Raw genomic sequence first — 144,179 nt, forward strand, 5'->3', positions numbered from 1 at the left:
TCCCAGAGAGGGGAATAATGCGTCTGTCACCACTGTGGTGTCGCAGAGAGGTGTAAACTGGACTTGTCATTGCAGTGATCTCACCGAGAGGAGAAAACTGAGGCTTTCACTGCTGTGGCTTATCAGAGGGGATGAATTCTGACTTGTCTTTGATATCATGTCACAGAGAGGAGAAAACTGGCACTATCACCGCTGTAAATGTTACAGATAAGTGTAAGTTGGGCTTGTTCAATCTGTGGGGTGACAGAAAGGGTGAAATTTGGCCTGTCAGTGCTGTGATGTCATAATGGGTGGAAAGTGCATCTTTGACTGCTGTGCTGTCACAGGCAGGCGTAAATTGGGGTTCCCACAGTTGTGATGTCACAGAGAGGGGAAAACTGGGGCTATCACAGCTGTGGAGTCTCAGAGAAAGTAACACAGGTGTTATGACTTGTCTGTTGCCACAAAGGAGATGGAATTGGGGTTGTCATGCCTATGGTATGTCAGAGAGGTTTTAATTGGTTCTGTCTGTTCTGGGATGTCACAGAGCGGGGAATAATGGGTCTGTCAGTGCTGTGGTGTTCCATCAGAGCTGAAATTAAGGCTGCCATGGCCGTGATGTCACGATAGAGGAAACCTGAGTCTGTCCCTGCTGTGGTGTCACAGAGAGGGGAAAACTGGGGCTGATCACTGTTGTGCAGTGACAGAGAAATTTACAGAGGTGCTATGACTTGTCTGTTGCCACACAGGGAATAGAATTGGGGTTGTTCGGGCTGTGGTATCACAGAGAGTTTTAAATTGGTTCTGTCATGATTGTGATGTCCCAGAGAGGGGAATAATGCGTCTGTCACCACTGTGGTGTCACAGACAGGCGTAATTTAGAGTTGTCACTGCAGTAATGTCACAGAGACCTTGAACTGGGTCCCTCATTGGTGTGATGTCACACACAGAGAGGAGAATACTGAGGCTGCCGCTGCTCTGGTGTCACAGAGAGGAGTAGTTTTGGCCTGTCACTGCTGTGATGTCAGAGAGAGGGGAAAGCGGGTCTGTCACTGCTGCGGTGTTCCAAAGGGGATGAATTTGAGGCTGTCCTAAGTGTGATGTCACAGAGAGGGGAAAATTGAGGCAGCCACTACTGTGGTGTCACAGAGAGGCGTAAATTAGAGTTGTCAGTGCTGTGATGTCACAGGGAGGCGAAAATTGGGCCTCTCTCAGATGTGATGTCACAGAGAGAGGCGTAATGGATGTGTGAGTGCTGTGGTGTCACCGAGAGGCATAAATTAGAGTTGTCAGTGCAGTGATGTCACGGAGAGGAGAAACTGGGTCCCTCATTGGTGTGATGTCACAGATAGAGGAAACCTGAGTCTGCCACTGCAGTTATGTCACGGAGAGGGGAAAACTGGGGCTATCACAGCTGTGGAGTCTCAGAGAAATTATCACAGGTGCTATGACTTGTCTGTTGCCACAAAGGAGATGGAATTGGGGTTGTCATGGCTATGATATCACAGAGAGGTTTTAATCGGTTCTGTCTCTTCTGTGATGTCACGGAGAGGGGAATTACGGGTCTGTCACTGCTGTGGTGTTCCTTTGGGGCTGAAATTAAGGCTGCCGTGGCTGTGATGTCACAGATAGAGGAAACCTGAGTCTGTCCCTGCTGTGGTGTCACAGAGAGGGGAAAACTGGGGCTGATCACTGTTGTGCAGTGAAAGTTACACAGGTGCTATGACTTGTCTGTTGCCACACAGGGAATGGAATTGGGGTTGTTAGGGCTGTGGTATCACAGAGAGATTTAAATTGGTTCTGTCATGACTGTGATGTCCCAGAGAGGGGAATAATGCGTCTGTCACCACTGTGGTGTCGCAGAGAGGTGTAAACTGGACTTGTCATTGCAGTGATCTCACCGAGAGGAGAAAACTGAGGCTTTCACTGCTGTGGCTTATCAGAGGGGATGAATTCTGACTTGTCTTTGATATCATGTCACAGAGAGGAGAAAACTGGCACTATCACCGCTGTAAATGTTACAGATAAGTGTAAGTTGGGCTTGTTCAATCTGTGGGGTGACAGAAAGGGTGAAATTTGGCCTGTCAGTGCTGTGATGTCATAATGGGTGGAAAGTGCATCTTTGACTGCTGTGCTGTCACAGGCAGGCGTAAATTGGGGTTCCCACAGTTGTGATGTCACAGAGAGGGGAAAACTGGGGCTATCACAGCTGTGGAGTCTCAGAGAAAGTAACACAGGTGTTATGACTTGTCTGTTGCCACAAAGGAGATGGAATTGGGGTTGTCATGCCTATGGTATGTCAGAGAGGTTTTAATTGGTTCTGTCTGTTCTGGGATGTCACAGAGCGGGGAATAATGGGTCTGTCAGTGCTGTGGTGTTCCATCAGAGCTGAAATTACGGCTGCCATGGCCGTGATGTCACGATAGAGGAAACCTGAGTCTGTCCCTGCTGTGGTGTCACAGAGAGGGGAAAACTGGGCCTGATCACTGTTGTGCAGTGACAGAGAAATTTACAGAGGTGCTATGACTTGTCTGTTGCCACACAGGGAATAGAATTGGGGTTGTTCGGGCTGTGGTATCACAGAGAGTTTTAAATTGGTTCTGTCATGATTGTGATGTCCCAGAGAGGGGAATAATGCGTCTGTCACCACTGTGGTGTCACAGACAGGCGTAATTTAGAGTTGTCACTGCAGTAATGTCACAGAGACCTTGAACTGGGTCCCTCATTGGTGTGATGTCACACACAGAGAGGAGAATACTGAGGCTGCCGCTGCTCTGGTGTCACAGAGAGGAGTAGTTTTGGCCTGTCACTGCTGTGATGTCAGAGAGAGGGGAAAGCGGGTCTGTCACTGCTGCGGTGTTCCAAAGGGGATGAATTTGAGGCTGTCCTAAGTGTGATGTCACAGAGAGGGGAAAATTGAGGCAGCCACTACTGTGGTGTCACAGAGAGGCGTAAATTAGAGTTGTCAGTGCTGTGATGTCACAGGGAGGCGAAAATTGGGCCTCTCTCAGATGTGATGTCACAGAGAGAGGCGTAATGGATCTGTGAGTGCTGTGGTGTCACCGAGAGGCATAAATTAGAGTTGTCAGTGCAGTGATGTCACGGAGAGGAGAAACTGGGTCCCTCATTGGTGTGATGTCACAGATAGAGGAAACCTGAGTCTGCCACTGCAGTGATGTCACGGAGAGGGGAAAACTGGGGCTATCACAGCTGTGGAGTCTCAGAGAAATTATCACAGGTGCTATGACTTGTCTGTTGCCACAAAGGAGATGGAATTGGGGTTGTCATGGCTATGATATCACAGAGAGGTTTTAATCGGTTCTGTCTCTTCTGTGATGTCACGGAGAGGGGAATTACGGGTCTGTCACTGCTGTGGTGTTCCTTTGGGGCTGAAATTAAGGCTGCCGTGGCTGTGATGTCACAGATAGAGGAAACCTGAGTCTGTCCCTGCTGTGGTGTCACAGAGAGGGGAAAACTGGGGCTGATCACTGTTGTGCAGTGAAAGTTACACAGGTGCTATGACTTGTCTGTTGCCACACAGGGAATGGAATTGGGGTTGTTAGGGCTGTGGTATCACAGAGAGATTTAAATTGGTTCTGTCATGACTGTGATGTCCCAGAGAGGGGAATAATGCGTCTGTCACCACTGTGGTGTCGCAGAGAGGTGTAAACTGGACTTGTCATTGCAGTGATCTCACCGAGAGGAGAAAACTGAGGCTTTCACTGCTGTGGCTTATCAGAGGGGATGAATTCTGACTTGTCTTTGATATCATGTCACAGAGAGGAGAAAACTGGCACTATCACCGCTGTAAATGTTACAGATAAGTGTAAGTTGGGCTTGTTCAATCTGTGGGGTGACAGAAAGGGTGAAATTTGGCCTGTCAGTGCTGTGATGTCATAATGGGTGGAAAGTGCATCTTTGACTGCTGTGCTGTCACAGGCAGGCGTAAATTGGGGTTCCCACAGTTGTGATGTCACAGAGAGGGGAAAATTGGAGCTATCACAGCTGTGGAGTCTCAGAGAAAGTAACACAGGTGTTATGACTTGTCTGTTGCCACAAAGGAGATGGAATTGGGGTTGTCATGCCTATGGTATGTCAGAGAGGTTTTAACTGGTTCTGTCTGTTCTGGGATGTCACAGAGCGGGGAATAATGGGTCTGTCAGTGCTGTGGTGTTCCATCAGAGCTGAAATTAAGGCTGCCATGGCTGTGATGTCACGATAGAGGAAACCTGAGTCTGTCCCTGCTGTGGTGTCACAGAGAGGGGAAAACTGGGGCTGATCACTGTTGTGCAGTGACAGAGAAATTTACAGAGGTGCTATGACTTGTCTGTTGCCACACAGGGAATAGAATTGGGGTTGTTCGGGCTGTGGTATCACAGAGAGTTTTAAATTGGTTCTGTCATGATTGTGATGTCCCAGAGAGGGGAATAATGCGTCTGTCACCACTGTGGTGTCACAGACAGGCGTAATTTAGAGTTGTCACTGCAGTAATGTCACAGAGACCTTGAACTGGGTCCCTCATTGGTGTGATGTCACACACAGAGAGGAGAATACTGAGGCTGCCGCTGCTCTGGTGTCACAGAGAGGAGTAGTTTTGGCCTGTCACTGCTGTGATGTCAGAGAGAGGGGAAAGCGGGTCTGTCACTGCTGCGGTGTTCCAAAGGGGATGAATTTGAGGCTGTCCTAAGTGTGATGTCACAGAGAGGGGAAAATTGAGGCAGCCACTACTGTGGTGTCACAGAGAGGCGTAAATTAGAGTTGTCAGTGCAGTGATGTCACGGAGAGGAGAAACTGGGTCCCTCATTGGTGTGATGTCACAGATAGAGGAAACCTGAGTCTGCCACTGCAGTGATGTCACGGAGAGGGGAAAACTGGGGCTATCACAGCTGTGGAGTCTCAGAGAAATTATCACAGGTGCTATGACTTGTCTGTTGCCACAAAGGAGATGGAATTGGGGTTGTCATGGCTATGATATCACAGAGAGGTTTTAATCGGTTCTGTCTCTTCTGTGATGTCACGGAGAGGGGAATTACGGGTCTGTCACTGCTGTGGTGTTCCTTTGGGGCTGAAATTAAGGCTGCCGTGGCTGTGATGTCACAGATAGAGGAAACCTGAGTCTGTCCCTGCTGTGGTGTCACAGAGAGGGGAAAACTGGGGCTGATCACTGTTGTGCAGTGAAAGTTACACAGGTGCTATGACTTGTCTGTTGCCACACAGGGAATGGAATTGGGGTTGTTAGGGCTGTGGTATCACAGAGAGATTTAAATTGGTTCTGTCATGACTGTGATGTCCCAGAGAGGGGAATAATGCGTCTGTCACCACTGTGGTGTCGCAGAGAGGTGTAAACTGGACTTGTCATTGCAGTGATCTCACCGAGAGGAGAAAACTGAGGCTTTCACTGCTGTGGCTTATCAGAGGGGATGAATTCTGACTTGTCTTTGATATCATGTCACAGAGAGGAGAAAACTGGCACTATCACCGCTGTAAATGTTACAGATAAGTGTAAGTTGGGCTGGTTCAATCTGTGGGGTGACAGAAAGGGTGAAATTTGGCCTGTCAGTGCTGTGATGTCATAATGGGTGGAAAGTGCATCTTTGACTGCTGTGCTGTCACAGGCAGGCGTAAATTGGGGTTCCCACAGTTGTGATGTCACAGAGAGGGGAAAACTGGGGCTATCACAGCTGTGGAGTCTCAGAGAAAGTAACACAGGTGTTATGACTTGTCTGTTGCCACAAAGGAGATGGAATTGGGGTTGTCATGCCTATGGTATGTCAGAGAGGTTTTAATTGGTTCTGTCTGTTCTGGGATGTCACAGAGCGGGGAATAATGGGTCTGTCAGTGCTGTGGTGTTCCATCAGAGCTGAAATTACGGCTGCCATGGCCGTGATGTCACGATAGAGGAAACCTGAGTCTGTCCCTGCTGTGGTGTCACAGAGAGGGGAAAACTGGGGCTGATCACTGTTGTGCAGTGACAGAGAAATTTACAGAGGTGCTATGACTTGTCTGTTGCCACACAGGGAATAGAATTGGGGTTGTTCGGGCTGTGGTATCACAGAGAGTTTTAAATTGGTTCTGTCATGATTGTGATGTCCCAGAGAGGGGAATAATGCGTCTGTCACCACTGTGGTGTCACAGACAGGCGTAATTTAGAGTTGTCACTGCAGTAATGTCACAGAGACCTTGAACTGGGTCCCTCATTGGTGTGATGTCACACACAGAGAGGAGAATACTGAGGCTGCCGCTGCTCTGGTGTCACAGAGAGGAGTAGTTTTGGCCTGTCACTGCTGTGATGTCAGAGAGAGGGGAAAGCGGGTCTGTCACTGCTGCGGTGTTCCAAAGGGGATGAATTTGAGGCTGTCCTAAGTGTGATGTCACAGAGAGGGGAAAATTGAGGCAGCCACTACTGTGGTGTCACAGAGAGGCGTAAATTAGCGTTGTCAGTGCAGTGATGTCACGGAGAGGAGAAACTGGGTCCCTCATTGGTGTGATGTCAGAGATAGAGGAAACCTGAGTCTGCCACTGCAGTGATGTCACGGAGAGGGGAAAACTGGGGCTATCACAGCTGTGGAGTCTCAGAGAAATTATCACAGGTGCTATGACTTGTCTGTTGCCACAAAGGAGATGGAATTGGGGTTGTCATGGCTATGATATCACAGAGAGGTTTTAATCGGTTCTGTCTCTTCTGTGATGTCACGGAGAGGGGAATTACGGGTCTGTCACTGCTGTGGTGTTCCTTTGGGGCTGAAATTAAGGCTGCCGTGGCTGTGATGTCACAGATAGAGGAAACCTGAGTCTGTCCCTGCTGTGGTGTCACAGAGAGGGGAAAACTGGGGCTGATCACTGTTGTGCAGTGAAAGTTACACAGGTGCTATGACTTGTCTGTTGCCACACAGGGAATGGAATTGGGGTTGTTAGGGCTGTGGTATCACAGAGAGATTTAAATTGGTTCTGTCATGACTGTGATGTCCCAGAGAGGGGAATAATGCGTCTGTCACCACTGTGGTGTCGCAGAGAGGTGTAAACTGGACTTGTCATTGCAGTGATCTCACCGAGAGGAGAAAACTGAGGCTTTCACTGCTGTGGCTTATCAGAGGGGATGAATTCTGACTTGTCTTTGATATCATGTCACAGAGAGGAGAAAACTGGCACTATCACCGCTGTAAATGTTACAGATAAGTGTAAGTTGGGCTTGTTCAATCTGTGGGGTGACAGAAAGGGTGAAATTTGGCCTGTCAGTGCTGTGATGTCATAATGGGTGGAAAGTGCATCTTTGACTGCTGTGCTGTCACAGGCAGGCGTAAATTGGGGTTCCCACAGTTGTGATGTCACAGAGAGGGGAAAATTGGAGCTATCACAGCTGTGGAGTCTCAGAGAAAGTAACACAGGTGTTATGACTTGTCTGTTGCCACAAAGGAGATGGAATTGGGGTTGTCATGCCTATGGTATGTCAGAGAGGTTTTAACTGGTTCTGTCTGTTCTGGGATGTCACAGAGCGGGGAATAATGGGTCTGTCAGTGCTGTGGTGTTCCATCAGAGCTGAAATTAAGGCTGCCATGGCTGTGATGTCACGATAGAGGAAACCTGAGTCTGTCCCTGCTGTGGTGTCACAGAGAGGGGAAAACTGGGCCTGATCACTGTTGTGCAGTGACAGAGAAATTTACAGAGGTGCTATGACTTGTCTGTTGCCACACAGGGAATGGAATTGGGGTTGTTCGGGCTGTGGTATCACAGAGAGTTTTAAATTGGTTCTGTCATGATTGTGAGGTCCCAGAGAGGGGAATAATGCGTCTGTCACCACTGTGGTGTCACAGACAGGCGTAATTTAGAGTTGTCACTGCAGTAATGTCACAGAGACCTTGAACTGGGTCCCTCATTGGTGTGATGTCACACACAGAGAGGAGAATACTGAGGCTGCCGCTGCTCTGGTGTCACAGTGAGGAGTAGTTTTGGCCTGTCACCACTGTGATGTCAGAGAGAGGGGAAAGCGGGTCTGTCACTGCTGCGGTGTTCCAAAGGGGATGAATTTGAGGCTGTCCTAAGTGTGATGTCACAGAGAGGGGAAAATTGAGGCAGCCACTACTGTGGTGTCACAGAGAGGCTTAAATTAGAGTTGTCAGTGCTGTGATGTCACAGGGAGGCGAAAATTGGGCCTCTCTCAGATGTGATGTCACAGAGAGAGGCGTAATGGATGTGTGAGTGCTGTGGTGTCACCGAGAGGCATAAATTAGAGTTGTCAGTGCAGTGATGTCACGGAGAGGAGAAACTGGGTCCCTCATTGGTGTGATGTCACAGATAGAGGAAACCTGAGTCTGCCACTGCAGTTATGTCACGGAGAGGGGAAAACTGGGGCTATCACAGCTGTGGAGTCTCAGAGAAATTATCACAGGTGCTATGACTTGTCTGTTGCCACAAAGGAGATGGAATTGGGGTTGTCATGGCTATGATATCACAGAGAGGTTTTAATCGGTTCTGTCTCTTCTGTGATGTCACGGAGAGGGGAATTACGGGTCTGTCACTGCTGTGGTGTTCCTTTGGGGCTGAAATTAAGGCTGCTGTGGCTGTGATGTCACAGATAGAGGAAACCTGAGTCTGTCCCTGCTGTGGTGTCACAGAGAGGGGAAAACTGGGGCTGATCACTGTTGTGCAGTGAAAGTTACACAGGTGCTATGACTTGTCTGTTGCCACACAGGGAATGGAATTGGGGTTGTTAGGGCTGTGGTATCACAGGGAGATTTAAATTGGTTCTGTCATGACTGTGATGTCCCAGAGAGGGGAATAATGCGTCTGTCACCACTGTGGTGTCGCAGAGAGGTGTAAACTGGACTTGTCATTGCAGTGATCTCACCGAGAGGAGAAAACTGAGGCTTTCACTGCTGTGGCTTATCAGAGGGGATGAATTCTGACTTGTCTTTGATATCATGTCACAGAGAGGAGAAAACTGGCACTATCACCGCTGTAAATGTTACAGATAAGTGTAAGTTGGGCTTGTTCAATCTGTGGGGTGACAGAAAGGGTGAAATTTGGCCTGTCAGTGCTGTGATGTCATAATGGGTGGAAAGTGCATCTTTGACTGCTGTGCTGTCACAGGCAGGCGTAAATTGGGGTTCCCACAGTTGTGATGTCACAGAGAGGGGAAAATTGGAGCTATCACAGCTGTGGAGTCTCAGAGAAAGTAACACAGGTGTTATGACTTGTCTGTTGCCACAAAGGAGATGGAATTGGGGTTGTCATGCCTATGGTATGTCAGAGAGGTTTTAACTGGTTCTGTCTGTTCTGGGATGTCACAGAGCGGGGAATAATGGGTCTGTCAGTGCTGTGGTGTTCCATCAGAGCTGAAATTAAGGCTGCCATGGCTGTGATGTCACGATAGAGGAAACCTGAGTCTGTCCCTGCTGTGGTGTCACAGAGAGGGGAAAACTGGGGCTGATCACTGTTGTGCAGTGACAGAGAAATTTACAGAGGTGCTATGACTTGTCTGTTGCCACACAGGGAATAGAATTGGGGTTGTTCGGGCTGTGGTATCACAGAGAGTTTTAAATTGGTTCTGTCATGATTGTGATGTCCCAGAGAGGGGAATAATGCGTCTGTCACCACTGTGGTGTCACAGACAGGCGTAATTTAGAGTTGTCACTGCAGTAATGTCACAGAGACCTTGAACTGGGTCCCTCATTGGTGTGATGTCACACACAGAGAGGAGAATACTGAGGCTGCCGCTGCTCTGGTGTCACAGAGAGGAGTAGTTTTGGCCTGTCACTGCTGTGATGTCAGAGAGAGGGGAAAGCGGGTCTGTCACTGCTGCGGTGTTCCAAAGGGGATGAATTTGAGGCTGTCCTAAGTGTGATGTCACAGAGAGGGGAAAATTGAGGCAGCCACTACTGTGGTGTCACAGAGAGGCGTAAATTAGAGTTGTCAGTGCAGTGATGTCACGGAGAGGAGAAACTGGGTCCCTCATTGGTGTGATGTCACAGATAGAGGAAACCTGAGTCTGCCACTGCAGTGATGTCACGGAGAGGGGAAAACTGGGGCTATCACAGCTGTGGAGTCTCAGAGAAATTATCACAGGTGCTATGACTTGTCTGTTGCCACAAAGGAGATGGAATTGGGGTTGTCATGGCTATGATATCACAGAGAGGTTTTAATCGGTTCTGTCTCTTCTGTGATGTCACGGAGAGGGGAATTACGGGTCTGTCACTGCTGTGGTGTTCCTTTGGGGCTGAAATTAAGGCTGCCGTGGCTGTGATGTCACAGATAGAGGAAACCTGAGTCTGTCCCTGCTGTGGTGTCACAGAGAGGGGAAAACTGGGGCTGATCACTGTTGTGCAGTGAAAGTTACACAGGTGCTATGACTTGTCTGTTGCCACACAGGGAATGGAATTGGGGTTGTTAGGGCTGTGGTATCACAGAGAGATTTAAATTGGTTCTGTCATGACTGTGATGTCCCAGAGAGGGGAATAATGCGTCTGTCACCACTGTGGTGTCGCAGAGAGGTGTAAACTGGACTTGTCATTGCAGTGATCTCACCGAGAGGAGAAAACTGAGGCTTTCACTGCTGTGGCTTATCAGAGGGGATGAATTCTGACTTGTCTTTGATATCATGTCACAGAGAGGAGAAAACTGGCACTATCACCGCTGTAAATGTTACAGATAAGTGTAAGTTGGGCTTGTTCAATCTGTGGGGTGACAGAAAGGGTGAAATTTGGCCTGTCAGTGCTGTGATGTCATAATGGGTGGAAAGTGCATCTTTGACTGCTGTGCTGTCACAGGCAGGCGTAAATTGGGGTTCCCACAGTTGTGATGTCACAGAGAGGGGAAAACTGGGGCTATCACAGCTGTGGAGTCTCAGAGAAAGTAACACAGGTGTTATGACTTGTCTGTTGCCACAAAGGAGATGGAATTGGGGTTGTCATGCCTATGGTATGTCAGAGAGGTTTTAATTGGTTCTGTCTGTTCTGGGATGTCACAGAGCGGGGAATAATGGGTCTGTCAGTGCTGTGGTGTTCCATCAGAGCTGAAATTACGGCTGCCATGGCCGTGATGTCACGATAGAGGAAACCTGAGTCTGTCCCTGCTGTGGTGTCACAGAGAGGGGAAAACTGGGGCTGATCACTGTTGTGCAGTGACAGAGAAATTTACAGAGGTGCTATGACTTGTCTGTTGCCACACAGGGAATAGAATTGGGGTTGTTCGGGCTGTGGTATCACAGAGAGTTTTAAATTGGTTCTGTCATGATTGTGATGTCCCAGAGAGGGGAATAATGCGTCTGTCACCACTGTGGTGTCACAGACAGGCGTAATTTAGAGTTGTCACTGCAGTAATGTCACAGAGACCTTGAACTGGGTCCCTCATTGGTGTGATGTCACACACAGAGAGGAGAATACTGAGGCTGCCGCTGCTCTGGTGTCACAGAGAGGAGTAGTTTTGGCCTGTCACTGCTGTGATGTCAGAGAGAGGGGAAAGCGGGTCTGTCACTGCTGCGGTGTTCCAAAGGGGATGAATTTGAGGCTGTCCTAAGTGTGATGTCACAGAGAGGGGAAAATTGAGGCAGCCACTACTGTGGTGTCACAGAGAGGCGTAAATTAGCGTTGTCAGTGCAGTGATGTCACGGAGAGGAGAAACTGGGTCCCTCATTGGTGTGATGTCACAGATAGAGGAAACCTGAGTCTGCCACTGCAGTGATGTCACGGAGAGGGGAAAACTGGGGCTATCACAGCTGTGGAGTCTCAGAGAAATTATCACAGGTGCTATGACTTGTCTGTTGCCACAAAGGAGATGGAATTGGGGTTGTCATGGCTATGATATCACAGAGAGGTTTTAATCGGTTCTGTCTCTTCTGTGATGTCACGGAGAGGGGAATTACGGGTCTGTCACTGCTGTGGTGTTCCTTTGGGGCTGAAATTAAGGCTGCCGTGGCTGTGATGTCACAGATAGAGGAAACCTGAGTCTGTCCCTGCTGTGGTGTCACAGAGAGGGGAAAACTGGGGCTGATCACTGTTGTGCAGTGAAAGTTACACAGGTGCTATGACTTGTCTGTTGCCACACAGGGAATGGAATTGGGGTTGTTAGGGCTGTGGTATCACAGAGAGATTTAAATTGGTTCTGTCATGACTGTGATGTCCCAGAGAGGGGAATAATGCGTCTGTCACCACTGTGGTGTCGCAGAGAGGTGTAAACTGGACTTGTCATTGCAGTGATCTCACCGAGAGGAGAAAACTGAGGCTTTCACTGCTGTGGCTTATCAGAGGGGATGAATTCTGACTTGTCTTTGATATTATGTCACAGAGAGGAGAAAACTGGCACTATCACCGCTGTAAATGTTACAGATAAGTGTAAGTTGGGCTTGTTCAATCTGTGGGGTGACAGAAAGGGTGAAATTTGGCCTGTCAGTGCTGTGATGTCATAATGGGTGGAAAGTGCATCTTTGACTGCTGTGCTGTCACAGGCAGGCGTAAATTGGGGTTCCCACAGTTGTGATGTCACAGAGAGGGGAAAATTGGAGCTATCACAGCTGTGGAGTCTCAGAGAAAGTAACACAGGTGTTATGACTTGTCTGTTGCCACAAAGGAGATGGAATTGGGGTTGTCATGCCTATGGTATGTCAGAGAGGTTTTAACTGGTTCTGTCTGTTCTGGGATGTCACAGAGCGGGGAATAATGGGTCTGTCAGTGCTGTGGTGTTCCATCAGAGCTGAAATTAAGGCTGCCATGGCTGTGATGTCACGATAGAGGAAACCTGAGTCTGTCCCTGCTGTGGTGTCACAGAGAGGGGAAAACTGGGGCTGATCACTGTTGTGCAGTGACAGAGAAATTTACAGAGGTGCTATGACTTGTCTGTTGCCACACAGGGAATGGAATTGGGGTTGTTCGGGCTGTGGTATCACAGAGAGTTTTAAATTGGTTCTGTCATGATTGTGAGGTCCCAGAGAGGGGAATAATGCGTCTGTCACCACTGTGGTGTCACAGACAGGCGTAATTTAGAGTTGTCACTGCAGTAATGTCACAGAGACCTTGAACTGGGTCCCTCATTGGTGTGATGTCACACACAGAGAGAATACTGAGGCTGCCGCTGCTCTGGTGTCACAGTGAGGAGTAGTTTTGGCCTGTCACCGCTGTGATGTCAGAGAGAGGGGAAAGCGGGTCTGTCACTGCTGCGGTGTTCCAAAGGGGATGAATTTGAGGCTGTCCTAAGTGTGATGTCACAGAGAGGGGAAAATTGAGGCAGCCACTACTGTGGTGTCACAGAGAGGCGTAAATTAGAGTTGTCAGTGCAGTGATGTCACGGAGAGGAGAAACTGGGTCCCTCATTGGTGTGATGTCACAGATAGAGGAAACCTGAGTCTGCCACTGCAGTGATGTCACGGAGAGGGGAAAACTGGGGCTATCACAGCTGTGGAGTCTCAGAGAAATTATCACAGGTGCTATGACTTGTCTGTTGCCACAAAGGAGATGGAATTGGGGTTGTCATGGCTATGATATCACAGAGAGGTTTTAATCGGTTCTGTCTCTTCTGTGATGTCACGGAGAGGGGAATTCCGGGTCTGTCACTGCTGTGGTGTTCCTTTGGGGCTGAAATTAAGGCTGCCGTGGCTGTGATGTCACAGATAGAGGAAACCTGAGTCTGTCCCTGCTGTGGTGTCACAGAGAGGGGAAAACTGGGGCTGATCACTGTTGTGCAGTGAAAGTTACACAGGTGCTATGACTTGTCTGTTGCCACACAGGGAATGGAATTGGGGTTGTTAGGGCTGTGGTATCACAGAGAGATTTAAATTGGTTCTGTCATGACTGTGATGTCCCAGAGAGGGGAATAATGCGTCTGTCACCACTGTGGTGTCGCAGAGAGGTGTAAACTGGACTTGTCATTGCAGTGATCTCACCGAGAGGAGAAAACTGAGGCTTTCACTGCTGTGGCTTATCAGAGGGGATGAATTCTGACTTGTCTTTGATATTATGTCACAGAGAGGAGAAAACTGGCACTATCACCGCTGTAAATGTTACAGATAAGTGTAAGTTGGGCTTGTTCAATCTGTGGGGTGACAGAAAGGGTGAAATTTGGCCTGTCAGTGCTGTGATGTCATAATGGGTGGAAAGTGCATCTTTGACTGCTGTGCTGTCACAGGCAGGCGTAAATTGGGGTTCCCACAGTTGTGATGTCACAGAGAGGGGAAAATTGGAGCTATCACAGCTGTGGAGTCTCAGAGAAAGTAACACAGGTGTTATGACTTGTCTGTTGCCACAAAGGAGATGGAATTGGGGTTGTCATGCCTATGGTATGTCAGAGAGGTTTTAACTGGTTCTGTCTGTTCTGGGATGTCACAGAGCGGGGAATAATGGGTCTGTCAGTGCTGTGGTGTTCCATCAGAGCTGAAATTAAGGCTGCCATGGCTGTGATGTCACGATAGAGGAAACCTGAGTCTGTCCCTGCTGTGGTGTCACAGAGAGGGGAAAACTGGGGCTGATCACTGTTGTGCAGTGACAGAGAAATTTACAGAGGTGCTATGACTTGTCTGTTGCCACACAGGGAATGGAATTGGGGTTGTTCGGGCTGTGGTATCACAGAGAGTTTTAAATTGGTTCTGTCATGATTGTGAGGTCCCAGAGAGGGGAATAATGCGTCTGTCACCACTGTGGTGTCACAGACAGGCGTAATTTAGAGTTGTCACTGCAGTAATGTCACAGAGACCTTGAACTGGGTCCCTCATTGGTGTGATGTCACACACAGAGAGGAGAATACTGAGGCTGCCGCTGCTCTGGTGTCACAGAGAGGAGTAGTTTTGGCCTGTCACCGCTGTGATGTCAGAGAGAGGGGAAAGCGGGTCTGTCACTGCTGCGGTGTTCCAAAGGGGATGAATTTGAGGCTGTCCTAAGTGTGATGTCACAGAGAGGGGAAAATTGAGGCAGCCACTACTGTGGTGTCACAGAGAGGCTTAAATTAGAGTTGTCAGTGCAGTGATGTCACGGAGAGGAGAAACTGGGTCCCTCATTGGTGTGATGTCAGAGATAGAGGAAACCTGAGTCTGCCACTGCAGTGATGTCACGGAGAGGGGAAAACTGGGGCTATCACAGCTGTGGAGTCTCAGAGAAATTATCACAGGTGCTATGACTTGTCTGTTGCCACAAAGGAGATGGAATTGGGGTTGTCATGGCTATGATATCACAGAGAGGTTTTAATCGGTTCTGTCTCTTCTGTGATGTCACGGAGAGGGGAATTACGGGTCTGTCACTGCTGTGGTGTTCCTTTGGGGCTGAAATTAAGGCTGCCGTGGCTGTGATGTCACAGATAGAGGAAACCTGAGTCTGTCCCTGCTGTGGTGTCACAGAGAGGGGAAAACTGGGGCTGATCACTGTTGTGCAGTGAAAGTTACACAGGTGCTATGACTTGTCTGTTGCCACACAGGGAATGGAATTGGGGTTGTTAGGGCTGTGGTATCACAGAGAGATTTAAATTGGTTCTGTCATGACTGTGATGTCCCAGAGAGGGGAATAATGCGTCTGTCACCACTGTGGTGTCGCAGAGAGGTGTAAACTGGACTTGTCATTGCAGTGATCTCACCGAGAGGAGAAAACTGAGGCTTTCACTGCTGTGGCTTATCAGAGGGGATGAATTCTGACTTGTCTTTGATATCATGTCACAGAGAGGAGAAAACTGGCACTATCACCGCTGTAAATGTTACAGATAAGTGTAAGTTGGGCTTGTTCAATCTGTGGGGTGACAGAAAGGGTGAAATTTGGCCTGTCAGTGCTGTGATGTCATAATGGGTGGAAAGTGCATCTTTGACTGCTGTGCTGTCACAGGCAGGCGTAAATTGGGGTTCCCACAGTTGTGATGTCACAGAGAGGGGAAAATTGGAGCTATCACAGCTGTGGAGTCTCAGAGAAACTAACACAGGTGTTATGACTTGTCTGTTGCCACAAAGGAGATGGAATTGGGGTTGTCATGCCTATGGTATGTCAGAGAGGTTTTAACTGGTTCTGTCTGTTCTGGGATGTCACAGAGCGGGGAATAATGGGTCTGTCAGTGCTGTGGTGTTCCATCAGAGCTGAAATTAAGGCTGCCATGGCTGTGATGTCACGATAGAGGAAACCTGAGTCTGTCCCTGCTGTGGTGTCACAGAGAGGGGAAAACTGGGGCTGATCACTGTTGTGCAGTGACAGAGAAATTTACAGAGGTGCTATGACTTGTCTGTTGCCACACAGGGAATAGAATTGGGGTTGTTCGGGCTGTGGTATCACAGAGAGTTTTAAATTGGTTCTGTCATGATTGTGATGTCCCAGAGAGGGGAATAATGCGTCTGTCACCACTGTGGTGTCACAGACAGGCGTAATTTAGAGTTGTCACTGCAGTAATGTCACAGAGACCTTGAACTGGGTCCCTCATTGGTGTGATGTCACACACAGAGAGGAGAATACTGAGGCTGCCGCTGCTCTGGTGTCACAGAGAGGAGTAGTTTTGGCCTGTCACTGCTGTGATGTCAGAGAGAGGGGAAAGCGGGTCTGTCACTGCTGCGGTGTTCCAAAGGGGATGAATTTGAGGCTGTCCTAAGTGTGATGTCACAGAGAGGGGAAAATTGAGGCAGCCACTACTGTGGTGTCACAGAGAGGCGTAAATTAGAGTTGTCAGTGCAGTGATGTCACGGAGAGGAGAAACTGGGTCCCTCATTGGTGTGATGTCACAGATAGAGGAAACCTGAGTCTGCCACTGCAGTGATGTCACGGAGAGGGGAAAACTGGGGCTATCACAGCTGTGGAGTCTCAGAGAAATTATCACAGGTGCTATGACTTGTCTGTTGCCACAAAGGAGATGGAATTGGGGTTGTCATGGCTATGATATCACAGAGAGGTTTTAATCGGTTCTGTCTCTTCTGTGATGTCACGGAGAGGGGAATTACGGGTCTGTCACTGCTGTGGTGTTCCTTTGGGGCTGAAATTAAGGCTGCCGTGGCTGTGATGTCACAGATAGAGGAAACCTGAGTCTGTCCCTGCTGTGGTGTCACAGAGAGGGGAAAACTGGGGCTGATCACTGTTGTGCAGTGAAAGTTACACAGGTGCTATGACTTGTCTGTTGCCACACAGGGAATGGAATTGGGGTTGTTAGGGCTGTGGTATCACAGAGAGATTTAAATTGGTTCTGTCATGACTGTGATGTCCCAGAGAGGGGAATAATGCGTCTGTCACCACTGTGGTGTCGCAGAGAGGTGTAAACTGGACTTGTCATTGCAGTGATCTCACCGAGAGGAGAAAACTGAGGCTTTCACTGCTGTGGCTTATCAGAGGGGATGAATTCTGACTTGTCTTTGATATCATGTCACAGAGAGGAGAAAACTGGCACTATCACCGCTGTAAATGTTACAGATAAGTGTAAGTTGGGCTTGTTCAATCTGTGGGGTGACAGAAAGGGTGAAATTTGGCCTGTCAGTGCTGTGATGTCATAATGGGTGGAAAGTGCATCTTTGACTGCTGTGCTGTCACAGGCAGGCGTAAATTGGGGTTCCCACAGTTGTGATGTCACAGAGAGGGGAAAACTGGGGCTATCACAGCTGTGGAGTCTCAGAGAAAGTAACACAGGTGTTATGACTTGTCTGTTGCCACAAAGGAGATGGAATTGGGGTTGTCATGCCTATGGTATGTCAGAGAGGTTTTAATTGGTTCTGTCTGTTCTGGGATGTCACAGAGCGGGGAATAATGGGTCTGTCAGTGCTGTGGTGTTCCATCAGAGCTGAAATTACGGCTGCCATGGCCGTGATGTCACGATAGAGGAAACCTGAGTCTGTCCCTGCTGTGGTGTCACAGAGAGGGGAAAACTGGGGCTGATCACTGTTGTGCAGTGACAGAGAAATTTACAGAGGTGCTATGACTTGTCTGTTGCCACACAGGGAATAGAATTGGGGTTGTTCGGGCTGTGGTATCACAGAGAGTTTTAAATTGGTTCTGTCATGATTGTGATGTCCCAGAGAGGGGAATAATGCGTCTGTCACCACTGTGGTGTCACAGACAGGCGTAATTTAGAGTTGTCACTGCAGTAATGTCACAGAGACCTTGAACTGGGTCCCTCATTGGTGTGATGTCACACACAGAGAGGAGAATACTGAGGCTGCCGCTGCTCTGGTGTCACAGAGAGGAGTAGTTTTGGCCTGTCACTGCTGTGATGTCAGAGAGAGGGGAAAGCGGGTCTGTCACTGCTGCGGTGTTCCAAAGGGGATGAATTTGAGGCTGTCCTAAGTGTGATGTCACAGAGAGGGGAAAATTGAGGCAGCCACTACTGTGGTGTCACAGAGAGGCGTAAATTAGCGTTGTCAGTGCAGTGATGTCACGGAGAGGAGAAACTGGGTCCCTCATTGGTGTGATGTCACAGATAGAGGAAACCTGAGTCTGCCACTGCAGTGATGTCACGGAGAGGGGAAAACTGGGGCTATCACAGCTGTGGAGTCTCAGAGAAATTATCACAGGTGCTATGACTTGTCTGTTGCCACAAAGGAGATGGAATTGGGGTTGTCATGGCTATGATATCACAGAGAGGTTTTAATCGGTTCTGTCTCTTCTGTGATGTCACGGAGAGGGGAATTACGGGTCTGTCACTGCTGTGGTGTTCCTTTGGGGCTGAAATTAAGGCTGCCGTGGCTGTGATGTCACAGATAGAGGAAACCTGAGTCTGTCCCTGCTGTGGTGTCACAGAGAGGGGAAAACTGGGGCTGATCACTGTTGTGCAGTGAAAGTTACACAGGTGCTATGACTTGTCTGTTGCCACACAGGGAATGGAATTGGGGTTGTTAGGGCTGTGGTATCACAGAGAGATTTAAATTGGTTCTGTCATGACTGTGATGTCCCAGAGAGGGGAATAATGCGTCTGTCACCACTGTGGTGTCGCAGAGAGGTGTAAACTGGACTTGTCATTGCAGTGATCTCACCGAGAGGAGAAAACTGAGGCTTTCACTGCTGTGGCTTATCAGAGGGGATGAATTCTGACTTGTCTTTGATATCATGTCACAGAGAGGAGAAAACTGGCACTATCACCGCTGTAAATGTTACAGATAAGTGTAAGTTGGGCTTGTTCAATCTGTGGGGTGACAGAAAGGGTGAAATTTGGCCTGTCAGTGCTGTGATGTCATAATGGGTGGAAAGTGCATCTTTGACTGCTGTGCTGTCACAGGCAGGCGTAAATTGGGGTTCCCACAGTTGTGATGTCACAGAGAGGGGAAAATTGGAGCTATCACAGCTGTGGAGTCTCAGAGAAAGTAACACAGGTGTTATGACTTGTCTGTTGCCACAAAGGAGATGGAATTGGGGTTGTCATGCCTATGGTATGTCAGAGAGGTTTTAACTGGTTCTGTCTGTTCTGGGATGTCACAGAGCGGGGAATAATGGGTCTGTCAGTGCTGTGGTGTTCCATCAGAGCTGAAATTAAGGCTGCCATGGCTGTGATGTCACGATAGAGGAAACCTGAGTCTGTCCCTGCTGTGGTGTCACAGAGAGGGGAAAACTGGGGCTGATCACTGTTGTGCAGTGACAGAGAAATTTACAGAGGTGCTATGACTTGTCTGTTGCCACACAGGGAATGGAATTGGGGTTGTTCGGGCTGTGGTATCACAGAGAGTTTTAAATTGGTTCTGTCATGATTGTGAGGTCCCAGAGAGGGGAATAATGCGTCTGTCACCACTGTGGTGTCACAGACAGGCGTAATTTAGAGTTGTCACTGCAGTAATGTCACAGAGACCTTGAACTGGGTCCCTCATTGGTGTGATGTCACACACAGAGAGGAGAATACTGAGGCTGCCGCTGCTCTGGTGTCACAGTGAGGAGTAGTTTTGTCCTGTCACCGCTGTGATGTCAGAGAGAGGGGAAAGCGGGTCTGTCACTGCTGCGGTGTTCCAAAGGGGATGAATTTGAGGCTGTCCTAAGTGTGATGTCACAGAGAGGGGAAAATTGAGGCAGCCACTACTGTGGTGTCACAGAGAGGCTTAAATTAGAGTTGTCAGTGCTGTGATGTCACAGGGAGGCGAAAATTGGGCCTCTCTCAGATGTGATGTCACAGAGAGAGGCGTAATGGATGTGTGAGTGCTGTGGTGTCACCGAGAGGCATAAATTAGAGTTGTCAGTGCAGTGATGTCACGGAGAGGAGAAACTGGGTCCCTCATTGGTGTGATGTCAGAGATAGAGGAAACCTGAGTCTGCCACTGCAGTGATGTCACGGAGAGGGGAAAACTGGGGCTATCACAGCTGTGGAGTCTCAGAGAAATTATCACAGGTGCTATGACTTGTCTGTTGCCACAAAGGAGATGGAATTGGGGTTGTCATGGCTATGATATCACAGAGAGGTTTTAATCGGTTCTGTCTCTTCTGTGATGTCACGGAGAGGGGAATTACGGGTCTGTCACTGCTGTGGTGTTCCTTTGGGGCTGAAATTAAGGCTGCCGTGGCTGTGATGTCACAGATAGAGGAAACCTGAGTCTGTCCCTGCTGTGGTGTCACAGAGAGGGGAAAACTGGGGCTGATCACTGTTGTGCAGTGAAAGTTACACAGGTGCTATGACTTGTCTGTTGCCACACAGGGAATGGAATTGGGGTTGTTAGGGCTGTGGTATCACAGAGAGATTTAAATTGGTTCTGTCATGACTGTGATGTCCCAGAGAGGGGAATAATGCGTCTGTCACCACTGTGGTGTCGCAGAGAGGTGTAAACTGGACTTGTCATTGCAGTGATCTCACCGAGAGGAGAAAACTGAGGCTTTCACTGCTGTGGCTTATCAGAGGGGATGAATTCTGACTTGTCTTTGATATCATGTCACAGAGAGGAGAAAACTGGCACTATCACCGCTGTAAATGTTACAGATAAGTGTAAGTTGGGCTTGTTCAATCTGTGGGGTGACAGAAAGGGTGAAATTTGGCCTGTCAGTGCTGTGATGTCATAATGGGTGGAAAGTGCATCTTTGACTGCTGTGCTGTCACAGGCAGGCGTAAATTGGGGTTCCCACAGTTGTGATGTCACAGAGAGGGGAAAACTGGGGCTATCACAGCTGTGGAGTCTCAGAGAAAGTAACACAGGTGTTATGACTTGTCTGTTGCCACAAAGGAGATGGAATTGGGGTTGTCATGCCTATGGTATGTCAGAGAGGTTTTAATTGGTTCTGTCTGTTCTGGGATGTCACAGAGCGGGGAATAATGGGTCTGTCAGTGCTGTGGTGTTCCATCAGAGCTGAAATTACGGCTGCCATGGCCGTGATGTCACGATAGAGGAAACCTGAGTCTGTCCCTGCTGTGGTGTCACAGAGAGGGGAAAACTGGGGCTGATCACTGTTGTGCAGTGACAGAGAAATTTACAGAGGTGCTATGACTTGTCTGTTGCCACACAGGGAATAGAATTGGGGTTGTTCGGGCTGTGGTATCACAGAGAGTTTTAAATTGGTTCTGTCATGATTGTGATGTCCCAGAGAGGGGAATAATGCGTCTGTCACCACTGTGGTGTCACAGACAGGCGTAATTTAGAGTTGTCACTGCAGTAATGTCACAGAGACCTTGAACTGGGTCCCTCATTGGTGTGATGTCACACACAGAGAGGAGAATACTGAGGCTGCCGCTGCTCTGGTGTCACAGAGAGGAGTAGTTTTGGCCTGTCACTGCTGTGATGTCAGAGAGAGGGGAAAGCGGGTCTGTCACTGCTGCGGTGTTCCAAAGGGGATGAATTTGAGGCTGTCCTAAGTGTGATGTCACAGAGAGGGGAAAATTGAGGCAGCCACTACTGTGGTGTCACAGAGAGGCGTAAATTAGCGTTGTCAGTGCAGTGATGTCACGGAGAGGAGAAACTGGGTCCCTCATTGGTGTGATGTCAGAGATAGAGGAAACCTGAGTCTGCCACTGCAGTGATGTCACGGAGAGGGGAAAACTGGGGCTATCACAGCTGTGGAGTCTCAGAGAAATTATCACAGGTGCTATGACTTGTCTGTTGCCACAAAGGAGATGGAATTGGGGTTGTCATGGCTATGATATCACAGAGAGGTTTTAATCGGTTCTGTCTCTTCTGTGATGTCACGGAGAGGGGAATTACGGGTCTGTCACTGCTGTGGTGTTCCTTTGGGGCTGAAATTAAGGCTGCCGTGGCTGTGATGTCACAGATAGAGGAAACCTGAGTCTGTCCCTGCTGTGGTGTCACAGAGAGGGGAAAACTGGGGCTGATCACTGTTGTGCAGTGAAAGTTACACAGGTGCTATGACTTGTCTGTTGCCACACAGGGAATGGAATTGGGGTTGTTAGGGCTGTGGTATCACAGAGAGATTTAAATTGGTTCTGTCATGACTGTGATATCCCAGAGAGGGGAATAATGCGTCTGTCACCACTGTGGTGTCGCAGAGAGGTGTAAACTGGACTTGTCATTGCAGTGATCTCACCGAGAGGAGAAAACTGAGGCTTTCACTGCTGTGGCTTATCAGAGGGGATGAATTCTGACTTGTCTTTGATATTATGTCACAGAGAGGAGAAAACTGGCACTATCACCGCTGTAAATGTTACAGATAAGTGTAAGTTGGGCTTGTTCAATCTGTGGGGTGACAGAAAGGGTGAAATTTGGCCTGTCAGTGCTGTGATGTCATAATGGGTGGAAAGTGCATCTTTGACTGCTGTGCTGTCACAGGCAGGCGTAAATTGGGGTTCCCACAGTTGTGATGTCACAGAGAGGGGAAAATTGGAGCTATCACAGCTGTGGAGTCTCAGAGAAAGTAACACAGGTGTTATGACTTGTCTGTTGCCACAAAGGAGATGGAATTGGGGTTGTCATGCCTATGGTATGTCAGAGAGGTTTTAACTGGTTCTGTCTGTTCTGGGATGTCACAGAGCGGGGAATAATGGGTCTGTCAGTGCTGTGGTGTTCCATCAGAGCTGAAATTAAGGCTGCCATGGCCGTGATGTCACGATAGAGGAAACCTGAGTCTGTCCCTGCTGTGGTGTCACAGAGAGGGGAAAACTGGGGCTGATCACTGTTGTGCAGTGACAGAGAAATTTACAGAGGTGCTATGACTTGTCTGTTGCCACACAGGGAATAGAATTGGGGTTGTTCGGGCTGTGGTATCACAGAGAGTTTTAAATTGGTTCTGTCATGATTGTGATGTCCCAGAGAGGGGAATAATGCGTCTGTCACCACTGTGGTGTCACAGACAGGCGTAATTTAGAGTTGTCACTGCAGTAATCTCACAGAGACCTTGAACTGGGTCCCTCATTGGTGTGATGTCACACACAGAGAGGAGAATACTGAGGCTGCCGCTGCTCTGGTGTCACAGAGAGGAGTAGTTTTGGCCTGTCACTGCTGTGATGTCAGAGAGAGGGGAAAGCGGGTCTGTCACTGCTGCGGTGTTCCAAAGGGGATGAATTTGAGGCTGTCCTAAGTGTGATGTCACAGAGAGGGGAAAATTGAGGCAGCCACTACTGTGGTGTCACAGAGAGGCGTAAATTAGAGTTGTCAGTGCAGTGATGTCACGGAGAGGAGAAACTGGGTCCCTCATTGGTGTGATGTCACAGATAGAGGAAACCTGAGTCTGCCACTGCAGTGATGTCACGGAGAGGGGAAAACTGGGGCTATCACAGCTGTGGAGTCTCAGAGAAATTATCACAGGTGCTATGACTTGTCTGTTGCCACAAAGGAGATGGAATTGGGGTTGTCATGGCTATGATATCACAGAGAGGTTTTAATCGGTTCTGTCTCTTCTGTGATGTCACGGAGAGGGGAATTACGGGTCTGTCACTGCTGTGGTGTTCCTTTGGGGCTGAAATTAAGGCTGCCGTGGCTGTGATGTCACAGATAGAGGAAACCTGAGTCTGTCCCTGCTGTGGTGTCACAGAGAGGGGAAAACTGGGGCTGATCACTGTTGTGCAGTGAAAGTTACACAGGTGCTATGACTTGTCTGTTGCCACACAGGGAATGGAATTGGGGTTGTTAGGGCTGTGGTATCACAGAGAGATTTAAATTGGTTCTGTCATGACTGTGATGTCCCAGAGAGGGGAATAATGCGTCTGTCACCACTGTGGTGTCGCAGAGAGGTGTAAACTGGACTTGTCATTGCAGTGATCTCACCGAGAGGAGAAAACTGAGGCTTTCACTGCTGTGGCTTATCAGAGGGGATGAATTCTGACTTGTCTTTGATATCATGTCACAGAGAGGAGAAAACTGGCACTATCACCGCTGTAAATGTTACAGATAAGTGTAAGTTGGGCTTGTTCAATCTGTGGGGTGACAGAAAGGGTGAAATTTGGCCTGTCAGTGCTGTGATGTCATAATGGGTGGAAAGTGCATCTTTGACTGCTGTGCTGTCACAGGCAGGCGTAAATTGGGGTTCCCACAGTTGTGATGTCACAGAGAGGGGAAAACTGGGGCTATCACAGCTGTGGAGTCTCAGAGAAAGTAACACAGGTGTTATGACTTGTCTGTTGCCACAAAGGAGATGGAATTGGGGTTGTCATGCCTATGGTATGTCAGAGAGGTTTTAATTGGTTCTGTCTGTTCTGGGATGTCACAGAGCGGGGAATAATGGGTCTGTCAGTGCTGTGGTGTTCCATCAGAGCTGAAATTACGGCTGCCATGGCCGTGATGTCACGATAGAGGAAACCTGAGTCTGTCCCTGCTGTGGTGTCACAGAGAGGGGAAAACTGGGGCTGATCACTGTTGTGCAGTGACAGAGAAATTTACAGAGGTGCTATGACTTGTCTGTTGCCACACAGGGAATGGAATTGGGGTTGTTCGGGCTGTGGTATCACAGAGAGTTTTAAATTGGTTCTGTCATGATTGTGATGTCCCAGAGAGGGGAATAATGCGTCTGTCACCACTGTGGTGTCACAGACAGGCGTAATTTAGAGTTGTCACTGCAGTAATGTCACAGAGACCTTGAACTGGGTCCCTCATTGGTGTGATGTCACACACAGAGAGGAGAATACTGAGGCTGCCGCTGCTCTGGTGTCACAGAGAGGAGTAGTTTTGGCCTGTCACTGCTGTGATGTCAGAGAGAGGGGAAAGCGGGTCTGTCACTGCTGCGGTGTTCCAAAGGGGATGAATTTGAGGCTGTCCTAAGTGTGATGTCACAGAGAGGGGAAAATTGAGGCAGCCACTACTGTGGTGTCACAGAGAGGCGTAAATTAGCGTTGTCAGTGCAGTGATGTCACGGAGAGGAGAAACTGGGTCCCTCATTGGTGTGATGTCACAGATAGAGGAAACCTGAGTCTGCCACTGCAGTGATGTCACGGAGAGGGGAAAACTGGGGCTATCACAGCTGTGGAGTCTCAGAGAAATTATCACAGGTGCTATGACTTGTCTGTTGCCACAAAGGAGATGGAATTGGGGTTGTCATGGCTATGATATCACAGAGAGGTTTTAATCGGTTCTGTCTCTTCTGTGATGTCACGGAGAGGGGAATTACGGGTCTGTCACTGCTGTGGTGTTCCTTTGGGGCTGAAATTAAGGCTGCCGTGGCTGTGATGTCACAGATAGAGGAAACCTGAGTCTGTCCCTGCTGTGGTGTCACAGAGAGGGGAAAACTGGGGCTGATCACTGTTGTGCAGTGAAAGTTACACAGGTGCTATGACTTGTCTGTTGCCACACAGGGAATGGAATTGGGGTTGTTAGGGCTGTGGTATCACAGAGAGATTTAAATTGGTTCTGTCATGACTGTGATGTCCCAGAGAGGGGAATAATGCGTCTGTCACCACTGTGGTGTCGCAGAGAGGTGTAAACTGGACTTGTCATTGCAGTGATCTCACCGAGAGGAGAAAACTGAGGCTTTCACTGCTGTGGCTTATCAGAGGGGATGAATTCTGACTTGTCTTTGATATCATGTCACAGAGAGGAGAAAACTGGCACTATCACCGCTGTAAATGTTACAGATAAGTGTAAGTTGGGCTTGTTCAATCTGTGGGGTGACAGAAAGGGTGAAATTTGGCCTGTCAGTGCTGTGATGTCATAATGGGTGGAAAGTGCATCTTTGACTGCTGTGCTGTCACAGGCAGGCGTAAATTGGGGTTCCCACAGTTGTGATGTCACAGAGAGGGGAAAATTGGAGCTATCACAGCTGTGGAGTCTCAGAGAAAGTAACACAGGTGTTATGACTTGTCTGTTGCCACAAAGGAGATGGAATTGGGGTTGTCATGCCTATGGTATGTCAGAGAGGTTTTAACTGGTTCTGTCTGTTCTGGGATGTCACAGAGCGGGGAATAATGGGTCTGTCAGTGCTGTGGTGTTCCATCAGAGCTGAAATTAAGGCTGCCATGGCTGTGATGTCACGATAGAGGAAACCTGAGTCTGTCCCTGCTGTGGTGTCACAGAGAGGGGAAAACTGGGCCTGATCACTGTTGTGCAGTGACAGAGAAATTTACAGAGGTGCTATGACTTGTCTGTTGCCACACAGGGAATGGAATTGGGGTTGTTCGGGCTGTGGTATCACAGAGAGTTTTAAATTGGTTCTGTCATGATTGTGATGTCCCAGAGAGGGGAATAATGCGTCTGTCACCACTGTGGTGTCACAGACAGGCGTAATTTAGAGTTGTCACTGCAGTAATCTCACAGAGACCTTGAACTGGGTCCCTCATTGTTGTGATGTCACACACAGAGAGGAGAATACTGAGGCTGCCGCTGCTCTGGTGTCACAGAGAGGAGTAGTTTTGGCCTGTCACTGCTGTGATGTCAGAGAGAGGGGAAAGCGGGTCTGTCACTGCTGCGGTGTTCCAAAGGGGATGAATTTGAGGCTGTCCTAAGTGTGATGTCACAGAGAGGGGAAAATTGAGGCAGCCACTACTGTGGTGTCACAGAGAGGCGTAAATTAGAGTTGTCAGTGCAGTGATGTCACGGAGAGGAGAAACTGGGTCCCTCATTGGTGTGATGTCAGAGATAGAGGAAACCTGAGTCTGCCACTGCAGTGATGTCACGGAGAGGGGAAAACTGGGGCTATCACAGCTGTGGAGTCTCAGAGAAATTATCACAGGTGCTATGACTTGTCTGTTGCCACAAAGGAGATGGAATTGGGGTTGTCATGGCTATGATATCACAGAGAGGTTTTAATCGGTTCTGTCTCTTCTGTGATGTCACGGAGAGGGGAATTACGGGTCTGTCACTGCTGTGGTGTTCCTTTGGGGCTGAAATTAAGGCTGCCGTGGCTGTGATGTCACAGATAGAGGAAACCTGAGTCTGTCCCTGCTGTGGTGTCACAGAGAGGGGAAAACTGGGGCTGATCACTGTTGTGCAGTGAAAGTTACACAGGTGCTATGACTTGTCTGTTGCCACACAGGGAATGGAATTGGGGTTGTTAGGGCTGTGGTATCACAGAGAGATTTAAATTGGTTCTGTCATGACTGTGATGTCCCAGAGAGGGGAATAATGCGTCTGTCACCACTGTGGTGTCGCAGAGAGGTGTAAACTGGACTTGTCATTGCAGTGATCTCACCGAGAGGAGAAAACTGAGGCTTTCACTGCTGTGGCTTATCAGAGGGGATGAATTCTGACTTGTCTTTGATATTATGTCACAGAGAGGAGAAAACTGGCACTATCACCGCTGTAAATGTTACAGATAAGTGTAAGTTGGGCTTGTTCAATCTGTGGGGTGACAGAAAGGGTGAAATTTGGCCTGTCAGTGCTGTGATGTCATAATGGGTGGAAAGTGCATCTTTGACTGCTGTGCTGTCACAGGCAGGCGTAAATTGGGGTTCCCACAGTTGTGATGTCACAGAGAGGGGAAAATTGGAGCTATCACAGCTGTGGAGTCTCAGAGAAAGTAACACAGGTGTTATGACTTGTCTGTTGCCACAAAGGAGATGGAATTGGGGTTGTCATGCCTATGGTATGTCAGAGAGGTTTTAACTGGTTCTGTCTGTTCTGGGATGTCACAGAGCGGGGAATAATGGGTCTGTCAGTGCTGTGGTGTTCCATCAGAGCTGAAATTAAGGCTGCCATGGCTGTGATGTCACGATAGAGGAAACCTGAGTCTGTCCCTGCTGTGGTGTCACAGAGAGGGGAAAACTGGGGCTGATCACTGTTGTGCAGTGACAGAGAAATTTACAGAGGTGCTATGACTTGTCTGTTGCCACACAGGGAATGGAATTGGGGTTGTTCGGGCTGTGGTATCACAGAGAGTTTTAAATTGGTTCTGTCATGATTGTGAGGTCCCAGAGAGGGGAATAATGCGTCTGTCACCACTGTGGTGTCACAGACAGGCGTAATTTAGAGTTGTCACTGCAGTAATGTCACAGAGACCTTGAACTGGGTCCCTCATTGGTGTGATGTCACACACAGAGAGGAGAATACTGAGGCTGCCGCTGCTCTGGTGTCACAGTGAGGAGTAGTTTTGGCCTGTCACCGCTGTGATGTCAGAGAGAGGGGAAAGCGGGTCTGTCACTGCTGCGGTGTTCCAAAGGGGATGAATTTGAGGCTGTCCTAAGTGTGATGTCACAGAGAGGGGAAAATTGAGGCAGCCACTACTGTGGTGTCACAGAGAGGCTTAAATTAGAGTTGTCAGTGCTGTGATGTCACAGGGAGGCGAAAATTGGGCCTCTCTCAGATGTGATGTCACAGAGAGAGGCGTAATGGATGTGTGAGTGCTGTGGTGTCACCGAGAGGCATAAATTAGAGTTGTCAGTGCAGTGATGTCACGGAGAGGAGAAACTGGGTCCCTCATTGGTGTGATGTCACAGATAGAGGAAACCTGAGTCTGCCACTGCAGTTATGTCACGGAGAGGGGAAAACTGGGGCTATCACAGCTGTGGAGTCTCAGAGAAATTATCACAGGTGCTATGACTTGTCTGTTGCCACAAAGGAGATGGAATTGGGGTTGTCATGGCTATGATATCACAGAGAGGTTTTAATCGGTTCTGTCTCTTCTGTGATGTCACGGAGAGGGGAATTCCGGGTCTGTCACTGCTGTGGTGTTCCTTTGGGGCTGAAATTAAGGCTGCCGTGGCTGTGATGTCACAGATAGAGGAAACCTGAGTCTGTCCCTGCTGTGGTGTCACAGAGAGGGGAAAACTGGGGCTGATCACTGTTGTGCAGTGAAAGTTACACAGGTGCTATGACTTGTCTGTTGCCACACAGGGAATGGAATTGGGGTTGTTAGGGCTGTGGTATCACAGAGAGATTTAAATTGGTTCTGTCATGACTGTGATGTCCCAGAGAGGGGAATAATGCGTCTGTCACCACTGTGGTGTCGCAGAGAGGTGTAAACTGGACTTGTCATTGCAGTGATCTCACCGAGAGGAGAAAACTGAGGCTTTCACTGCTGTGGCTTATCAGAGGGGATGAATTCTGACTTGTCTTTGATATCATGTCACAGAGAGGAGAAAACTGGCACTATCACCGCTGTAAATGTTACAGATAAGTGTAAGTTGGGCTGGTTCAATCTGTGGGGTGACAGAAAGGGTGAAATTTGGCCTGTCAGTGCTGTGATGTCATAATGGGTGGAAAGTGCATCTTTGACTGCTGTGCTGTCACAGGCAGGCGTAAATTGGGGTTCCCACAGTTGTGATGTCACAGAGAGGGGAAAATTGGAGCTATCACAGCTGTGGAGTCTCAGAGAAACTAACACAGGTGTTATGACTTGTCTGTTGCCACAAAGGAGATGGAATTGGGGTTGTCATGCCTATGGTATGTCAGAGAGGTTTTAACTGGTTCTGTCTGTTCTGGGATGTCACAGAGCGGGGAATAATGGGTCTGTCAGTGCTGTGGTGTTCCATCAGAGCTGAAATTAAGGCTGCCATGGCTGTGATGTCACGATAGAGGAAACCTGAGTCTGTCCCTGCTGTGGTGTCACAGAGAGGGGAAAACTGGGGCTGATCACTGTTGTGCAGTGACAGAGAAATTTACAGAGGTGCTATGACTTGTCTGTTGCCACACAGGGAATAGAATTGGGGTTGTTCGGGCTGTGGTATCACAGAGAGTTTTAAATTGGTTCTGTCATGATTGTGATGTCCCAGAGAGGGGAATAATGCGTCTGTCACCACTGTGGTGTCACAGACAGGCGTAATTTAGAGTTGTCACTGCAGTAATGTCACAGAGACCTTGAACTGGGTCCCTCATTGGTGTGATGTCACACACAGAGAGGAGAATACTGAGGCTGCCGCTGCTCTGGTGTCACAGAGAGGAGTAGTTTTGGCCTGTCACTGCTGTGATGTCAGAGAGAGGGGAAAGCGGGTCTGTCACTGCTGCGGTGTTCCAAAGGGGATGAATTTGAGGCTGTCCTAAGTGTGATGTCACAGAGAGGGGAAAATTGAGGCAGCCACTACTGTGGTGTCACAGAGAGGCGTAAATTAGAGTTGTCAGTGCAGTGATGTCACGGAGAGGAGAAACTGGGTCCCTCATTGGTGTGATGTCACAGATAGAGGAAACCTGAGTCTGCCACTGCAGTGATGTCACGGAGAGGGGAAAACTGGGGCTATCACAGCTGTGGAGTCTCAGAGAAATTATCACAGGTGCTATGACTTGTCTGTTGCCACAAAGGAGATGGAATTGGGGTTGTCATGGCTATGATATCACAGAGAGGTTTTAATCGGTTCTGTCTCTTCTGTGATGTCACGGAGAGGGGAATTACGGGTCTGTCACTGCTGTGGTGTTCCTTTGGGGCTGAAATTAAGGCTGCCGTGGCTGTGATGTCACAGATAGAGGAAACCTGAGTCTGTCCCTGCTGTGGTGTCACAGAGAGGGGAAAACTGGGGCTGATCACTGTTGTGCAGTGAAAGTTACACAGGTGCTATGACTTGTCTGTTGCCACACAGGGAATGGAATTGGGGTTGTTAGGGCTGTGGTATCACAGAGAGATTTAAATTGGTTCTGTCATGACTGTGATGTCCCAGAGAGGGGAATAATGCGTCTGTCACCACTGTGGTGTCGCAGAGAGGTGTAAACTGGACTTGTCATTGCAGTGATCTCACCGAGAGGAGAAAACTGAGGCTTTCACTGCTGTGGCTTATCAGAGGGGATGAATTCTGACTTGTCTTTGATATCATGTCACAGAGAGGAGAAAACTGGCACTATCACCGCTGTAAATGTTACAGATAAGTGTAAGTTGGGCTTGTTCAATCTGTGGGGTGACAGAAAGGGTGAAATTTGGCCTGTCAGTGCTGTGATGTCATAATGGGTGGAAAGTGCATCTTTGACTGCTGTGCTGTCACAGGCAGGCGTAAATTGGGGTTCCCACAGTTGTGATGTCACAGAGAGGGGAAAACTGGGGCTATCACAGCTGTGGAGTCTCAGAGAAAGTAACACAGGTGTTATGACTTGTCTGTTGCCACAAAGGAGATGGAATTGGGGTTGTCATGCCTATGGTATGTCAGAGAGGTTTTAATTGGTTCTGTCTGTTCTGGGATGTCACAGAGCGGGGAATAATGGGTCTGTCAGTGCTGTGGTGTTCCATCAGAGCTGAAATTACGGCTGCCATGGCCGTGATGTCACGATAGAGGAAACCTGAGTCTGTCCCTGCTGTGGTGTCACAGAGAGGGGAAAACTGGGGCTGATCACTGTTGTGCAGTGACAGAGAAATTTACAGAGGTGCTATGACTTGTCTGTTGCCACACAGGGAATAGAATTGGGGTTGTTCGGGCTGTGGTATCACAGAGAGTTTTAAATTGGTTCTGTCATGATTGTGATGTCCCAGAGAGGGGAATAATGCGTCTGTCACCACTGTGGTGTCACAGACAGGCGTAATTTAGAGTTGTCACTGCAGTAATGTCACAGAGACCTTGAACTGGGTCCCTCATTGGTGTGATGTCACACACAGAGAGGAGAATACTGAGGCTGCCGCTGCTCTGGTGTCACAGAGAGGAGTAGTTTTGGCCTGTCACTGCTGTGATGTCAGAGAGAGGGGAAAGCGGGTCTGTCACTGCTGCGGTGTTCCAAAGGGGATGAATTTGAGGCTGTCCTAAGTGTGATGTCACAGAGAGGGGAAAATTGAGGCAGCCACTACTGTGGTGTCACAGAGAGGCGTAAATTAGCGTTGTCAGTGCAGTGATGTCACGGAGAGGAGAAACTGGGTCCCTCATTGGTGTGATGTCAGAGATAGAGGAAACCTGAGTCTGCCACTGCAGTGATGTCACGGAGAGGGGAAAACTGGGGCTATCACAGCTGTGGAGTCTCAGAGAAATTATCACAGGTGCTATGACTTGTCTGTTGCCACAAAGGAGATGGAATTGGGGTTGTCATGGCTATGATATCACAGAGAGGTTTTAATCGGTTCTGTCTCTTCTGTGATGTCACGGAGAGGGGAATTACGGGTCTGTCACTGCTGTGGTGTTCCTTTGGGGCTGAAATTAAGGCTGCCGTGGCTGTGATGTCACAGATAGAGGAAACCTGAGTCTGTCCCTGCTGTGGTGTCACAGAGAGGGGAAAACTGGGGCTGATCACTGTTGTGCAGTGAAAGTTACACAGGTGCTATGACTTGTCTGTTGCCACACAGGGAATGGAATTGGGGTTGTTAGGGCTGTGGTATCACAGAGAGATTTAAATTGGTTCTGTCATGACTGTGATGTCCCAGAGAGGGGAATAATGCGTCTGTCACCACTGTGGTGTCGCAGAGAGGTGTAAACTGGACTTGTCATTGCAGTGATCTCACCGAGAGGAGAAAACTGAGGCTTTCACTGCTGTGGCTTATCAGAGGGGATGAATTCTGACTTGTCTTTGATATCATGTCACAGAGAGGAGAAAACTGGCACTATCACCGCTGTAAATGTTACAGATAAGTGTAAGTTGGGCTTGTTCAATCTGTGGGGTGACAGAAAGGGTGAAATTTGGCCTGTCAGTGCTGTGATGTCATAATGGGTGGAAAGTGCATCTTTGACTGCTGTGCTGTCACAGGCAGGCGTAAATTGGGGTTCCCACAGTTGTGATGTCACAGAGAGGGGAAAATTGGAGCTATCACAGCTGTGGAGTCTCAGAGAAAGTAACACAGGTGTTATGACTTGTCTGTTGCCACAAAGGAGATGGAATTGGGGTTGTCATGCCTATGGTATGTCAGAGAGGTTTTAACTGGTTCTGTCTGTTCTGGGATGTCACAGAGCGGGGAATAATGGGTCTGTCAGTGCTGTGGTGTTCCATCAGAGCTGAAATTAAGGCTGCCATGGCTGTGATGTCACGATAGAGGAAACCTGAGTCTGTCCCTGCTGTGGTGTCACAGAGAGGGGAAAACTGGGGCTGATCACTGTTGTGCAGTGACAGAGAAATTTACAGAGGTGCTATGACTTGTCTGTTGCCACACAGGGAATAGAATTGGGGTTGTTCGGGCTGTGGTATCACAGAGAGTTTTAAATTGGTTCTGTCATGATTGTGATGTCCCAGAGAGGGGAATAATGCGTCTGTCACCACTGTGGTGTCACAGACAGGCGTAATTTAGAGTTGTCACTGCAGTAATGTCACAGAGACCTTGAACTGGGTCCCTCATTGGTGTGATGTCACACACAGAGAGGAGAATACTGAGGCTGCCGCTGCTCTGGTGTCACAGAGAGGAGTAGTTTTGGCCTGTCACTGCTGTGATGTCAGAGAGAGGGGAAAGCGGGTCTGTCACTGCTGCGGTGTTCCAAAGGGGATGAATTTGAGGCTGTCCTAAGTGTGATGTCACAGAGAGGGGAAAATTGAGGCAGCCACTACTGTGGTGTCACAGAGAGGCGTAAATTAGAGTTGTCAGTGCAGTGATGTCACGGAGAGGAGAAACTGGGTCCCTCATTGGTGTGATGTCACAGATAGAGGAAACCTGAGTCTGCCACTGCAGTGATGTCACGGAGAGGGGAAAACTGGGGCTATCACCGCTGTGGAGTCTCAGAGAAATTATCACAGGTGCTATGACTTGTCTGTTGCCACAAAGGAGATGGAATTGGGGTTGTCATGGCTATGATATCACAGAGAGGTTTTAATCGGTTCTGTCTCTTCTGTGATGTCACGGAGAGGGGAATTACGGGTCTGTCACTGCTGTGGTGTTCCTTTGGGGCTGAAATTAAGGCTGCCGTGGCTGTGATGTCACAGATAGAGGAAACCTGAGTCTGTCCCTGCTGTGGTGTCACAGAGAGGGGAAAACTGGGGCTGATCACTGTTGTGCAGTGAAAGTTACACAGGTGCTATGACTTGTCTGTTGCCACACAGGGAATGGAATTGGGGTTGTTAGGGCTGTGGTATCACAGAGAGATTTAAATTGGTTCTGTCATGACTGTGATGTCCCAGAGAGGGGAATAATGCGTCTGTCACCACTGTGGTGTCGCAGAGAGGTGTAAACTGGACTTGTCATTGCAGTGATCTCACCGAGAGGAGAAAACTGAGGCTTTCACTGCTGTGGCTTATCAGAGGGGATGAATTCTGACTTGTCTTTGATATCATGTCACAGAGAGGAGAAAACTGGCACTATCACCGCTGTAAATGTTACAGATAAGTGTAAGTTGGGCTTGTTCAATCTGTGGGGTGACAGAAAGGGTGAAATTTGGCCTGTCAGTGCTGTGATGTCATAATGGGTGGAAAGTGCATCTTTGACTGCTGTGCTGTCACAGGCAGGCGTAAATTGGGGTTCCCACAGTTGTGATGTCACAGAGAGGGGAAAACTGGGGCTATCACAGCTGTGGAGTCTCAGAGAAAGTAACACAGGTGTTATGACTTGTCTGTTGCCACAAAGGAGATGGAATTGGGGTTGTCATGCCTATGGTATGTCAGAGAGGTTTTAATTGGTTCTGTCTGTTCTGGGATGTCACAGAGCGGGGAATAATGGGTCTGTCAGTGCTGTGGTGTTCCATCAGAGCTGAAATTAAGGCTGCCATGGCCGTGATGTCACGATAGAGGAAACCTGAGTCTGTCCCTGCTGTGGTGTCACAGAGAGGGGAAAACTGGGCCTGATCACTGTTGTGCAGTGACAGAGAAATTTACAGAGGTGCTATGACTTGTCTGTTGCCACACAGGGAATGGAATTGGGGTTGTTCGGGCTGTGGTATCACAGAGAGTTTTAAATTGGTTCTGTCATGATTGTGATGTCCCAGAGAGGGGAATAATGCGTCTGTCACCACTGTGGTGTCACAGACAGGCGTAATTTAGAGTTGTCACTGCAGTAATGTCACAGAGACCTTGAACTGGGTCCCTCATTGGTGTGATGTCACACACAGAGAGGAGAATACTGAGGCTGCCGCTGCTCTGGTGTCACAGAGAGGAGTAGTTTTGGCCTGTCACTGCTGTGATGTCAGAGAGAGGGGAAAGCGGGTCTGTCACTGCTGCGGTGTTCCAAAGGGGATGAATTTGAGGCTGTCCTAAGTGTGACGTCACAGAGAGGGGAAAATTGAGGCAGCCACTACTGTGGTGTCACAGAGAGGCGTAAATTAGAGTTGTCAGTGCAGTGATGTCACGGAGAGGAGAAACTGGGTCCCTCATTGGTGTGATGTCACAGATAGAGGAAACCTGAGTCTGCCACTGCAGTGATGTCACGGAGAGGGGAAAACTGGGGCTATCACAGCTGTGGAGTCTCAGAGAAATTATCACAGGTGCTATGACTTGTCTGTTGCCACAAAGGAGATGGAATTGGGGTTGTCATGGCTATGATATCACAGAGAGGTTTTAATCGGTTCTGTCTCTTCTGTGATGTCACGGAGAGGGGAATTACGGGTCTGTCACTGCTGTGGTGTTCCTTTGGGGCTGAAATTAAGGCTGCCGTGGCTGTGATGTCACAGATAGAGGAAACCTGAGTCTGTCCCTGCTGTGGTGTCACAGAGAGGGGAAAACTGGGGCTGATCACTGTTGTGCAGTGAAAGTTACACAGGTGCTATGACTTGTCTGTTGCCACACAGGGAATGGAATTGGGGTTGTTAGGGCTGTGGTATCACAGAGAGATTTAAATTGGTTCTGTCATGACTGTGATGTCCCAGAGAGGGGAATAATGCGTCTGTCACCACTGTGGTGTCGCAGAGAGGTGTAAACTGGACTTGTCATTGCAGTGATCTCACCGAGAGGAGAAAACTGAGGCTTTCACTGCTGTGGCTTATCAGAGGGGATGAATTCTGACTTGTCTTTGATATCATGTCACAGAGAGGAGAAAACTGGCACTATCACCGCTGTAAATGTTACAGATAAGTGTAAGTTGGGCTTGTTCAATCTGTGGGGTGACAGAAAGGGTGAAATTTGGCCTGTCAGTGCTGTGATGTCATAATGGGTGGAAAGTGCATCTTTGACTGCTGTGCTGTCACAGGCAGGCGTAAATTGGGGTTCCCACAGTTGTGATGTCACAGAGAGGGGAAAACTGGGGCTATCACAGCTGTGGAGTCTCAGAGAAAGTAACACAGGTGTTATGACTTGTCTGTTGCCACAAAGGAGATGGAATTGGGGTTGTCATGCCTATGGTATGTCAGAGAGGTTTTAACTGGTTCTGTCTGTTCTGGGATGTCACAGAGCGGGGAATAATGGGTCTGTCAGTGCTGTGGTGTTCCATCAGAGCTGAAATTAAGGCTGCCATGGCTGTGATGTCACGATAGAGGAAACCTGAGTCTGTCCCTGCTGTGGTGTCACAGAGAGGGGAAAACTGGGCCTGATCACTGTTGTGCAGTGACAGAGAAATTTACAGAGGTGCTATGACTTGTCTGTTGCCACACAGGGAATGGAATTGGGGTTGTTCGGGCTGTGGTATCACAGAGAGTTTTAAATTGGTTCTGTCATGATTGTGATGTCCCAGAGAGGGGAATAATGCGTCTGTCACCACTGTGGTGTCACAGAGAGGCGTAATTTAGAGTTGTCACTGCAGTAATGTCACAGAGACCTTGAACTGGGTCCCTCATTGGTGTGATGTCACACACAGAGAGGAGAATACTGAGGCTGCCGCTGCTCTGGTGTCACAGAGAGGAGTAGTTTTGGCCTGTCACTGCTGTGATGTCAGAGAGAGGGGAAAGCGGGTCTGTCACTGCTGCGGTGTTCCAAAGGGGATGAATTTGAGGCTGTCCTAAGTGTGATGTCACAGAGAGGGGAAAATTGAGGCAGCCACTACTGTGGTGTCACAGAGAGGCGTAAATTAGAGTTGTCAGTGCAGTGATGTCACGGAGAGGAGAAACTGGGTCCCTCATTGGTGTGATGTCACAGATAGAGGAAACCTGAGTCTGCCACTGCAGTGATGTCACGGAGAGGGGAAAACTGGGGCTATCACAGCTGTGGAGTCTCAGAGAAATTATCACAGGTGCTATGACTTGTCTGTTGCCACAAAGGAGATGGAATTGGGGTTGTCATGGCTATGATATCACAGAGAGGTTTTAATCGGTTCTGTCTCTTCTGTGATGTCACGGAGAGGGGAATTACGGGTCTGTCACTGCTGTGGTGTTCCTTTGGGGCTGAAATTAAGGCTGCCGTGGCTGTGATGTCACAGATAGAGGAAACCTGAGTCTGTCCCTGCTGTGGTGTCACAGAGAGGGGAAAACTGGGGCTGATCACTGTTGTGCAGTGAAAGTTACACAGGTGCTATGACTTGTCTGTTGCCACACAGGGAATGGAATTGGGGTTGTTAGGGCTGTGGTATCACAGAGAGATTTAAATTGGTTCTGTCATGACTGTGATGTCCCAGAGAGGGGAATAATGCGTCTGTCACCACTGTGGTGTCGCAGAGAGGTGTAAACTGGACTTGTCATTGCAGTGATCTCACCGAGAGGAGAAAACTGAGGCTTTCACTGCTGTGGCTTATCAGAGGGGATGAATTCTGACTTGTCTTTGATATTATGTCACAGAGAGGAGAAAACTGGCACTATCACCGCTGTAAATGTTACAGATAAGTGTAAGTTGGGCTTGTTCAATCTGTGGGGTGACAGAAAGGGTGAAATTTGGCCTGTCAGTGCTGTGATGTCATAATGGGTGGAAAGTGCATCTTTGACTGCTGTGCTGTCACAGGCAGGCGTAAATTGGGGTTCCCACAGTTGTGATGTCACAGAGAGGGGAAAATTGGAGCTATCACAGCTGTGGAGTCTCAGAGAAAGTAACACAGGTGTTATGACTTGTCTGTTGCCACAAAGGAGATGGAATTGGGGTTGTCATGCCTATGGTATGTCAGAGAGGTTTTAACTGGTTCTGTCTGTTCTGGGATGTCACAGAGCGGGGAATAATGGGTCTGTCAGTGCTGTGGTGTTCCATCAGAGCTGAAATTAAGGCTGCCATGGCCGTGATGTCACGATAGAGGAAACCTGAGTCTGTCCCTGCTGTGGTGTCACAGAGAGGGGAAAACTGGGGCTGATCACTGTTGTGCAGTGACAGAGAAATTTACAGAGGTGCTATGACTTGTCTGTTGCCACACAGGGAATGGAATTGGGGTTGTTCGGGCTGTGGTATCACAGAGAGTTTTAAATTGGTTCTGTCATGATTGTGAGGTCCCAGAGAGGGGAATAATGCGTCTGTCACCACTGTGGTGTCACAGACAGGCGTAATTTAGAGTTGTCACTGCAGTAATGTCACAGAGACCTTGAACTGGGTCCCTCATTGGTGTGATGTCACACACAGAGAGGAGAATACTGAGGCTGCCGCTGCTCTGGTGTCACAGTGAGGAGTAGTTTTGGCCTGTCACCGCTGTGATGTCAGAGAGAGGGGAAAGCGGGTCTGTCACTGCTGCGGTGTTCCAAAGGGGATGAATTTGAGGCTGTCCTAAGTGTGATGTCACAGAGAGGGGAAAATTGAGGCAGCCACTACTGTGGTGTCACAGAGAGGCGTAAATTAGAGTTGTCAGTGCTGTGATGTCACAGGGAGGCGAAAATTGGGCCTCTCTCAGATGTGATGTCACAGAGAGAGGCGTAATGGATGTGTGAGTGCTGTGGTGTCACCGAGAGGCATAAATTAGAGTTGTCAGTGCAGTGATGTCACGGAGAGGAGAAACTGGGTCCCTCATTGGTGTGATGTCACAGATAGAGGAAACCTGAGTCTGCCACTGCAGTTATGTCACGGAGAGGGGAAAACTGGGGCTATCACAGCTGTGGAGTCTCAGAGAAATTATCACAGGTGCTATGACTTGTCTGTTGCCACAAAGGAGATGGAATTGGGGTTGTCATGGCTATGATATCACAGAGAGGTTTTAATCGGTTCTGTCTCTTCTGTGATGTCACGGAGAGGGGAATTACGGGTCTGTCACTGCTGTGGTGTTCCTTTGGGGCTGAAATTAAGGCTGCCGTGGCTGTGATGTCACAGATAGAGGAAACCTGAGTCTGTCCCTGCTGTGGTGTCACAGAGAGGGGAAAACTGGGGCTGATCACTGTTGTGCAGTGAAAGTTACACAGGTGCTATGACTTGTCTGTTGCCACACAGGGAATGGAATTGGGGTTGTTAGGGCTGTGGTATCACAGAGAGATTTAAATTGGTTCTGTCATGACTGTGATGTCCCAGAGAGGGGAATAATGCGTCTGTCACCACTGTGGTGTCGCAGAGAGGTGTAAACTGGACTTGTCATTGCAGTGATCTCACCGAGAGGAGAAAACTGAGGCTTTCACTGCTGTGGCTTATCAGAGGGGATGAATTCTGACTTGTCTTTGATATCATGTCACAGAGAGGAGAAAACTGGCACTATCACCGCTGTAAATGTTACAGATAAGTGTAAGTTGGGCTTGTTCAATCTGTGGGGTGACAGAAAGGGTGAAATTTGGCCTGTCAGTGCTGTGATGTCATAATGGGTGGAAAGTGCATCTTTGACTGCTGTGCTGTCACAGGCAGGCGTAAATTGGGGTTCCCACAGTTGTGATGTCACAGAGAGGGGAAAACTGGGGCTATCACAGCTGTGGAGTCTCAGAGAAAGTAACACAGGTGTTATGACTTGTCTGTTGCCACAAAGGAGATGGAATTGGGGTTGTCATGCCTATGGTATGTCAGAGAGGTTTTAATTGGTTCTGTCTGTTCTGGGATGTCACAGAGCGGGGAATAATGGGTCTGTCAGTGCTGTGGTGTTCCATCAGAGCTGAAATTACGGCTGCCATGGCCGTGATGTCACGATAGAGGAAACCTGAGTCTGTCCCTGCTGTGGTGTCACAGAGAGGGGAAAACTGGGGCTGATCACTGTTGTGCAGTGACAGAGAAATTTACAGAGGTGCTATGACTTGTCTGTTGCCACACAGGGAATGGAATTGGGGTTGTTCGGGCTGTGGTATCACAGAGAGTTTTAAATTGGTTCTGTCATGATTGTGATGTCCCAGAGAGGGGAATAATGCGTCTGTCACCACTGTGGTGTCACAGAGAGGCGTAATTTAGAGTTGTCACTGCAGTAATGTCACAGAGACCTTGAACTGGGTCCCTCATTGGTGTGATGTCACACACAGAGAGGAGAATACTGAGGCTGCCGCTGCTCTGGTGTCACAGAGAGGAGTAGTTTTGGCCTGTCACTGCTGTGATGTCAGAGAGAGGGGAAAGCGGGTCTGTCACTGCTGCGGTGTTCCAAAGGGGATGAATTTGAGGCTGTCCTAAGTGTGATGTCACAGAGAGGGGAAAATTGAGGCAGCCACTACTGTGGTGTCACAGAGAGGCGTAAATTAGAGTTGTCAGTGCAGTGATGTCACGGAGAGGAGAAACTGGGTCCCTCATTGGTGTGATGTCAGAGATAGAGGAAACCTGAGTCTGCCACTGCAGTGATGTCACGGAGAGGGGAAAACTGGGGCTATCACAGCTGTGGAGTCTCAGAGAAATTATCACAGGTGCTATGACTTGTCTGTTGCCACAAAGGAGATGGAATTGGGGTTGTCATGGCTATGATATCACAGAGAGGTTTTAATCGGTTCTGTCTCTTCTGTGATGTCACGGAGAGGGGAATTACGGGTCTGTCACTGCTGTGGTGTTCCTTTGGGGCTGAAATTAAGGCTGCCGTGGCTGTGATGTCACAGATAGAGGAAACCTGAGTCTGTCCCTGCTGTGGTGTCACAGAGAGGGGAAAACTGGGGCTGATCACTGTTGTGCAGTGAAAGTTACACAGGTGCTATGACTTGTCTGTTGCCACACAGGGAATGGAATTGGGGTTGTTAGGGCTGTGGTATCACAGAGAGATTTAAATTGGTTCTGTCATGACTGTGATGTCCCAGAGAGGGGAATAATGCGTCTGTCACCACTGTGGTGTCGCAGAGAGGTGTAAACTGGACTTGTCATTGCAGTGATCTCACCGAGAGGAGAAAACTGAGGCTTTCACTGCTGTGGCTTATCAGAGGGGATGAATTCTGACTTGTCTTTGATATTATGTCACAGAGAGGAGAAAACTGGCACTATCACCGCTGTAAATGTTACAGATAAGTGTAAGTTGGGCTTGTTCAATCTGTGGGGTGACAGAAAGGGTGAAATTTGGCCTGTCAGTGCTGTGATGTCATAATGGGTGGAAAGTGCATCTTTGACTGCTGTGCTGTCACAGGCAGGCGTAAATTGGGGTTCCCACAGTTGTGATGTCACAGAGAGGGGAAAATTGGAGCTATCACAGCTGTGGAGTCTCAGAGAAAGTAACACAGGTGTTATGACTTGTCTGTTGCCACAAAGGAGATGGAATTGGGGTTGTCATGCCTATGGTATGTCAGAGAGGTTTTAACTGGTTCTGTCTGTTCTGGGATGTCACAGAGCGGGGAATAATGGGTCTGTCAGTGCTGTGGTGTTCCATCAGAGCTGAAATTAAGGCTGCCATGGCTGTGATGTCACGATAGAGGAAACCTGAGTCTGTCCCTGCTGTGGTGTCACAGAGAGGGGAAAACTGGGGCTGATCACTGTTGTGCAGTGACAGAGAAATTTACAGAGGTGCTATGACTTGTCTGTTGCCACACAGGGAATGGAATTGGGGTTGTTCGGGCTGTGGTATCACAGAGAGTTTTAAATTGGTTCTGTCATGATTGTGAGGTCCCAGAGAGGGGAATAATGCGTCTGTCACCACTGTGGTGTCACAGACAGGCGTAATTTAGAGTTGTCACTGCAGTAATGTCACAGAGACCTTGAACTGGGTCCCTCATTGGTGTGATGTCACACACAGAGAGGAGAATACTGAGGCTGCCGCTGCTCTGGTGTCACAGTGAGGAGTAGTTTTGGCCTGTCACCGCTGTGATGTCAGAGAGAGGGGAAAGCGGGTCTGTCACTGCTGCGGTGTTCCAAAGGGGATGAATTTGAGGCTGTCCTAAGTGTGATGTCACAGAGAGGGGAAAATTGAGGCAGCCACTACTGTGGTGTCACAGAGAGGCGTAAATTAGAGTTGTCAGTGCTGTGATGTCACAGGGAGGCGAAAATTGGGCCTCTCTCAGATGTGATGTCACAGAGAGAGGCGTAATGGATGTGTGAGTGCTGTGGTGTCACCGAGAGGCATAAATTAGAGTTGTCAGTGCAGTGATGTCACGGAGAGGAGAAACTGGGTCCCTCATTGGTGTGATGTCACAGATAGAGGAAACCTGAGTCTGCCACTGCAGTTATGTCACGGAGAGGGGAAAACTGGGGCTATCACAGCTGTGGAGTCTCAGAGAAATTATCACAGGTGCTATGACTTGTCTGTTGCCACAAAGGAGATGGAATTGGGGTTGTCATGGCTATGATATCACAGAGAGGTTTTAATCGGTTCTGTCTCTTCTGTGATGTCACGGAGAGGGGAATTACGGGTCTGTCACTGCTGTGGTGTTCCTTTGGGGCTGAAATTAAGGCTGCCGTGGCTGTGATGTCACAGATAGAGGAAACCTGAGTCTGTCCCTGCTGTGGTGTCACAGAGAGGGGAAAACTGGGGCTGATCACTGTTGTGCAGTGAAAGTTACACAGGTGCTATGACTTGTCTGTTGCCACACAGGGAATGGAATTGGGGTTGTTAGGGCTGTGGTATCACAGAGAGATTTAAATTGGTTCTGTCATGACTGTGATGTCCCAGAGAGGGGAATAATGCGTCTGTCACCACTGTGGTGTCGCAGAGAGGTGTAAACTGGACTTGTCATTGCAGTGATCTCACCGAGAGGAGAAAACTGAGGCTTTCACTGCTGTGGCTTATCAGAGGGGATGAATTCTGACTTGTCTTTGATATCATGTCACAGAGAGGAGAAAACTGGCACTATCACCGCTGTAAATGTTACAGATAAGTGTAAGTTGGGCTTGTTCAATCTGTGGGGTGACAGAAAGGGTGAAATTTGGCCTGTCAGTGCTGTGATGTCATAATGGGTGGAAAGTGCATCTTTGACTGCTGTGCTGTCACAGGCAGGCGTAAATTGGGGTTCCCACAGTTGTGATGTCACAGAGAGGGGAAAACTGGGGCTATCACAGCTGTGGAGTCTCAGAGAAAGTAACACAGGTGTTATGACTTGTCTGTTGCCACAAAGGAGATGGAATTGGGGTTGTCATGCCTATGGTATGTCAGAGAGGTTTTAATTGGTTCTGTCTGTTCTGGGATGTCACAGAGCGGGGAATAATGGGTCTGTCAGTGCTGTGGTGTTCCATCAGAGCTGAAATTACGGCTGCCATGGCCGTGATGTCACGATAGAGGAAACCTGAGTCTGTCCCTGCTGTGGTGTCACAGAGAGGGGAAAACTGGGGCTGATCACTGTTGTGCAGTGACAGAGAAATTTACAGAGGTGCTATGACTTGTCTGTTGCCACACAGGGAATGGAATTGGGGTTGTTCGGGCTGTGGTATCACAGAGAGTTTTAAATTGGTTCTGTCATGATTGTGATGTCCCAGAGAGGGGAATAATGCGTCTGTCACCACTGTGGTGTCACAGAGAGGCGTAATTTAGAGTTGTCACTGCAGTAATGTCACAGAGACCTTGAACTGGGTCCCTCATTGGTGTGATGTCACACACAGAGAGGAGAATACTGAGGCTGCCGCTGCTCTGGTGTCACAGAGAGGAGTAGTTTTGGCCTGTCACTGCTGTGATGTCAGAGAGAGGGGAAAGCGGGTCTGTCACTGCTGCGGTGTTCCAAAGGGGATGAATTTGAGGCTGTCCTAAGTGTGATGTCACAGAGAGGGGAAAATTGAGGCAGCCACTACTGTGGTGTCACAGAGAGGCGTAAATTAGAGTTGTCAGTGCAGTGATGTCACGGAGAGGAGAAACTGGGTCCCTCATTGGTGTGATGTCAGAGATAGAGGAAACCTGAGTCTGCCACTGCAGTGATGTCACGGAGAGGGGAAAACTGGGGCTATCACAGCTGTGGAGTCTCAGAGAAATTATCACAGGTGCTATGACTTGTCTGTTGCCACAAAGGAGATGGAATTGGGGTTGTCATGGCTATGATATCACAGAGAGGTTTTAATCGGTTCTGTCTCTTCTGTGATGTCACGGAGAGGGGAATTACGGGTCTGTCACTGCTGTGGTGTTCCTTTGGGGCTGAAATTAAGGCTGCCGTGGCTGTGATGTCACAGATAGAGGAAACCTGAGTCTGTCCCTGCTGTGGTGTCACAGAGAGGGGAAAACTGGGGCTGATCACTGTTGTGCAGTGAAAGTTACACAGGTGCTATGACTTGTCTGTTGCCACACAGGGAATGGAATTGGGGTTGTTAGGGCTGTGGTATCACAGAGAGATTTAAATTGGTTCTGTCATGACTGTGATGTCCCAGAGAGGGGAATAATGCGTCTGTCACCACTGTGGTGTCGCAGAGAGGTGTAAACTGGACTTGTCATTGCAGTGATCTCACCGAGAGGAGAAAACTGAGGCTTTCACTGCTGTGGCTTATCAGAGGGGATGAATTCTGACTTGTCTTTGATATTATGTCACAGAGAGGAGAAAACTGGCACTATCACCGCTGTAAATGTTACAGATAAGTGTAAGTTGGGCTTGTTCAATCTGTGGGGTGACAGAAAGGGTGAAATTTGGCCTGTCAGTGCTGTGATGTCATAATGGGTGGAAAGTGCATCTTTGACTGCTGTGCTGTCACAGGCAGGCGTAAATTGGGGTTCCCACAGTTGTGATGTCACAGAGAGGGGAAAATTGGAGCTATCACAGCTGTGGAGTCTCAGAGAAAGTAACACAGGTGTTATGACTTGTCTGTTGCCACAAAGGAGATGGAATTGGGGTTGTCATGCCTATGGTATGTCAGAGAGGTTTTAATTGGTTCTGTCTGTTCTGGGATGTCACAGAGCGGGGAATAATGGGTCTGTCAGTGCTGTGGTGTTCCATCAGAGCTGAAATTAAGGCTGCCATGGCTGTGATGTCACGATAGAGGAAACCTGAGTCTGTCCCTGCTGTGGTGTCACAGAGAGGGGAAAACTGGGCCTGATCACTGTTGTGCAGTGACAGAGAAATTTACAGAGGTGCTATGACTTGTCTGTTGCCACACAGGGAATGGAATTGGGGTTGTTCGGGCTGTGGTATCACAGAGAGTTTTAAATTGGTTCTGTCATGATTGTGAGGTCCCAGAGAGGGGAATAATGCGTCTGTCACCACTGTGGTGTCACAGAGAGGCGTAATTTAGAGTTGTCACTGCAGTAATGTCACAGAGACCTTGAACTGGGTCCCTCATTGGTGTGATGTCACACACAGAGAGGAGAATACTGAGGCTGCCGCTGCTCTGGTGTCACAGTGAGGAGTAGTTTTGGCCTGTCACCGCTGTGATGTCAGAGAGAGGGGAAAGCGGGTCTGTCACTGCTGCGGTGTTCCAAAGGGGATGAATTTGAGGCTGTCCTAAGTGTGATGTCACAGAGAGGGGAAAATTGAGGCAGGCACTACTGTGGTGTCACAGAGAGGCGTAAATTAGAGTTGTCAGTGCTGTGATGTCACAGGGAGGCGAAAATTGGGCCTCTCTCAGATGTGATGTCACAGAGAGAGGCGTAATGGATGTGTGAGTGCTGTGGTGTCACCGAGAGGCATAAATTAGAGTTGTCAGTGCAGTGATGTCACGGAGAGGAGAAACTGGGTCCCTCATTGGTGTGATGTCACAGATAGAGGAAACCTGAGTCTGCCACTGCAGTGATGTCACGGAGAGGGGAAAACTGGGGCTATCACAGCTGTGGAGTCTCAGAGAAATTATCACAGGTGCTATGACTTGTCTGTTGCCACAAAGGAGATGGAATTGGGGTTGTCATGGCTATGATATCACAGAGAGGTTTTAATCGGTTCTGTCTCTTCTGTGATGTCACGGAGAGGGGAATTACGGGTCTGTCACTGCTGTGGTGTTCCTTTGGGGCTGAAATTAAGGCTGCCGTGGCTGTGATGTCACAGATAGAGGAAACCTGAGTCTGTCCCTGCTGTGGTGTCACAGAGAGGGGAAAACTGGGGCTGATCACTGTTGTGCAGTGAAAGTTACACAGGTGCTATGACTTGTCTGTTGCCACACAGGGAATGGAATTGGGGTTGTTAGGGCTGTGGTATCACAGAGAGATTTAAATTGGTTCTGTCATGACTGTGATGTCCCAGAGAGGGGAATAATGCGTCTGTCACCACTGTGGTGTCGCAGAGAGGTGTAAACTGGACTTGTCATTGCAGTGATCTCACCGAGAGGAGAAAACTGAGGCTTTCACTGCTGTGGCTTATCAGAGGGGATGAATTCTGACTTGTCTTTGATATCATGTCACAGAGAGGAGAAAACTGGCACTATCACCGCTGTAAATGTTACAGATAAGTGTAAGTTGGGCTTGTTCAATCTGTGGGGTGACAGAAAGGGTGAAATTTGGCCTGTCAGTGCTGTGATGTCATAATGGGTGGAAAGTGCATCTTTGACTGCTGTGCTGTCACAGGCAGGCGTAAATTGGGGTTCCCACAGTTGTGATGTCACAGAGAGGGGAAAATTGGAGCTATCACAGCTGTGGAGTCTCAGAGAAAGTAACACAGGTGTTATGACTTGTCTGTTGCCACAAAGGAGATGGAATTGGGGTTGTCATGCCTATGGTATGTCAGAGAGGTTTTAACTGGTTCTGTCTGTTCTGGGATGTCACAGAGCGGGGAATAATGGGTCTGTCAGTGCTGTGGTGTTCCATCAGAGCTGAAATTAAGGCTGCCATGGCTGTGATGTCACGATAGAGGAAACCTGAGTCTGTCCCTGCTGTGGTGTCACAGAGAGGGGAAAACTGGGGCTGATCACTGTTGTGCAGTGACAGAGAAATTTACAGAGGTGCTATGACTTGTCTGTTGCCACACAGGGAATGGAATTGGGGTTGTTCGGGCTGTGGTATCACAGAGAGTTTTAAATTGGTTCTGTCATGATTGTGAGGTCCCAGAGAGGGGAATAATGCGTCTGTCACCACTGTGGTGTCACAGAGAGGCGTAATTTAGAGTTGTCACTGCAGTAATGTCACAGAGACCTTGAACTGGGTCCCTCATTGGTGTGATGTCACACACAGAGAGGAGAATACTGAGGCTGCCGCTGCTCTGGTGTCACAGTGAGGAGTAGTTTTGGCCTGTCACCGCTGTGATGTCAGAGAGAGGGGAAAGCGGGTCTGTCACTGCTGCGGTGTTCCAAAGGGGATGAATTTGAGGCTGTCCTAAGTGTGATGTCACAGAGAGGGGAAAATTGAGGCAGCCACTACTGTGGTGTCACAGAGAGGCGTAAATTAGAGTTGTCAGTGCTGTGATGTCACAGGGAGGCGAAAATTGGGCCTCTCTCAGATGTGATGTCACAGAGAGAGGCGTAATGGATGTGTGAGTGCTGTGGTGTCACCGAGAGGCATAAATTAGAGTTGTCAGTGCAGTGATGTCACGGAGAGGAGAAACTGGGTCCCTCATTGGTGTGATGTCACAGATAGAGGAAACCTGAGTCTGCCACTGCAGTTATGTCACGGAGAGGGGAAAACTGGGGCTATCACAGCTGTGGAGTCTCAGAGAAATTATCACAGGTGCTATGACTTGTCTGTTGCCACAAAGGAGATGGAATTGGGGTTGTCATGGCTATGATATCACAGAGAGGTTTTAATCGGTTCTGTCTCTTCTGTGATGTCACGGAGAGGGGAATTACGGGTCTGTCACTGCTGTGGTGTTCCTTTGGGGCTGAAATTAAGGCTGCCGTGGCTGTGATGTCACAGATAGAGGAAACCTGAGTCTGTCCCTGCTGTGGTGTCACAGAGAGGGGAAAACTGGGGCTGATCACTGTTGTGCAGTGAAAGTTACACAGGTGCTATGACTTGTCTGTTGCCACACAGGGAATGGAATTGGGGTTGTTAGGGCTGTGGTATCACAGAGAGATTTAAATTGGTTCTGTCATGACTGTGATGTCCCAGAGAGGGGAATAATGCGTCTGTCACCACTGTGGTGTCGCAGAGAGGTGTAAACTGGACTTGTCATTGCAGTGATCTCACCGAGAGGAGAAAACTGAGGCTTTCACTGCTGTGGCTTATCAGAGGGGATGAATTCTGACTTGTCTTTGATATCATGTCACAGAGAGGAGAAAACTGGCACTATCACCGCTGTAAATGTTACAGATAAGTGTAAGTTGGGCTTGTTCAATCTGTGGGGTGACAGAAAGGGTGAAATTTGGCCTGTCAGTGCTGTGATGTCATAATGGGTGGAAAGTGCATCTTTGACTGCTGTGCTGTCACAGGCAGGCGTAAATTGGGGTTCCCACAGTTGTGATGTCACGGAGAGGGGAAAACTGGGGCTATCACAGCTGTGGAGTCTCAGAGAAAGTAACACAGGTGTTATGACTTGTCTGTTGCCACAAAGGAGATGGAATTGGGGTTGTCATGCCTATGGTATGTCAGAGAGGTTTTAATTGGTTCTGTCTGTTCTGGGATGTCACAGAGCGGGGAATAATGGGTCTGTCAGTGCTGTGGTGTTCCATCAGAGCTGAAATTACGGCTGCCATGGCCGTGATGTCACGATAGAGGAAACCTGAGTCTGTCCCTGCTGTGGTGTCACAGAGAGGGGAAAACTGGGCCTGATCACTGTTGTGCAGTGACAGAGAAATTTACAGAGGTGCTATGACTTGTCTGTTGCCACACAGGGAATGGAATTGGGGTTGTTCGGGCTGTGGTATCACAGAGAGTTTTAAATTGGTTCTGTCATGATTGTGATGTCCCAGAGAGGGGAATAATGCGTCTGTCACCACTGTGGTGTCACAGAGAGGCGTAATTTAGAGTTGTCACTGCAGTAATGTCACAGAGACCTTGAACTGGGTCCCTCATTGGTGTGATGTCACACACAGAGAGGAGAATACTGCGGCTGCCGCTGCTCTGGTGTCACAGAGAGGAGTAGTTTTGGCCTGTCACTGCTGTGATGTCAGAGAGAGGGGAAAGCGGGTCTGTCACTGCTGCGGTGTTCCAAAGGGGATGAATTTGAGGCTGTCCTAAGTGTGATGTCACAGAGAGGGGAAAATTGAGGCAGCCACTACTGTGGTGTCACAGAGAGGCGTAAATTAGAGTTGTCAGTGCAGTGATGTCACGGAGAGGAGAAACTGGGTCCCTCATTGGTGTGATGTCAGAGATAGAGGAAACCTGAGTCTGCCACTGCAGTGATGTCACGGAGAGGGGAAAACTGGGGCTATCACAGCTGTGGAGTCTCAGAGAAATTATCACAGGTGCTATGACTTGTCTGTTGCCACAAAGGAGATGGAATTGGGGTTGTCATGGCTATGATATCACAGAGAGGTTTTAATCGGTTCTGTCTCTTCTGTGATGTCACGGAGAGGGGAATTACGGGTCTGTCACTGCTGTGGTGTTCCTTTGGGGCTGAAATTAAGGCTGCCGTGGCTGTGATGTCACAGATAGAGGAAACCTGAGTCTGTCCCTGCTGTGGTGTCACAGAGAGGGGAAAACTGGGGCTGATCACTGTTGTGCAGTGAAAGTTACACAGGTGCTATGACTTGTCTGTTGCCACACAGGGAATGGAAATGGGGTTGTTAGGGCTGTGGTATCACAGAGAGATTTAAATTGGTTCTGTCATGACTGTGATGTCCCAGAGAGGGGAATAATGCGTCTGTCACCACTGTGGTGTCGCAGAGAGGTGTAAACTGGACTTGTCATTGCAGTGATCTCACCGAGAGGAGAAAACTGAGGCTTTCACTGCTGTGGCTTATCAGAGGGGATGAATTCTGACTTGTCTTTGATATCATGTCACAGAGAGGAGAAAACTGGCACTATCACCGCTGTAAATGTTACAGATAAGTGTAAGTTGGGCTTGTTCAATCTGTGGGGTGACAGAAAGGGTGAAATTTGGCCTGTCAGTGCTGTGATGTCATAATGGGTGGAAAGTGCATCTTTGACTGCTGTGCTGTCACAGGCAGGCGTAAATTGGGGTTCCCACAGTTGTGATGTCACAGAGAGGGGAAAACTGGGGCTATCACAGCTGTGGAGTCTCAGAGAAAGTAACACAGGTGTTATGACTTGTCTGTTGCCACAAAGGAGATGGAATTGGGGTTGTCATGCCTATGGTATGTCAGAGAGGTTTTAATTGGTTCTGTCTGTTCTGGGATGTCACAGAGCGGGGAATAATGGGTCTGTCAGTGCTGTGGTGTTCCATCAGAGCTGAAATTAAGGCTGCCATGGCTGTGATGTCACGATAGAGGAAACCTGAGTCTGTCCCTGCTGTGGTGTCACAGAGAGGGGAAAACTGGGCCTGATCACTGTTGTGCAGTGACAGAGAAATTTACAGAGGTGCTATGACTTGTCTGTTGCCACACAGGGAATGGAATTGGGGTTGTTCGGGCTGTGGTATCACAGAGAGTTTTAAATTGGTTCTGTCATGATTGTGATGTCCCAGAGAGGGGAATAATGCGTCTGTCACCACTGTGGTGTCACAGACAGGCGTAATTTAGAGTTGTCACTGCAGTAATGTCACAGAGACCTTGAACTGGGTCCCTCATTGGTGTGATGTCACACACAGAGAGGAGAATACTGAGGCTGCCGCTGCTCTGGTGTCACAGTGAGGAGTAGTTTTGGCCTGTCACCGCTGTGATGTCAGAGAGAGGGGAAAGCGGGTCTGTCACTGCTGCGGTGTTCCAAAGGGGATGAATTTGAGGCTGTCCTAAGTGTGATGTCACAGAGAGGGGAAAATTGAGGCAGCCACTACTGTGGTGTCACAGAGAGGCGTAAATTAGAGTTGTCAGTGCTGTGATGTCACAGGGAGGCGAAAATTGGGCCTCTCTCAGATGTGATGTCACAGAGAGAGGCGTAATGGATGTGTGAGTGCTGTGGTGTCACCGAGAGGCATAAATTAGAGTTGTCAGTGCAGTGATGTCACGGAGAGGAGAAACTGGGTCCCTCATTGGTGTGATGTCACAGATAGAGGAAACCTGAGTCTGCCACTGCAGTTATGTCACGGAGAGGGGAAAACTGGGGCTATCACAGCTGTGGAGTCTCAGAGAAATTATCACAGGTGCTATGACTTGTCTGTTGCCACAAAGGAGATGGAATTGGGGTTGTCATGGCTATGATATCACAGAGAGGTTTTAATCGGTTCTGTCTCTTCTGTGATGTCACGGAGAGGGGAATTACGGGTCTGTCACTGCTGTGGTGTTCCTTTGGGGCTGAAATTAAGGCTGCCGTGGCTGTGATGTCACAGATAGAGGAAACCTGAGTCTGTCCCTGCTGTGGTGTCACAGAGAGGGGAAAACTGGGGCTGATCACTGTTGTGCAGTGAAAGTTACACAGGTGCTATGACTTGTCTGTTGCCACACAGGGAATGGAATTGGGGTTGTTAGGGCTGTGGTATCACAGAGAGATTTAAATTGGTTCTGTCATGACTGTGATGTCCCAGAGAGGGGAATAATGCGTCTGTCACCACTGTGGTGTCGCAGAGAGGTGTAAACTGGACTTGTCATTGCAGTGATCTCACCGAGAGGAGAAAACTGAGGCTTTCACTGCTGTGGCTTATCAGAGGGGATGAATTCTGACTTGTCTTTGATATCATGTCACAGAGAGGAGAAAACTGGCACTATCACCGCTGTAAATGTTACAGATAAGTGTAAGTTGGGCTTGTTCAATCTGTGGGGTGACAGAAAGGGTGAAATTTGGCCTGTCAGTGCTGTGATGTCATAATGGGTGGAAAGTGCATCTTTGACTGCTGTGCTGTCACAGGCAGGCGTAAATTGGGGTTCCCACAGTTGTGATGTCACAGAGAGGGGAAAACTGGGGCTATCACAGCTGTGGAGTCTCAGAGAAAGTAACACAGGTGTTATGACTTGTCTGTTGCCACAAAGGAGATGGAATTGGGGTTGTCATGCCTATGGTATGTCAGAGAGGTTTTAATTGGTTCTGTCTGTTCTGGGATGTCACAGAGCGGGGAATAATGGGTCTGTCAGTGCTGTGGTGTTCCATCAGAGCTGAAATTACGGCTGCCATGGCCGTGATGTCACGATAGAGGAAACCTGAGTCTGTCCCTGCTGTGGTGTCACAGAGAGGGGAAAACTGGGGCTGATCACTGTTGTGCAGTGACAGAGAAATTTACAGAGGTGCTATGACTTGTCTGTTGCCACACAGGGAATGGAATTGGGGTTGTTCGGGCTGTGGTATCACAGAGAGTTTTAAATTGGTTCTGTCATGATTGTGATGTCCCAGAGAGGGGAATAATGCGTCTGTCACCACTGTGGTGTCACAGAGAGGCGTAATTTAGAGTTGTCACTGCAGTAATGTCACAGAGACCTTGAACTGGGTCCCTCATTGGTGTGATGTCACACACAGAGAGGAGAATACTGAGGCTGCCGCTGCTCTGGTGTCACAGAGAGGAGTAGTTTTGGCCTGTCACTGCTGTGATGTCAGAGAGAGGGGAAAGCGGGTCTGTCACTGCTGCGGTGTTCCAAAGGGGATGAATTTGAGGCTGTCCTAAGTGTGATGTCACAGAGAGGGGAAAATTGAGGCAGCCACTACTGTGGTGTCACAGAGAGGCGTAAATTAGAGTTGTCAGTGCAGTGATGTCACGGAGAGGAGAAACTGGGTCCCTCATTGGTGTGATGTCAGAGATAGAGGAAACCTGAGTCTGCCACTGCAGTGATGTCACGGAGAGGGGAAAACTGGGGCTATCACAGCTGTGGAGTCTCAGAGAAATTATCACAGGTGCTATGACTTGTCTGTTGCCACAAAGGAGATGGAATTGGGGTTGTCATGGCTATGATATCACAGAGAGGTTTTAATCGGTTCTGTCTCTTCTGTGATGTCACGGAGAGGGGAATTACGGGTCTGTCACTGCTGTGGTGTTCCTTTGGGGCTGAAATTAAGGCTGCCGTGGCTGTGATGTCACAGATAGAGGAAACCTGAGTCTGTCCCTGCTGTGGTGTCACAGAGAGGGGAAAACTGGGGCTGATCACTGTTGTGCAGTGAAAGTTACACAGGTGCTATGACTTGTCTGTTGCCACACAGGGAATGGAATTGGGGTTGTTAGGGCTGTGGTATCACAGAGAGATTTAAATTGGTTCTGTCATGACTGTGATGTCCCAGAGAGGGGAATAATGCGTCTGTCACCACTGTGGTGTCGCAGAGAGGTGTAAACTGGACTTGTCATTGCAGTGATCTCACCGAGAGGAGAAAACTGAGGCTTTCACTGCTGTGGCTTATCAGAGGGGATGAATTCTGACTTGTCTTTGATATTATGTCACAGAGAGGAGAAAACTGGCACTATCACCGCTGTAAATGTTACAGATAAGTGTAAGTTGGGCTTGTTCAATCTGTGGGGTGACAGAAAGGGTGAAATTTGGCCTGTCAGTGCTGTGATGTCATAATGGGTGGAAAGTGCATCTTTGACTGCTGTGCTGTCACAGGCAGGCGTAAATTGGGGTTCCCACAGTTGTGATGTCACAGAGAGGGGAAAATTGGAGCTATCACAGCTGTGGAGTCTCAGAGAAAGTAACACAGGTGTTATGACTTGTCTGTTGCCACAAAGGAGATGGAATTGGGGTTGTCATGCCTATGGTATGTCAGAGAGGTTTTAACTGGTTCTGTCTGTTCTGGGATGTCACAGAGCGGGGAATAATGGGTCTGTCAGTGCTGTGGTGTTCCATCAGAGCTGAAATTAAGGCTGCCATGGCTGTGATGTCACGATAGAGGAAACCTGAGTCTGTCCCTGCTGTGGTGTCACAGAGAGGGGAAAACTGGGGCTGATCACTGTTGTGCAGTGACAGAGAAATTTACAGAGGTGCTATGACTTGTCTGTTGCCACACAGGGAATGGAATTGGGGTTGTTCGGGCTGTGGTATCACAGAGAGTTTTAAATTGGTTCTGTCATGATTGTGAGGTCCCAGAGAGGGGAATAATGCGTCTGTCACCACTGTGGTGTCACAGAGAGGCGTAATTTAGAGTTGTCACTGCAGTAATGTCACAGAGACCTTGAACTGGGTCCCTCATTGGTGTGATGTCACACACAGAGAGGAGAATACTGAGGCTGCCGCTGCTCTGGTGTCACAGTGAGGAGTAGTTTTGGCCTGTCACCGCTGTGATGTCAGAGAGAGGGGAAAGCGGGTCTGTCACTGCTGCGGTGTTCCAAAGGGGATGAATTTGAGGCTGTCCTAAGTGTGATGTCACAGAGAGGGGAAAATTGAGGCAGCCACTACTGTGGTGTCACAGAGAGGCGTAAATTAGAGTTGTCAGTGCTGTGATGTCACAGGGAGGCGAAAATTGGGCCTCTCTCAGATGTGATGTCACAGAGAGAGGCGTAATGGATGTGTGAGTGCTGTGGTGTCACCGAGAGGCATAAATTAGAGTTGTCAGTGCAGTGATGTCACGGAGAGGAGAAACTGGGTCCCTCATTGGTGTGATGTCACAGATAGAGGAAACCTGAGTCTGCCACTGCAGTTATGTCACGGAGAGGGGAAAACTGGGGCTATCACAGCTGTGGAGTCTCAGAGAAATTATCACAGGTGCTATGACTTGTCTGTTGCCACAAAGGAGATGGAATTGGGGTTGTCATGGCTATGATATCACAGAGAGGTTTTAATCGGTTCTGTCTCTTCTGTGATGTCACGGAGAGGGGAATTACGGGTCTGTCACTGCTGTGGTGTTCCTTTGGGGCTGAAATTAAGGCTGCCGTGGCTGTGATGTCACAGATAGAGGAAACCTGAGTCTGTCCCTGCTGTGGTGTCACAGAGAGGGGAAAACTGGGGCTGATCACTGTTGTGCAGTGAAAGTTACACAGGTGCTATGACTTGTCTGTTGCCACACAGGGAATGGAATTGGGGTTGTTAGGGCTGTGGTATCACAGAGAGATTTAAATTGGTTCTGTCATGACTGTGATGTCCCAGAGAGGGGAATAATGCGTCTGTCACCACTGTGGTGTCGCAGAGAGGTGTAAACTGGACTTGTCATTGCAGTGATCTCACCGAGAGGAGAAAACTGAGGCTTTCACTGCTGTGGCTTATCAGAGGGGATGAATTCTGACTTGTCTTTGATATCATGTCACAGAGAGGAGAAAACTGGCACTATCACCGCTGTAAATGTTACAGATAAGTGTAAGTTGGGCTTGTTCAATCTGTGGGGTGACAGAAAGGGTGAAATTTGGCCTGTCAGTGCTGTGATGTCATAATGGGTGGAAAGTGCATCTTTGACTGCTGTGCTGTCACAGGCAGGCGTAAATTGGGGTTCCCACAGTTGTGATGTCACAGAGAGGGGAAAACTGGGGCTATCACAGCTGTGGAGTCTCAGAGAAAGTAACACAGGTGTTATGACTTGTCTGTTGCCACAAAGGAGATGGAATTGGGGTTGTCATGCCTATGGTATGTCAGAGAGGTTTTAATTGGTTCTGTCTGTTCTGGGATGTCACAGAGCGGGGAATAATGGGTCTGTCAGTGCTGTGGTGTTCCATCAGAGCTGAAATTACGGCTGCCATGGCCGTGATGTCACGATAGAGGAAACCTGAGTCTGTCCCTGCTGTGGTGTCACAGAGAGGGGAAAACTGGGGCTGATCACTGTTGTGCAGTGACAGAGAAATTTACAGAGGTGCTATGACTTGTCTGTTGCCACACAGGGAATGGAATTGGGGTTGTTCGGGCTGTGGTATCACAGAGAGTTTTAAATTGGTTCTGTCATGATTGTGATGTCCCAGAGAGGGGAATAATGCGTCTGTCACCACTGTGGTGTCACAGAGAGGCGTAATTTAGAGTTGTCACTGCAGTAATGTCACAGAGACCTTGAACTGGGTCCCTCATTGGTGTGATGTCACACACAGAGAGGAGAATACTGCGGCTGCCGCTGCTCTGGTGTCACAGAGAGGAGTAGTTTTGGCCTGTCACTGCTGTGATGTCAGAGAGAGGGGAAAGCGGGTCTGTCACTGCTGCGGTGTTCCAAAGGGGATGAATTTGAGGCTGTCCTAAGTGTGATGTCACAGAGAGGGGAAAATTGAGGCAGCCACTACTGTGGTGTCACAGAGAGGCGTAAATTAGAGTTGTCAGTGCTGTGATGTCACAGGGAGGCGAAAATTGGGCCTCTCTCAGATGTGATGTCACAGAGAGAGGCGTAATGGATGTGTGAGTGCTGTGGTGTCACCGAGAGGCATAAATTAGAGTTGTCAGTGCAGTGATGTCACGGAGAGGAGAAACTGGGTCCCTCATTGGTGTGATGTCACAGATAGAGGAAACCTGAGTCTGCCACTGCAGTTATGTCACGGAGAGGGGAAAACTGGGGCTATCACAGCTGTGGAGTCTCAGAGAAATTATCACAGGTGCTATGACTTGTCTGTTGCCACAAAGGAGATGGAATTGGGGTTGTCATGGCTATGATATCACAGAGAGGTTTTAATCGGTTCTGTCTCTTCTGTGATGTCACGGAGAGGGGAATTACGGGTCTGTCACTGCTGTGGTGTTCCTTTGGGGCTGAAATTAAGGCTGCCGTGGCTGTGATGTCACAGATAGAGGAAACCTGAGTCTGTCCCTGCTGTGGTGTCACAGAGAGGGGAAAACTGGGGCTGATCACTGTTGTGCAGTGAAAGTTACACAGGTGCTATGACTTGTCTGTTGCCACACAGGGAATGGAATTGGGGTTGTTAGGGCTGTGGTATCACAGAGAGATTTAAATTGGTTCTGTCATGACTGTGATGTCCCAGAGAGGGGAATAATGCGTCTGTCACCACTGTGGTGTCGCAGAGAGGTGTAAACTGGACTTGTCATTGCAGTGATCTCACCGAGAGGAGAAAACTGAGGCTTTCACTGCTGTGGCTTATCAGAGGGGATGAATTCTGACTTGTCTTTGATATCATGTCACAGAGAGGAGAAAACTGGCACTATCACCGCTGTAAATGTTACAGATAAGTGTAAGTTGGGCTTGTTCAATCTGTGGGGTGACAGAAAGGGTGAAATTTGGCCTGTCAGTGCTGTGATGTCATAATGGGTGGAAAGTGCATCTTTGACTGCTGTGCTGTCACAGGCAGGCGTAAATTGGGGTTCCCACAGTTGTGATGTCACAGAGAGGGGAAAACTGGGGCTATCACAGCTGTGGAGTCTCAGAGAAAGTAACACAGGTGTTATGACTTGTCTGTTGCCACAAAGGAGATGGAATTGGGGTTGTCATGCCTATGGTATGTCAGAGAGGTTTTAATTGGTTCTGTCTGTTCTGGGATGTCACAGAGCGGGGAATAATGGGTCTGTCAGTGCTGTGGTGTTCCATCAGAGCTGAAATTACGGCTGCCATGGCCGTGATGTCACGATAGAGGAAACCTGAGTCTGTCCCTGCTGTGGTGTCACAGAGAGGGGAAAACTGGGGCTGATCACTGTTGTGCAGTGACAGAGAAATTTACAGAGGTGCTATGACTTGTCTGTTGCCACACAGGGAATGGAATTGGGGTTGTTCGGGCTGTGGTATCACAGAGAGTTTTAAATTGGTTCTGTCATGATTGTGATGTCCCAGAGAGGGGAATAATGCGTCTGTCACCACTGTGGTGTCACAGAGAGGCGTAATTTAGAGTTGTCACTGCAGTAATGTCACAGAGACCTTGAACTGGGTCCCTCATTGGTGTGATGTCACACACAGAGAGGAGAATACTGCGGCTGCCGCTGCTCTGGTGTCACAGAGAGGAGTAGTTTTGGCCTGTCACTGCTGTGATGTCAGAGAGAGGGGAAAGCGGGTCTGTCACTGCTGCGGTGTTCCAAAGGGGATGAATTTGAGGCTGTCCTAAGTGTGATGTCACAGAGAGGGGAAAATTGAGGCAGCCACTACTGTGGTGTCACAGAGAGGCGTAAATTAGAGTTGTCAGTGCAGTGATGTCACGGAGAGGAGAAACTGGGTCCCTCATTGGTGTGATGTCAGAGATAGAGGAAACCTGAGTCTGCCACTGCAGTGATGTCACGGAGAGGGGAAAACTGGGGCTATCACAGCTGTGGAGTCTCAGAGAAATTATCACAGGTGCTATGACTTGTCTGTTGCCACAAAGGAGATGGAATTGGGGTTGTCATGGCTATGATATCACAGAGAGGTTTTAATCGGTTCTGTCTCTTCTGTGATGTCACGGAGAGGGGAATTACGGGTCTGTCACTGCTGTGGTGTTCCTTTGGGGCTGAAATTAAGGCTGCCGTGGCTGTGATGTCACAGATAGAGGAAACCTGAGTCTGTCCCTGCTGTGGTGTCACAGAGAGGGGAAAACTGGGGCTGATCACTGTTGTGCAGTGAAAGTTACACAGGTGCTATGACTTGTCTGTTGCCACACAGGGAATGGAATTGGGGTTGTTAGGGCTGTGGTATCACAGAGAGATTTAAATTGGTTCTGTCATGACTGTGATGTCCCAGAGAGGGGAATAATGCGTCTGTCACCACTGTGGTGTCGCAGAGAGGTGTAAACTGGACTTGTCATTGCAGTGATCTCACCGAGAGGAGAAAACTGAGGCTTTCACTGCTGTGGCTTATCAGAGGGGATGAATTCTGACTTGTCTTTGATATCATGTCACAGAGAGGAGAAAACTGGCACTATCACCGCTGTAAATGTTACAGATAAGTGTAAGTTGGGCTTGTTCAATCTGTGGGGTGACAGAAAGGGTGAAATTTGGCCTGTCAGTGCTGTGATGTCATAATGGGTGGAAAGTGCATCTTTGACTGCTGTGCTGTCACAGGCAGGCGTAAATTGGGGTTCCCACAGTTGTGATGTCACAGAGAGGGGAAAATTGGAGCTATCACAGCTGTGGAGTCTCAGAGAAAGTAACACAGGTGTTATGACTTGTCTGTTGCCACAAAGGAGATGGAATTGGGGTTGTCATGCCTATGGTATGTCAGAGAGGTTTTAACTGGTTCTGTCTGTTCTGGGATGTCACAGAGCGGGGAATAATGGGTCTGTCAGTGCTGTGGTGTTCCATCAGAGCTGAAATTAAGGCTGCCATGGCTGTGATGTCACGATAGAGGAAACCTGAGTCTGTCCCTGCTGTGGTGTCACAGAGAGGGGAAAACTGGGGCTGATCACTGTTGTGCAGTGACAGAGAAATTTACAGAGGTGCTATGACTTGTCTGTTGCCACACAGGGAATGGAATTGGGGTTGTTCGGGCTGTGGTATCACAGAGAGTTTTAAATTGGTTCTGTCATGATTGTGAGGTCCCAGAGAGGGGAATAATGCGTCTGTCACCACTGTGGTGTCACAGACAGGCGTAATTTAGAGTTGTCACTGCAGTAATGTCACAGAGACCTTGAACTGGGTCCCTCATTGGTGTGATGTCACACACAGAGAGGAGAATACTGAGGCTGCCGCTGCTCTGGTGTCACAGTGAGGAGTAGTTTTGGCCTGTCACCGCTGTGATGTCAGAGAGAGGGGAAAGCGGGTCTGTCACTGCTGCGGTGTTCCAAAGGGGATGAATTTGAGGCTGTCCTAAGTGTGATGTCACAGAGAGGGGAAAATTGAGGCAGCCACTACTGTGGTGTCACAGAGAGGCGTAAATTAGAGTTGTCAGTGCTGTGATGTCACAGGGAGGCGAAAATTGGGCCTCTCTCAGATGTGATGTCACAGAGAGAGGCGTAATGGATGTGTGAGTGCTGTGGTGTCACCGAGAGGCATAAATTAGAGTTGTCAGTGCAGTGATGTCACGGAGAGGAGAAACTGGGTCCCTCATTGGTGTGATGTCACAGATAGAGGAAACCTGAGTCTGCCACTGCAGTGATGTCACGGAGAGGGGAAAACTGGGGCTATCACAGCTGTGGAGTCTCAGAGAAATTATCACAGGTGCTATGACTTGTCTGTTGCCACAAAGGAGATGGAATTGGGGTTGTCATGGCTATGATATCACAGAGAGGTTTTAATCGGTTCTGTCTCTTCTGTGATGTCACGGAGAGGGGAATTACGGGTCTGTCACTGCTGTGGTGTTCCTTTGGGGCTGAAATTAAGGCTGCCGTGGCTGTGATGTCACAGATAGAGGAAACCTGAGTCTGTCCCTGCTGTGGTGTCACAGAGAGGGGAAAACTGGGGCTGATCACTGTTGTGCAGTGAAAGTTACACAGGTGCTATGACTTGTCTGTTGCCACACAGGGAATGGAATTGGGGTTGTTAGGGCTGTGGTATCACAGAGAGATTTAAATTGGTTCTGTCATGACTGTGATGTCCCAGAGAGGGGAATAATGCGTCTGTCACCACTGTGGTGTCGCAGAGAGGTGTAAACTGGACTTGTCATTGCAGTGATCTCACCGAGAGGAGAAAACTGAGGCTTTCACTGCTGTGGCTTATCAGAGGGGATGAATTCTGACTTGTCTTTGATATCATGTCACAGAGAGGAGAAAACTGGCACTATCACCGCTGTAAATGTTACAGATAAGTGTAAGTTGGGCTTGTTCAATCTGTGGGGTGACAGAAAGGGTGAAATTTGGCCTGTCAGTGCTGTGATGTCATAATGGGTGGAAAGTGCATCTTTGACTGCTGTGCTGTCACAGGCAGGCGTAAATTGGGGTTCCCACAGTTGTGATGTCACAGAGAGGGGAAAACTGGGGCTATCACAGCTGTGGAGTCTCAGAGAAAGTAACACAGGTGTTATGACTTGTCTGTTGCCACAAAGGAGATGGAATTGGGGTTGTCATGCCTATGGTATGTCAGAGAGGTTTTAATTGGTTCTGTCTGTTCTGGGATGTCACAGAGCGGGGAATAATGGGTCTGTCAGTGCTGTGGTGTTCCATCAGAGCTGAAATTACGGCTGCCATGGCCGTGATGTCACGATAGAGGAAACCTGAGTCTGTCCCTGCTGTGGTGTCACAGAGAGGGGAAAACTGGGGCTGATCACTGTTGTGCAGTGACAGAGAAATTTACAGAGGTGCTATGACTTGTCTGTTGCCACACAGGGAATGGAATTGGGGTTGTTCGGGCTGTGGTATCACAGAGAGTTTTAAATTGGTTCTGTCATGATTGTGATGTCCCAGAGAGGGGAATAATGCGTCTGTCAGCACTGTGGTGTCACAGACAGGCGTAATTTAGAGTTGTCACTGCAGTAATGTCACAGAGACCTTGAACAGGGTCCCTCATTGGTGTGATGTCACACACAGAGAGGAGAATACTGAGGCTGCCGCTGCTCTGGTGTCACAGAGAGGAGTAGTTTTGGCCTGTCACTGCTGTGATGTCAGAGAGAGGGGAAAGCGGGTCTGTCACTGCTGCGGTGTTCCAAAGGGGATGAATTTGAGGCTGTCCTAAGTGTGATGTCACAGAGAGGGGAAAATTGAGGCAGCCACTACTGTGGTGTCACAGAGAGGCGTAAATTAGAGTTGTCAGTGCAGTGATGTCACGGAGAGGAGAAACTGGGTCCCTCATTGGTGTGATGTCAGAGATAGAGGAAACCTGAGTCTGCCACTGCAGTGATGTGACGGAGAGGGGAAAACTGGGGCTATCACAGCTGTGGAGTCTCAGAGAAATTATCACAGGTGCTATGACTTGTCTGTTGCCACAAAGGAGATGGAATTGGGGTTGTCATGGCTATGATATCACAGAGAGGTTTTAATCGGTTCTGTCTCTTCTGTGATGTCACGGAGAGGGGAATTACGGGTCTGTCACTGCTGTGGTGTTCCTTTGGGGCTGAAATTAAGGCTGCCGTGGCTGTGATGTCACAGATAGAGGAAACCTGAGTCTGTCCCTGCTGTGGTGTCACAGAGAGGGGAAAACTGGGGCTGATCACTGTTGTGCAGTGAAAGTTACACAGGTGCTATGACTTGTCTGTTGCCACACAGGGAATGGAATTGGGGTTGTTAGGGCTGTGGTATCACAGAGAGATTTAAATTGGTTCTGTCATGACTGTGATGTCCCAGAGAGGGGAATAATGCGTCTGTCACCACTGTGGTGTCGCAGAGAGGTGTAAACTGGACTTGTCATTGCAGTGATCTCACCGAGAGGAGAAAACTGAGGCTTTCACTGCTGTGGCTTATCAGAGGGGATGAATTCTGACTTGTCTTTGATATCATGTCACAGAGAGGAGAAAACTGGCACTATCACCGCTGTAAATGTTACAGATAAGTGTAAGTTGGGCTTGTTCAATCTGTGGGGTGACAGAAAGGGTGAAATTTGGCCTGTCAGTGCTGTGATGTCATAATGGGTGGAAAGTGCATCTTTGACTGCTGTGCTGTCACAGGCAGGCGTAAATTGGGGTTCCCACAGTTGTGATGTCACAGAGAGGGGAAAATTGGAGCTATCACAGCTGTGGAGTCTCAGAGAAAGTAACACAGGTGTTATGACTTGTCTGTTGCCACAAAGGAGATGGAATTGGGGTTGTCATGCCTATGGTATGTCAGAGAGGTTTTAACTGGTTCTGTCTGTTCTGGGATGTCACAGAGCGGGGAATAATGGGTCTGTCAGTGCTGTGGTGTTCCATCAGAGCTGAAATTAAGGCTGCCATGGCTGTGATGTCACGATAGAGGAAACCTGAGTCTGTCCCTGCTGTGGTGTCACAGAGAGGGGAAAACTGGGGCTGATCACTGTTGTGCAGTGACAGAGAAATTTACAGAGGTGCTATGACTTGTCTGTTGCCACACAGGGAATGGAATTGGGGTTGTTCGGGCTGTGGTATCACAGAGAGTTTTAAATTGGTTCTGTCATGATTGTGAGGTCCCAGAGAGGGGAATAATGCGTCTGTCACCACTGTGGTGTCACAGACAGGCGTAATTTAGAGTTGTCACTGCAGTAATGTCACAGAGACCTTGAACTGGGTCCCTCATTGGTGTGATGTCACACACAGAGAGGAGAATACTGAGGCTGCCGCTGCTCTGGTGTCACAGTGAGGAGTAGTTTTGGCCTGTCACCGCTGTGATGTCAGAGAGAGGGGAAAGCGGGTCTGTCACTGCTGCGGTGTTCCAAAGGGGATGAATTTGAGGCTGTCCTAAGTGTGATGTCACAGAGAGGGGAAAATTGAGGCAGCCACTACTGTGGTGTCACAGAGAGGCGTAAATTAGAGTTGTCAGTGCTGTGATGTCACAGGGAGGCGAAAATTGGGCCTCTCTCAGATGTGATGTCACAGAGAGAGGCGTAATGGATGTGTGAGTGCTGTGGTGTCACCGAGAGGCATAAATTAGAGTTGTCAGTGCAGTGATGTCACGGAGAGGAGAAACTGGGTCCCTCATTGGTGTGATGTCACAGATAGAGGAAACCTGAGTCTGCCACTGCAGTGATGTCACGGAGAGGGGAAAACTGGGGCTATCACAGCTGTGGAGTCTCAGAGAAATTATCACAGGTGCTATGACTTGTCTGTTGCCACAAAGGAGATGGAATTGGGGTTGTCATGGCTATGATATCACAGAGAGGTTTTAATCGGTTCTGTCTCTTCTGTGATGTCACGGAGAGGGGAATTACGGGTCTGTCACTGCTGTGGTGTTCCTTTGGGGCTGAAATTAAGGCTGCCGTGGCTGTGATGTCACAGATAGAGGAAACCTGAGTCTGTCCCTGCTGTGGTGTCACAGAGAGGGGAAAACTGGGGCTGATCACTGTTGTGCAGTGAAAGTTACACAGGTGCTATGACTTGTCTGTTGCCACACAGGGAATGGAATTGGGGTTGTTAGGGCTGTGGTATCACAGAGAGATTTAAATTGGTTCTGTCATGACTGTGATGTCCCAGAGAGGGGAATAATGCGTCTGTCACCACTGTGGTGTCGCAGAGAGGTGTAAACTGGACTTGTCATTGCAGTGATCTCACCGAGAGGAGAAAACTGAGGCTTTCACTGCTGTGGCTTATCAGAGGGGATGAATTCTGACTTGTCTTTGATATCATGTCACAGAGAGGAGAAAACTGGCACTATCACCGCTGTAAATGTTACAGATAAGTGTAAGTTGGGCTTGTTCAATCTGTGGGGTGACAGCAAGGGTGAAATTTGGCCTGTCAGTGCTGTGATGTCATAATGGGTGGAAAGTGCATCTTTGACTGCTGTGCTGTCACAGGCAGGCGTAAATTGGGGTTCCCACAGTTGTGATGTCACAGAGAGGGGAAAACTGGGGCTATCACAGCTGTGGAGTCTCAGAGAAAGTAACACAGGTGTTATGACTTGTCTGTTGCCACAAAGGAGATGGAATTGGGGTTGTCATGCCTATGGTATGTCAGAGAGGTTTTAATTGGTTCTGTCTGTTCTGGGATGTCACAGAGCGGGGAATAATGGGTCTGTCAGTGCTGTGGTGTTCCATCAGAGCTGAAATTACGGCTGCCATGGCCGTGATGTCACGATAGAGGAAACCTGAGTCTGTCCCTGCTGTGGTGTCACAGAGAGGGGAAAACTGGGGCTGATCACTGTTGTGCAGTGACAGAGAAATTTACAGAGGTGCTATGACTTGTCTGTTGCCACACAGGGAATGGAATTGGGGTTGTTCGGGCTGTGGTATCACAGAGAGTTTTAAATTGGTTCTGTCATGATTGTGATGTCCCAGAGAGGGGAATAATGCGTCTGTCAGCACTGTGGTGTCACAGACAGGCGTAATTTAGAGTTGTCACTGCAGTAATGTCACAGAGACCTTGAACTGGGTCCCTCATTGGTGTGATGTCACACACAGAGAGGAGAATACTGAGGCTGCCGCTGCTCTGGTGTCACAGAGAGGAGTAGTTTTGGCCTGTCACTGCTGTGATGTCAGAGAGAGGGGAAAGCGGGTCTGTCACTGCTGCGGTGTTCCAAAGGGGATGAATTTGAGGCTGTCCTAAGTGTGATGTCACAGAGAGGGGAAAATTGAGGCAGCCACTACTGTGGTGTCACAGAGAGGCGTAAATTAGAGTTGTCAGTGCAGTGATGTCACGGAGAGGAGAAACTGGGTCCCTCATTGGTGTGATGTCAGAGATAGAGGAAACCTGAGTCTGCCACTGCAGTGATGTCACGGAGAGGGGAAAACTGGGGCTATCACAGCTGTGGAGTCTCAGAGAAATTATCACAGGTGCTATGACTTGTCTGTTGCCACAAAGGAGATGGAATTGGGGTTGTCATGGCTATGATATCACAGAGAGGTTTTAATCGGTTCTGTCTCTTCTGTGATGTCACGGAGAGGGGAATTACGGGTCTGTCACTGCTGTGGTGTTCCTTTGGGGCTGAAATTAAGGCTGCCGTGGCTGTGATGTCACAGATAGAGGAAACCTGAGTCTGTCCCTGCTGTGGTGTCACAGAGAGGGGAAAACTGGGGCTGATCACTGTTGTGCAGTGAAAGTTACACAGGTGCTATGACTTGTCTGTTGCCACACAGGGAATGGAATTGGGGTTGTTAGGGCTGTGGTATCACAGAGAGATTTAAATTGGTTCTGTCATGACTGTGATGTCCCAGAGAGGGGAATAATGCGTCTGTCACCACTGTGGTGTCGCAGAGAGGTGTAAACTGGACTTGTCATTGCAGTGATCTCACCGAGAGGAGAAAACTGAGGCTTTCACTGCTGTGGCTTATCAGAGGGGATGAATTCTGACTTGTCTTTGATATTATGTCACAGAGAGGAGAAAACTGGCACTATCACCGCTGTAAATGTTACAGATAAGTGTAAGTTGGGCTTGTTCAATCTGTGGGGTGACAGAAAGGGTGAAATTTGGCCTGTCAGTGCTGTGATGTCATAATGGGTGGAAAGTGCATCTTTGACTGCTGTGCTGTCACAGGCAGGCGTAAATTGGGGTTCCCACAGTTGTGATGTCACAGAGAGGGGAAAATTGGAGCTATCACAGCTGTGGAGTCTCAGAGAAAGTAACACAGGTGTTATGACTTGTCTGTTGCCACAAAGGAGATGGAATTGGGGTTGTCATGCCTATGGTATGTCAGAGAGGTTTTAACTGGTTCTGTCTGTTCTGGGATGTCACAGAGCGGGGAATAATGGGTCTGTCAGTGCTGTGGTGTTCCATCAGAGCTGAAATTAAGGCTGCCATGGCTGTGATGTCACGATAGAGGAAACCTGAGTCTGTCCCTGCTGTGGTGTCACAGAGAGGGGAAAACTGGGGCTGATCACTGTTGTGCAGTGACAGAGAAATTTACAGAGGTGCTATGACTTGTCTGTTGCCACACAGGGAATGGAATTGGGGTTGTTCGGGCTGTGGTATCACAGAGAGTTTTAAATTGGTTCTGTCATGATTGTGAGGTCCCAGAGAGGGGAATAATGCGTCTGTCACCACTGTGGTGTCACAGAGAGGCGTAATTTAGAGTTGTCACTGCAGTAATGTCACAGAGACCTTGAACTGGGTCCCTCATTGGTGTGATGTCACACACAGAGAGGAGAATACTGAGGCTGCCGCTGCTCTGGTGTCACAGTGAGGAGTAGTTTTGGCCTGTCACCGCTGTGATGTCAGAGAGAGGGGAAAGCGGGTCTGTCACTGCTGCGGTGTTCCAAAGGGGATGAATTTGAGGCTGTCCTAAGTGTGATGTCACAGAGAGGGGAAAATTGAGGCAGCCACTACTGTGGTGTCACAGAGAGGCGTAAATTAGAGTTGTCAGTGCTGTGATGTCACAGGGAGGCGAAAATTGGGCCTCTCTCAGATGTGATGTCACAGAGAGAGGCGTAATGGATGTGTGAGTGCTGTGGTGTCACCGAGAGGCATAAATTAGAGTTGTCAGTGCAGTGATGTCACGGAGAGGAGAAACTGGGTCCCTCATTGGTGTGATGTCACAGATAGAGGAAACCTGAGTCTGCCACTGCAGTTATGTCACGGAGAGGGGAAAACTGGGGCTATCACAGCTGTGGAGTCTCAGAGAAATTATCACAGGTGCTATGACTTGTCTGTTGCCACAAAGGAGATGGAATTGGGGTTGTCATGGCTATGATATCACAGAGAGGTTTTAATCGGTTCTGTCTCTTCTGTGATGTCACGGAGAGGGGAATTACGGGTCTGTCACTGCTGTGGTGTTCCTTTGGGGCTGAAATTAAGGCTGCCGTGGCTGTGATGTCACAGATAGAGGAAACCTGAGTCTGTCCCTGCTGTGGTGTCACAGAGAGGGGAAAACTGGGGCTGATCACTGTTGTGCAGTGAAAGTTACACAGGTGCTATGACTTGTCTGTTGCCACACAGGGAATGGAATTGGGGTTGTTAGGGCTGTGGTATCACAGAGAGATTTAAATTGGTTCTGTCATGACTGTGATGTCCCAGAGAGGGGAATAATGCGTCTGTCACCACTGTGGTGTCGCAGAGAGGTGTAAACTGGACTTGTCATTGCAGTGATCTCACCGAGAGGAGAAAACTGAGGCTTTCACTGCTGTGGCTTATCAGAGGGGATGAATTCTGACTTGTCTTTGATATTATGTCACAGAGAGGAGAAAACTGGCACTATCACCGCTGTAAATGTTACAGATAAGTGTAAGTTGGGCTTGTTCAATCTGTGGGGTGACAGAAAGGGTGAAATTTGGCCTGTCAGTGCTGTGATGTCATAATGGGTGGAAAGTGCATCTTTGACTGCTGTGCTGTCACAGGCAGGCGTAAATTGGGGTTCCCACAGTTGTGATGTCACAGAGAGGGGAAAATTGGAGCTATCACAGCTGTGGAGTCTCAGAGAAAGTAACACAGGTGTTATGACTTGTCTGTTGCCACAAAGGAGATGGAATTGGGGTTGTCATGCCTATGGTATGTCAGAGAGGTTTTAACTGGTTCTGTCTGTTCTGGGATGTCACAGAGCGGGGAATAATGGGTCTGTCAGTGCTGTGGTGTTCCATCAGAGCTGAAATTAAGGCTGCCATGGCTGTGATGTCACGATAGAGGAAACCTGAGTCTGTCCCTGCTGTGGTGTCACAGAGAGGGGAAAACTGGGGCTGATCACTGTTGTGCAGTGACAGAGAAATTTACAGAGGTGCTATGACTTGTCTGTTGCCACACAGGGAATGGAATTGGGGTTGTTCGGGCTGTGGTATCACAGAGAGTTTTAAATTGGTTCTGTCATGATTGTGAGGTCCCAGAGAGGGGAATAATGCGTCTGTCACCACTGTGGTGTCACAGAGAGGCGTAATTTAGAGTTGTCACTGCAGTAATGTCACAGAGACCTTGAACTGGGTCCCTCATTGGTGTGATGTCACACACAGAGAGGAGAATACTGAGGCTGCCGCTGCTCTGGTGTCACAGTGAGGAGTAGTTTTGGCCTGTCACCGCTGTGATGTCAGAGAGAGGGGAAAGCGGGTCTGTCACTGCTGCGGTGTTCCAAAGGGGATGAATTTGAGGCTGTCCTAAGTGTGATGTCACAGAGAGGGGAAAATTGAGGCAGCCACTACTGTGGTGTCACAGAGAGGCGTAAATTAGAGTTGTCAGTGCTGTGATGTCACAGGGAGGCGAAAATTGGGCCTCTCTCAGATGTGATGTCACAGAGAGAGGCGTAATGGATGTGTGAGTGCTGTGGTGTCACCGAGAGGCATAAATTAGAGTTGTCAGTGCAGTGATGTCACGGAGAGGAGAAACTGGGTCCCTCATTGGTGTGATGTCACAGATAGAGGAAACCTGAGTCTGCCACTGCAGTGATGTCACGGAGAGGGGAAAACTGGGGCTATCACAGCTGTGGAGTCTCAGAGAAATTATCACAGGTGCTATGACTTGTCTGTTGCCACAAAGGAGATGGAATTGGGGTTGTCATGGCTATGATATCACAGAGAGGTTTTAATCGGTTCTGTCTCTTCTGTGATGTCACGGAGAGGGGAATTACGGGTCTGTCACTGCTGTGGTGTTCCTTTGGGGCTGAAATTAAGGCTGCCGTGGCTGTGATGTCACAGATAGAGGAAACCTGAGTCTGTCCCTGCTGTGGTGTCACAGAGAGGGGAAAACTGGGGCTGATCACTGTTGTGCAGTGAAAGTTACACAGGTGCTATGACTTGTCTGTTGCCACACAGGGAATGGAATTGGGGTTGTTAGGGCTGTGGTATCACAGAGAGATTTAAATTGGTTCTGTCATGACTGTGATGTCCCAGAGAGGGGAATAATGCGTCTGTCACCACTGTGGTGTCGCAGAGAGGTGTAAACTGGACTTGTCATTGCAGTGATCTCACCGAGAGGAGAAAACTGAGGCTTTCACTGCTGTGGCTTATCAGAGGGGATGAATTCTGACTTGTCTTTGATATCATGTCACAGAGAGGAGAAAACTGGCACTATCACCGCTGTAAATGTTACAGATAAGTGTAAGTTGGGCTGGTTCAATCTGTGGGGTGACAGAAAGGGTGAAATTTGGCCTGTCAGTGCTGTGATGTCATAATGGGTGGAAAGTGCATCTTTGACTGCTGTGCTGTCACAGGCAGGCGTAAATTGGGGTTCCCACAGTTGTGATGTCACAGAGAGGGGAAAACTGGGGCTATCACAGCTGTGGAGTCTCAGAGAAAGTAACACAGGTGTTATGACTTGTCTGTTGCCACAAAGGAGATGGAATTGGGGTTGTCATGCCTATGGTATGTCAGAGAGGTTTTAATTGGTTCTGTCTGTTCTGGGATGTCACAGAGCGGGGAATAATGGGTCTGTCAGTGCTGTGGTGTTCCATCAGAGCTGAAATTACGGCTGCCATGGCCGTGATGTCACGATAGAGGAAACCTGAGTCTGTCCCTGCTGTGGTGTCACAGAGAGGGGAAAACTGGGGCTGATCACTGTTGTGCAGTGACAGAGAAATTTACAGAGGTGCTATGACTTGTCTGTTGCCACACAGGGAATGGAATTGGGGTTGTTCGGGCTGTGGTATCACAGAGAGTTTTAAATTGGTTCTGTCATGATTGTGATGTCCCAGAGAGGGGAATAATGCGTCTGTCACCACTGTGGTGTCACAGAGAGGCGTAATTTAGAGTTGTCACTGCAGTAATGTCACAGAGACCTTGAACTGGGTCCCTCATTGGTGTGATGTCACACACACAGAGGAGAATACTGCGGCTGCCGCTGCTCTGGTGTCACAGAGAGGAGTAGTTTTGGCCTGTCACTGCTGTGATGTCAGAGAGAGGGGAAAGCGGGTCTGTCACTGCTGCGGTGTTCCAAAGGGGATGAATTTGAGGCTGTCCTAAGTGTGATGTCACAGAGAGGGGAAAATTGAGGCAGCCACTACTGTGGTGTCACAGAGAGGCGTAAATTAGAGTTGTCAGTGCAGTGATGTCACGGAGAGGAGAAACTGGGTCCCTCATTGGTGTGATGTCACAGATAGAGGAAACCTGAGTCTGCCACTGCAGTGATGTCACGGAGAGGGGAAAACTGGGGCTATCACAGCTGTGGAGTCTCAGAGAAATTATCACAGGTGCTATGACTTGTCTGTTGCCACAAAGGAGATGGAATTGGGGTTGTCATGGCTATGATATCACAGAGAGGTTTTAATCGGTTCTGTCTCTTCTGTGATGTCACGGAGAGGGGAATTACGGGTCTGTCACTGCTGTGGTGTTCCTTTGGGGCTGAAATTAAGGCTGCCGTGGCTGTGATGTCACAGATAGAGGAAACCTGAGTCTGTCCCTGCTGTGGTGTCACAGAGAGGGGAAAACTGGGGCTGATCACTGTTGTGCAGTGAAAGTTACACAGGTGCTATGACTTGTCTGTTGCCACACAGGGAATGGAATTGGGGTTGTTAGGGCTGTGGTATCACAGAGAGATTTAAATTGGTTCTGTCATGACTGTGATGTCCCAGAGAGGGGAATAATGCGTCTGTCACCACTGTGGTGTCGCAGAGAGGTGTAAACTGGACTTGTCATTGCAGTGATCTCACCGAGAGGAGAAAACTGAGGCTTTCACTGCTGTGGCTTATCAGAGGGGATGAATTCTGACTTGTCTTTGATATCATGTCACAGAGAGGAGAAAACTGGCACTATCACCGCTGTAAATCTTACAGATAAGTGTAAGTTGGGCTTGTTCAATCTGTGGGGTGACAGAAAGGGTGAAATTTGGCCTGTCAGTGCTGTGATGTCATAATGGGTGGAAAGTGCATCTTTGACTGCTGTGCTGTCACAGGCAGGCGTAAATTGGGGTTCCCACAGTTGTGATGTCACAGAGAGGGGAAAACTGGGGCTATCACAGCTGTGGAGTCTCAGAGAAAGTAACACAGGTGTTATGACTTGTCTGTTGCCACAAAGGAGATGGAATTGGGGTTGTCATGCCTATGGTATGTCAGAGAGGTTTTAATTGGTTCTGTCTGTTCTGGGATGTCACAGAGCGGGGAATAATGGGTCTGTCAGTGCTGTGGTGTTCCATCAGAGCTGAAATTAAGGCTGCCATGGCTGTGATGTCACGATAGAGGAAACCTGAGTCTGTCCCTGCTGTGGTGTCACAGAGAGGGGAAAACTGGGCCTGATCACTGTTGTGCAGTGACAGAGAAATTTACAGAGGTGCTATGACTTGTCTGTTGCCACACAGGGAATGGAATTGGGGTTGTTCGGGCTGTGGTATCACAGAGAGTTTTAAATTGGTTCTGTCATGATTGTGATGTCCCAGAGAGGGGAATAATGCGTCTGTCAGCACTGTGGTGTCACAGACAGGCGTAATTTAGAGTTGTCACTGCAGTAATGTCACAGAGACCTTGAACTGGGTCCCTCATTGGTGTGATGTCACACACAGAGAGGAGAATACTGAGGCTGCCGCTGCTCTGGTGTCACAGAGAGGAGTAGTTTTGGCCTGTCACTGCTGTGATGTCAGAGAGAGGGGAAAGCGGGTCTGTCACTGCTGCGGTGTTCCAAAGGGGATGAATTTGAGGCTGTCCTAAGTGTGATGTCACAGAGAGGGGAAAATTGAGGCAGCCACTACTGTGGTGTCACAGAGAGGCGTAAATTAGAGTTGTCAGTGCAGTGATGTCACGGAGAGGAGAAACTGGGTCCCTCATTGGTGTGATGTCAGAGATAGAGGAAACCTGAGTCTGCCACTGCAGTGATGTCACGGAGAGGGGAAAACTGGGGCTATCACAGCTGTGGAGTCTCAGAGAAATTATCACAGGTGCTATGACTTGTCTGTTGCCACAAAGGAGATGGAATTGGGGTTGTCATGGCTATGATATCACAGAGAGGTTTTAATCGGTTCTGTCTCTTCTGTGATGTCACGGAGAGGGGAATTACGGGTCTGTCACTGCTGTGGTGTTCCTTTGGGGCTGAAATTAAGGCTGCCGTGGCTGTGATGTCACAGATAGAGGAAACCTGAGTCTGTCCCTGCTGTGGTGTCACAGAGAGGGGAAAACTGGGGCTGATCACTGTTGTGCAGTGAAAGTTACACAGGTGCTATGACTTGTCTGTTGCCACACAGGGAATGGAATTGGGGTTGTTAGGGCTGTGGTATCACAGAGAGATTTAAATTGGTTCTGTCATGACTGTGATGTCCCAGAGAGGGGAATAATGCGTCTGTCACCACTGTGGTGTCGCAGAGAGGTGTAAACTGGACTTGTCATTGCAGTGATCTCACCGAGAGGAGAAAACTGAGGCTTTCACTGCTGTGGCTTATCAGAGGGGATGAATTCTGACTTGTCTTTGATATTATGTCACAGAGAGGAGAAAACTGGCACTATCACCGCTGTAAATGTTACAGATAAGTGTAAGTTGGGCTTGTTCAATCTGTGGGGTGACAGAAAGGGTGAAATTTGGCCTGTCAGTGCTGTGATGTCATAATGGGTGGAAAGTGCATCTTTGACTGCTGTGCTGTCACAGGCAGGCGTAAATTGGGGTTCCCACAGTTGTGATGTCACAGAGAGGGGAAAATTGGAGCTATCACAGCTGTGGAGTCTCAGAGAAAGTAACACAGGTGTTATGACTTGTCTGTTGCCACAAAGGAGATGGAATTGGGGTTGTCATGCCTATGGTATGTCAGAGAGGTTTTAACTGGTTCTGTCTGTTCTGGGATGTCACAGAGCGGGGAATAATGGGTCTGTCAGTGCTGTGGTGTTCCATCAGAGCTGAAATTAAGGCTGCCATGGCTGTGATGTCACGATAGAGGAAACCTGAGTCTGTCCCTGCTGTGGTGTCACAGAGAGGGGAAAACTGGGGCTGATCACTGTTGTGCAGTGACAGAGAAATTTACAGAGGTGCTATGACTTGTCTGTTGCCACACAGGGAATGGAATTGGGGTTGTTCGGGCTGTGGTATCACAGAGAGTTTTAAATTGGTTCTGTCATGATTGTGAGGTCCCAGAGAGGGGAATAATGCGTCTGTCACCACTGTGGTGTCACAGAGAGGCGTAATTTAGAGTTGTCACTGCAGTAATGTCACAGAGACCTTGAACTGGGTCCCTCATTGGTGTGATGTCACACACAGAGAGGAGAATACTGAGGCTGCCGCTGCTCTGGTGTCACAGTGAGGAGTAGTTTTGGCCTGTCACCGCTGTGATGTCAGAGAGAGGGGAAAGCGGGTCTGTCACTGCTGCGGTGTTCCAAAGGGGATGAATTTGAGGCTGTCCTAAGTGTGATGTCACAGAGAGGGGAAAATTGAGGCAGCCACTACTGTGGTGTCACAGAGAGGCGTAAATTAGAGTTGTCAGTGCTGTGATGTCACAGGGAGGCGAAAATTGGGCCTCTCTCAGATGTGATGTCACAGAGAGAGGCGTAATGGATGTGTGAGTGCTGTGGTGTCACCGAGAGGCATAAATTAGAGTTGTCAGTGCAGTGATGTCACGGAGAGGAGAAACTGGGTCCCTCATTGGTGTGATGTCACAGATAGAGGAAACCTGAGTCTGCCACTGCAGTTATGTCACGGAGAGGGGAAAACTGGGGCTATCACAGCTGTGGAGTCTCAGAGAAATTATCACAGGTGCTATGACTTGTCTGTTGCCACAAAGGAGATGGAATTGGGGTTGTCATGGCTATGATATCACAGAGAGGTTTTAATCGGTTCTGTCTCTTCTGTGATGTCACGGAGAGGGGAATTACGGGTCTGTCACTGCTGTGGTGTTCCTTTGGGGCTGAAATTAAGGCTGCCGTGGCTGTGATGTCACAGATAGAGGAAACCTGAGTCTGTCCCTGCTGTGGTGTCACAGAGAGGGGAAAACTGGGGCTGATCACTGTTGTGCAGTGAAAGTTACACAGGTGCTATGACTTGTCTGTTGCCACACAGGGAATGGAATTGGGGTTGTTAGGGCTGTGGTATCACAGAGAGATTTAAATTGGTTCTGTCATGACTGTGATGTCCCAGAGAGGGGAATAATGCGTCTGTCACCACTGTGGTGTCGCAGAGAGGTGTAAACTGGACTTGTCATTGCAGTGATCTCACCGAGAGGAGAAAACTGAGGCTTTCACTGCTGTGGCTTATCAGAGGGGATGAATTCTGACTTGTCTTTGATATCATGTCACAGAGAGGAGAAAACTGGCACTATCACCGCTGTAAATGTTACAGATAAGTGTAAGTTGGGCTTGTTCAATCTGTGGGGTGACAGAAAGGGTGAAATTTGGCCTGTCAGTGCTGTGATGTCATAATGGGTGGAAAGTGCATCTTTGACTGCTGTGCTGTCACAGGCAGGCGTAAATTGGGGTTCCCACAGTTGTGATGTCACAGAGAGGGGAAAACTGGGGCTATCACAGCTGTGGAGTCTCAGAGAAAGTAACACAGGTGTTATGACTTGTCTGTTGCCACAAAGGAGATGGAATTGGGGTTGTCATGCCTATGGTATGTCAGAGAGGTTTTAATTGGTTCTGTCTGTTCTGGGATGTCACAGAGCGGGGAATAATGGGTCTGTCAGTGCTGTGGTGTTCCATCAGAGCTGAAATTACGGCTGCCATGGCTGTGATGTCACGATAGAGGAAACCTGAGTCTGTCCCTGCTGTGGTGTCACAGAGAGGGGAAAACTGGGGCTGATCACTGTTGTGCAGTGACAGAGAAATTTACAGAGGTGCTATGACTTGTCTGTTGCCACACAGGGAATGGAATTGGGGTTGTTCGGGCTGTGGTATCACAGAGAGTTTTAAATTGGTTCTGTCATGATTGTGATGTCCCAGAGAGGGGAATAATGCGTCTGTCACCACTGTGGTGTCACAGAGAGGCGTAATTTAGAGTTGTCACTGCAGTAATGTCACAGAGACCTTGAACTGGGTCCCTCATTGGTGTGATGTCACACACAGAGAGGAGAATACTGCGGCTGCCGCTGCTCTGGTGTCACAGAGAGGAGTAGTTTTGGCCTGTCACTGCTGTGATGTCAGAGAGAGGGGAAAGCGGGTCTGTCACTGCTGCGGTGTTCCAAAGGGGATGAATTTGAGGCTGTCCTAAGTGTGATGTCACAGAGAGGGGAAAATTGAGGCAGCCACTACTGTGGTGTCACAGAGAGGCGTAAATTAGAGTTGTCAGTGCAGTGATGTCACGGAGAGGAGAAACTGGGTCCCTCATTGGTGTGATGTCAGAGATAGAGGAAACCTGAGTCTGCCACTGCAGTGATGTCACGGAGAGGGGAAAACTGGGGCTATCACAGCTGTGGAGTCTCAGAGAAATTATCACAGGTGCTATGACTTGTCTGTTGCCACAAAGGAGATGGAATTGGGGTTGTCATGGCTATGATATCACAGAGAGGTTTTAATCGGTTCTGTCTCTTCTGTGATGTCACGGAGAGGGGAATTACGGGTCTGTCACTGCTGTGGTGTTCCTTTGGGGCTGAAATTAAGGCTGCCGTGGCTGTGATGTCACAGATAGAGGAAACCTGAGTCTGTCCCTGCTGTGGTGTCACAGAGAGGGGAAAACTGGGGCTGATCACTGTTGTGCAGTGAAAGTTACACAGGTGCTATGACTTGTCTGTTGCCACACAGGGAATGGAATTGGGGTTGTTAGGGCTGTGGTATCACAGAGAGATTTAAATTGGTTCTGTCATGACTGTGATGTCCCAGAGAGGGGAATAATGCGTCTGTCACCACTGTGGTGTCGCAGAGAGGTGTAAACTGGACTTGTCATTGCAGTGATCTCACCGAGAGGAGAAAACTGAGGCTTTCACTGCTGTGGCTTATCAGAGGGGATGAATTCTGACTTGTCTTTGATATCATGTCACAGAGAGGAGAAAACTGGCACTATCACCGCTGTAAATGTTACAGATAAGTGTAAGTTGGGCTTGTTCAATCTGTGGGGTGACAGAAAGGGTGAAATTTGGCCTGTCAGTGCTGTGATGTCATAATGGGTGGAAAGTGCATCTTTGACTGCTGTGCTGTCACAGGCAGGCGTAAATTGGGGTTCCCACAGTTGTGATGTCACAGAGAGGGGAAAACTGGGGCTATCACAGCTGTGGAGTCTCAGAGAAAGTAACACAGGTGTTATGACTTGTCTGTTGCCACAAAGGAGATGGAATTGGGGTTGTCATGCCTATGGTATGTCAGAGAGGTTTTAATTGGTTCTGTCTGTTCTGGGATGTCACAGAGCGGGGAATAATGGGTCTGTCAGTGCTGTGGTGTTCCATCAGAGCTGAAATTAAGGCTGCCATGGCTGTGATGTCACGATAGAGGAAACCTGAGTCTGTCCCTGCTGTGGTGTCACAGAGAGGGGAAAACTGGGCCTGATCACTGTTGTGCAGTGACAGAGAAATTTACAGAGGTGCTATGACTTGTCTGTTGCCACACAGGGAATGGAATTGGGGTTGTTCGGGCTGTGGTATCACAGAGAGTTTTAAATTGGTTCTGTCATGATTGTGATGTCCCAGAGAGGGGAATAATGCGTCTGTCAGCACTGTGGTGTCACAGACAGGCGTAATTTAGAGTTGTCACTGCAGTAATGTCACAGAGACCTTGAACTGGGTCCCTCATTGGTGTGATGTCACACACAGAGAGGAGAATACTGAGGCTGCCGCTGCTCTGGTGTCACAGAGAGGAGTAGTTTTGGCCTGTCACTGCTGTGATGTCAGAGAGAGGGGAAAGCGGGTCTGTCACTGCTGCGGTGTTCCAAAGGGGATGAATTTGAGGCTGTCCTAAGTGTGATGTCACAGAGAGGGGAAAATTGAGGCAGCCACTACTGTGGTGTCACAGAGAGGCGTAAATTAGAGTTGTCAGTGCAGTGATGTCACGGAGAGGAGAAACTGGGTCCCTCATTGGTGTGATGTCAGAGATAGAGGAAACCTGAGTCTGCCACTGCAGTGATGTCACGGAGAGGGGAAAACTGGGGCTATCACAGCTGTGGAGTCTCAGAGAAATTATCACAGGTGCTATGACTTGTCTGTTGCCACAAAGGAGATGGAATTGGGGTTGTCATGGCTATGATATCACAGAGAGGTTTTAATCGGTTCTGTCTCTTCTGTGATGTCACGGAGAGGGGAATTACGGGTCTGTCACTGCTGTGGTGTTCCTTTGGGGCTGAAATTAAGGCTGCCGTGGCTGTGATGTCACAGATAGAGGAAACCTGAGTCTGTCCCTGCTGTGGTGTCACAGAGAGGGGAAAACTGGGGCTGATCACTGTTGTGCAGTGAAAGTTACACAGGTGCTATGACTTGTCTGTTGCCACACAGGGAATGGAATTGGGGTTGTTAGGGCTGTGGTATCACAGAGAGATTTAAATTGGTTCTGTCATGACTGTGATGTCCCAGAGAGGGGAATAATGCGTCTGTCACCACTGTGGTGTCGCAGAGAGGTGTAAACTGGACTTGTCATTGCAGTGATCTCACCGAGAGGAGAAAACTGAGGCTTTCACTGTTGTGGCTTATCAGAGGGGATGAATTCTGACTTGTCTTTGATATTATGTCACAGAGAGGAGAAAACTGGCACTATCACCGCTGTAAATGTTACAGATAAGTGTAAGTTGGGCTTGTTCAATCTGTGGGGTGACAGAAAGGGTGAAATTTGGCCTGTCAGTGCTGTGATGTCATAATGGGTGGAAAGTGCATCTTTGACTGCTGTGCTGTCACAGGCAGGCGTAAATTGGGGTTCCCACAGTTGTGATGTCACAGAGAGGGGAAAATTGGAGCTATCACAGCTGTGGAGTCTCAGAGAAAGTAACACAGGTGTTATGACTTGTCTGTTGCCACAAAGGAGATGGAATTGGGGTTGTCATGCCTATGGTATGTCAGAGAGGTTTTAACTGGTTCTGTCTGTTCTGGGATGTCACAGAGCGGGGAATAATGGGTCTGTCAGTGCTGTGGTGTTCCATCAGAGCTGAAATTAAGGCTGCCATGGCTGTGATGTCACGATAGAGGAAACCTGAGTCTGTCCCTGCTGTGGTGTCACAGAGAGGGGAAAACTGGGGCTGATCACTGTTGTGCAGTGACAGAGAAATTTACAGAGGTGCTATGACTTGTCTGTTGCCACACAGGGAATGGAATTGGGGTTGTTCGGGCTGTGGTATCACAGAGAGTTTTAAATTGGTTCTGTCATGATTGTGAGGTCCCAGAGAGGGGAATAATGCGTCTGTCACCACTGTGGTGTCACAGAGAGGCGTAATTTAGAGTTGTCACTGCAGTAATGTCACAGAGACCTTGAACTGGGTCCCTCATTGGTGTGATGTCACACACAGAGAGGAGAATACTGAGGCTGCCGCTGCTCTGGTGTCACAGTGAGGAGTAGTTTTGGCCTGTCACCGCTGTGATGTCAGAGAGAGGGGAAAGCGGGTCTGTCACTGCTGCGGTGTTCCAAAGGGGATGAATTTGAGGCTGTCCTAAGTGTGATGTCACAGAGAGGGGAAAATTGAGGCAGCCACTACTGTGGTGTCACAGAGAGGCGTAAATTAGAGTTGTCAGTGCTGTGATGTCACAGGGAGGCGAAAATTGGGCCTCTCTCAGATGTGATGTCACAGAGAGAGGCGTAATGGATGTGTGAGTGCTGTGGTGTCACCGAGAGGCATAAATTAGAGTTGTCAGTGCAGTGATGTCACGGAGAGGAGAAACTGGGTCCCTCATTGGTGTGATGTCACAGATAGAGGAAACCTGAGTCTGCCACTGCAGTTATGTCACGGAGAGGGGAAAACTGGGGCTATCACAGCTGTGGAGTCTCAGAGAAATTATCACAGGTGCTATGACTTGTCTGTTGCCACAAAGGAGATGGAATTGGGGTTGTCATGGCTATGATATCACAGAGAGGTTTTAATCGGTTCTGTCTCTTCTGTGATGTCACGGAGAGGGGAATTACGGGTCTGTCACTGCTGTGGTGTTCCTTTGGGGCTGAAATTAAGGCTGCCGTGGCTGTGATGTCACAGATAGAGGAAACCTGAGTCTGTCCCTGCTGTGGTGTCACAGAGAGGGGAAAACTGGGGCTGATCACTGTTGTGCAGTGAAAGTTACACAGGTGCTATGACTTGTCTGTTGCCACACAGGGAATGGAATTGGGGTTGTTAGGGCTGTGGTATCACAGAGAGATTTAAATTGGTTCTGTCATGACTGTGATGTCCCAGAGAGGGGAATAATGCGTCTGTCACCACTGTGGTGTCGCAGAGAGGTGTAAACTGGACTTGTCATTGCAGTGATCTCACCGAGAGGAGAAAACTGAGGCTTTCACTGCTGTGGCTTATCAGAGGGGATGAATTCTGACTTGTCTTTGATATCATGTCACAGAGAGGAGAAAACTGGCACTATCACCGCTGTAAATGTTACAGATAAGTGTAAGTTGGGCTTGTTCAATCTGTGGGGTGACAGAAAGGGTGAAATTTGGCCTGTCAGTGCTGTGATGTCATAATGGGTGGAAAGTGCATCTTTGACTGCTGTGCTGTCACAGGCAGGCGTAAATTGGGGTTCCCACAGTTGTGATGTCACAGAGAGGGGAAAACTGGGGCTATCACAGCTGTGGAGTCTCAGAGAAAGTAACACAGGTGTTATGACTTGTCTGTTGCCACAAAGGAGATGGAATTGGGGTTGTCATGCCTATGGTATGTCAGAGAGGTTTTAATTGGTTCTGTCTGTTCTGGGATGTCACAGAGCGGGGAATAATGGGTCTGTCAGTGCTGTGGTGTTCCATCAGAGCTGAAATTACGGCTGCCATGGCCGTGATGTCACGATAGAGGAAACCTGAGTCTGTCCCTGCTGTGGTGTCACAGAGAGGGGAAAACTGGGCCTGATCACTGTTGTGCAGTGACAGAGAAATTTACAGAGGTGCTATGACTTGTCTGTTGCCACACAGGGAATAGAATTGGGGTTGTTCGGGCTGTGGTATCACAGAGAGTTTTAAATTGGTTCTGTCATGATTGTGATGTCCCAGAGAGGGGAATAATGCGTCTGTCACCACTGTGGTGTCACAGAGAGGCGTAATTTAGAGTTGTCACTGCAGTAATGTCACAGAGACCTTGAACTGGGTCCCTCATTGGTGTGATGTCACACACAGAGAGGAGAATACTGAGGCTGCCGCTGCTCTGGTGTCACAGAGAGGAGTAGTTTTGGCCTGTCACTGCTGTGATGTCAGAGAGAGGGGAAAGCGGGTCTGTCACTGCTGCGGTGTTCCAAAGGGGATGAATTTGAGGCTGTCCTAAGTGTGATGTCACAGAGAGGGGAAAATTGAGGCAGCCACTACTGTGGTGTCACAGAGAGGCGTAAATTAGAGTTGTCAGTGCAGTGATGTCACGGAGAGGAGAAACTGGGTCCCTCATTGGTGTGATGTCAGAGATAGAGGAAACCTGAGTCTGCCACTGCAGTGATGTCACGGAGAGGGGAAAACTGGGGCTATCACAGCTGTGGAGTCTCAGAGAAATTATCACAGGTGCTATGACTTGTCTGTTGCCACAAAGGAGATGGAATTGGGGTTGTCATGGCTATGATATCACAGAGAGGTTTTAATCGGTTCTGTCTCTTCTGTGATGTCACGGAGAGGGGAATTACGGGTCTGTCACTGCTGTGGTGTTCCTTTGGGGCTGAAATTAAGGCTGCCGTGGCTGTGATGTCACAGATAGAGGAAACCTGAGTCTGTCCCTGCTGTGGTGTCACAGAGAGGGGAAAACTGGGGCTGATCACTGTTGTGCAGTGAAAGTTACACAGGTGCTATGACTTGTCTGTTGCCACACAGGGAATGGAATTGGGGTTGTTAGGGCTGTGGTATCACAGAGAGATTTAAATTGGTTCTGTCATGACTGTGATGTCCCAGAGAGGGGAATAATGCGTCTGTCACCACTGTGGTGTCGCAGAGAGGTGTAAACTGGACTTGTCATTGCAGTGATCTCACCGAGAGGAGAAAACTGAGGCTTTCACTGCTGTGGCTTATCAGAGGGGATGAATTCTGACTTGTCTTTGATATCATGTCACAGAGAGGAGAAAACTGGCACTATCACCGCTGTAAATGTTACAGATAAGTGTAAGTTGGGCTTGTTCAATCTGTGGGGTGACAGAAAGGGTGAAATTTGGCCTGTCAGTGCTGTGATGTCATAATGGGTGGAAAGTGCATCTTTGACTGCTGTGCTGTCACAGGCAGGCGTAAATTGGGGTTCCCACAGTTGTGATGTCACAGAGAGGGGAAAACTGGGGCTATCACAGCTGTGGAGTCTCAGAGAAAGTAACACAGGTGTTATGACTTGTCTGTTGCCACAAAGGAGATGGAATTGGGGTTGTCATGCCTATGGTATGTCAGAGAGGTTTTAATTGGTTCTGTCTGTTCTGGGATGTCACAGAGCGGGGAATAATGGGTCTGTCAGTGCTGTGGTGTTCCATCAGAGCTGAAATTAAGGCTGCCATGGCTGTGATGTCACGATAGAGGAAACCTGAGTCTGTCCCTGCTGTGGTGTCACAGAGAGGGGAAAACTGGGCCTGATCACTGTTGTGCAGTGACAGAGAAATTTACAGAGGTGCTATGACTTGTCTGTTGCCACACAGGGAATGGAATTGGGGTTGTTCGGGCTGTGGTATCACAGAGAGTTTTAAATTGGTTCTGTCATGATTGTGATGTCCCAGAGAGGGGAATAATGCGTCTGTCACCACTGTGGTGTCACAGAGAGGCGTAATTTAGAGTTGTCACTGCAGTAATGTCACAGAGACCTTGAACTGGGTCCCTCATTGGTGTGATGTCACACACAGAGAGGAGAATACTGAGGCTGCCGCTGCTCTGGTGTCACAGAGAGGAGTAGTTTTGGCCTGTCACTGCTGTGATGTCAGAGAGAGGGGAAAGCGGGTCTGTCACTGCTGCGGTGTTCCAAAGGGGATGAATTTGAGGCTGTCCTAAGTGTGATGTCACAGAGAGGGGAAAATTGAGGCAGCCACTACTGTGGTGTCACAGAGAGGCGTAAATTAGAGTTGTCAGTGCAGTGATGTCACGGAGAGGAGAAACTGGGTCCCTCATTGGTGTGATGTCACAGATAGAGGAAACCTGAGTCTGCCACTGCAGTGATGTCACGGAGAGGGGAAAACTGGGGCTATCACAGCTGTGGAGTCTCAGAGAAATTATCACAGGTGCTATGACTTGTCTGTTGCCACAAAGGAGATGGAATTGGGGTTGTCATGGCTATGATATCACAGAGAGGTTTTAATCGGTTCTGTCTCTTCTGTGATGTCACGGAGAGGGGAATTACGGGTCTGTCACTGCTGTGGTGTTCCTTTGGGGCTGAAATTAAGGCTGCCGTGGCTGTGATGTCACAGATAGAGGAAACCTGAGTCTGTCCCTGCTGTGGTGTCACAGAGAGGGGAAAACTGGGGCTGATCACTGTTGTGCAGTGAAAGTTACACAGGTGCTATGACTTGTCTGTTGCCACACAGGGAATGGAATTGGGGTTGTTAGGGCTGTGGTATCACAGAGAGATTTAAATTGGTTCTGTCATGACTGTGATGTCCCAGAGAGGGGAATAATGCGTCTGTCACCACTGTGGTGTCGCAGAGAGGTGTAAACTGGACTTGTCATTGCAGTGATCTCACCGAGAGGAGAAAACTGAGGCTTTCACTGCTGTGGCTTATCAGAGGGGATGAATTCTGACTTGTCTTTGATATTATGTCACAGAGAGGAGAAAACTGGCACTATCACCGCTGTAAATGTTACAGATAAGTGTAAGTTGGGCTTGTTCAATCTGTGGGGTGACAGAAAGGGTGAAATTTGGCCTGTCAGTGCTGTGATGTCATAATGGGTGGAAAGTGCATCTTTGACTGCTGTGCTGTCACAGGCAGGCGTAAATTGGGGTTCCCACAGTTGTGATGTCACAGAGAGGGGAAAATTGGAGCTATCACAGCTGTGGAGTCTCAGAGAAAGTAACACAGGTGTTATGACTTGTCTGTTGCCACAAAGGAGATGGAATTGGGGTTGTCATGCCTATGGTATGTCAGAGAGGTTTTAACTGGTTCTGTCTGTTCTGGGATGTCACAGAGCGGGGAATAATGGGTCTGTCAGTGCTGTGGTGTTCCATCAGAGCTGAAATTAAGGCTGCCATGGCTGTGATGTCACGATAGAGGAAACCTGAGTCTGTCCCTGCTGTGGTGTCACAGAGAGGGGAAAACTGGGGCTGATCACTGTTGTGCAGTGACAGAGAAATTTACAGAGGTGCTATGACTTGTCTGTTGCCACACAGGGAATGGAATTGGGGTTGTTCGGGCTGTGGTATCACAGAGAGTTTTAAATTGGTTCTGTCATGATTGTGAGGTCCCAGAGAGGGGAATAATGCGTCTGTCACCACTGTGGTGTCACAGAGAGGCGTAATTTAGAGTTGTCACTGCAGTAATGTCACAGAGACCTTGAACTGGGTCCCTCATTGGTGTGATGTCACACACAGAGAGGAGAATACTGAGGCTGCCGCTGCTCTGGTGTCACAGTGAGGAGTAGTTTTGGCCTGTCACCGCTGTGATGTCAGAGAGAGGGGAAAGCGGGTCTGTCACTGCTGCGGTGTTCCAAAGGGGATGAATTTGAGGCTGTCCTAAGTGTGATGTCACAGAGAGGGGAAAATTGAGGCAGCCACTACTGTGGTGTCACAGAGAGGCGTAAATTAGAGTTGTCAGTGCTGTGATGTCACAGGGAGGCGAAAATTGGGCCTCTCTCAGATGTGATGTCACAGAGAGAGGCGTAATGGATGTGTGAGTGCTGTGGTGTCACCGAGAGGCATAAATTAGAGTTGTCAGTGCAGTGATGTCACGGAGAGGAGAAACTGGGTCCCTCATTGGTGTGATGTCACAGATAGAGGAAACCTGAGTCTGCCACTGCAGTTATGTCACGGAGAGGGGAAAACTGGGGCTATCACAGCTGTGGAGTCTCAGAGAAATTATCACAGGTGCTATGACTTGCCTGTTGCCACAAAGGAGATGGAATTGGGGTTGTCATGGCTATGATATCACAGAGAGGTTTTAATCGGTTCTGTCTCTTCTGTGATGTCACGGAGAGGGGAATTACGGGTCTGTCACTGCTGTGGTGTTCCTTTGGGGCTGAAATTAAGGCTGCCGTGGCTGTGATGTCACAGATAGAGGAAACCTGAGTCTGTCCCTGCTGTGGTGTCACAGAGAGGGGAAAACTGGGGCTGATCACTGTTGTGCAGTGAAAGTTACACAGGTGCTATGACTTGTCTGTTGCCACACAGGGAATGGAATTGGGGTTGTTAGGGCTGTGGTATCACAGAGAGATTTAAATTGGTTCTGTCATGACTGTGATGTCCCAGAGAGGGGAATAATGCGTCTGTCACCACTGTGGTGTCGCAGAGAGGTGTAAACTGGACTTGTCATTGCAGTGATCTCACCGAGAGGAGAAAACTGAGGCTTTCACTGCTGTGGCTTATCAGAGGGGATGAATTCTGACTTGTCTTTGATATCATGTCACAGAGAGGAGAAAACTGGCACTATCACTGCTGTAAATGTTACAGATAAGTGTAAGTTGGGCTTGTTCAATCTGTGGGGTGACAGAAAGGGTGAAATTTGGCCTGTCAGTGCTGTGATGTCATAATGGGTGGAAAGTGCATCTTTGACTGCTGTGCTGTCACAGGCAGGCGTAAATTGGGGTTCCCACAGTTGTGATGTCACAGAGAGGGGAAAACTGGGGCTATCACAGCTGTGGAGTCTCAGAGAAAGTAACACAGGTGTTATGACTTGTCTGTTGCCACAAAGGAGATGGAATTGGGGTTGTCATGCCTATGGTATGTCAGAGAGGTTTTAATTGGTTCTGTCTGTTCTGGGATGTCACAGAGCGGGGAATAATGGGTCTGTCAGTGCTGTGGTGTTCCATCAGAGCTGAAATTACGGCTGCCATGGCCGTGATGTCACGATAGAGGAAACCTGAGTCTGTCCCTGCTGTGGTGTCACAGAGAGGGGAAAACTGGGCCTGATCACTGTTGTGCAGTGACAGAGAAATTTACAGAGGTGCTATGACTTGTCTGTTGCCACACAGGGAATAGAATTGGGGTTGTTCGGGCTGTGGTATCACAGAGAGTTTTAAATTGGTTCTGTCATGATTGTGATGTCCCAGAGAGGGGAATAATGCGTCTGTCACCACTGTGGTGTCACAGACAGGCGTAATTTAGAGTTGTCACTGCAGTAATGTCACAGAGACCTTGAACTGGGTCCCTCATTGGTGTGATGTCACACACAGAGAGGAGAATACTGAGGCTGCCGCTGCTCTGGTGTCACAGAGAGGAGTAGTTTTGGCCTGTCACTGCTGTGATGTCAGAGAGAGGGGAAAGCGGGTCTGTCACTGCTGCGGTGTTCCAAAGGGGATGAATTTGAGGCTGTCCTAAGTGTGATGTCACAGAGAGGGGAAAATTGAGGCAGCCACTACTGTGGTGTCACAGAGAGGCGTAAATTAGAGTTGTCGGTGCAGTGATGTCACGGAGAGGAGAAACTGGGTCCCTCATTGGTGTGATGTCACAGATAGAGGAAACCTGAGTCTGCCACTGCAGTGATGTCACGGAGAGGGGAAAACTGGGGCTATCACAGCTGTGGAGTCTCAGAGAAATTATCACAGGTGCTATGACTTGTCTGTTGCCACAAAGGAGATGGAATTGGGGTTGTCATGGCTATGATATCACAGAGAGGTTTTAATCGGTTCTGTCTCTTCTGTGATGTCACGGAGAGGGGAATTACGGGTCTGTCACTGCTGTGGTGTTCCTTTGGGGCTGAAATTAAGGCTGCTGTGGCTGTGATGTCACAGATAGAGGAAACCTGAGTCTGTCCCTGCTGTGGTGTCACAGAGAGGGGAAAACTGGGGCTGATCACTGTTGTGCAGTGAAAGTTACACAGGTGCTATGACTTGTCTGTTGCCACACAGGGAATGGAATTGGGGTTGTTAGGGCTGTGGTATCACAGAGAGATTTAAATTGGTTCTGTCATGACTGTGATGTCCCAGAGAGGGGAATAATGCGTCTGTCACCACTGTGGTGTCGCAGAGAGGTGTAAACTGGACTTGTCATTGCAGTGATCTCACCGAGAGGAGAAAACTGAGGCTTTCACTGCTGTGGCTTATCAGAGGGGATGAATTCTGACTTGTCTTTGATATTATGTCACAGAGAGGAGAAAACTGGCACTATCACCGCTGTAAATGTTACAGATAAGTGTAAGTTGGGCTTGTTCAATCTGTGGGGTGACAGAAAGGGTGAAATTTGGCCTGTCAGTGCTGTGATGTCATAATGGGTGGAAAGTGCATCTTTGACTGCTGTGCTGTCACAGGCAGGCGTAAATTGGGGTTCCCACAGTTGTGATGTCACAGAGAGGGGAAAATTGGAGCTATCACAGCTGTGGAGTCTCAGAGAAAGTAACACAGGTGTTATGACTTGTCTGTTGCCACAAAGGAGATGGAATTGGGGTTGTCATGCCTATGGTATGTCAGAGAGGTTTTAACTGGTTCTGTCTGTTCTGGGATGTCACAGAGCGGGGAATAATGGGTCTGTCAGTGCTGTGGTGTTCCATCAGAGCTGAAATTAAGGCTGCCATGGCTGTGATGTCACGATAGAGGAAACCTGAGTCTGTCCCTGCTGTGGTGTCACAGAGAGGGGAAAACTGGGGCTGATCACTGTTGTGCAGTGACAGAGAAATTTACAGAGGTGCTATGACTTGTCTGTTGCCACACAGGGAATGGAATTGGGGTTGTTCGGGCTGTGGTATCACAGAGAGTTTTAAATTGGTTCTGTCATGATTGTGAGGTCCCAGAGAGGGGAATAATGCGTCTGTCACCACTGTGGTGTCACAGAGAGGCGTAATTTAGAGTTGTCACTGCAGTAATGTCACAGAGACCTTGAACTGGGTCCCTCATTGGTGTGATGTCACACACAGAGAGGAGAATACTGAGGCTGCCGCTGCTCTGGTGTCACAGTGAGGAGTAGTTTTGGCCTGTCACCGCTGTGATGTCAGAGAGAGGGGAAAGCGGGTCTGTCACTGCTGCGGTGTTCCAAAGGGGATGAATTTGAGGCTGTCCTAAGTGTGATGTCACAGAGAGGGGAAAATTGAGGCAGCCACTACTGTGGTGTCACAGAGAGGCGTAAATTAGAGTTGTCAGTGCAGTGATGTCACGGAGAGGAGAAACTGGGTCCCTCATTGGTGTGATGTCACAGATAGAGGAAACCTGAGTCTGCCACTGCAGTGATGTCACGGAGAGGGGAAAACTGGGGCTATCACAGCTGTGGAGTCTCAGAGAAATTATCACAGGTGCTATGACTTGTCTGTTGCCACAAAGGAGATGGAATTGGGGTTGTCATGGCTATGATATCACAGAGAGGTTTTAATCGGTTCTGTCTCTTCTGTGATGTCACGGAGAGGGGAATTACGGGTCTGTCACTGCTGTGGTGTTCCTTTGGGGCTGAAATTAAGGCTGCCGTGGCTGTGATGTCACAGATAGAGGAAACCTGAGTCTGTCCCTGCTGTGGTGTCACAGAGAGGGGAAAACTGGGGCTGATCACTGTTGTGCAGTGAAAGTTACACAGGTGCTATGACTTGTCTGTTGCCACACAGGGAATGGAATTGGGGTTGTTAGGGCTGTGGTATCACAGAGAGATTTAAATTGGTTCTGTCATGACTGTGATGTCCCAGAGAGGGGAATAATGCGTCTGTCACCACTGTGGTGTCGCAGAGAGGTGTAAACTGGACTTGTCATTGCAGTGATCTCACCGAGAGGAGAAAACTGAGGCTTTCACTGCTGTGGCTTATCAGAGGGGATGAATTCTGACTTGTCTTTGATATCATGTCACAGAGAGGAGAAAACTGGCACTATCACCGCTGTAAATCTTACAGATAAGTGTAAGTTGGGCTTGTTCAATCTGTGGGGTGACAGAAAGGGTGAAATTTGGCCTGTCAGTGCTGTGATGTCATAATGGGTGGAAAGTGCATCTTTGACTGCTGTGCTGTCACAGGCAGGCGTAAATTGGGGTTCCCACAGTTGTGATGTCACAGAGAGGGGAAAACTGGGGCTATCACAGCTGTGGAGTCTCAGAGAAAGTAACACAGGTGTTATGACTTGTCTGTTGCCACAAAGGAGATGGAATTGGGGTTGTCATGCCTATGGTATGTCAGAGAGGTTTTAATTGGTTCTGTCTGTTCTGGGATGTCACAGAGCGGGGAATAATGGGTCTGTCAGTGCTGTGGTGTTCTATCAGAGCTGAAATTACGGCTGCCATGGCCGTGATGTCACGATAGAGGAAACCTGAGTCTGTCCCTGCTGTGGTGTCACAGAGAGGGGAAAACTGGGCCTGATCACTGTTGTGCAGTGACAGAGAAATTTACAGAGGTGCTATGACTTGTCTGTTGCCACACAGGGAATAGAATTGGGGTTGTTCGGGCTGTGGTATCACAGAGAGTTTTAAATTGGTTCTGTCATGATTGTGATGTCCCAGAGAGGGGAATAATGCGTCTGTCACCACTGTGGTGTCACAGAGAGGCGTAATTTAGAGTTGTCACTGCAGTAATGTCACAGAGACCTTGAACTGGGTCCCTCATTGGTGTGATGTCACACACAGAGAGGAGAATACTGAGGCTGCCGCTGCTCTGGTGTCACAGAGAGGAGTAGTTTTGGCCTGTCACTGCTGTGATGTCAGAGAGAGGGGAAAGCGGGTCTGTCACTGCTGCGGTGTTCCAAAGGGGATGAATTTGAGGCTGTCCTAAGTGTGATGTCACAGAGAGGGGAAAATTGAGGCAGCCACTACTGTGGTGTCACAGAGAGGCGTAAATTAGAGTTGTCAGTGCAGTGATGTCACGGAGAGGAGAAACTGGGTCCCTCATTGGTGTGATGTCACAGATAGAGGAAACCTGAGTCTGCCACTGCAGTGATGTCACGGAGAGGGGAAAACTGGGGCTATCACAGCTGTGGAGTCTCAGAGAAATTATCACAGGTGCTATGACTTGTCTGTTGCCACAAAGGAGATGGAATTGGGGTTGTCATGGCTATGATATCACAGAGAGGTTTTAATCGGTTCTGTCTCTTCTGTGATGTCACGGAGAGGGGAATTACGGGTCTGTCACTGCTGTGGTGTTCCTTTGGGGCTGAAATTAAGGCTGCCGTGGCTGTGATGTCACAGATAGAGGAAACCTGAGTCTGTCCCTGCTGTGGTGTCACAGAGAGGGGAAAACTGGGGCTGATCACTGTTGTGCAGTGAAAGTTACACAGGTGCTATGACTTGTCTGTTGCCACACAGGGAATGGAATTGGGGTTGTTAGGGCTGTGGTATCACAGAGAGATTTAAATTGGTTCTGTCATGACTGTGATGTCCCAGAGAGGGGAATAATGCGTCTGTCACCACTGTGGTGTCGCAGAGAGGTGTAAACTGGACTTGTCATTGCAGTGATCTCACCGAGAGGAGAAAACTGAGGCTTTCACTGCTGTGGCTTATCAGAGGGGATGAATTCTGACTTGTCTTTGATATCATGTCACAGAGAGGAGAAAACTGGCACTATCACCGCTGTAAATGTTACAGATAAGTGTAAGTTGGGCTTGTTCAATCTGTGGGGTGACAGAAAGGGTGAAATTTGGCCTGTCAGTGCTGTGATGTCATAATGGGTGGAAAGTGCATCTTTGACTGCTGTGCTGTCACAGGCAGGCGTAAATTGGGGTTCCCACAGTTGTGATGTCACAGAGAGGGGAAAACTGGGGCTATCACAGCTGTGGAGTCTCAGAGAAAGTAACACAGGTGTTATGACTTGTCTGTTGCCACAAAGGAGATGGAATTGGGGTTGTCATGCCTATGGTATGTCAGAGAGGTTTTAATTGGTTCTGTCTGTTCTGGGATGTCACAGAGCGGGGAATAATGGGTCTGTCAGTGCTGTGGTGTTCCATCAGAGCTGAAATTACGGCTGCCATGGCCGTGATGTCACGATAGAGGAAACCTGAGTCTGTCCCTGCTGTGGTGTCACAGAGAGGGGAAAACTGGGCCTGATCACTGTTGTGCAGTGACAGAGAAATTTACAGAGGTGCTATGACTTGTCTGTTGCCACACAGGGAATAGAATTGGGGTTGTTCGGGCTGTGGTATCACAGAGAGTTTTAAATTGGTTCTGTCATGATTGTGATGTCCCAGAGAGGGGAATAATGCGTCTGTCACCACTGTGGTGTCACAGACAGGCGTAATTTAGAGTTGTCACTGCAGTAATGTCACAGAGACCTTGAACTGGGTCCCTCATTGGTGTGATGTCACACACAGAGAGGAGAATACTGAGGCTGCCGCTGCTCTGGTGTCACAGAGAGGAGTAGTTTTGGTCTGTCACTGCTGTGATGTCAGAGAGAGGGGAAAGCGGGTCTGTCACTGCTGCGGTGTTCCAAAGGGGATGAATTTGAGGCTGTCCTAAGTGTGATGTCACAGAGAGGGGAAAATTGAGGCAGCCACTACTGTGGTGTCACAGAGAGGCGTAAATTAGAGTTGTCAGTGCTGTGATGTCACAGGGAGGCGAAAATTGGGCCTCTCTCAGATGTGATGTCACAGAGAGAGGCGTAATGGATGTGTGAGTGCTGTGGTGTCACCGAGAGGCATAAATTAGAGTTGTCAGTGCAGTGATGTCACGGAGAGGAGAAACTGGGTCCCTCATTGGTGTGATGTCACAGATAGAGGAAACCTGAGTCTGCCACTGCAGTGATGTCACGGAGAGGGGAAAACTGGGGCTATCACAGCTGTGGAGTCTCAGAGAAATTATCACAGGTGCTATGACTTGTCTGTTGCCACAAAGGAGATGGAATTGGGGTTGTCATGGCTATGATATCACAGAGAGGTTTTAATCGGTTCTGTCTCTTCTGTGATGTCACGGAGAGGGGAATTACGGGTCTGTCACTGCTGTGGTGTTCCTTTGGGGCTGAAATTAAGGCTGCCGTGGCTGTGATGTCACAGATAGAGGAAACCTGAGTCTGTCCCTGCTGTGGTGTCACAGAGAGGGGAAAACTGGGGCTGATCACTGTTGTGCAGTGAAAGTTACACAGGTGCTATGACTTGTCTGTTGCCACACAGGGAATGGAATTGGGGTTGTTAGGGCTGTGGTATCACAGAGAGATTTAAATTGGTTCTGTCATGACTGTGATGTCCCAGAGAGGGGAATAATGCGTCTGTCACCACTGTGGTGTCGCAGAGAGGTGTAAACTGGACTTGTCATTGCAGTGATCTCACCGAGAGGAGAAAACTGAGGCTTTCACTGCTGTGGCTTATCAGAGGGGATGAATTCTGACTTGTCTTTGATATCATGTCACAGAGAGGAGAAAACTGGCACTATCACCGCTGTAAATGTTACAGATAAGTGTAAGTTGGGCTTGTTCAATCTGTGGGGTGACAGAAAGGGTGAAATTTGGCCTGTCAGTGCTGTGATGTCATAATGGGTGGAAAGTGCATCTTTGACTGCTGTGCTGTCACAGGCAGGCGTAAATTGGGGTTCCCACAGTTGTGATGTCACAGAGAGGGGAAAATTGGAGCTATCACAGCTGTGGAGTCTCAGAGAAAGTAACACAGGTGTTATGACTTGTCTGTTGCCACAAAGGAGATGGAATTGGGGTTGTCATGCCTATGGTATGTCAGAGAGGTTTTAACTGGTTCTGTCTGTTCTGGGATGTCACAGAGCGGGGAATAATGGGTCTGTCAGTGCTGTGGTGTTCCATCAGAGCTGAAATTAAGGCTGCCATGGCTGTGATGTCACGATAGAGGAAACCTGAGTCTGTCCCTGCTGTGGTGTCACAGAGAGGGGAAAACTGGGGCTGATCACTGTTGTGCAGTGACAGAGAAATTTACAGAGGTGCTATGACTTGTCTGTTGCCACACAGGGAATAGAATTGGGGTTGTTCGGGCTGTGGTATCACAGAGAGTTTTAAATTGGTTCTGTCATGATTGTGATGTCCCAGAGAGGGGAATAATGCGTCTGTCACCACTGTGGTGTCACAGACAGGCGTAATTTAGAGTTGTCACTGCAGTAATGTCACAGAGACCTTGAACTGGGTCCCTCATTGGTGTGATGTCACACACAGAGAGGAGAATACTGAGGCTGCCGCTGCTCTGGTGTCACAGAGAGGAGTAGTTTTGGCCTGTCACTGCTGTGATGTCAGAGAGAGGGGAAAGCGGGTCTGTCACTGCTGCGGTGTTCCAAAGGGGATGAATTTGAGGCTGTCCTAAGTGTGATGTCACAGAGAGGGGAAAATTGAGGCAGCCACTACTGTGGTGTCACAGAGAGGCGTAAATTAGAGTTGTCAGTGCAGTGATGTCACGGAGAGGAGAAACTGGGTCCCTCATTGGTGTGATGTCACAGATAGAGGAAACCTGAGTCTGCCACTGCAGTGATGTCACGGAGAGGGGAAAACTGGGGCTATCACAGCTGTGGAGTCTCAGAGAAATTATCACAGGTGCTATGACTTGTCTGTTGCCACAAAGGAGATGGAATTGGGGTTGTCATGGCTATGATATCACAGAGAGGTTTTAATCGGTTCTGTCTCTTCTGTGATGTCACGGAGAGGGGAATTACGGGTCTGTCACTGCTGTGGTGTTCCTTTGGGGCTGAAATTAAGGCTGCCGTGGCTGTGATGTCACAGATAGAGGAAACCTGAGTCTGTCCCTGCTGTGGTGTCACAGAGAGGGGAAAACTGGGGCTGATCACTGTTGTGCAGTGAAAGTTACACAGGTGCTATGACTTGTCTGTTGCCACACAGGGAATGGAATTGGGGTTGTTAGGGCTGTGGTATCACAGAGAGATTTAAATTGGTTCTGTCATGACTGTGATGTCCCAGAGAGGGGAATAATGCGTCTGTCACCACTGTGGTGTCGCAGAGAGGTGTAAACTGGACTTGTCATTGCAGTGATCTCACCGAGAGGAGAAAACTGAGGCTTTCACTGCTGTGGCTTATCAGAGGGGATGAATTCTGACTTGTCTTTGATATCATGTCACAGAGAGGAGAAAACTGGCACTATCACCGCTGTAAATGTTACAGATAAGTGTAAGTTGGGCTTGTTCAATCTGTGGGGTGACAGAAAGGGTGAAATTTGGCCTGTCAGTGCTGTGATGTCATAATGGGTGGAAAGTGCATCTTTGACTGCTGTGCTGTCACAGGCAGGCGTAAATTGGGGTTCCCACAGTTGTGATGTCACAGAGAGGGGAAAACTGGGGCTATCACAGCTGTGGAGTCTCAGAGAAAGTAACACAGGTGTTATGACTTGTCTGTTGCCACAAAGGAGATGGAATTGGGGTTGTCATGCCTATGGTATGTCAGAGAGGTTTTAATTGGTTCTGTCTGTTCTGGGATGTCACAGAGCGGGGAATAATGGGTCTGTCAGTGCTGTGGTGTTCCATCAGAGCTGAAATTACGGCTGCCATGGCCGTGATGTCACGATAGAGGAAACCTGAGTCTGTCCCTGCTGTGGTGTCACAGAGAGGGGAAAACTGGGCCTGATCACTGTTGTGCAGTGACAGAGAAATTTACAGAGGTGCTATGACTTGTCTGTTGCCACACAGGGAATAGAATTGGGGTTGTTCGGGCTGTGGTATCACAGAGAGTTTTAAATTGGTTCTGTCATGATTGTGATGTCCCAGAGAGGGGAATAATGCGTCTGTCACCACTGTGGTGTCACAGAGAGGCGTAATTTAGAGTTGTCACTGCAGTAATGTCACAGAGACCTTGAACTGGGTCCCTCATTGGTGTGATGTCACACACAGAGAGGAGAATACTGAGGCTGCCGCTGCTCTGGTGTCACAGAGAGGAGTAGTTTTGGCCTGTCACTGCTGTGATGTCAGAGAGAGGGGAAAGCGGGTCTGTCACTGCTGCGGTGTTCCAAAGGGGATGAATTTGAGGCTGTCCTAAGTGTGATGTCACAGAGAGGGGAAAATTGAGGCAGCCACTACTGTGGTGTCACAGAGAGGCGTAAATTAGAGTTGTCAGTGCAGTGATGTCACGGAGAGGAGAAACTGGGTCCCTCATTGGTGTGATGTCACAGATAGAGGAAACCTGAGTCTGCCACTGCAGTGATGTCACGGAGAGGGGAAAACTGGGGCTATCACAGCTGTGGAGTCTCAGAGAAATTATCACAGGTGCTATGACTTGTCTGTTGCCACAAAGGAGATGGAATTGGGGTTGTCATGGCTATGATATCACAGAGAGGTTTTAATCGGTTCTGTCTCTTCTGTGATGTCACGGAGAGGGGAATTACGGGTCTGTCACTGCTGTGGTGTTCCTTTGGGGCTGAAATTAAGGCTGCCGTGGCTGTGATGTCACAGATAGAGGAAACCTGAGTCTGTCCCTGCTGTGGTGTCACAGAGAGGGGAAAACTGGGGCTGATCACTGTTGTGCAGTGAAAGTTACACAGGTGCTATGACTTGTCTGTTGCCACACAGGGAATGGAATTGGGGTTGTTAGGGCTGTGGTATCACAGAGAGATTTAAATTGGTTCTGTCATGACTGTGATGTCCCAGAGAGGGGAATAATGCGTCTGTCACCACTGTGGTGTCGCAGAGAGGTGTAAACTGGACTTGTCATTGCAGTGATCTCACCGAGAGGAGAAAACTGAGGCTTTCACTGCTGTGGCTTATCAGAGGGGATGAATTCTGACTTGTCTTTGATATCATGTCACAGAGAGGAGAAAACTGGCACTATCACCGCTGTAAATCTTACAGATAAGTGTAAGTTGGGCTTGTTCAATCTGTGGGGTGACAGAAAGGGTGAAATTTGGCCTGTCAGTGCTGTGATGTCATAATGGGTGGAAAGTGCATCTTTGACTGCTGTGCTGTCACAGGCAGGCGTAAATTGGGGTTCCCACAGTTGTGATGTCACAGAGAGGGGAAAACTGGGGCTATCACAGCTGTGGAGTGTCAGAGAAAGTAACACAGGTGTTATGACTTGTCTGTTGCCACAAAGGAGATGGAATTGGGGTTGTCATGCCTATGGTATGTCAGAGAGGTTTTAATTGGTTCTGTCTGTTCTGGGATGTCACAGAGCGGGGAATAATGGGTCTGTCAGTGCTGTGGTGTTCCATCAGAGCTGAAATTACGGCTGCCATGGCCGTGATGTCACGATAGAGGAAACCTGAGTCTGTCCCTGCTGTGGTGTCACAGAGAGGGGAAAACTGGGGCTGATCACTGTTGTGCAGTGACAGAGAAATTTAAAGAGGTGCTATGACTTGTCTGTTGCCACACAGGGAATAGAATTGGGGTTGTTCGGGCTGTGGTATCACAGAGAGTTTTAAATTGGTTCTGTCATGATTGTGATGTCCCAGAGAGGGGAATAATGCGTCTGTCACCACTGTGGTGTCACAGACAGGCGTAATTTAGAGTTGTCACTGCAGTAATGTCACAGAGACCTTGAACTGGGTCCCTCATTGGTGTGATGTCACACACAGAGAGGAGAATACTGAGGCTGCCGCTGCTCTGGTGTCACAGAGAGGAGTAGTTTTGGCCTGTCACTGCTGTGATGTCAGAGAGAGGGGAAAGCGGGTCTGTCACTGCTGCGGTGTTCCAAAGGGGATGAATTTGAGGCTGTCCTAAGTGTGATGTCACAGAGAGGGGAAAATTGAGGCAGCCACTACTGTGGTGTCACAGAGAGGCGTAAATTAGAGTTGTCAGTGCAGTGATGTCACGGAGAGGAGAAACTGGGTCCCTCATTGGTGTGATGTCACAGATAGAGGAAACCTGAGTCTGCCACTGCAGTGATGTCACGGAGAGGGGAAAACTGGGGCTATCACAGCTGTGGAGTCTCAGAGAAATTATCACAGGTGCTATGACTTGTCTGTTGCCACAAAGGAGATGGAATTGGGGTTGTCATGGCTATGATATCACAGAGAGGTTTTAATCGGTTCTGTCTCTTCTGTGATGTCACGGAGAGGGGAATTACGGGTCTGTCACTGCTGTGGTGTTCCTTTGGGGCTGAAATTAAGGCTGCCGTGGCTGTGATGTCACAGATAGAGGAAACCTGAGTCTGTCCCTGCTGTGGTGTCACAGAGAGGGGAAAACTGGGGCTGATCACTGTTGTGCAGTGAAAGTTACACAGGTGCTATGACTTGTCTGTTGCCACACAGGGAATGGAATTGGGGTTGTTAGGGCTGTGGTATCACAGAGAGATTTAAATTGGTTCTGTCATGACTGTGATGTCCCAGAGAGGGGAATAATGCGTCTGTCACCACTGTGGTGTCGCAGAGAGGTGTAAACTGGACTTGTCATTGCAGTGATCTCACCGAGAGGAGAAAACTGAGGCTTTCACTGCTGTGGCTTATCAGAGGGGATGAATTCTGACTTGTCTTTGATATCATGTCACAGAGAGGAGAAAACTGGCACTATCACCGCTGTAAATCTTACAGATAAGTGTAAGTTGGGCTTGTTCAATCTGTGGGGTGACAGAAAGGGTGAAATTTGGCCTGTCAGTGCTGTGATGTCATAATGGGTGGAAAGTGCATCTTTGACTGCTGTGCTGTCACAGGCAGGCGTAAATTGGGGTTCCCACAGTTGTGATGTCACAGAGAGGGGAAAACTGGGGCTATCACAGCTGTGGAGTGTCAGAGAAAGTAACACAGGTGTTATGACTTGTCTGTTGCCACAAAGGAGATGGAATTGGGGTTGTCATGCCTATGGTATGTCAGAGAGGTTTTAATTGGTTCTGTCTGTTCTGGGATGTCACAGAGCGGGGAATAATGGGTCTGTCAGTGCTGTGGTGTTCCATCAGAGCTGAAATTACGGCTGCCATGGCCGTGATGTCACGATAGAGGAAACCTGAGTCTGTCCCTGCTGTGGTGTCACAGAGAGGGGAAAACTGGGGCTGATCACTGTTGTGCAGTGACAGAGAAATTTAAAGAGGTGCTATGACTTGTCTGTTGCCACACAGGGAATAGAATTGGGGTTGTTCGGGCTGTGGTATCACAGAGAGTTTTAAATTGGTTCTGTCATGATTGTGATGTCCCAGAGAGGGGAATAATGCGTCTGTCACCACTGTGGTGTCACAGACAGGCGTAATTTAGAGTTGTCACTGCAGTAATGTCACAGAGACCTTGAACTGGGTCCCTCATTGGTGTGATGTCACACACAGAGAGGAGAATACTGAGGCTGCCGCTGCTCTGGTGTCACAGAGAGGAGTAGTTTTGGCCTGTCACTGCTGTGATGTCAGAGAGAGGGGAAAGCGGGTCTGTCACTGCTGCGGTGTTCCAAAGGGGATGAATTTGAGGCTGTCCTAAGTGTGATGTCACAGAGAGGGGAAAATTGAGGCAGCCACTACTGTGGTGTCACAGAGAGGCGTAAATTAGAGTTGTCAGTGCAGTGATGTCACGGAGAGGAGAAACTGGGTCCCTCATTGGTGTGATGTCACAGATAGAGGAAACCTGAGTCTGCCACTGCAGTGATGTCACGGAGAGGGGAAAACTGGGGCTATCACAGCTGTGGAGTCTCAGAGAAATTATCACAGGTGCTATGACTTGTCTGTTGCCACAAAGGAGATGGAATTGGGGTTGTCATGGCTATGATATCACAGAGAGGTTTTAATCGGTTCTGTCTCTTCTGTGATGTCACGGAGAGGGGAATTACGGGTCTGTCACTGCTGTGGTGTTCCTTTGGGGCTGAAATTAAGGCTGCCGTGGCTGTGATGTCACAGATAGAGGAAACCTGAGTCTGTCCCTGCTGTGGTGTCACAGAGAGGGGAAAACTGGGGCTGATCACTGTTGTGCAGTGAAAGTTACACAGGTGCTATGACTTGTCTGTTGCCACACAGGGAATGGAATTGGGGTTGTTAGGGCTGTGGTATCACAGAGAGATTTAAATTGGTTCTGTCATGACTGTGATGTCCCAGAGAGGGGAATAATGCGTCTGTCACCACTGTGGTGTCGCAGAGAGGTGTAAACTGGACTTGTCATTGCAGTGATCTCACCGAGAGGAGAAAACTGAGGCTTTCACTGCTGTGGCTTATCAGAGGGGATGAATTCTGACTTGTCTTTGATATCATGTCACAGAGAGGAGAAAACTGGCACTATCACCGCTGTAAATCTTACAGATAAGTGTAAGTTGGGCTTGTTCAATCTGTGGGGTGACAGAAAGGGTGAAATTTGGCCTGTCAGTGCTGTGATGTCATAATGGGTGGAAAGTGCATCTTTGACTGCTGTGCTGTCACAGGCAGGCGTAAATTGGGGTTCCCACAGTTGTGATGTCACAGAGAGGGGAAAACTGGGGCTATCACAGCTGTGGAGTGTCAGAGAAAGTAACACAGGTGTTATGACTTGTCTGTTGCCACAAAGGAGATGGAATTGGGGTTGTCATGCCTATGGTATGTCAGAGAGGTTTTAATTGGTTCTGTCTGTTCTGGGATGTCACAGAGCGGGGAATAATGGGTCTGTCAGTGCTGTGGTGTTCTATCAGAGCTGAAATTACGGCTGCCATGGCCGTGATGTCACGATAGAGGAAACCTGAGTCTGTCCCTGCTGTGGTGTCACAGAGAGGGGAAAACTGGGCCTGATCACTGTTGTGCAGTGACAGAGAAATTTACAGAGGTGCTATGACTTGTCTGTTGCCACACAGGGAATAGAATTGGGGTTGTTCGGGCTGTGGTATCACAGAGAGTTTTAAATTGGTTCTGTCATGATTGTGATGTCCCAGAGAGGGGAATAATGCGTCTGTCACCACTGTGGTGTCACAGAGAGGCGTAATTTAGAGTTGTCACTGCAGTAATGTCACAGAGACCTTGAACTGGGTCCCTCATTGGTGTGATGTCACACACAGAGAGGAGAATACTGAGGCTGCCGCTGCTCTGGTGTCACAGAGAGGAGTAGTTTTGGCCTGTCACTGCTGTGATGTCAGAGAGAGGGGAAAGCGGGTCTGTCACTGCTGCGGTGTTCCAAAGGGGATGAATTTGAGGCTGTCCTAAGTGTGATGTCACAGAGAGGGGAAAATTGAGGCAGCCACTACTGTGGTGTCACAGAGAGGCGTAAATTAGAGTTGTCAGTGCAGTGATGTCACGGAGAGGAGAAACTGGGTCCCTCATTGGTGTGATGTCACAGATAGAGGAAACCTGAGTCTGCCACTGCAGTGATGTCACGGAGAGGGGAAAACTGGGGCTATCACAGCTGTGGAGTCTCAGAGAAATTATCACAGGTGCTATGACTTGTCTGTTGCCACAAAGGAGATGGAATTGGGGTTGTCATGGCTATGATATCACAGAGAGGTTTTAATCGGTTCTGTCTCTTCTGTGATGTCACGGAGAGGGGAATTACGGGTCTGTCACTGCTGTGGTGTTCCTTTGGGGCTGAAATTAAGGCTGCCGTGGCTGTGATGTCACAGATAGAGGAAACCTGAGTCTGTCCCTGCTGTGGTGTCACAGAGAGGGGAAAACTGGGGCTGATCACTGTTGTGCAGTGAAAGTTACACAGGTGCTATGACTTGTCTGTTGCCACACAGGGAATGGAATTGGGGTTGTTAGGGCTGTGGTATCACAGAGAGATTTAAATTGGTTCTGTCATGACTGTGATGTCCCAGAGAGGGGAATAATGCGTCTGTCACCACTGTGGTGTCGCAGAGAGGTGTAAACTGGACTTGTCATTGCAGTGATCTCACCGAGAGGAGAAAACTGAGGCTTTCACTGCTGTGGCTTATCAGAGGGGATGAATTCTGACTTGTCTTTGATATCATGTCACAGAGAGGAGAAAACTGGCACTATCACCGCTGTAAATGTTACAGATAAGTGTAAGTTGGGCTTGTTCAATCTGTGGGGTGACAGAAAGGGTGAAATTTGGCCTGTCAGTGCTGTGATGTCATAATGGGTGGAAAGTGCATCTTTGACTGCTGTGCTGTCACAGGCAGGCGTAAATTGGGGTTCCCACAGTTGTGATGTCACAGAGAGGGGAAAACTGGGGCTATCACAGCTGTGGAGTCTCAGAGAAAGTAACACAGGTGTTATGACTTGTCTGTTGCCACAAAGGAGATGGAATTGGGGTTGTCATGCCTATGGTATGTCAGAGAGGTTTTAATTGGTTCTGTCTGTTCTGGGATGTCACAGAGCGGGGAATAATGGGTCTGTCAGTGCTGTGGTGTTCCATCAGAGCTGAAATTACGGCTGCCATGGCCGTGATGTCACGATAGAGGAAACCTGAGTCTGTCCCTGCTGTGGTGTCACAGAGAGGGGAAAACTGGGCCTGATCACTGTTGTGCAGTGACAGAGAAATTTACAGAGGTGCTATGACTTGTCTGTTGCCACACAGGGAATAGAATTGGGGTTGTTCGGGCTGTGGTATCACAGAGAGTTTTAAATTGGTTCTGTCATGATTGTGATGTCCCAGAGAGGGGAATAATGCGTCTGTCACCACTGTGGTGTCACAGACAGGCGTAATTTAGAGTTGTCACTGCAGTAATGTCACAGAGACCTTGAACTGGGTCCCTCATTGGTGTGATGTCACACACAGAGAGGAGAATACTGAGGCTGCCGCTGCTCTGGTGTCACAGAGAGGAGTAGTTTTGGTCTGTCACTGCTGTGATGTCAGAGAGAGGGGAAAGCGGGTCTGTCACTGCTGCGGTGTTCCAAAGGGGATGAATTTGAGGCTGTCCTAAGTGTGATGTCACAGAGAGGGGAAAATTGAGGCAGCCACTACTGTGGTGTCACAGAGAGGCGTAAATTAGAGTTGTCAGTGCTGTGATGTCACAGGGAGGCGAAAATTGGGCCTCTCTCAGATGTGATGTCACAGAGAGAGGCGTAATGGATGTGTGAGTGCTGTGGTGTCACCGAGAGGCATAAATTAGAGTTGTCAGTGCAGTGATGTCACGGAGAGGAGAAACTGGGTCCCTCATTGGTGTGATGTCACAGATAGAGGAAACCTGAGTCTGCCACTGCAGTGATGTCACGGAGAGGGGAAAACTGGGGCTATCACAGCTGTGGAGTCTCAGAGAAATTATCACAGGTGCTATGACTTGTCTGTTGCCACAAAGGAGATGGAATTGGGGTTGTCATGGCTATGATATCACAGAGAGGTTTTAATCGGTTCTGTCTCTTCTGTGATGTCACGGAGAGGGGAATTACGGGTCTGTCACTGCTGTGGTGTTCCTTTGGGGCTGAAATTAAGGCTGCCGTGGCTGTGATGTCACAGATAGAGGAAACCTGAGTCTGTCCCTGCTGTGGTGTCACAGAGAGGGGAAAACTGGGGCTGATCACTGTTGTGCAGTGAAAGTTACACAGGTGCTATGACTTGTCTGTTGCCACACAGGGAATGGAATTGGGGTTGTTAGGGCTGTGGTATCACAGAGAGATTTAAATTGGTTCTGTCATGACTGTGATGTCCCAGAGAGGGGAATAATGCGTCTGTCACCACTGTGGTATCGCAGAGAGGTGTAAACTGGACTTGTCATTGCAGTGATCTCACCGAGAGGAGAAAACTGAGGCTTTCACTGCTGTGGCTTATCAGAGGGGATGAATTCTGACTTGTCTTTGATATCATGTCACAGAGAGGAGAAAACTGGCACTATCACCGCTGTAAATGTTACAGATAAGTGTAAGTTGGGCTTGTTCAATCTGTGGGGTGACAGAAAGGGTGAAATTTGGCCTGTCAGTGCTGTGATGTCATAATGGGTGGAAAGTGCATCTTTGACTGCTGTGCTGTCACAGGCAGGCGTAAATTGGGGTTCCCACAGTTGTGATGTCACAGAGAGGGGAAAATTGGAGCTATCACAGCTGTGGAGTCTCAGAGAAAGTAACACAGGTGTTATGACTTGTCTGTTGCCACAAAGGAGATGGAATTGGGGTTGTCATGCCTATGGTATGTCAGAGAGGTTTTAACTGGTTCTGTCTGTTCTGGGATGTCACAGAGCGGGGAATAATGGGTCTGTCAGTGCTGTGGTGTTCCATCAGAGCTGAAATTAAGGCTGCCATGGCTGTGATGTCACGATAGAGGAAACCTGAGTCTGTCCCTGCTGTGGTGTCACAGAGAGGGGAAAACTGGGGCTGATCACTGTTGTGCAGTGACAGAGAAATTTACAGAGGTGCTATGACTTGTCTGTTGCCACACAGGGAATAGAATTGGGGTTGTTCGGGCTGTGGTATCACAGAGAGTTTTAAATTGGTTCTGTCATGATTGTGATGTCCCAGAGAGGGGAATAATGCGTCTGTCACCACTGTGGTGTCACAGACAGGCGTCATTTAGAGTTGTCACTGCAGTAATGTCACAGAGACCTTGAACTGGGTCCCTCATTGGTGTGATGTCACACACAGAGAGGAGAATACTGAGGCTGCCGCTGCTCTGGTGTCACAGAGAGGAGTAGTTTTGGCCTGTCACTGCTGTGATGTCAGAGAGAGGGGAAAGCAGGTCTGTCACTGCTGCGGTGTTCCAAAGGGGATGAATTTGAGGCTGTCCTAAGTGTGATGTCACAGAGAGGGGAAAATTGAGGCAGCCACTACTGTGGTGTCACAGAGAGGCGTAAATTAGAGTTGTCAGTGCAGTGATGTCACGGAGAGGAGAAACTGGGTCCCTCATTGGTGTGATGTCACAGATAGAGGAAACCTGAGTCTGCCACTGCAGTGATGTCACGGAGAGGGGAAAACTGGGGCTATCACAGCTGTGGAGTCTCAGAGAAATTATCACAGGTGCTATGACTTGTCTGTTGCCACAAAGGAGATGGAATTGGGGTTGTCATGGCTATGATATCACAGAGAGGTTTTAATCGGTTCTGTCTCTTCTGTGATGTCACGGAGAGGGGAATTACGGGTCTGTCACTGCTGTGGTGTTCCTTTGGGGCTGAAATTAAGGCTGCCGTGGCTGTGATGTCACAGATAGAGGAAACCTGAGTCTGTCCCTGCTGTGGTGTCACAGAGAGGGGAAAACTGGGGCTGATCACTGTTGTGCAGTGAAAGTTACACAGGTGCTATGACTTGTCTGTTGCCACACAGGGAATGGAATTGGGGTTGTTAGGGCTGTGGTATCACAGAGAGATTTAAATTGGTTCTGTCATGACTGTGATGTCCCAGAGAGGGGAATAATGCGTCTGTCACCACTGTGGTGTCGCAGAGAGGTGTAAACTGGACTTGTCATTGCAGTGATCTCACCGAGAGGAGAAAACTGAGGCTTTCACTGCTGTGGCTTATCAGAGGGGATGAATTCTGACTTGTCTTTGATATCATGTCACAGAGAGGAGAAAACTGGCACTATCACCGCTGTAAATGTTACAGATAAGTGTAAGTTGGGCTTGTTCAATCTGTGGGGTGACAGAAAGGGTGAAATTTGGCCTGTCAGTGCTGTGATGTCATAATGGGTGGAAAGTGCATCTTTGACTGCTGTGCTGTCACAGGCAGGCGTAAATTGGGGTTCCCACAGTTGTGATGTCACAGAGAGGGGAAAACTGGGGCTATCACAGCTGTGGAGTCTCAGAGAAAGTAACACAGGTGTTATGACTTGTCTGTTGCCACAAAGGAGATGGAATTGGGGTTGTCATGCCTATGGTATGTCAGAGAGGTTTTAACTGGTTCTGTCTGTTCTGGGATGTCACAGAGCGGGGAATAATGGGTCTGTCAGTGCTGTGGTGTTCCATCAGAGCTGAAATTAAGGCTGCCATGGCTGTGATGTCACGATAGAGGAAACCTGAGTCTGTCCCTGCTGTGGTGTCACAGAGAGGGGAAAACTGGGGCTGATCACTGTTGTGCAGTGACAGAGAAATTTACAGAGGTGCTATGACTTGTCTGTTGCCACACAGGGAATAGAATTGGGGTTGTTCGGGCTGTGGTATCACAGAGAGTTTTAAATTGGTTCTGTCATGATTGTGATGTCCCAGAGAGGGGAATAATGCGTCTGTCACCACTGTGGTGTCACAGACAGGCGTAATTTAGAGTTGTCACTGCAGTAATGTCACAGAGACCTTGAACTGGGTCCCTCATTGGTGTGATGTCACACACAGAGAGGAGAATACTGAGGCTGCCGCTGCTCTGGTGTCACAGAGAGGAGTAGTTTTGGCCTGTCACTGCTGTGATGTCAGAGAGAGGGGAAAGCGGGTCTGTCACTGCTGCGGTGTTCCAAAGGGGATGAATTTGAGGCTGTCCTAAGTGTGATGTCACAGAGAGGGGAAAATTGAGGCAGCCACTACTGTGGTGTCACAGAGAGGCGTAAATTAGAGTTGTCAGTGCAGTGATGTCACGGAGAGGAGAAACTGGGTCCCTCATTGGTGTGATGTCACAGATAGAGGAAACCTGAGTCTGCCACTGCAGTGATGTCACGGAGAGGGGAAAACTGGGGCTATCACAGCTGTGGAGTCTCAGAGAAATTATCACAGGTGCTATGACTTGTCTGTTGCCACAAAGGAGATGGAATTGGGGTTGTCATGGCTATGATATCACAGAGAGGTTTTAATCGGTTCTGTCTCTTCTGTGATGTCACGGAGAGGGGAATTACGGGTCTGTCACTGCTGTGGTGTTCCTTTGGGGCTGAAATTAAGGCTGCCGTGGCTGTGATGTCACAGATAGAGGAAACCTGAGTCTGTCCCTGCTGTGGTGTCACAGAGAGGGGAAAACTGGGGCTGATCACTGTTGTGCAGTGAAAGTTACACAGGTGCTATGACTTGTCTGTTGCCACACAGGGAATGGAATTGGGGTTGTTAGGGCTGTGGTATCACAGAGAGATTTAAATTGGTTCTGTCATGACTGTGATGTCCCAGAGAGGGGAATAATGCGTCTGTCACCACTGTGGTGTCGCAGAGAGGTGTAAACTGGACTTGTCATTGCAGTGATCTCACCGAGAGGAGAAAACTGAGGCTTTCACTGCTGTGGCTTATCAGAGGGGATGAATTCTGACTTGTCTTTGATATCATGTCACAGAGAGGAGAAAACTGGCACTATCACCGCTGTAAATGTTACAGATAAGTGTAAGTTGGGCTTGTTCAATCTGTGGGGTGACAGAAAGGGTGAAATTTGGCCTGTCAGTGCTGTGATGTCATAATGGGTGGAAAGTGCATCTTTGACTGCTGTGCTGTCACAGGCAGGCGTAAATTGGGGTTCCCACAGTTGTGATGTCACAGAGAGGGGAAAATTGGAGCTATCACAGCTGTGGAGTCTCAGAGAAAGTAACACAGGTGTTATGACTTGTCTGTTGCCACAAAGGAGATGGAATTGGGGTTGTCATGCCTATGGTATGTCAGAGAGGTTTTAACTGGTTCTGTCTGTTCTGGGATGTCACAGAGCGGGGAATAATGGGTCTGTCAGTGCTGTGGTGTTCCATCAGAGCTGAAATTAAGGCTGCCATGGCTGTGATGTCACGATAGAGGAAACCTGAGTCTGTCCCTGCTGTGGTGTCACAGAGAGGGGAAAACTGGGGCTGATCACTGTTGTGCAGTGACAGAGAAATTTACAGAGGTGCTATGACTTGTCTGTTGCCACACAGGGAATAGAATTGGGGTTGTTCGGGCTGTGGTATCACAGAGAGTTTTAAATTGGTTCTGTCATGATTGTGATGTCCCAGAGAGGGGAATAATGTGTCTGTCACCACTGTGGTGTCACAGACAGGCGTAATTTAGAGTTGTCACTGCAGTAATGTCACAGAGACCTTGAACTGGGTCCCTCATTGGTGTGATGTCACACACAGAGAGGAGAATACTGAGGCTGCCGCTGCTCTGGTGTCACAGAGAGGAGTAGTTTTGGCCTGTCACTGCTGTGATGTCAGAGAGAGGGGAAAGCGGGTCTGTCACTGCTGCGGTGTTCCAAAGGGGATGAATTTGAGGCTGTCCTAAGTGTGATGTCACAGAGAGGGGAAAATTGAGGCAGCCACTACTGTGGTGTCACAGAGAGGCGTAAATTAGAGTTGTCAGTGCAGTGATGTCACGGAGAGGAGAAACTGGGTCCCTCATTGGTGTGATGTCACAGATAGAGGAAACCTGAGTCTGCCACTGCAGTGATGTCACGGAGAGGGGAAAACTGGGGCTATCACAGCTGTGGAGTCTCAGAGAAATTATCACAGGTGCTATGACTTGTCTGTTGCCACAAAGGAGATGGAATTGGGGTTGTCATGGCTATGATATCACAGAGAGGTTTTAATCGGTTCTGTCTCTTCTGTGATGTCACGGAGAGGGGAATTACGGGTCTGTCACTGCTGTGGTGTTCCTTTGGGGCTGAAATTAAGGCTGCCGTGGCTGTGATGTCACAGATAGAGGAAACCTGAGTCTGTCCCTGCTGTGGTGTCACAGAGAGGCTAAAACTGGGGCTGATCACTGTTGTGCAGTGAAAGTTACACAGGTGCTATGACTTGTCTGTTGCCACACAGGGAATGGAATTGGGGTTGTTAGGGCTGTGGTATCACAGAGAGATTTAAATTGGTTCTGTCATGACTGTGATGTCCCAGAGAGGGGAATAATGCGTCTGTCACCACTGTGGTGTCGCAGAGAGGTGTAAACTGGACTTGTCATTGCAGTGATCTCACCGAGAGGAGAAAACTGAGGCTTTCACTGCTGTGGCTTATCAGAGGGGATGAATTCTGACTTGTCTTTGATATCATGTCACAGAGAGGAGAAAACTGGCACTATCACCGCTGTAAATGTTACAGATAAGTGTAAGTTGGGCTTGTTCAATCTGTGGGGTGACAGAAAGGGTGAAATTTGGCCTGTCAGTGCTGTGATGTCATAATGGGTGGAAAGTGCATCTTTGACTGCTGTGCTGTCACAGGCAGGCGTAAATTGGGGTTCCCACAGTTGTGATGTCACAGAGAGGGGAAAACTGGGGCTATCACAGCTGTGGAGTCTCAGAGAAAGTAACACAGGTGTTATGACTTGTCTGTTGCCACAAAGGAGATGGAATTGGGGTTGTCATGCCTATGGTATGTCAGAGAGGTTTTAATTGGTTCTGTCTGTTCTGGGATGTCACAGAGCGGGGAATAATGGGTCTGTCAGTGCTGTGGTGTTCCATCAGAGCTGAAATTAAGGCTGCCATGGCCGTGATGTCACAATAGAGGAAACCTGAGTCTGTCCCTGCTGTGGTGTCACAGAGAGGGGAAAACTGGGCCTGATCACTGTTGTGCAGTGACAGAGAAATTTACAGAGGTGCTATGACTTGTCTGTTGCCACACAGGGAATAGAATTGGGGTTGTTCGGGCTGTGGTATCACAGAGAGTTTTAAATTGGTTCTGTCATGATTGTGATGTCCCAGAGAGGGGAATAATGCGTCTGTCACCACTGTGGTGTCACAGACAGGCGTAATTTAGAGTTGTCACTGCAGTAATGTCACAGAGACCTTGAACTGGGTCCCTCATTGGTGTGATGTCACACACAGAGAGGAGAATACTGAGGCTGCCGCTGCTCTGGTGTCACAGAGAGGAGTAGTTTTGGCCTGTCACTGCTGTGATGTCAGAGAGAGGGGAAAGCGGGTCTGTCACTGCTGCGGTGTTCCAAAGGGGATGAATTTGAGGCTGTCCTAAGTGTGATGTCACAGAGAGGGGAAAATTGAGGCAGCCACTACTGTGGTGTCACAGAGAGGCGTAAATTAGAGTTGTCAGTGCAGTGATGTCACGGAGAGGGGAAAACTGGGGCTATCACAGCTGTGGAGTCTCAGAGAAATTATCACAGGTGCTATGACTTGTCTGTTGCCACAAAGGAGATGGAATTGGGGTTGTCATGGCTATGATATCACAGAGAGGTTTTAATCGGTTCTGTCTCTTCTGTGATGTCACGGAGAGGGGAATTACGGGTCTGTCACTGCTGTGGTGTTCCTTTGGGGCTGAAATTAAGGCTGCCGTGGCTGTGATGTCACAGATAGAGGAAACCTGAGTCTGTCCCTGCTGTGGTGTCACAGAGAGGCTAAAACTGGGGCTGATCACTGTTGTGCAGTGAAAGTTACACAGGTGCTATGACTTGTCTGTTGCCACACAGGGAATGGAATTGGGGTTGTTAGGGCTGTGGTATCACAGAGAGATTTAAATTGGTTCTGTCATGACTGTGATGTCCCAGAGAGGGGAATAATGCGTCTGTCACCACTGTGGTGTCGCAGAGAGGTGTAAACTGGACTTGTCATTGCAGTGATCTCACCGAGAGGAGAAAACTGAGGCTTTCACTGCTGTGGCTTATCAGAGGGGATGAATTCTGACTTGTCTTTGATATCATGTCACAGAGAGGAGAAAACTGGCACTATCACCGCTGTAAATGTTACAGATAAGTGTAAGTTGGGCTTGTTCAATCTGTGGGGTGACAGAAAGGGTGAAATTTGGCCTGTCAGTGCTGTGATGTCATAATGGGTGGAAAGTGCATCTTTGACTGCTGTGCTGTCACAGGCAGGCGTAAATTGGGGTTCCCACAGTTGTGATGTCACAGAGAGGGGAAAACTGGGGCTATCACAGCTGTGGAGTCTCAGAGAAAGTAACACAGGTGTTATGACTTGTCTGTTGCCACAAAGGAGATGGAATTGGGGTTGTCATGCCTATGGTATGTCAGAGAGGTTTTAATTGGTTCTGTCTGTTCTGGGATGTCACAGAGCGGGGAATAATGGGTCTGTCAGTGCTGTGGTGTTCCATCAGAGCTGAAATTAAGGCTGCCATGGCCGTGATGTCACAATAGAGGAAACCTGAGTCTGTCCCTGCTGTGGTGTCACAGAGAGGGGAAAACTGGGGCTGATCACTGTTGTGCAGTGACAGAGAAATTTACAGAGGTGCTATGACTTGTCTGTTGCCACACAGGGAATAGAATTGGGGTTGTTCGGGCTGTGGTATCACAGAGAGTTTTAAATTGGTTCTGTCATGATTGTGATGTCCCAGAGAGGGGAATAATGCGTCTGTCACCACTGTGGTGTCACAGACAGGCGTAATTTAGAGTTGTCACTGCAGTAATGTCACAGAGACCTTGAACTGGGTCCCTCATTGGTGTGATGTCACACACAGAGAGGAGAATACTGAGGCTGCCGCTGCTCTGGTGTCACAGAGAGGAGTAGTTTTGGCCTGTCACTGCTGTGATGTCAGAGAGAGGGGAAAGCGGGTCTGTCACTGCTGCGGTGTTCCAAAGGGGATGAATTTGAGGCTGTCCTAAGTGTGATGTCACAGAGAGGGGAAAATTGAGGCAGCCACTACTGTGGTGTCACAGAGAGGCGTAAATTAGAGTTGTCAGTGCAGTGATGTCACGGAGAGGGGAAAACTGGGGCTATCACAGCTGTGGAGTCTCAGAGAAATTATCACAGGTGCTATGACTTGTCTGTTGCCACAAAGGAGATGGAATTGGGGTTGTCATGGCTATGATATCACAGAGAGGTTTTAATCGGTTCTGTCTCTTCTGTGATGTCACGGAGAGGGGAATTACGGGTCTGTCACTGCTGTGGTGTTCCTTTGGGGCTGAAATTAAGGCTGCCGTGGCTGTGATGTCACAGATAGAGGAAACCTGAGTCTGTCCCTGCTGTGGTGTCACAGAGAGGGGAAAACTGGGGCTGATCACTGTTGTGCAGTGAAAGTTACACAGGTGCTATGACTTGTCTGTTGCCACACAGGGAATGGAATTGGGGTTGTTAGGGCTGTGGTATCACAGAGAGATTTAAATTGGTTCTGTCATGACTGTGATGTCCCAGAGAGGGGAATAATGCGTCTGTCACCACTGTGGTATCGCAGAGAGGTGTAAACTGGACTTGTCATTGCAGTGATCTCACCGAGAGGAGAAAACTGAGGCTTTCACTGCTGTGGCTTATCAGAGGGGATGAATTCTGACTTGTCTTTGATATCATGTCACAGAGAGGAGAAAACTGGCACTATCACCACTGTAAATGTTACAGATAAGTGTAAGTTGGGCTTGTTCAATCTGTGGGGTGACAGAAAGGGTGAAATTTGGCCTGTCAGTGCTGTGATGTCATAATGGGTGGAAAGTGCATCTTTGACTGCTGTGCTGTCACAGGCAGGCGTAAATTGGGGTTCCCACAGTTGTGATGTCACAGAGAGGGGAAAATTGGAGCTATCACAGCTGTGGAGTCTCAGAGAAAGTAACACAGGTGTTATGACTTGTCTGTTGCCACAAAGGAGATGGAATTGGGGTTGTCATGCCTATGGTATGTCAGAGAGGTTTTAACTGGTTCTGTCTGTTCTGGGATGTCACAGAGCGGGGAATAATGGGTCTGTCAGTGCTGTGGTGTTCCATCAGAGCTGAAATTACGGCTGCCATGGCCGTGATGTCACGATAGAGGAAACCTGAGTCTGTCCCTGCTGTGGTGTCACAGAGAGGGGAAAACTGGGGCTGATCACTGTTGTGCAGTGACAGAGAAATTTACAGAGGTGCTATGACTTGTCTGTTGCCACACAGGGAATGGAATTGGGGTTGTTCGGGCTGTGGTATCACAGAGAGTTTTAAATTGGTTCTGTCATGATTGTGATGTCCCAGAGAGGGGAATAATGCGTCTGTCACCACTGTGGTGTCACAGACAGGCGTAATTTAGAGTTGTCACTGCAGTAATGTCACAGAGACCTTGAACTGGGTCCCTCATTGGTGTGATGTCACACACAGAGAGGAGAATACTGAGGCTGCCGCTGCTCTGGTGTCACAGAGAGGAGTAGTTTTGGCCTGTCACTGCTGTGATGTCAGAGAGAGGGGAAAGCGGGTCTGTCACTGCTGCGGTGTTCCAAAGGGGATGAATTTGAGGCTGTCCTAAGTGTGATGTCACAGAGAGGGGAAAATTGAGGCAGCCACTACTGTGGTGTCACAGAGAGGCGTAAATTAGAGTTGTCAGTGCTGTGATGTCACAGGGAGGCGAAAATTGGGCCTCTCTCAGATGTGATGTCACAGAGAGAGGCGTAATGGATGTGTGAGTGCTGTGGTGTCACCGAGAGGCATAAATTAGAGTTGCCAGTGCAGTGATGTCACGGAGAGGAGAAACTGGGTCCCTCATTGGTGTGATGTCACAGATAGAGGAAACCTGAGTCTGCCACTGCAGTGATGTCACGGAGAGGGGAAAACTGGGGCTATCACAGCTGTGGAGTCTCAGAGAAATTATCACAGGTGCTATGACTTGTCTGTTGCCACAAAGGAGATGGAATTGGGGTTGTCATGGCTATGATATCACAGAGAGGTTTTAATCGGTTCTGTCTCTTCTGTGATGTCACGGAGAGGGGAATTACGGGTCTGTCACTGCTGTGGTGTTCCTTTGGGGCTGAAATTAAGGCTGCCGTGGCTGTGATGTCACAGATAGAGGAAACCTGAGTCTGTCCCTGCTGTGGTGTCACAGAGAGGGGAAAACTGGGGCTGATCACTGTTGTGCAGTGAAAGTTACACAGGTGCTATGACTTGTCTGTTGCCACACAGGGAATGGAATTGGGGTTGTTAGGGCTGTGGTATCACAGAGAGATTTAAATTGGTTCTGTCATGACTGTGATGTCCCAGAGAGGGGAATAATGCGTCTGTCACCACTGTGGTGTCGCAGAGAGGTGTAAACTGGACTTGTCATTGCAGTGATCTCACCGAGAGGAGAAAACTGAGGCTTTCACTGCTGTGGCTTATCAGAGGGGATGAATTCTGACTTGTCTTTGATATCATGTCACAGAGAGGAGAAAACTGGCACTATCACCGCTGTAAATGTTACAGATAAGTGTAAGTTGGGCTTGTTCAATCTGTGGGGTGACAGAAAGGGTGAAATTTGGCCTGTCAGTGCTGTGATGTCATAATGGGTGGAAAGTGCATCTTTGACTGCTGTGCTGTCACAGGCAGGCGTAAATTGGGGTTCCCACAGTTGTGATGTCACAGAGAGGGGAAAATTGGGGCTATCACAGCTGTGGAGTCTCAGAGAAAGTAACACAGGTGTTATGACTTGTCTGTTGCCACAAAGGAGATGGAATTGGGGTTGTCATGCCTATGGTATGTCAGAGAGGTTTTAACTGGTTCTGTCTGTTCTGGGATGTCACAGAGCGGGGAATAATGGGTCTGTCAGTGCTGTGGTGTTCCATCAGAGCTGAAATTAAGGCTGCCATGGCCGTGATGTCACGATAGAGGAAACCTGAGTCTGTCCCTGCTGTGGTGTCACAGAGAGGGGAAAACTGGGGCTGATCACTGTTGTGCAGTGACAGAGAAATTTACAGAGGTGCTATGACTTGTCTGTTGCCACACAGGGAATAGAATTGGGGTTGTTCGGGCTGTGGTATCACAGAGAGTTTTAAATTGGTTCTGTCATGATTGTGATGTCCCAGAGAGGGGAATAATGCGTCTGTCACCACTGTGGTGTCACAGAGAGGCGTAATTTAGAGTTGTCACTGCAGTAATGTCACAGAGACCTTGAACTGGGTCCCTCATTGGTGTGATGTCACACACAGAGAGGAGAATACTGAGGCTGCCGCTGCTCTGGTGTCACAGAGAGGAGTAGTTTTGGCCTGTCACTGCTGTGATGTCAGAGAGAGGGGAAAGCGGGTCTGTCACTGCTGCGGTGTTCCAAAGGGGATGAATTTGAGGCTGTCCTAAGTGTGATGTCACAGAGAGGGGAAAATTGAGGCAGCCACTACTGTGGTGTCACAGAGAGGCGTAAATTAGAGTTGTCAGTGCAGTGATGTCACGGAGAGGAGAAACTGGGTCCCTCATTGGTGTGATGTCACAGATAGAGGAAACCTGAGTCTGCCACTGCAGTGATGTCACGGAGAGGGGAAAACTGGGGCTATCACAGCTGTGGAGTCTCAGAGAAATTATCACAGGTGCTATGACTTGTCTGTTGCCACAAAGGAGATGGAATTGGGGTTGTCATGGCTATGATATCACAGAGAGGTTTTAATCGGTTCTGTCTCTTCTGTGATGTCACGGAGAGGGGAATTACGGGTCTGTCACTGCTGTGGTGTTCCTTTGGGGCTGAAATTAAGGCTGCCGTGGCTGTGATGTCACAGATAGAGGAAACCTGAGTCTGTCCCTGCTGTGGTGTCACAGAGAGGCTAAAACTGGGGCTGATCACTGTTGTGCAGTGAAAGTTACACAGGTGCTATGACTTGTCTGTTGCCACACAGGGAATGGAATTGGGGTTGTTAGGGCTGTGGTATCACAGAGAGATTTAAATTGGTTCTGTCATGACTGTGATGTCCCAGAGAGGGGAATAATGCGTCTGTCACCACTGTGGTGTCGCAGAGAGGTGTAAACTGGACTTGTCATTGCAGTGATCTCACCGAGAGGAGAAAACTGAGGCTTTCACTGCTGTGGCTTATCAGAGGGGATGAATTCTGACTTGTCTTTGATATCATGTCACAGAGAGGAGAAAACTGGCACTATCACCGCTGTAAATGTTACAGATAAGTGTAAGTTGGGCTTGTTCAATCTGTGGGGTGACAGAAAGGGTGAAATTTGGCCTGTCAGTGCTGTGATGTCATAATGGGTGGAAAGTGCATCTTTGACTGCTGTGCTGTCACAGGCAGGCGTAAATTGGGGTTCCCACAGTTGTGATGTCACAGAGAGGGGAAAACTGGGGCTATCACAGCTGTGGAGTCTCAGAGAAAGTAACACAGGTGTTATGACTTGTCTGTTGCCACAAAGGAGATGGAATTGGGGTTGTCATGCCTATGGTATGTCAGAGAGGTTTTAATTGGTTCTGTCTGTTCTGGGATGTCACAGAGCGGGGAATAATGGGTCTGTCAGTGCTGTGGTGTTCCATCAGAGCTGAAATTAAGGCTGCCATGGCTGTGATGTCACGATAGAGGAAACCTGAGTCTGTCCCTGCTGTGGTGTCACAGAGAGGGGAAAACTGGGCCTGATCACTGTTGTGCAGTGACAGAGAAATTTACAGAGGTGCTATGACTTGTCTGTTGCCACACAGGGAATGGAATTGGGGTTGTTCAGGCTGTGGTATCACAGAGAGTTTTAAATTGGTTCTGTCATGATTGTGATGTCCCAGAGAGGGGAATAATGCGTCTGTCACCACTGTGGTGTCACAGACAGGCGTAATTTAGAGTTGTCACTGCAGTAATGTCACAGAGACCTTGAACTGGGTCCCTCATTGGTGTGATGTCACACACAGAGAGGAGAATACTGAGGCTGCCGCTGCTCTGGTGTCACAGAGAGGAGTAGTTTTGGCCTGTCACTGCTGTGATGTCAGAGAGAGGGGAAAGCGGGTCTGTCACTGCTGCGGTGTTCCAAAGGGGATGAATTTGAGGCTGTCCTAAGTGTGATGTCACAGAGAGGGGAAAATTGAGGCAGCCACTACTGTGGTGTCACAGAGAGGCGTAAATTAGAGTTGTCAGTGCTGTGATGTCACAGGGAGGCGAAAATTGGGCCTCTCTCAGATGTGATGTCACAGAGAGAGGCGTAATGGATGTGTGAGTGCTGTGGTGTCACCGAGAGGCATAAATTAGAGTTGTCAGTGCAGTGATGTCACGGAGAGGAGAAACTGGGTCCCTCATTGGTGTGATGTCACAGATAGAGGAAACCTGAGTCTGCCACTGCAGTGATGTCACGGAGAGGGGAAAACTGGGGCTATCACAGCTGTGGAGTCTCAGAGAAATTATCACAGGTGCTATGACTTGTCTGTTGCCACAAAGGAGATGGAATTGGGGTTGTCATGGCTATGATATCACAGAGAGGTTTTAATCGGTTCTGTCTCTTCTGTGATGTCACGGAGAGGGGAATTACGGGTCTGTCACTGCTGTGGTGTTCCTTTGGGGCTGAAATTAAGGCTGCCGTGGCTGTGATGTCACAGATAGAGGAAACCTGAGTCTGTCCCTGCTGTGGTGTCACAGAGAGGGGAAAACTGGGGCTGATCACTGTTGTGCAGTGAAAGTTACACAGGTGCTATGACTTGTCTGTTGCCACACAGGGAATGGAATTGGGGTTGTTAGGGCTGTGGTATCACAGAGAGATTTAAATTGGTTCTGTCATGACTGTGATGTCCCAGAGAGGGGAATAATGCGTCTGTCACCACTGTGGTGTCGCAGAGAGGTGTAAACTGGACTTGTCATTGCAGTGATCTCACCGAGAGGAGAAAACTGAGGCTTTCACTGCTGTGGCTTATCAGAGGGGATGAATTCTGACTTGTCTTTGATATCATGTCACAGAGAGGAGAAAACTGGCACTATCACCGCTGTAAATGTTACAGATAAGTGTAAGTTGGGCTTGTTCAATCTGTGGGGTGACAGAAAGGGTGAAATTTGGCCTGTCAGTGCTGTGATGTCATAATGGGTGGAAAGTGCATCTTTGACTGCTGTGCTGTCACAGGCAGGCGTAAATTGGGGTTCCCACAGTTGTGATGTCACAGAGAGGGGAAAACTGGGGCTATCACAGCTGTGGAGTCTCAGAGAAAGTAACACAGGTGTTATGACTTGTCTGTTGCCACAAAGGAGATGGAATTGGGGTTGTCATGCCTATGGTATGTCAGAGAGGTTTTAACTGGTTCTGTCTGTTCTGGGATGTCACAGAGCGGGGAATAATGGGTCTGTCAGTGCTGTGGTGTTCCATCAGAGCTGAAATTAAGGCTGCCATGGCCGTGATGTCACGATAGAGGAAACCTGAGTCTGTCCCTGCTGTGGTGTCACAGAGAGGGGAAAACTGGGGCTGATCACTGTTGTGCAGTGACAGAGAAATTTACAGAGGTGCTATGACTTGTCTGTTGCCACACAGGGAATAGAATTGGGGTTGTTCGGGCTGTGGTATCACAGAGAGTTTTAAATTGGTTCTGTCATGATTGTGATGTCCCAGAGAGGGGAATAATGCGTCTGTCACCACTGTGGTGTCACAGACAGGCGTAATTTAGAGTTGTCACTGCAGTAATGTCACAGAGACCTTGAACTGGGTCCCTCATTGGTGTGATGTCACACACAGAGAGGAGAATACTGAGGCTGCCGCTGCTCTGGTGTCACAGAGAGGAGTAGTTTTGGCCTGTCACTGCTGTGATGTCAGAGAGAGGGGAAAGCGGGTCTGTCACTGCTGCGGTGTTCCAAAGGGGATGAATTTGAGGCTGTCCTAAGTGTGATGTCACAGAGAGGGGAAAATTGAGGCAGCCACTACTGTGGTGTCACAGAGAGGCGTAAATTAGAGTTGTCAGTGCAGTGATGTCACGGAGAGGAGAAACTGGGTCCCTCATTGGTGTGATGTCAGAGATAGAGGAAACCTGAGTCTGCCACTGCAGTGATGTCACGGAGAGGGGAAAACTGGGGCTATCACAGCTGTGGAGTCTCAGAGAAATTATCACAGGTGCTATGACTTGTCTGTTGCCACAAAGGAGATGGAATTGGGGTTGTCATGGCTATGATATCACAGAGAGGTTTTAATCGGTTCTGTCTCTTCTGTGATGTCACGGAGAGGGGAATTACGGGTCTGTCACTGCTGTGGTGTTCCTTTGGGGCTGAAATTAAGGCTGCCGTGGCTGTGATGTCACAGATAGAGGAAACCTGAGTCTGTCCCTGCTGTGGTGTCACAGAGAGGGGAAAACTGGGGCTGATCACTGTTGTGCAGTGAAAGTTACACAGGTGCTATGACTTGTCTGTTGCCACACAGGGAATGGAATTGGGGTTGTTAGGGCTGTGGTATCACAGAGAGATTTAAATTGGTTCTGTCATGACTGTGATGTCCCAGAGAGGGGAATAATGCGTCTGTCACCACTGTGGTGTCGCAGAGAGGTGTAAACTGGACTTGTCATTGCAGTGATCTCACCGAGAGGAGAAAACTGAGGCTTTCACTGCTGTGGCTTATCAGAGGGGATGAATTCTGACTTGTCTTTGATATCATGTCACAGAGAGGAGAAAACTGGCACTATCACCGCTGTAAATGTTACAGATAAGTGTAAGTTGGGCTTGTTCAATCTGTGGGGTGACAGAAAGGGTGAAATTTGGCCTGTCAGTGCTGTGATGTCATAATGGGTGGAAAGTGCATCTTTGACTGCTGTGCTGTCACAGGCAGGCGTAAATTGGGGTTCCCACAGTTGTGATGTCACAGAGAGGGGAAAATTGGGGCTATCACAGCTGTGGAGTCTCAGAGAAAGTAACACAGGTGTTATGACTTGTCTGTTGCCACAAAGGAGATGGAATTGGGGTTGTCATGCCTATGGTATGTCAGAGAGGTTTTAATTGGTTCTGTCTGTTCTGGGATGTCACAGAGCGGGGAATAATGGGTCTGTCAGTGCTGTGGTGTTCCATCAGAGCTGAAATTAAGGCTGCCATGGCTGTGATGTCACGATAGAGGAAACCTGAGTCTGTCCCTGCTGTGGTGTCACAGAGAGGGGAAAACTGGGGCTGATCACTGTTGTGCAGTGACAGAGAAATTTACAGAGGTGCTATGACTTGTCTGTTGCCACACAGGGAATGGAATTGGGGTTGTTCGGGCTGTGGTATCACAGAGAGTTTTAAATTGGTTCTGTCATGATTGTGATGTCCCAGAGAGGGGAATAATGCGTCTGTCACCACTGTGGTGTCACAGACAGGCGTAATTTAGAGTTGTCACTGCAGTAATGTCACAGAGACCTTGAACTGGGTCCCTCATTGGTGTGATGTCACACACAGAGAGGAGAATACTGAGGCTGCCGCTGCTCTGGTGTCACAGAGAGGAGTAGTTTTGGCCTGTCACTGCTGTGATGTCAGAGAGAGGGGAAAGCGGGTCTGTCACTGCTGCGGTGTTCCAAAGGGGATGAATTTGAGGCTGTCCTAAGTGTGATGTCACAGAGAGGGGAAAATTGAGGCAGCCACTACTGTGGTGTCACAGAGAGGCGTAAATTAGAGTTGTCAGTGCTGTGATGTCACAGGGAGGCGAAAATTGGGCCTCTCTCAGATGTGATGTCACAGAGAGAGGCGTAATGGATGTGTGAGTGCTGTGGTGTCACCGAGAGGCATAAATTAGAGTTGCCAGTGCAGTGATGTCACGGAGAGGAGAAACTGGGTCCCTCATTGGTGTGATGTCACAGATAGAGGAAACCTGAGTCTGCCACTGCAGTGATGTCACGGAGAGGGGAAAACTGGGGCTATCACAGCTGTGGAGTCTCAGAGAAATTATCACAGGTGCTATGACTTGTCTGTTGCCACAAAGGAGATGGAATTGGGGTTGTCATGGCTATGATATCACAGAGAGGTTTTAATCGGTTCTGTCTCTTCTGTGATGTCACGGAGAGGGGAATTACGGGTCTGTCACTGCTGTGGTGTTCCTTTGGGGCTGAAATTAAGGCTGCCGTGGCTGTGATGTCACAGATAGAGGAAACCTGAGTCTGTCCCTGCTGTGGTGTCACAGAGAGGGGAAAACTGGGGCTGATCACTGTTGTGCAGTGAAAGTTACACAGGTGCTATGACTTGTCTGTTGCCACACAGGGAATGGAATTGGGGTTGTTAGGGCTGTGGTATCACAGAGAGATTTAAATTGGTTCTGTCATGACTGTGATGTCCCAGAGAGGGGAATAATGCGTCTGTCACCACTGTGGTGTCGCAGAGAGGTGTAAACTGGACTTGTCATTGCAGTGATCTCACCGAGAGGAGAAAACTGAGGCTTTCACTGCTGTGGCTTATCAGAGGGGATGAATTCTGACTTGTCTTTGATATCATGTCACAGAGAGGAGAAAACTGGCACTATCACCGCTGTAAATGTTACAGATAAGTGTAAGTTGGGCTTGTTCAATCTGTGGGGTGACAGAAAGGGTGAAATTTGGCCTGTCAGTGCTGTGATGTCATAATGGGTGGAAAGTGCATCTTTGACTGCTGTGCTGTCACAGGCAGGCGTAAATTGGGGTTCCCACAGTTGTGATGTCACAGAGAGGGGAAAACTGGGGCTATCACAGCTGTGGAGTCTCAGAGAAAGTAACACAGGTGTTATGACTTGTCTGTTGCCACAAAGGAGATGGAATTGGGGTTGTCATGCCTATGGTATGTCAGAGAGGTTTTAACTGGTTCTGTCTGTTCTGGGATGTCACAGAGCGGGGAATAATGGGTCTGTCAGTGCTGTGGTGTTCCATCAGAGCTGAAATTAAGGCTGCCATGGCCGTGATGTCACGATAGAGGAAACCTGAGTCTGTCCCTGCTGTGGTGTCACAGAGAGGGGAAAACTGGGGCTGATCACTGTTGTGCAGTGACAGAGAAATTTACAGAGGTGCTATGACTTGTCTGTTGCCACACAGGGAATAGAATTGGGGTTGTTCGGGCTGTGGTATCACAGAGAGTTTTAAATTGGTTCTGTCATGATTGTGATGTCCCAGAGAGGGGAATAATGCGTCTGTCACCACTGTGGTGTCACAGAGAGGCGTAATTTAGAGTTGTCACTGCAGTAATGTCACAGAGACCTTGAACTGGGTCCCTCATTGGTGTGATGTCACACACAGAGAGGAGAATACTGAGGCTGCCGCTGCTCTGGTGTCACAGAGAGGAGTAGTTTTGGCCTGTCACTGCTGTGATGTCAGAGAGAGGGGAAAGCGGGTCTGTCACTGCTGCGGTGTTCCAAAGGGGATGAATTTGAGGCTGTCCTAAGTGTGATGTCACAGAGAGGGGAAAATTGAGGCAGCCACTACTGTGGTGTCACAGAGAGGCGTAAATTAGAGTTGTCAGTGCAGTGATGTCACGGAGAGGAGAAACTGGGTCCCTCATTGGTGTGATGTCACAGATAGAGGAAACCTGAGTCTGCCACTGCAGTGATGTCACGGAGAGGGGAAAACTGGGGCTATCACAGCTGTGGAGTCTCAGAGAAATTATCACAGGTGCTATGACTTGTCTGTTGCCACAAAGGAGATGGAATTGGGGTTGTCATGGCTATGATATCACAGAGAGGTTTTAATCGGTTCTGTCTCTTCTGTGATGTCACGGAGAGGGGAATTACGGGTCTGTCACTGCTGTGGTGTTCCTTTGGGGCTGAAATTAAGGCTGCCGTGGCTGTGATGTCACAGATAGAGGAAACCTGAGTCTGTCCCTGCTGTGGTGTCACAGAGAGGCTAAAACTGGGGCTGATCACTGTTGTGCAGTGAAAGTTACACAGGTGCTATGACTTGTCTGTTGCCACACAGGGAATGGAATTGGGGTTGTTAGGGCTGTGGTATCACAGAGAGATTTAAATTGGTTCTGTCATGACTGTGATGTCCCAGAGAGGGGAATAATGCGTCTGTCACCACTGTGGTGTCGCAGAGAGGTGTAAACTGGACTTGTCATTGCAGTGATCTCACCGAGAGGAGAAAACTGAGGCTTTCACTGCTGTGGCTTATCAGAGGGGATGAATTCTGACTTGTCTTTGATATCATGTCACAGAGAGGAGAAAACTGGCACTATCACCGCTGTAAATGTTACAGATAAGTGTAAGTTGGGCTTGTTCAATCTGTGGGGTGACAGAAAGGGTGAAATTTGGCCTGTCAGTGCTGTGATGTCATAATGGGTGGAAAGTGCATCTTTGACTGCTGTGCTGTCACAGGCAGGTGTAAATTGGGGTTCCCACAGTTGTGATGTCACAGAGAGGGGAAAACTGGGGCTATCACAGCTGTGGAGTCTCAGAGAAAGTAACACAGGTGTTATGACTTGTCTGTTGCCACAAAGGAGATGGAATTGGGGTTGTCATGCCTATGGTATGTCAGAGAGGTTTTAATTGGTTCTGTCTGTTCTGGGATGTCACAGAGCGGGGAATAATGGGTCTGTCAGTGCTGTGGTGTTCCATCAGAGCTGAAATTAAGGCTGCCATGGCCGTGATGTCACGATAGAGGAAACCTGAGTCTGTCCCTGCTGTGGTGTCACAGAGAGGGGAAAACTGGGGCTGATCACTGTTGTGCAGTGACAGAGAAATTTACAGAGGTGCTATGACTTGTCTGTTGCCACACAGGGAATAGAATTGGGGTTGTTCGGGCTGTGGTATCACAGAGAGTTTTAAATTGGTTCTGTCATGATTGTGATGTCCCAGAGAGGGGAATAATGCGTCTGTCACCACTGTGGTGTCACAGACAGGCGTAATTTAGAGTTGTCACTACAGTAATGTCACAGAGACCTTGAACTGGGTCCCTCATTGGTGTGATGTCACACACAGAGAGGAGAATACTGAGGCTGCCGCTGCTCTGGTGTCACAGAGAGGAGTAGTTTTGGCCTGTCACTGCTGTGATGTCAGAGAGAGGGGAAAGCGGGTCTGTCACTGCTGCGGTGTTCCAAAGGGGATGAATTTGAGGCTGTCCTAAGTGTGATGTCACAGAGAGGGGAAAATTGAGGCAGCCACTACTGTGGTGTCACAGAGAGGCGTAAATTAGAGTTGTCAGTGCAGTGATGTCACGGAGAGGAGAAACTGGGTCCCTCATTGGTGTGATGTCAGAGATAGAGGAAACCTGAGTCTGCCACTGCAGTGATGTCACGGAGAGGGGAAAACTGGGGCTATCACAGCTGTGGAGTCTCAGAGAAATTATCACAGGTGCTATGACTTGTCTGTTGCCACAAAGGAGATGGAATTGGGGTTGTCATGGCTATGATATCACAGAGAGGTTTTAATCGGTTCTGTCTCTTCTGTGATGTCACGGAGAGGGGAATTACGGGTCTGTCACTGCTGTGGTGTTCCTTTGGGGCTGAAATTAAGGCTGCCGTGGCTGTGATGTCACAGATAGAGGAAACCTGAGTCTGTCCCTGCTGTGGTGTCACAGAGAGGGGAAAACTGGGGCTGATCACTGTTGTGCAGTGAAAGTTACACAGGTGCTATGACTTGTCTGTTGCCACACAGGGAATGGAATTGGGGTTGTTAGGGCTGTGGTATCACAGAGAGATTTAAATTGGTTCTGTCATGACTGTGATGTCCCAGAGAGGGGAATAATGCGTCTGTCACCACTGTGGTGTCGCAGAGAGGTGTAAACTGGACTTGTCATTGCAGTGATCTCACCGAGAGGAGAAAACTGAGGCTTTCACTGCTGTGGCTTATCAGAGGGGATGAATTCTGACTTGTCTTTGATATCATGTCACAGAGAGGAGAAAACTGGCACTATCACCACTGTAAATGTTACAGATAAGTGTAAGTTGGGCTTGTTCAATCTGTGGGGTGACAGAAAGGGTGAAATTTGGCCTGTCAGTGCTGTGATGTCATAATGGGTGGAAAGTGCATCTTTGACTGCTGTGCTGTCACAGGCAGGCGTAAATTGGGGTTCCCACAGTTGTGATGTCACAGAGAGGGGAAAATTGGAGCTATCACAGCTGTGGAGTCTCAGAGAAAGTAACACAGGTGTTATGACTTGTCTGTTGCCACAAAGGAGATGGAATTGGGGTTGTCATGCCTATGGTATGTCAGAGAGGTTTTAACTGGTTCTGTCTGTTCTGGGATGTCACAGAGCGGGGAATAATGGGTCTGTCAGTGCTGTGGTGTTCCATCAGAGCTGAAATTACGGCTGCCATGGCCGTGATGTCACGATAGAGGAATCCTGAGTCTGTCCCTGCTGTGGTGTCACAGAGAGGGGAAAACTGGGCCTGATCACTGTTGTGCAGTGACAGAGAAATTTACAGAGGTGCTATGACTTGTCTGTTGCCACACAGGGAATAGAATTGGGGTTGTTCGGGCTGTGGTATCACAGAGAGTTTTAAATTGGTTCTGTCATGATTGTGATGTCCCAGAGAGGGGAATAATGCGTCTGTCACCACTGTGGTGTCACAGACAGGCGTAATTTAGAGTTGTCACTGCAGTAATGTCACAGAGACCTTGAACTGGGTCCCTCATTGGTGTGATGTCACACACAGAGAGGAGAATACTGAGGCTGCCGCTGCTCTGGTGTCACAGAGAGGAGTAGTTTTGGCCTGTCACTGCTGTGATGTCAGAGAGAGGGGAAAGCGGGTCTGTCACTGCTGCGGTGTTCCAAAGGGGATGAATTTGAGGCTGTCCTAAGTGTGATGTCACAGAGAGGGGAAAATTGAGGCAGCCACTACTGTGGTGTCACAGAGAGGCGTAAATTAGAGTTGTCAGTGCAGTGATGTCACGGAGAGGAGAAACTGGGTCCCTCATTGGTGTGATGTCAGAGATAGAGGAAACCTGAGTCTGCCACTGCAGTGATGTCACGGAGAGGGGAAAACTGGGGCTATCACAGCTGTGGAGTCTCAGAGAAATTATCACAGGTGCTATGACTTGTCTGTTGCCACAAAGGAGATGGAATTGGGGTTGTCATGGCTATGATATCACAGAGAGGTTTTAATCGGTTCTGTCTCTTCTGTGATGTCACGGAGAGGGGAATTACGGGTCTGTCACTGCTGTGGTGTTCCTTTGGGGCTGAAATTAAGGCTGCCGTGGCTGTGATGTCACAGATAGAGGAAACCTGAGTCTGTCCCTGCTGTGGTGTCACAGAGAGGGGAAAACTGGGGCTGATCACTGTTGTGCAGTGAAAGTTACACAGGTGCTATGACTTGTCTGTTGCCACACAGGGAATGGAATTGGGGTTGTTAGGGCTGTGGTATCACAGAGAGATTTAAATTGGTTCTGTCATGACTGTGATGTCCCAGAGAGGGGAATAATGCGTCTGTCACCACTGTGGTGTCGCAGAGAGGTGTAAACTGGACTTGTCATTGCAGTGATCTCACCGAGAGGAGAAAACTGAGGCTTTCACTGCTGTGGCTTATCAGAGGGGATGAATTCTGACTTGTCTTTGATATCATGTCACAGAGAGGAGAAAACTGGCACTATCACCGCTGTAAATGTTACAGATAAGTGTAAGTTGGGCTTGTTCAATCTGTGGGGTGACAGAAAGGGTGAAATTTGGCCTGTCAGTGCTGTGATGTCATAATGGGTGGAAAGTGCATCTTTGACTGCTGTGCTGTCACAGGCAGGCGTAAATTGGGGTTCCCACAGTTGTGATGTCACAGAGAGGGGAAAACTGGGGCTATCACAGCTGTGGAGTCTCAGAGAAAGTAACACAGGTGTTATGACTTGTCTGTTGCCACAAAGGAGATGGAATTGGGGTTGTCATGCCTATGGTATGTCAGAGAGGTTTTAATTGGTTCTGTCTGTTCTGGGATGTCACAGAGCGGGGAATAATGGGTCTGTCAGTGCTGTGGTGTTCCATCAGAGCTGAAATTAAGGCTGCCATGGCTGTGATGTCACGATAGAGGAAACCTGAGTCTGTCCCTGCTGTGGTGTCACAGAGAGGGGAAAACTGGGGCTGATCACTGTTGTGCAGTGACAGAGAAATTTACAGAGGTGCTATGACTTGTCTGTTGCCACACAGGGAATAGAATTGGGGTTGTTCGGGCTGTGGTATCACAGAGAGTTTTAAATTGGTTCTGTCATGATTGTGATGTCCCAGAGAGGGGAATAATGCGTCTGTCACCACTGTGGTGTCACAGACAGGCGTAATTTAGAGTTGTCACTGCAGTAATGTCACAGAGACCTTGAACTGGGTCCCTCATTGGTGTGATGTCACACACAGAGAGGAGAATACTGAGGCTGCCGCTGCTCTGGTGTCACAGAGAGGAGTAGTTTTGGCCTGTCACTGCTGTGATGTCAGAGAGAGGGGAAAGCGGGTCTGTCACTGCTGCGGTGTTCCAAAGGGGATGAATTTGAGGCTGTCCTAAGTGTGATGTCACAGAGAGGGGAAAATTGAGGCAGCCACTACTGTGGTGTCACAGAGAGGCGTAAATTAGAGTTGTCAGTGCAGTGATGTCACGGAGAGGAGAAACTGGGTCCCTCATTGGTGTGATGTCAGAGATAGAGGAAACCTGAGTCTGCCACTGCAGTGATGTCACGGAGAGGGGAAAACTGGGGCTATCACAGCTGTGGAGTCTCAGAGAAATTATCACAGGTGCTATGACTTGTCTGTTGCCACAAAGGAGATGGAATTGGGGTTGTCATGGCTATGATATCACAGAGAGGTTTTAATCGGTTCTGTCTCTTCTGTGATGTCACGGAGAGGGGAATTACGGGTCTGTCACTGCTGTGGTGTTCCTTTGGGGCTGAAATTAAGGCTGCCGTGGCTGTGATGTCACAGATAGAGGAAACCTGAGTCTGTCCCTGCTGTGGTGTCACAGAGAGGGGAAAACTGGGGCTGATCACTGTTGTGCAGTGAAAGTTACACAGGTGCTATGACTTGTCTGTTGCCACACAGGGAATGGAATTGGGGTTGTTAGGGCTGTGGTATCACAGAGAGATTTAAATTGGTTCTGTCATGACTGTGATGTCCCAGAGAGGGGAATAATGCGTCTGTCACCACTGTGGTGTCGCAGAGAGGTGTAAACTGGACTTGTCATTGCAGTGATCTCACCGAGAGGAGAAAACTGAGGCTTTCACTGCTGTGGCTTATCAGAGGGGATGAATTCTGACTTGTCTTTGATATCATGTCACAGAGAGGAGAAAACTGGCACTATCACCGCTGTAAATGTTACAGATAAGTGTAAGTTGGGCTTGTTCAATCTGTGGGGTGACAGAAAGGGTGAAATTTGGCCTGTCAGTGCTGTGATGTCATAATGGGTGGAAAGTGCATCTTTGACTGCTGTGCTGTCACAGGCAGGCGTAAATTGGGGTTCCCACAGTTGTGATGTCACAGAGAGGGGAAAACTGGGGCTATCACAGCTGTGGAGTCTCAGAGAAAGTAACACAGGTGTTATGACTTGTCTGTTGCCACAAAGGAGATGGAATTGGGGTTGTCATGCCTATGGTATGTCAGAGAGGTTTTAATTGGTTCTGTCTGTTCTGGGATGTCACAGAGCGGGGAATAATGGGTCTGTCAGTGCTGTGGTGTTCCATCAGAGCTGAAATTAAGGCTGCCATGGCTGTGATGTCACGATAGAGGAAACCTGAGTCTGTCCCTGCTGTGGTGTCACAGAGAGGGGAAAACTGGGGCTGATCACTGTTGTGCAGTGACAGAGAAATTTACAGAGGTGCTATGACTTGTCTGTTGCCACACAGGGAATGGAATTGGGGTTGTTCGGGCTGTGGTATCACAGAGAGTTTTAAATTGGTTCTGTCATGATTGTGATGTCCCAGAGAGGGGAATAATGCGTCTGTCACCACTGTGGTGTCACAGACAGGCGTAATTTAGAGTTGTCACTGCAGTAATGTCACAGAGACCTTGAACTGGGTCCCTCATTGGTGTGATGTCACACACAGAGAGGAGAATACTGAGGCTGCCGCTGCTCTGGTGTCACAGAGAGGAGTAGTTTTGGCCTGTCACTGCTGTGATGTCAGAGAGAGGGGAAAGCGGGTCTGTCACTGCTGCGGTGTTCCAAAGGGGATGAATTTGAGGCTGTCCTAAGTGTGATGTCACAGAGAGGGGAAAATTGAGGCAGCCACTACTGTGGTGTCACAGAGAGGCGTAAATTAGAGTTGTCAGTGCTGTGATGTCACAGGGAGGCGAAAATTGGGCCTCTCTCAGATGTGATGTCACAGAGAGAGGCGTAATGGATGTGTGAGTGCTGTGGTGTCACCGAGAGGCATAAATTAGAGTTGCCAGTGCAGTGATGTCACGGAGAGGAGAAACTGGGTCCCTCATTGGTGTGATGTCACAGATAGAGGAAACCTGAGTCTGCCACTGCAGTGATGTCACGGAGAGGGGAAAACTGGGGCTATCACAGCTGTGGAGTCTCAGAGAAATTATCACAGGTGCTATGACTTGTCTGTTGCCACAAAGGAGATGGAATTGGGGTTGTCATGGCTATGATATCACAGAGAGGTTTTAATCGGTTCTGTCTCTTCTGTGATGTCACGGAGAGGGGAATTACGGGTCTGTCACTGCTGTGGTGTTCCTTTGGGGCTGAAATTAAGGCTGCCGTGGCTGTGATGTCACAGATAGAGGAAACCTGAGTCTGTCCCTGCTGTGGTGTCACAGAGAGGGGAAAACTGGGGCTGATCACTGTTGTGCAGTGAAAGTTACACAGGTGCTATGACTTGTCTGTTGCCACACAGGGAATGGAATTGGGGTTGTTAGGGCTGTGGTATCACAGAGAGATTTAAATTGGTTCTGTCATGACTGTGATGTCCCAGAGAGGGGAATAATGCGTCTGTCACCACTGTGGTGTCGCAGAGAGGTGTAAACTGGACTTGTCATTGCAGTGATCTCACCGAGAGGAGAAAACTGAGGCTTTCACTGCTGTGGCTTATCAGAGGGGATGAATTCTGACTTGTCTTTGATATCATGTCACAGAGAGGAGAAAACTGGCACTATCACCGCTGTAAATGTTACAGATAAGTGTAAGTTGGGCTTGTTCAATCTGTGGGGTGACAGAAAGGGTGAAATTTGGCCTGTCAGTGCTGTGATGTCATAATGGGTGGAAAGTGCATCTTTGACTGCTGTGCTGTCACAGGCAGGCGTAAATTGGGGTTCCCACAGTTGTGATGTCACAGAGAGGGGAAAACTGGGGCTATCACAGCTGTGGAGTCTCAGAGAAAGTAACACAGGTGTTATGACTTGTCTGTTGCCACAAAGGAGATGGAATTGGGGTTGTCATGCCTATGGTATGTCAGAGAGGTTTTAATTGGTTCTGTCTGTTCTGGGATGTCACAGAGCGGGGAATAATGGGTCTGTCAGTGCTGTGGTGTTCCATCAGAGCTGAAATTAAGGCTGCCATGGCCGTGATGTCACGATAGAGGAAACCTGAGTCTGTCCCTGCTGTGGTGTCACAGAGAGGGGAAAACTGGGGCTGATCACTGTTGTGCAGTGACAGAGAAATTTACAGAGGTGCTATGACTTGTCTGTTGCCACACAGGGAATAGAATTGGGGTTGTTCGGGCTGTGGTATCACAGAGAGTTTTAAATTGGTTCTGTCATGATTGTGATGTCCCAGAGAGGGGAATAATGCGTCTGTCACCACTGTGGTGTCACAGACAGGCGTAATTTAGAGTTGTCACTACAGTAATGTCACAGAGACCTTGAACTGGGTCCCTCATTGGTGTGATGTCACACACAGAGAGGAGAATACTGAGGCTGCCGCTGCTCTGGTGTCACAGAGAGGAGTAGTTTTGGCCTGTCACTGCTGTGATGTCAGAGAGAGGGGAAAGCGGGTCTGTCACTGCTGCGGTGTTCCAAAGGGGATGAATTTGAGGCTGTCCTAAGTGTGATGTCACAGAGAGGGGAAAATTGAGGCAGCCACTACTGTGGTGTCACAGAGAGGCGTAAATTAGAGTTGTCAGTGCAGTGATGTCACGGAGAGGAGAAACTGGGTCCCTCATTGGTGTGATGTCAGAGATAGAGGAAACCTGAGTCTGCCACTGCAGTGATGTCACGGAGAGGGGAAAACTGGGGCTATCACAGCTGTGGAGTCTCAGAGAAATTATCACAGGTGCTATGACTTGTCTGTTGCCACAAAGGAGATGGAATTGGGGTTGTCATGGCTATGATATCACAGAGAGGTTTTAATCGGTTCTGTCTCTTCTGTGATGTCACGGAGAGGGGAATTACGGGTCTGTCACTGCTGTGGTGTTCCTTTGGGGCTGAAATTAAGGCTGCCGTGGCTGTGATGTCACAGATAGAGGAAACCTGAGTCTGTCCCTGCTGTGGTGTCACAGAGAGGCTAAAACTGGGGCTGATCACTGTTGTGCAGTGAAAGTTACACAGGTGCTATGACTTGTCTGTTGCCACACAGGGAATGGAATTGGGGTTGTTAGGGCTGTGGTATCACAGAGAGATTTAAATTGGTTCTGTCATGACTGTGATGTCCCAGAGAGGGGAATAATGCGTCTGTCACCACTGTGGTGTCGCAGAGAGGTGTAAACTGGACTTGTCATTGCAGTGATCTCACCGAGAGGAGAAAACTGAGGCTTTCACTGCTGTGGCTTATCAGAGGGGATGAATTCTGACTTGTCTTTGATATCATGTCACAGAGAGGAGAAAACTGGCACTATCACCGCTGTAAATGTTACAGATAAGTGTAAGTTGGGCTTGTTCAATCTGTGGGGTGACAGAAAGGGTGAAATTTGGCCTGTCAGTGCTGTGATGTCATAATGGGTGGAAAGTGCATCTTTGACTGCTGTGCTGTCACAGGCAGGCGTAAATTGGGGTTCCCACAGTTGTGATGTCACAGAGAGGGGAAAACTGGGGCTATCACAGCTGTGGAGTCTCAGAGAAAGTAACACAGGTGTTATGACTTGTCTGTTGCCACAAAGGAGATGGAATTGGGGTTGTCATGCCTATGGTATGTCAGAGAGGTTTTAATTGGTTCTGTCTGTTCTGGGATGTCACAGAGCGGGGAATAATGGGTCTGTCAGTGCTGTGGTGTTCCATCAGAGCTGAAATTAAGGCTGCCATGGCTGTGATGTCACGATAGAGGAAACCTGAGTCTGTCCCTGCTGTGGTGTCACAGAGAGGGGAAAACTGGGCCTGATCACTGTTGTGCAGTGACAGAGAAATTTACAGAGGTGCTATGACTTGTCTGTTGCCACACAGGGAATGGAATTGGGGTTGTTCAGGCTGTGGTATCACAGAGAGTTTTAAATTGGTTCTGTCATGATTGTGATGTCCCAGAGAGGGGAATAATGCGTCTGTCACCACTGTGGTGTCACAGACAGGCGTAATTTAGAGTTGTCACTGCAGTAATGTCACAGAGACCTTGAACTGGGTCCCTCATTGGTGTGATGTCACACACAGAGAGGAGAATACTGAGGCTGCCGCTGCTCTGGTGTCACAGAGAGGAGTAGTTTTGGCCTGTCACTGCTGTGATGTCAGAGAGAGGGGAAAGCGGGTCTGTCACTGCTGCGGTGTTCCAAAGGGGATGAATTTGAGGCTGTCCTAAGTGTGATGTCACAGAGAGGGGAAAATTGAGGCAGCCACTACTGTGGTGTCACAGAGAGGCGTAAATTAGAGTTGTCAGTGCTGTGATGTCACAGGGAGGCGAAAATTGGGCCTCTCTCAGATGTGATGTCACAGAGAGAGGCGTAATGGATGTGTGAGTGCTGTGGTGTCACCGAGAGGCATAAATTAGAGTTGTCAGTGCAGTGATGTCACGGAGAGGAGAAACTGGGTCCCTCATTGGTGTGATGTCACAGATAGAGGAAACCTGAGTCTGCCACTGCAGTGATGTCACGGAGAGGGGAAAACTGGGGCTATCACAGCTGTGGAGTCTCAGAGAAATTATCACAGGTGCTATGACTTGTCTGTTGCCACAAAGGAGATGGAATTGGGGTTGTCATGGCTATGATATCACAGAGAGGTTTTAATCGGTTCTGTCTCTTCTGTGATGTCACGGAGAGGGGAATTACGGGTCTGTCACTGCTGTGGTGTTCCTTTGGGGCTGAAATTAAGGCTGCCGTGGCTGTGATGTCACAGATAGAGGAAACCTGAGTCTGTCCCTGCTGTGGTGTCACAGAGAGGGGAAAACTGGGGCTGATCACTGTTGTGCAGTGAAAGTTACACAGGTGCTATGACTTGTCTGTTGCCACACAGGGAATGGAATTGGGGTTGTTAGGGCTGTGGTATCACAGAGAGATTTAAATTGGTTCTGTCATGACTGTGATGTCCCAGAGAGGGGAATAATGCGTCTGTCACCACTGTGGTGTCGCAGAGAGGTGTAAACTGGACTTGTCATTGCAGTGATCTCACCGAGAGGAGAAAACTGAGGCTTTCACTGCTGTGGCTTATCAGAGGGGATGAATTCTGACTTGTCTTTGATATCATGTCACAGAGAGGAGAAAACTGGCACTATCACCGCTGTAAATGTTACAGATAAGTGTAAGTTGGGCTTGTTCAATCTGTGGGGTGACAGAAAGGGTGAAATTTGGCCTGTCAGTGCTGTGATGTCATAATGGGTGGAAAGTGCATCTTTGACTGCTGTGCTGTCACAGGCAGGCGTAAATTGGGGTTCCCACAGTTGTGATGTCACAGAGAGGGGAAAACTGGGGCTATCACAGCTGTGGAGTCTCAGAGAAAGTAACACAGGTGTTATGACTTGTCTGTTGCCACAAAGGAGATGGAATTGGGGTTGTCATGCCTATGGTATGTCAGAGAGGTTTTAATTGGTTCTGTCTGTTCTGGGATGTCACAGAGCGGGGAATAATGGGTCTGTCAGTGCTGTGGTGTTCCATCAGAGCTGAAATTAAGGCTGCCATGGCCGTGATGTCACGATAGAGGAAACCTGAGTCTGTCCCTGCTGTGGTGTCACAGAGAGGGGAAAACTGGGGCTGATCACTGTTGTGCAGTGACAGAGAAATTTACAGAGGTGCTATGACTTGTCTGTTGCCACACAGGGAATAGAATTGGGGTTGTTCGGGCTGTGGTATCACAGAGAGTTTTAAATTGGTTCTGTCATGATTGTGATGTCCCAGAGAGGGGAATAATGCGTCTGTCACCACTGTGGTGTCACAGACAGGCGTAATTTAGAGTTGTCACTACAGTAATGTCACAGAGACCTTGAACTGGGTCCCTCATTGGTGTGATGTCACACACAGAGAGGAGAATACTGAGGCTGCCGCTGCTCTGGTGTCACAGAGAGGAGTAGTTTTGGCCTGTCACTGCTGTGATGTCAGAGAGAGGGGAAAGCGGGTCTGTCACTGCTGCGGTGTTCCAAAGGGGATGAATTTGAGGCTGTCCTAAGTGTGATGTCACAGAGAGGGGAAAATTGAGGCAGCCACTACTGTGGTGTCACAGAGAGGCGTAAATTAGAGTTGTCAGTGCAGTGATGTCACGGAGAGGAGAAACTGGGTCCCTCATTGGTGTGATGTCAGAGATAGAGGAAACCTGAGTCTGCCACTGCAGTGATGTCACGGAGAGGGGAAAACTGGGGCTATCACAGCTGTGGAGTCTCAGAGAAATTATCACAGGTGCTATGACTTGTCTGTTGCCACAAAGGAGATGGAATTGGGGTTGTCATGGCTATGATATCACAGAGAGGTTTTAATCGGTTCTGTCTCTTCTGTGATGTCACGGAGAGGGGAATTACGGGTCTGTCACTGCTCTGGTGTTCCTTTGGGGCTGAAATTAAGGCTGCCGTGGCTGTGATGTCACAGATAGAGGAAACCTGAGTCTGTCCCTGCTGTGGTGTCACAGAGAGGGGAAAACTGGGGCTGATCACTGTTGTGCAGTGAAAGTTACACAGGTGCTATGACTTGTCTGTTGCCACACAGGGAATGGAATTGGGGTTGTTAGGGCTGTGGTATCACAGAGAGATTTAAATTGGTTCTGTCATGACTGTGATGTCCCAGAGAGGGGAATAATGCGTCTGTCACCACTGTGGTGTCGCAGAGAGGTGTAAACTGGACTTGTCATTGCAGTGATCTCACCGAGAGGAGAAAACTGAGGCTTTCACTGCTGTGGCTTATCAGAGGGGATGAATTCTGACTTGTCTTTGATATCATGTCACAGAGAGGAGAAAACTGGCACTATCACTGCTGTAAATGTTACAGATAAGTGTAAGTTGGGCTTGTTCAATCTGTGGGGTGACAGAAAGGGTGAAATTTGGCCTGTCAGTGCTGTGATGTCATAATGGGTGGAAAGTGCATCTTTGACTGCTGTGCTGTCACAGGCAGGCGTAAATTGGGGTTCCCACAGTTGTGATGTCACAGAGAGGGGAAAACTGGGGCTATCACAGCTGTGGAGTCTCAGAGAAAGTAACACAGGTGTTATGACTTGTCTGTTGCCACAAAGGAGATGGAATTGGGGTTGTCATGCCTATGGTATGTCAGAGAGGTTTTAATTGGTTCTGTCTGTTCTGGGATGTCACAGAGCGGGGAATAATGGGTCTGTCAGTGCTGTGGTTTTCCATCAGAGCTGAAATTACGGCTGCCATGGCCGTGATGTCACGATAGAGGAAACCTGAGTCTGTCCCTGCTGTGGTGTCACAGAGAGGGGAAAACTGGGCCTGATCACTGTTGTGCAGTGACAGAGAAATTTACAGAGGTGCTATGACTTGTCTGTTGCCACACAGGGAATAGAATTGGGGTTGTTCGGGCTGTGGTATCACAGAGAGTTTTAAATTGGTTCTGTCATGATTGTGATGTCCCAGAGAGGGGAATAATGCGTCTGTCACCACTGTGGTGTCACAGACAGGCGTAATTTAGAGTTGTCACTGCAGTAATGTCACAGAGACCTTGAACTGGGTCCCTCATTGGTGTGATGTCACACACAGAGAGGAGAATACTGAGGCTGCCGCTGCTCTGGTGTCACAGAGAGGAGTAGTTTTGGCCTGTCACTGCTGTGATGTCAGAGAGAGGGGAAAGCGGGTCTGTCACTGCTGCGGTGTTCCAAAGGGGATGAATTTGAGGCTGTCCTAAGTGTGATGTCACAGAGAGGGGAAAATTGAGGCAGCCACTACTGTGGTGTCACAGAGAGGCGTAAATTAGAGTTGTCAGTGCAGTGATGTCACGGAGAGGAGAAACTGGGTCCCTCATTGGTGTGATGTCACAGATAGAGGAAACCTGAGTCTGCCACTGCAGTGATGTCACGGAGAGGGGAAAACTGGGGCTATCACAGCTGTGGAGTCTCAGAGAAATTATCACAGGTGCTATGACTTGTCTGTTGCCACAAAGGAGATGGAATTGGGGTTGTCATGGCTATGATATCACAGAGAGGTTTTAATCGGTTCTGTCTCTTCTGTGATGTCACGGAGAGGGGAATTACGGGTCTGTCACTGCTGTGGTGTTCCTTTGGGGCTGAAATTAAGGCTGCCGTGGCTGTGATGTCACAGATAGAGGAAACCTGAGTCTGTCCCTGCTGTGGTGTCACAGAGAGGGGAAAACTGGGGCTGATCACTGTTGTGCAGTGAAAGTTACACAGGTGCTATGACTTGTCTGTTGCCACACAGGGAATGGAATTGGGGTTGTTAGGGCTGTGGTATCACAGAGAGATTTAAATTGGTTCTGTCATGACTGTGATGTCCCAGAGAGGGGAATAATGCGTCTGTCACCACTGTGGTATCGCAGAGAGGTGTAAACTGGACTTGTCATTGCAGTGATCTCACCGAGAGGAGAAAACTGAGGCTTTCACTGCTGTGGCTTATCAGAGGGGATGAATTCTGACTTGTCTTTGATATCATGTCACAGAGAGGAGAAAACTGGCACTATCACCGCTGTAAATGTTACAGATAAGTGTAAGTTGGGCTTGTTCAATCTGTGGGGTGACAGAAAGGGTGAAATTTGGCCTGTCAGTGCTGTGATGTCATAATGGGTGGAAAGTGCATCTTTGACTGCTGTGCTGTCACAGGCAGGCGTAAATTGGGGTTCCCACAGTTGTGATGTCACAGAGAGGGGAAAATTGGAGCTATCACAGCTGTGGAGTCTCAGAGAAAGTAACACAGGTGTTATGACTTGTCTGTTGCCACAAAGGAGATGGAATTGGGGTTGTCATGCCTATGGTATGTCAGAGAGGTTTTAACTGGTTCTGTCTGTTCTGGGATGTCACAGAGCGGGGAATAATGGGTCTGTCAGTGCTGTGGTGTTCCATCAGAGCTGAAATTAAGGCTGCCATGGCTGTGATGTCACGATAGAGGAAACCTGAGTCTGTCCCTGCTGTGGTGTCACAGAGAGGGGAAAACTGGGCCTGATCACTGTTGTGCAGTGACAGAGAAATTTACAGAGGTGCTATGACTTGTCTGTTGCCACACAGGGAATAGAATTGGGGTTGTTCGGGCTGTGGTATCACAGAGAGTTTTAAATTGGTTCTGTCATGATTGTGATGTCCCAGAGAGGGGAATAATGCGTCTGTCACCACTGTGGTGTCACAGACAGGCGTAATTTAGAGTTGTCACTGCAGTAATGTCACAGAGACCTTGAACTGGGTCCCTCATTGGTGTGATGTCACACACAGAGAGGAGAATACTGAGGCTGCCGCTGCTCTGGTGTCACAGAGAGGAGTAGTTTTGGCCGGTCACTGCTGTGATGTCAGAGAGAGGGGAAAGCGGGTCTGTCACTGCTGCGGTGTTCCAAAGGGGATGAATTTGAGGCTGTCCTAAGTGTGATGTCACAGAGAGGGGAAAATTGAGGCAGCCACTACTGTGGTGTCACAGAGAGGCGTAAATTAGAGTTGTCAGTGCAGTGATGTCACGGAGAGGAGAAACTGGGTCCCTCATTGGTGTGATGTCACAGATAGAGGAAACCTGAGTCTGCCACTGCAGTGATGTCACGGAGAGGGGAAAACTGGGGCTATCACAGCTGTGGAGTCTCAGAGAAATTATCACAGGTGCTATGACTTGTCTGTTGCCACAAAGGAGATGGAATTGGGGTTGTCATGGCTATGATATCACAGAGAGGTTTTAATCGGTTCTGTCTCTTCTGTGATGTCACGGAGAGGGGAATTACGGGTCTGTCACTGCTGTGGTGTTCCTTTGGGGCTGAAATTAAGGCTGCCGTGGCTGTGATGTCACAGATAGAGGAAACCTGAGTCTGTCCCTGCTGTGGTGTCACAGAGAGGGGAAAACTGGGGCTGATCACTGTTGTGCAGTGAAAGTTACACAGGTGCTATGACTTGTCTGTTGCCACACAGGGAATGGAATTGGGGTTGTTAGGGCTGTGGTATCACAGAGAGATTTAAATTGGTTCTGTCATGACTGTGATGTCCCAGAGAGGGGAATAATGCGTCTGTCACCACTGTGGTGTCGCAGAGAGGTGTAAACTGGACTTGTCATTGCAGTGATCTCACCGAGAGGAGAAAACTGAGGCTTTCACTGCTGTGGCTTATCAGAGGGGATGAATTCTGACTTGTCTTTGATATCATGTCACAGAGAGGAGAAAACTGGCACTATCACCGCTGTAAATGTTACAGATAAGTGTAAGTTGGGCTTGTTCAATCTGTGGGGTGACAGAAAGGGTGAAATTTGGCCTGTCAGTGCTGTGATGTCATAATGGGTGGAAAGTGCATCTTTGACTGCTGTGCTGTCACAGGCAGGCGTAAATTGGGGTTCCCACAGTTGTGATGTCACAGAGAGGGGAAAACTGGGGCTATCACAGCTGTGGAGTGTCAGAGAAAGTAACACAGGTGTTATGACTTGTCTGTTGCCACAAAGGAGATGGAATTGGGGTTGTCATGCCTATGGTATGTCAGAGAGGTTTTAATTGGTTCTGTCTGTTCTGGGATGTCACAGAGCGGGGAATAATGGGTCTGTCAGTGCTGTGGTGTTCCATCAGAGCTGAAATTAAGGCTGCCATGGCTGTGATGTCACGATAGAGGAAACCTGAGTCTGTCCCTGCTGTGGTGTCACAGAGAGGGGAAAACTGGGCCTGATCACTGTTGTGCAGTGACAGAGAAATTTACAGAGGTGCTATGACTTGTCTGTTGCCACACAGGGAATGGAATTGGGGTTGTTCGGGCTGTGGTATCACAGAGAGTTTTAAATTGGTTCTGTCATGATTGTGATGTCCCAGAGAGGGGAATAATGCGTCTGTCACCACTGTGGTGTCACAGACAGGCGTAATTTAGAGTTGTCACTGCAGTAATGTCACAGAGACCTTGAACTGGGTCCCTCATTGGTGTGATGTCACACACAGAGAGGAGAATACTGAGGCTGCCGCTGCTCTGGTGTCACAGTGAGGAGTAGTTTTGGCCTGTCACTGCTGTGATGTCAGAGAGAGGGGAAAGCGGGTCTGTCACTGCTGCGGTGTTCCAAAGGGGATGAATTTGAGGCTGTCCTAAGTGTGATGTCACAGAGAGGGGAAAATTGAGGCAGCCACTATTGTGGTGTCACAGAGAGGCGTAAATTAGAGTTGTCAGTGCAGTGATGTCACAGGGAGGTGAAAATTGGGCCTCTCTCAGATGTGATGTCACAGAGAGAGGCGTAATGGATGTGTGAGTGCTGTGGTGTCACCGAGAGGCATAAATTAGAGTTGTCAGTGCAGTGATGTCACGGAGAGGAGAAACTGGGTCCCTCATTGGTGTGATGTCACAGATAGAGGAAACCTGAGTCTGCCACTGCAGTTATGTCACGGAGAGGGGAAAACTGGGGCTATCACAGCTGTGGAGTCTCAGAGAAATTATCACAGGTGCTATGACTTGTCTGTTGCCACAAAGGAGATGGAATTGGGGTTGTCATGGCTATGATATCACAGAGAGGTTTTAATCGGTTCTGTCTCTTCTGTGATGTCACGGAGAGGGGAATTACGGGTCTGTCACTGCTGTGGTGTTCCTTTGGGGCTGAAATTAAGGCTGCCGTGGCTGTGATGTCACAGATAGAGGAAACCTGAGTCTGTCCCTGCTGTGGTGTCACAGAGAGGGGAAAACTGGGGCTGATCACTGTTGTGCAGTGAAAGTTACACAGGTGCTATGACTTGTCTGTTGCCACACAGGGAATGGAATTGGGGTTGTTAGGGCTGTGGTATCACAGAGAGATTTAAATTGGTTCTGTCATGACTGTGATGTCCCAGAGAGGGGAATAATGCGTCTGTCACCACTGTGGTGTCGCAGAGAGGTGTAAACTGGACTTGTCATTGCAGTGATCTCACCGAGAGGAGAAAACTGAGGCTTTCACTGCTGTGGCTTATCAGAGGGGATGAATTCTGACTTGTCTTTGATATCATGTCACAGAGAGGAGAAAACTGGCACTATCACCGCTGTAAATGTTACAGATAAGTGTAAGTTGGGCTTGTTCAATCTGTGGGGTGACAGAAAGGGTGAAATTTGGCCTGTCAGTGCTGTGATGTCATAATGGGTGGAAAGTGCATCTTTGACTGCTGTGCTGTCACAGGCAGGCGTAAATTGGGGTTCCCACAGTTGTGATGTCACAGAGAGGGGAAAACTGGGGCTATCACAGCTGTGGAGTCTCAGAGAAAGTAACACAGGTGTTATGACTTGTCTGTTGCCACAAAGGAGATGGAATTGGGGTTGTCATGCCTATGGTATGTCAGAGAGGTTTTAACTGGTTCTGTCTGTTCTGGGATGTCACAGAGCGGGGAATAATGGGTCTGTCAGTGCTGTGGTGTTCCATCAGAGCTGAAATTAAGGCTGCCATGGCCGTGATGTCACGATAGAGGAAACCTGAGTCTGTCCCTGCTGTGGTGTCACAGAGAGGGGAAAACTGGGGCTGATCACTGTTGTGCAGTGACAGAGAAATTTACAGAGGTGCTATGACTTGTCTGTTGCCACACAGGGAATAGAATTGGGGTTGTTCGGGCTGTGGTATCACAGAGAGTTTTAAATTGGTTCTGTCATGATTGTGATGTCCCAGAGAGGGGAATAATGCGTCTGTCACCACTGTGGTGTCACAGACAGGCGTAATTTAGAGTTGTCACTGCAGTAATGTCACAGAGACCTTGAACTGGGTCCCTCATTGGTGTGATGTCACACACAGAGAGGAGAATACTGAGGCTGCCGCTGCTCTGGTGTCACAGAGAGGAGTAGTTTTGGCCTGTCACTGCTGTGATGTCAGAGAGAGGGGAAAGCGGGTCTGTCACTGCTGCGGTGTTCCAAAGGGGATGAATTTGAGGCTGTCCTAAGTGTGATGTCACAGAGAGGGGAAAATTGAGGCAGCCACTACTGTGGTGTCACAGAGAGGCGTAAATTAGAGTTGTCAGTGCAGTGATGTCACGGAGAGGAGAAACTGGGTCCCTCATTGGTGTGATGTCAGAGATAGAGGAAACCTGAGTCTGCCACTGCAGTGATGTCACGGAGAGGGGAAAACTGGGGCTATCACAGCTGTGGAGTCTCAGAGAAATTATCACAGGTGCTATGACTTGTCTGTTGCCACAAAGGAGATGGAATTGGGGTTGTCATGGCTATGATATCACAGAGAGGTTTTAATCGGTTCTGTCTCTTCTGTGATGTCACGGAGAGGGGAATTACGGGTCTGTCACTGCTGTGGTGTTCCTTTGGGGCTGAAATTAAGGCTGCCGTGGCTGTGATGTCACAGATAGAGGAAACCTGAGTCTGTCCCTGCTGTGGTGTCACAGAGAGGGGAAAACTGGGGCTGATCACTGTTGTGCAGTGAAAGTTACACAGGTGCTATGACTTGTCTGTTGCCACACAGGGAATGGAATTGGGGTTGTTAGGGCTGTGGTATCACAGAGAGATTTAAATTGGTTCTGTCATGACTGTGATGTCCCAGAGAGGGGAATAATGCGTCTGTCACCACTGTGGTGTCGCAGAGAGGTGTAAACTGGACTTGTCATTGCAGTGATCTCACCGAGAGGAGAAAACTGAGGCTTTCACTGCTGTGGCTTATCAGAGGGGATGAATTCTGACTTGTCTTTGATATCATGTCACAGAGAGGAGAAAACTGGCACTATCACCGCTGTAAATGTTACAGATAAGTGTAAGTTGGGCTTGTTCAATCTGTGGGGTGACAGAAAGGGTGAAATTTGGCCTGTCAGTGCTGTGATGTCATAATGGGTGGAAAGTGCATCTTTGACTGCTGTGCTGTCACAGGCAGGCGTAAATTGGGGTTCCCACAGTTGTGATGTCACAGAGAGGGGAAAACTGGGGCTATCACAGCTGTGGAGTCTCAGAGAAAGTAACACAGGTGTTATGACTTGTCTGTTGCCACAAAGGAGATGGAATTGGGGTTGTCATGCCTATGGTATGTCAGAGAGGTTTTAATTGGTTCTGTCTGTTCTGGGATGTCACAGAGCGGGGAATAATGGGTCTGTCAGTGCTGTGGTGTTCCATCAGAGCTGAAATTAAGGCTGCCATGGCTGTGATGTCACGATAGAGGAAACCTGAGTCTGTCCCTGCTGTGGTGTCACAGAGAGGGGAAAACTGGGCCTGATCACTGTTGTGCAGTGACAGAGAAATTTACAGAGGTGCTATGACTTGTCTGTTGCCACACTGGGAATGGAATTGGGGTTGTTCGGGCTGTGGTATCACAGAGAGTTTTAAATTGGTTCTGTCATGATTGTGATGTCCCAGAGAGGGGAATAATGCGTCTGTCACCACTGTGGTGTCACAGACAGGCGTAATTTAGAGTTGTCACTGCAGTAATGTCACAGAGACCTTGAACTGGGTCCCTCATTGGTGTGATGTCACACACAGAGAGGAGAATACTGAGGCTGCCGCTGCTCTGGTGTCACAGAGAGGAGTAGTTTTGGCCGGTCACTGCTGTGATGTCAGAGAGAGGGGAAAGCGGGTCTGTCACTGCTGCGGTGTTCCAAAGGGGATGAATTTGAGGCTGTCCTAAGTGTGATGTCACAGAGAGGGGAAAATTGAGGCAGCCACTACTGTGGTGTCACAGAGAGGCGTAAATTAGAGTTGTCAGTGCTGTGATGTCACAGGGAGGCGAAAATTGGGCCTCTCTCAGATGTGATGTCACAGAGAGAGGCGTAATGGATCTGTGAGTGCTGTGGTGTCACCGAGAGGCATAAATTAGAGTTGTCAGTGCAGTGATGTCACGGAGAGGAGAAACTGGGTCCCTCATTGGTGTGATGTCACAGATAGAGGAAACCTGAGTCTGCCACTGCAGTGATGTCACGGAGAGGGGAAAACTGGGGCTATCACAGCTGTGGAGTCTCAGAGAAATTATCACAGGTGCTATGACTTGTCTGTTGCCACAAAGGAGATGGAATTGGGGTTGTCATGGCTATGATATCACAGAGAGGTTTTAATCGGTTCTGTCTCTTCTGTGATGTCACGGAGAGGGGAATTACGGGTCTGTCACTGCTGTGGTGTTCCTTTGGGGCTGAAATTAAGGCTGCCGTGGCTGTGATGTCACAGATAGAGGAAACCTGAGTCTGTCCCTGCTGTGGTGTCACAGAGAGGGGAAAACTGGGGCTGATCACTGTTGTGCAGTGAAAGTTACACAGGTGCTATGACTTGTCTGTTGCCACACAGGGAATGGAATTGGGGTTGTTAGGGCTGTGGTATCACAGAGAGATTTAAATTGGTTCTGTCATGACTGTGATGTCCCAGAGAGGGGAATAATGCGTCTGTCACCACTGTGGTATCGCAGAGAGGTGTAAACTGGACTTGTCATTGCAGTGATCTCACCGAGAGGAGAAAACTGAGGCTTTCACTGCTGTGGCTTATCAGAGGGGATGAATTCTGACTTGTCTTTGATATCATGTCACAGAGAGGAGAAAACTGGCACTATCACCGCTGTAAATGTTACAGATAAGTGTAAGTTGGGCTTGTTCAATCTGTGGGGTGACAGAAAGGGTGAAATTTGGCCTGTCAGTGCTGTGATGTCATAATGGGTGGAAAGTGCATCTTTGACTGCTGTGCTGTCACAGGCAGGCGTAAATTGGGGTTCCCACAGTTGTGATGTCACAGAGAGGGGAAAACTGGGGCTATCACAGCTGTGGAGTCTCAGAGAAAGTAACACAGGTGTTATGACTTGTCTGTTGCCACAAAGGAGATGGAATTGGGGTTGTCATGCCTATGGTATGTCAGAGAGGTTTTAACTGGTTCTGTCTGTTCTGGGATGTCACAGAGCGGGGAATAATGGGTCTGTCAGTGCTGTGGTGTTCCATCAGAGCTGAAATTAAGGCTGCCATGGCCGTGATGTCACGATAGAGGAAACCTGAGTCTGTCCCTGCTGTGGTGTCACAGAGAGGGGAAAACTGGGGCTGATCACTGTTGTGCAGTGACAGAGAAATTTACAGAGGTGCTATGACTTGTCTGTTGCCACACAGGGAATAGAATTGGGGTTGTTCGGGCTGTGGTATCACAGAGAGTTTTAAATTGGTTCTGTCATGATTGTGATGTCCCAGAGAGGGGAATAATGCGTCTGTCACCACTGTGGTGTCACAGACAGGCGTAATTTAGAGTTGTCACTGCAGTAATGTCACAGAGACCTTGAACTGGGTCCCTCATTGGTGTGATGTCACACACAGAGAGGAGAATACTGAGGCTGCCGCTGCTCTGGTGTCACAGAGAGGAGTAGTTTTGGCCTGTCACTGCTGTGATGTCAGAGAGAGGGGAAAGCGGGTCTGTCACTGCTGCGGTGTTCCAAAGGGGATGAATTTGAGGCTGTCCTAAGTGTGATGTCACAGAGAGGGGAAAATTGAGGCAGCCACTACTGTGGTGTCACAGAGAGGCGTAAATTAGAGTTGTCAGTGCAGTGATGTCACGGAGAGGAGAAACTGGGTCCCTCATTGGTGTGATGTCACAGATAGAGGAAACCTGAGTCTGCCACTGCAGTGATGTCACGGAGAGGGGAAAACTGGGGCTATCACAGCTGTGGAGTCTCAGAGAAATTATCACAGGTGCTATGACTTGTCTGTTGCCACAAAGGAGATGGAATTGGGGTTGTCATGGCTATGATATCACAGAGAGGTTTTAATCGGTTCTGTCTCTTCTGTGATGTCACGGAGAGGGGAATTACGGGTCTGTCACTGCTGTGGTGTTCCTTTGGGGCTGAAATTAAGGCTGCCGTGGCTGTGATGTCACAGATAGAGGAAACCTGAGTCTGTCCCTGCTGTGGTGTCACAGAGAGGGGAAAACTGGGGCTGATCACTGTTGTGCAGTGAAAGTTACACAGGTGCTATGACTTGTCTGTTGCCACACAGGGAATGGAATTGGGGTTGTTAGGGCTGTGGTATCACAGAGAGATTTAAATTGGTTCTGTCATGACTGTGATGTCCCAGAGAGGGGAATAATGCGTCTGTCACCACTGTGGTGTCGCAGAGAGGTGTAAACTGGACTTGTCATTGCAGTGATCTCACCGAGAGGAGAAAACTGAGGCTTTCACTGCTGTGGCTTATCAGAGGGGATGAATTCTGACTTGTCTTTGATATCATGTCACAGAGAGGAGAAAACTGGCACTATCACCGCTGTAAATGTTACAGATAAGTGTAAGTTGGGCTTGTTCAATCTGTGGGGTGACAGAAAGGGTGAAATTTGGCCTGTCAGTGCTGTGATGTCATAATGGGTGGAAAGTGCATCTTTGACTGCTGTGCTGTCACAGGCAGGCGTAAATTGGGGTTCCCACAGTTGTGATGTCACAGAGAGGGGAAAACTGGGGCTATCACAGCTGTGGAGTCTCAGAGAAAGTAACACAGGTGTTATGACTTGTCTGTTGCCACAAAGGAGATGGAATTGGGGTTGTCATGCCTATGGTATGTCAGAGAGGTTTTAATTGGTTCTGTCTGTTCTGGGATGTCACAGAGCGGGGAATAATGGGTCTGTCAGTGCTGTGGTGTTCCATCAGAGCTGAAATTAAGGCTGCCATGGCTGTGATGTCACGATAGAGGAAACCTGAGTCTGTCCCTGCTGTGGTGTCACAGAGAGGGGAAAACTGGGCCTGATCACTGTTGTGCAGTGACAGAGAAATTTACAGAGGTGCTATGACTTGTCTGTTGCCACACAGGGAATGGAATTGGGGTTGTTCGGGCTGTGGTATCACAGAGAGTTTTAAATTGGTTCTGTCATGATTGTGATGTCCCAGAGAGGGGAATAATGCGTCTGTCACCACTGTGGTGTCACAGACAGGCGTAATTTAGAGTTGTCACTGCAGTAATGTCACAGAGACCTTGAACTGGGTCCCTCATTGGTGTGATGTCACACACAGAGAGGAGAATACTGAGGCTGCCGCTGCTCTGGTGTCACAGTGAGGAGTAGTTTTGGCCTGTCACTGCTGTGATGTCAGAGAGAGGGGAAAGCGGGTCTGTCACTGCTGCGGTGTTCCAAAGGGGATGAATTTGAGGCTGTCCTAAGTGTGATGTCACAGAGAGGGGAAAATTGAGGCAGCCACTATTGTGGTGTCACAGAGAGGCGTAAATTAGAGTTGTCAGTGCTGTGATGTCACAGGGAGGTGAAAATTGGGCCTCTCTCAGATGTGATGTCACAGAGAGAGGCGTAATGGATGTGTGAGTGCTGTGGTGTCACCGAGAGGCATAAATTAGAGTTGTCAGTGCAGTGATGTCACGGAGAGGAGAAACTGGGTCCCTCATTGGTGTGATGTCACAGATAGAGGAAACCTGAGTCTGCCACTGCAGTTATGTCACGGAGAGGGGAAAACTGGGGCTATCACAGCTGTGGAGTCTCAGAGAAATTATCACAGGTGCTATGACTTGTCTGTTGCCACAAAGGAGATGGAATTGGGGTTGTCATGGCTATGATATCACAGAGAGGTTTTAATCGGTTCTGTCTCTTCTGTGATGTCACGGAGAGGGGAATTACGGGTCTGTCACTGCTGTGGTGTTCCTTTGGGGCTGAAATTAAGGCTGCCGTGGCTGTGATGTCACAGATAGAGGAAACCTGAGTCTGTCCCTGCTGTGGTGTCACAGAGAGGGGAAAACTGGGGCTGATCACTGTTGTGCAGTGAAAGTTACACAGGTGCTATGACTTGTCTGTTGCCACACAGGGAATGGAATTGGGGTTGTTAGGGCTGTGGTATCACAGAGAGATTTAAATTGGTTCTGTCATGACTGTGATGTCCCAGAGAGGGGAATAATGCGTCTGTCACCACTGTGGTGTCGCAGAGAGGTGTAAACTGGACTTGTCATTGCAGT

This window comes from Cyanistes caeruleus, chromosome 18 (assembly GCF_971803275.1).
Source record: "Cyanistes caeruleus chromosome 18, bCyaCae1.hap1.1, whole genome shotgun sequence".
Lineage (NCBI taxonomy): Eukaryota > Metazoa > Chordata > Aves > Passeriformes > Paridae > Cyanistes > Cyanistes caeruleus.